The 125,341-nt window shown below is 48.3% G+C and overlaps 4 protein-coding genes across 9 annotated transcripts in view; 2 read left to right on the plus strand and 2 right to left on the minus strand.

The window, feature by feature from the left end:
• LOC310850687 (calmodulin-binding transcription activator 1-like) overlaps window positions 1–2,581 on the minus strand; it is a 683,171-nt gene extending 680,590 nt beyond the window's left edge. For 5 of the 6 annotated variants that reach the window (XM_083752369.1, XM_083752372.1, XM_083752373.1 and 2 more), the window contains exon 1: window positions 2,074–2,581. In XM_083752369.1, the coding sequence (XP_083608495.1) occupies window positions 2,074–2,098 (25 nt within the window). In that variant the 5' untranslated portion in view covers window positions 2,099–2,581. The remainder of the gene's footprint in view (window positions 1–2,073) is intronic. The other variant, XM_083752371.1, reaches the window with a different exon arrangement.
• Window positions 2,582–46,493: 43,912 nt separating this feature from the next.
• On the plus strand, window positions 46,494–101,677 carry DNAJC11 (DnaJ heat shock protein family (Hsp40) member C11). The gene is made up of 16 exons (XM_083752671.1): window positions 46,494–46,944; window positions 58,801–58,930; window positions 62,995–63,068; window positions 67,692–67,793; window positions 86,110–86,238; window positions 88,171–88,293; window positions 88,772–88,845; window positions 91,818–92,007; window positions 92,554–92,639; window positions 92,979–93,095; window positions 94,466–94,621; window positions 95,334–95,403; window positions 96,960–97,017; window positions 97,742–97,884; window positions 98,590–98,719; window positions 99,853–101,677. The coding sequence occupies exons 1-16, from the start codon at window positions 46,870–46,872 to the stop codon at window positions 99,876–99,878; spliced, it is 1,683 nt and encodes a 560-aa protein (XP_083608797.1). The 5' UTR covers window positions 46,494–46,869; the 3' UTR covers window positions 99,879–101,677.
• A 1,800-nt stretch (window positions 101,678–103,477) lies between these two features.
• On the minus strand, window positions 103,478–108,523 carry PHF13 (PHD finger protein 13). Its single transcript, XM_083752834.1, has 4 exons — window positions 108,331–108,523; window positions 107,377–107,478; window positions 106,085–106,595; window positions 103,478–105,344 (listed from the first exon to the last, which is right to left on the minus strand). Exons 1-4 carry the CDS (start codon window positions 108,367–108,369, stop codon window positions 105,118–105,120), a joined length of 879 nt encoding a protein of 292 aa, XP_083608960.1. The 5' UTR covers window positions 108,370–108,523; the 3' UTR covers window positions 103,478–105,117.
• A 2,737-nt stretch (window positions 108,524–111,260) lies between these two features.
• On the plus strand, window positions 111,261–121,472 carry KLHL21 (kelch like family member 21). The gene is made up of 4 exons (XM_083752654.1): window positions 111,261–113,173; window positions 115,350–115,755; window positions 118,367–118,439; window positions 119,099–121,472. The coding sequence occupies exons 1-4, from the start codon at window positions 112,144–112,146 to the stop codon at window positions 119,390–119,392; spliced, it is 1,803 nt and encodes a 600-aa protein (XP_083608780.1). The 5' UTR covers window positions 111,261–112,143; the 3' UTR covers window positions 119,393–121,472.
• The last annotated feature ends 3,869 nt before the right edge of the window (window positions 121,473–125,341 follow it).

Raw genomic sequence — 125,341 nt, forward strand, 5'->3', positions numbered from 1 at the left:
GCACACATTTAAATCACACATATTCATTATTCTATACAAACAGCTGCCTCTCTACTTGTGCATGCCAAATACCTACGTGCATGACACTGCTGTAGCCTCCACTTGCACCTCCAAGCAGCAATACCATATCTTCTCCTTGAACAGCAGCAGAGGATAGACTATTTGGAGCAATATGGTAATGCCTCAGCTGCCATGAGATGCAAGGCCCTGTCCTCCACTCAATTTATTCAGTTTCCCACCCACCCCCACCAACAGAAAGGATGACCTGGCCTCCAGCTTACCTTTTAAGGCATGCCCTTGGCTGCCCAGAACATTGCCTCTTTCTCTGGTCCACAACATTGATGTTTTTTTCACGCACATATTAATCATGCACGTACCACAGCACTTTTCTCTGCCCATGCTAGCTACCAAGGATCAACAGGGTTATATTTTTTAATGTTCCAAGGCCTTGCCCTTGTCAGTGACAACAGCAAACCGGATCCCCACATAAAAATGCTGGATGTATATATTTCCCCTGCCCCTTACTCCACCCCGTCTTACCACAGCCCAGCAAAAGAGCTGGCAAAATTATGCCTCTCTTTCCCTACATCTGGAGAAGTCAAACATCCCTTCCCTCCAATTGCACAAATAGCAACACCTGCTGTGACCTCACTATGGCTCTAGCCTTACCCTGCCTTCAGTAAGCAGGCCTGTCCCACCAACACATACAGCAGAGTGCCTGTGTCCTTGTATGCAATCAGCCACGGATCTTCCAAAATGACAAGTAAATGCCCACTTTCACCTGCATTTGCCATTGGCAGATTACTGTGTGGGTCAGCAATATCCCAACACGAAAAGGCACCAATCTCATGTCCTGTTTAAATATACGAAAGGAAGTGAGGGCAATCGCAACCTTCAAGTGCCAGAGACTGGAGAGAAAAGTGCCAGTGCTCTTTCCCCAGTATGCAAAGAGTGACTTTCACAGACCTTTCCACTGACAAGGAGAACAGGTGGCTCTGTCGCTCCTTTGCCTGGCAAACCCTGGCAGGTGAACCATGTGTTCAAAGGCAGTGCTCGTCCGCTTGCAATCCTCACACAGAGAAAGATGCTGCTTATGCCTTTGGTGTTCACAGGGGTGTATGAGCATGTCACGGCTGCCAGACAGCCACTCTCTTAGCACACAGGACCTTAACCCACCCAGCCCTCCTCACTTGGACGTCATCACAGTGCACTGACAGAACTGGCCAGCCAGCCCAAATCGCGGGACATGCCAACTCCAACACGCTCCACGGAGCAGGCAGACGTCACCTCTAGGGTTTCTTTTCTTTCTTTTAGGTATTTGGCACCTAAAGGCAAATATTTTTGTTTTCTGCCTAAAAGTGCTGCTTCCTACCCCACCCCCCAGCCTAACAAACAAGAGGCACAGACGTGTGTATGTGTGTTTTGTGTTCCCACGCCGAACTCTTCTCTTTTTGCGCCCCTCCAGCATTCTCCTTGCAGCTCAAGGCGGACACCCACTCCATCACCATCACCCCAGGGACAAACCCCCCGTTCGCCTATGGAAGACCCCCCGATTCTCTCTCTTCCCACCCCACCCCCCGCCTCACTTGTCGTGCAAGGCAATGAGAGGCGGAATCTTATTCCGGAGGGTCGCCAGGAGCGGAGGCGGGGGAGGGGTTTGCGCGCGCGCGCGCCCCCCCTCTCTCCTCGCCCCCCCTCTCCCATTGGCCGGCCATTCCCCGCCCCCAGGCTGCCCCCTCCGCCGACCCCTCCTCTCAGCAGCGGCAGCAGCTCCTCGAAACTTTCGGGCCGGGAGACCGACCCGAGACGCCGAGCCGAGACACCGCCTCGTTGGGCTGGTTTGGGAGAATTTCGGAGAAAGCGCGCGCGAGGCGGCGGGGCGGGAGAGGAATTCGAGGGAGGGGGCTGCCCCCCCCCTGCGCGCGCGCGCGCGCTCCCGCCTGCGCGCCCCCGCCGCGTGTCCCCTCAGCCCTCCCGGCCACCCTCCCGCCGTCCCCTCCGTCAGTCAGTGAAACCAGCCGGGTCTGTCCTGCCGGCGCTTCGGTTCCCTCCCTCCCATCCCTCACAGCTCACCTTCCGGCTTGTTTTCGGCGGCCATTTCCCCTCCGCGCGCCACATCCTCCTCCGCCGCCTCCTCCTCGCGACCGGGATCCAGGCAGGCGCGCGCGCCGCTGCCGTTGCCGCCACCGCCTGCTGCCCCCGCCCCTTCCTCCTGCCGACCTATTTCCGGTTCCGCTCCCTCTCTCTCAGGCCCCCCCACCTCTTTCCCCTGCCGTCGCCGCTGTTGTTACCCCCCTGCCGTCCACCTCCAGCCCCTGCCGCCGTTGTTGCCTGCCTGCCTGCGTCCCCTCGCCGCCGCCGCCGCCTCCGACACCGGACCAGCCAACCGACCCCCCCAGCCGCTGCCTCACAGGCAGTGCGGCGCTCCCATTGGGCCTTTCGCGGACTGATGCCTGTCTCCGCCAACCCTCGCTGAGCAGAGGCGAGCCGGAAGGGAGGATGGGCCAGACTGGCACCGTCGCCGGCCTATGGGCGACTAAGTCGGCGAGTGGGCGGGAGAAGAGGAGGGAGGCGCATCAGAGGCGCTAGTGCGGCCATGATGAAAGGAGCGGGGAGAGGCATAGGGACTCTCTAGAGTGGGGAGAGCAGCCAATCAGACTCTAGAAAGGTGCGGAGAGGGTTGATGGCAGGTGGTTCAGCCAATAGCCGTGCCAAATGAGGGCGTTAGGATGGATGCGGCGGGGAAAAACCGTGACGCAAATGCGAGGCAGCGAATAGGGCGAGGAAGCGCGACGCCGGAGGGAGGGAGGGAGCCGCGTCCCAAAGAAGGGAGCAGAGAGGGAGAATGAAGGCGGGGGCTGGAATCCGATGCGCGCTCCTATTGGTCAGCTGGCATTGACAGGCAGCCACGCCCCTGCTCGCCTTGTTAACCCTAAACAAAGGCTCTGATTGGCGGAGGCGCAAAAGGGGCACTGTGACCAGTGGAGGGGGTGCGGAGCGAATCCGCAGTTCTGATTGACCAAGGGGTCCTCTCAGTGGTTTACTTCAATGGTTGAAAGTGTCTAGATCTCTGTCCGATTGGAGGATCTCCCTTGGTCCCTGCCATCATTGGCTGTTCTGCTGGGTTCTGGAGGGGCTTGTGTCTGCATGGGTCCTTATTTGCAAAAAGTAAATAAAAAGATCGTTATTAATCCATTAATTAATTAATTAATTAATTATGCTTTGTGTAAATTGCATTATCTGTTTATTACTGTGCCTGTTTTTCTTATTACTGCGCTGATTAATTTCATTGTTGCAATTATAATTTTTTATTGATGCAATTATATTTTTTTATTGTTATAGCAACTATTCCATTTAAAAATGATAATGTTAGGACGGCTGTTAGTATTATCACCATTATAATTGTTGCAAAGATTAATTTAATTTAAGAGCATACATTTAGGACAGAAAGTGGTAGTGGTAATACTGTACAACCATTATTAATTTCAGGAGCCCTCCAACCCGCTGCCAAGTACCTCCTGGTCCTGCTAGCTTTATACTGTACAGGAAACTTTCAAACTAAAGTTTTGGATTTTTTTTAACCCAAGTACCTTTTTAGTGGCTCAAAAAATATTTTAATAGATAAATCTGCCCTATTTATTAAAGTTGCAGCCCTAATATGTTCATATTTTATGCCACAGGAATGGATGCATAGTTGCAACAGATGTTTTTCAGTTTTCTGTACTTCAAAAGCTGGGAAATCATATTCATTGTAACATCCATCTTGCACAGATAACTCCATAGCTGTAACTCTGCAATATGTGAATAAGTCCTTCTTTTGTCTTTCCTCATTCAGCTTCATTGCATGAGCCCATGGGGTTCTATGGAAGAGTGAAAGAAACTTATCTCTATCCCAGGGTTCCCTGCCATTTTCTCCTCTGGTGCTTGTGAAAGGTCTCAGTGAATATCCCCTCCAAAATCCACAGTGCACCAGAGGCTTTTTTGTTTTCCCTGCTCAGTTTGACCTGGCTCAGTCTCTCCTACATTGAACATGCCCACATTTCATTGCATGCCAGGTGAAATCCAAGGCACACCTCCACAGGTGCGTGAGAGGCTGTGACCGGCCCAAGTTCACCCAGGGAACCTTATGGCCAAATGGGGACATATATATATATATATACATATATATATATATACACACACTGCTGAGCCCTGCTGTATCCCTCTCGCTCAAGATAAACTCTTGTTGCCTCTTGGTTTCCTCTTCTCTCATAGGCTGATTTCCCCCCCCCCCCCTCATAATAGTCTTAGCTGCATGGCCAAAGAGGGAGGGAGAGGAAAAACCTTATGTGTAAGAAAGGAAATATTATCCTTACGAGTTTGGAGGGGTCAGTATTGATGATACCATGGGTTCCTTCCAAACCTGCAGTCTTGAAGCTGCTAACACGTAGAATGTAAAAGAGGAAGCCTGCCAAACCAATTCCTTTGTCAAGGTAATTTAGGCTTTGGCTGGCAAGTTAAGTATGGCAATTGAATATAGCCAAAGAGGTTGCTCAGTTTCTATAGAGATAAATGGGTGTGTCTTTTTCACCTCACCAGGTGGGATGCCACCTTATCCTAGAATGGAAAAAAAGAAAAACCCAAGGGGCTGTGCATGGGAATATGTGAGAGAGAGCTGGGCTGATGCTGGAAGTGGGAGACACAGCTTTATCTTGCTCCATGCTGGATCCAAAGCTGGGTTTGGTGCTTCTCTGGAAACCTAAAAGAAAAGCAAGTTCTGCTGTGGCATTAATGCTGTGAGCCCCTCCATCCTCTGCACAGGTTGTGGAAATAAATCCATACATTCTAAAAACACCACAGACTCCACTGACCTTCATTCCAAGGAAACCAAGCCCTGGGCAAAACCACTTGGAACCCCTGGAATCTCTCATTCCCCAGAAATTGGGGTGGCACCTAACATTATAAAGCCCCAGTTTACTCTCCTCACCAGGAAAGTAACAGTGAAAGTAGGGAACCTGGAGCGATACCATCTCCCTGCTTAAGAACCCTGTGTAATACCATAGCTTGTACCTTTACACACAAACATAAATTTGCCTAATAACATCCCCATATACTTTATTTCATAAATTTAGGAATAGCTTGGCTAGGCACCAGCAGAATACTCTTCATTGCAAAGCTGATGTGATTTTAACAACTTGCTTTCATAACATATTCATATATTTAGAACCAGCCGTCAGACTCCGGATACTTGGAGTACCTCATTATTAATCTCTTCCTTTTGCTGCCCATCGAAGATTTATTCCTGCTTTGTTTCTGGCGATCTCCTAGCCAGTTTCTAATCCATAACAGATCTTTACCTCTCACCCCATGACTACCTAGTTTTCTTAATAGCCTCTTGTGAGGAACTTTATCAAAGACTTTTGAAAAGTCTAATAAATTTTATCTGCCAGCAGCCCTTTATCCGCTGTGTTGTTGGCTCCCTCAAAGAATCTTATTAGGCTGGAGAGGCAAAGCTTTTCCCTTTGCAGAAGCCCTGCTGCTTTGCCCCTATCATACCATGCCATCTTTAATTATTTTTTGCAGCTAATTTACCTGGTTCTAAAGTCAGGCTTACTGGTCTGCCATTCCCAAGATTACCCTCAGGCCTTTTTCAAACACATCGGCAAAACCCTGGCTACACTCCAGGATGAGAACTGATTTTAATGATAGATTAACTTTCTACTTTTTTCCCCTTCAAGCCGCGCAGCTGTTTAATTCTTAAAATCTTGCTGAATTCTTGAATGCATACAATCTAGCGCAGGTGATTAATTGCAGTTTACTGTATTAATTTGTTCTACAGCCTCCTCTTTGACATCTTAGTTTCTAATAGGGCTAAAAAAATTAAAAGAATAGGGAAACTGGTCATGTCTCTTGTGAGGAAGCAAATTTTAATCTCTTTGCCATTCCTGCTTTGTCTGAATCTCTTTGCTGGGGAAGTTGAGAAGGCTGGGGAATCTATTTAATCAGAACCTTCTGTTTCAAAGCTTTCAAAGTTCATGGTGCTCAATGTCTCTTGTATTAAGGGGCATCTTTAACTGGGGTTCCCTGAGAGATCACTAATGATAGGCCAGCTGACAAAAGTTCAGCTGTTCTGCCATGATGGCTTTATGCCTCCAGTGCAGGACATGGAAGTTCCTGCTGAGTTCCTTACCCTCCAAGTGTCCCGATTTTCCAAGGACACCCTAATTTTACAGAAGCTGTAAAGTTTTTTATTTGATCCCAGAAGGACCCGCTTTTCCTTAGGATGTCCCTGTTTCCACTGGAGAAATGTAGGAGGGTATGTTGGGACATCCCTATTTTCATCAGAGAAATGTTGGAAGGTATGGAGTTCTGTGACCCCTGAGCCAAGGAGATAAATAACTATACAACCCTTAGACGACACCTGAAGGCAGCCCTGTATAGTTTTATTATGTGTTGGAAACCACCCAGAGTATTATTATTATTATTATTATTATTATTATCATCATCATCATCATCATCGACGTCCTTATTTTCTTTGGAGAAATGTTGGAGGGTATGGAGTTCTTCTGGGGCACATTCTGTTCAGAGAGGGTTGTGATGAAGTCAACACCTCACCTGAAGAGGTTGTGTGTGCCTAGATGAACAACAGTTCCCAGAATCCCGAGCATGTACATGTGCCACATCTTGCCATGGTCCTTCTCCTCTGCCTAAGGCTGAGCCATCCAGTTGGGGGCATGTGGGACTTCAAAAGAATGTAAGAAGGGACCTGTTGGACCAAAGACCCATTTGCTCCCACCCTCCTTTTCTCATGTGGCCAACCAGACGCTTCTTCTGGGAAGAACACAAGCAGGAGCTGAGCCCAAGAGCCCTCTCCCCTCCTGCAGTTTCCAGCAACTGGCATTCAGGACCATTACAGCCTCTGACCATGGAGACACAGCATAGATATCATGGCTAGCAGCCCAACAACCCTCTCCTCCATGAATTTGTCCAATCCTCTTTAAAAGCCATACAAGTTGGTGGCCATCACTGCCACCTGTGGGAGCGTGCTGTGTTGGAGGATTGGGTATGCGCCATCATCTACCCCTCCTCTTTTGGGTATTCCATTAAAGGAATCCGGTGGTCGTGGATCCTATCCAATGCCCCGCTGGTGGCTAGGGCCATGGCTCAACCTCTGGTGACGTCATGGGGGAGCTTCCAGTTGTATTTGCATCAACAAGTTCCTCCCATTGGTTGTTAACCCTGATATGACTCCCGGCTGTCCAGGGGGGAGTCTTGTATTGCTGTTTCATCCAGTGCCAAAGCCAACACTACTCACATGCTGTAACCAATAAAAGCTGTGGCCTAATTTTGCCCACTAACCTAAAATAATGTGTCTGTGTGTCTTATTATAATCCTATGCGGGTGGAGGGTCCTTGACTCAAAACCGTGCTTTCACTATGTGCTGTGTGAAGAATGGCTTTCTTTTATCTATCCTATTTTAAATAAAATAAAAAAAACTCAAGATACCAGCATTCCCTAGTAAGGAGCCACGTTTTACAGAGCTTGTTCCAGAGTAGAAAACAGTCAGTGCATTTTTATTTTATTTTTTAGGGCAGCGATTAAAACTGCCTTCGTTTCAAGAGCTGAAGAGTCAGCGCCAATCCAGCATTCCCATTGCAGATGTCAAGGAATCCGTGCTTCGATGAGTCCCCCCGGTAACGAAGCAAATTGCTCTGTCCTTTTCTGGAGATGCAGAGTGCCTTGGCACTGCTGGGCCATCTCCCACTTCTCCTCCTTCTCTTTGCCTGGCTGCTTTTTGCTCCCCAGCGCCGTCAAAGGCACTTGCTGCCTCCTCAAGCGTCGCCTTTGGAACTGGACCACATCAAATTCCTTCACAATGCAAATGAAGATGGAAATGCTTGTTTCCTTTGATGTGTGTGACTAAACGCTCAAAAGGGATCGCTTCCCTTCCGCGCCTCTGGAGAACGAGCTTCCCTTTCTCAACGACCTGTTGGTTTTCATGGCTTTTTTTATTATTATTTATGCTGATGACTGGAGCAAATTTGGGGAGGGGTGCAGAGGGAGGGAAGACAGACAGTCGGAGATGGAAATCGTCCAGCTTGTTTGTCAGGAGATCAAACGAGAATTCGCTTCCCCTTTTTGAAGTGACAGTCAGAAATGCGCCCAGAGACGGCGGTGGACTCAGTCTGGAAAATCTGCTCACAAAGCAATTGGGAGCTCAGTGAGTTGAACTCAGGAGGAGGTAGTGGTAGGAAAAATGAGACCATATAAATTTCCTTTGCAAAAATAAATACCTTGCCAGTAGAGAACTAACATTAAAAACCTGCCCTTTGCCTTCTATATTCGCTTTCTTTTTGCAGGGAGTCGCCCACAGTTTGTTTTTATTTATTTTACCGCTTTTATATCCCACCTTTTTCTCCAGGGGGCTCAACATGGCATATACGGTTCTCCCCCCTCCTCGATTCATCATCACAATAACCCTGTTAAGCTGAGAGACACTGGCCCAAGGATACCCAGTGTGCTTCATGGCTGCTTGAGGACTTGAACCCTGGCCCTTCCCAGGTCCTAGCTCAGCTCATTGCCCCTTTTGCTGCTGAGGTCTGGTGAAAGAGGGTCTAGAGTGGGGGGGGTGACCAATTTGGGGGCAGGCATCAGATTTCCTAACTCTGCAGACTCTCTAAATGGGCTGCACTGGGGGATCTGCCCCACCATGTGCTGAGGCCAGTCCTGAGTTTCTTCAAGGGCAGGAGAGAAGGTCTTGTTCCATTCTGGTTCCATGCATGGACTGGTTTGGACCAGGATCTAGAATTTGCCTGCATGTATGCAATGGCTCCAGGGACGCAGGTGGCGCTGTGGGTTAAAGCCTCAGCGCCTAGGACTTGCCGATCGAAAGGTCGGCGGTTCGAATCCCTGCGGCGGGGTGCGCTCCCGCTGCTCGGTCCCAGCGCCTGCCAACCTAGCAGTTCGAAAGCACCTCCGGGTGCAAGTAGATAAATAGGGACCGCTTACCAGCGGGAAGGTAAACGGCGTTTCCGTGTGCGGCTCTGGCTCGCCAGAGCAGCGATGTCACGCTGGCCACGTGACCCGGAAGTGTCTCCGGACAGCGCTGGCCCCTGGCCTCTTGAGTGAGATGGGCGCACAACCCCAGAGTCTGTCAAGACTGGCCCGTACGGGCAGGGGTACCTTTACCTTTACCTTTATGCAATGGCTCCACTTTGTCGTGAGCTTATGTAGGCAACCGGTTAAATACCTGCCTGCTTCCTGGTGCCCAAAAAGGAAGGATTCTGCTGTTTCATCAAATGAGTAATGAAGAGAGAGAGAGAGAGAGAGAGAGAGTTTGTGTTAGTTTCCTTGTTCAGTTTCTTTTCTTGGAAAGGTTAAAAAGTTTAAAGATACCCCCCCCCCGGCCGCCCCCTGTTCCTCATTGTCATTCCGTGGCATCTGTAGGATAAGCTTGGTTAATTGGGTTAATGTGATGATATGGCAGAAATGAGAAGGGAAGAGTGGGTGCTTCTCAGAGACTTGCTATGGAGGTTTAGTAAACGGAACATCCACGAGGACAACAAAACAAAAAGGATTCCATTTAGAAGGCGCAATGACAAAGTTGGGAGTCTCCACTCACACTTTCTGGCTTATCCATCGGTTGTGGTTTGCACAACAAATCCCTCTCCCAAGGCAGGCATGTCAGACTGGTGGGGGGATGTGGGTGCCATCTCAAAGGAGCTGCAGTTGCAGGGGGGGGACAGTTCAGATGTTACTTTTTTAAAAAGCGCATTTCCCTCTCACTGCTCAAAAGCAAGATTTTTAGTGCCAAGGTCAAACGCTTTCATCTGCTCCTCACATTCCATTCTTAGTCCAATGTAAATGCAGGATTGCTGCTCATTTTCAGCCCAGCCCAAAGAACTTGCTTCCCTTTGAGGTGATAGTTTTGTGGGAAGGATGCCTGTCGAGCCAGGTTGGTGGGTGGCGGGGAGGCAGGAGAGATGGCCATTCAGGCGACAGCAGACAAGCAGCGGTTTGCATTGGGCTTAAAAACAAGTGCTGATATGTCCATATGAAAGGCCACCCTGGAATTGCCTATCACTCAAAGCGGAATGGAAAGCAGCAGGTGCTTTTATATATCACAGGGTGCTGGGAATGAGCGTTTGTCGCCTCTCAAGGTCCCCGAGTCTGCACTGTGTTCTTAATCTTTCATAGGAGACATCTCCAGACCCTCCAAGCGTCCCTATTTTCCAGGGACAGTCCCGGATTTACAGAAGCCGCTCTGGTTTCTGATTTGATCCTGGAACGTCTCGCTATTCCTTAAGATGTCCCTGTTTCTATCAGAGAAATGTTGGAAGATATAGAGTTATGCGACCCCCCCCCCCAGCCGAGGACATAAGTACCAATGCAACCTGTAGATGACATCTGAGGGTATCCCTGTATAGGGAAGGTTTTTAAAGGTTTAATGTTTTATTATGTTTTTAGATATGTTGGAAGCCACCCAGAGTGGCTGGGTCAGCCCAATCAGATGGGCGGGGTATAGCAATAATAATAGAATAGGATGCCCCTATTTTCATCAGAGAAATGTTGAAGGGTATGCATCTCTATCTTCAAAAAAAAGGGGCAGAAAGGAATGGCAAATAGAGAGAGACCCCTTGGTATCAACCCAAGTCCCACACTCCTTTGCAACTGCTTCTCTGCCTCCCAATAATAAATTAAAGGTTTTGAATGGGGGAGTCTGCACCACTGTGGTATCAGCCTGGGCACAAACAGGAGAAGCCTGCTTGTTTGTTCTCTGCCTGCTCTTCAGCGCCACAGCCGAAAGTGGCCAGAGGGAAGTACTGCAGGCTGCCCATAGGATTCTGCTTTGCACTACAGATCTGCTGATTCCTCAAGGCTCATGGCTCAGGTGTGGGCCGAGCTCCTCCCCTCTCCACCTGCTGGGCTGCCCACCTGCTTCTCCTCTTGTGTTTCCTCCAGGGCCAGGCACTCATCCTCCCAGCACCCACATCTCCCAGAGCTGGGGCAGCCAGGTGTGTGGCCTTGGGACCGGGAAGAGATGCTCTCATATATCCAGAGACCCAAAGTTCATATGTAACAAACAGTTAAGGACAGCAGGAGAACATTTCCCTGTTGTCAACAATAAAGCCGGCTGCTGATCTGAGGTTGCTGAGACAAGCGCATCAATTATTTACTGAATAAAGATGGTTAAATATTAAATATCGCAGCCTGGGATAGAGCAAGGGTAGAAAACCTTGTTGGAGCGGCAGATGTGGGGATTGTTTACAAAGACATGGAGGGGCAGGTGGATTGGTCAACTATTAGCTGCAGAGAGGAAAAGGCAATACCTTGGCAAGAATCTCCTCTGTGATCTTTTTTTGTATGTGGCATGTACTTTCTGACACAGCTGACATTTCAGTAAACACAGCACCTTCGATTTCTTCTCCTCACTCTCTTTGCTCCTTGCCAGCATGTATCCTTCCCCACCAGCCTTCCAACCAATAGTTCTCAACCATTCCCTGGAGGCTAGACTTTCGCAACCTGGTGCCCTCTAGGTCATTTGACCGCGGTTTTGGCCAGGGGCCAGTGGGAGTTTTAGCCCAAAACATCTGGAGGGCACCTGGTTGGAGAAGGCTGATGAAGGCTGTGGGTCATCCAAGGAAAATCTGTGTTATTTCCTAGGCAGCTGGCTAAAAAGTCCCAGAAACAGGAAGCGACTGAGAACAGGTCAAGAATATCCCACTCATCCTGGTAAAGGTAAATGACCCCTGGACGGTTAAGTCCAGTCAAAGGTGACTATGGGGTTGCAGCGCTCATCTCGCTTTCAGGCTGAGGGAGCTGGCATTTGTCCACAGACAGCTTTCCAGGTCACTTGGTCAGCATGACTAAACCACTTCTGGTATAACGGAAACACCGTGACGGAAGCCAGAACGCATGGAAACATCATTTACCTTCCCGCTGCAACGGTACCTACTTATCTACTTGCACTGGCGTGCTTTTGAACTGCTGGGTTGGCAGGAGCTGGAACAGAGCAACGGGAGCTCACTCTGTCACAGGGATTCGAACCACCGACCTTCCGATCGGCAAGCCCAAGAGACTCAGTAGTTCAGACCACAGCGCCACCCGCCGGCCCAACCTGGACTCCTTCCTAACACTGTGTTCTCTTCAGAGTTCTGGAGCTCCTGTATCATAGAATCATAGAATTGGTAAAGGTAAAGGACCCCTTCACAGTTAGGTCCAGTCGAATTCTACTATGGGGTGCAGGGCTCATCTCCACCAAGGGAGCCAGAACATGTCCGCAGAAATCTTTCCAGGTCATGCGGTCAGTATGACTAAGCCGCTTCTGGCGCACGGAGCACCATGACAACTGCCAGAGCCCATGAAAATACCATTTACCTTCCCGCCACAGTGGTACATATTTATCTACTCGCGCTGGTATGCTTTCAAACTGCTAAATTGGCAGGAGCTAGTATAAAGCAACGGGAGCTCACTCTGTTGTGCAGATTCAAACTGCCAACCTTACAATGGGCAAGCCCAAGAAGCTTGGTGGTTTAGACCACAGCGCCACCCACATTCCTTGGTATAGAACTGTAAAGTTGGAAGGGACCCCAAGGCCCTCCAGTCTGAGCCTCTGCAATGCTAAACTAAAGATCTGCAAGCTCCCTAATTGAGTTTTTATTGAGGAATTTTGCATCAAGGTTATAGGAGCTTGGTTTCTGGTTTCCTCCCTTACAGGCGTGTGTTGTCACTATGAAAAGCTGGTTGAAAACATGTCTTTTTATTCCATTGGGTGTTTTGTTTGATGGACATAAGAACACAAGAAAAGCCCTGCTGATCAGGCCAATGGCTCATGTAGTCCAGCATCCTGTTCTCACAGAGGCCAACCTGATGCCCCCATGGGAAGCCCACAAGCAGGACCAAAGTTCAAGAGCAATACTTGCTCTCCCCTCCTGTGGTTTCCAGCAATTCGCATTCAGAAGCATGGCGCCATCAACTGTGGAGGCAGAGCATAGCTGCCATGGCCATTGACAGCCCTCTCCTCCATGAATTTGTCTCATCCTCTTTTAAAGTCATCTAGGTTGGTGGCCATCACTTCTTCCTGTTGGAGTTCCATAATTGATTATTTGACTGTGAGCCCCTTCGAGGGCTTCAACCAAGCAGTAGAGTAAAAATCGAAGAAATGGGTGGAGTGTTGCTGTTCCTTTGCAAGCTGACCAGCCCCGACAGGCCACCCTGCTGGGATAAGTTGAACCACGAATTGGAATGTTCTTGTGCAGCTGAAGGGCCTGGGGGAAACAGTTGGAATTTTGCAGAAGGAGGATGGAAGAATGAGGAAACTCCGAGAAAAGAACAGTGGCAAGAGAAACTGATGAACTATGCAGAACTGGCGAAATTGACATGCAGACTACGAGACAAGGACAACTGTGACTTTAAAGAAGAATGGGAACCTTTTACAAATTACTTTAAAAGACAACAAAATGAACTGGGCTCCTTGGCAGGTTTTGAATAAACATACTGTCAGGGGTTCAGAAGGAGAGACACAGGAGGGGGAGCAAATGGAGAGTGAGGAGGAGGAGTACGAGGGAGGCGCAGGCAGTGACAGTGGCCAGAGTTATTCCACAAGCCTCTCTAGCGAATCGGAGGACTCACAGAAGGGAGCGCCGGTGGCCAGAGCGAGGGGGGTTCCAGGGGGGAAGCCCCAGGAGGAAGGGGCCAGCGGGGAGTCCCTGAGCAGCAGTTGGAGATCAGGACCAGCGTCTCCACCAGAGCGCAGTGGGGAGGGGGAGTCCCAGGAGTTGGGACCAGTGTCCTCACCACCAGAGGGAGGAGAGGAGTCAGGTTTGGCAACGCCCACATCAGGAAGCGGGGAAACGGTCAGAAGGAAAGTCACCGGCTGGGCGCGCGCCAAGTTCAAATGTACAGGAGCGCGGCACAGCGGGGAGCCCGGGAAGGGAGCCAGATCCTAAAGCCCGCCGGAGGGAGGGACAAGACTCAGGGGGCTCAGCGTCAGAGGAGTCCAGGAAGGAGGAAACCCCAGAGGGCAGAAGGACCCAGCGAAGGAAAGAACAGCGTAAGAGGTGGAGCCGGGCTAGAATCTTAAACTGGTGTGGGTGGAGCAGTGAGTCAGAGGGGACTTAGCCGGTCTAGCGTCAAGACGTGGGTCTGCGTGCCCAGAGCTTGGAAATGGAAACTAAACTTTAATAAAGACTTTTGTATATAACATCCACTGGGCGTTGGTCCTCTGTGAGCTGGGACCTAGTGGCAGTCCTGACACATACACAAATTTATTGAGGGTTAAGACAGATAATATAAGGATGTATACAATTTTATAATATGCAGAAGTTAACACTGGTTCAGAAATCAGAGAGAGGAGCTGCGGAAAGTCGTAGGGGGGAGGGAGGGTTTGTTGGGGAGGTGGAAGGGAAAATAAAAATGGGGGGGAATAATGAAGATGCTTTGTTTTGATAATTTGTTATGTTGAAATGGTTAATTTTTTATAAAGGAATTCTGCAGAAGGAGGGGAGCTCCTTTTAAGAACAACAGGACTTCACCCTAGTGACTGATTGAGGGTTACAGCCTTGGCAAAGGAAGTTTCTCAGTTACCAAACTAGCACCAGAGTTGCGTCTCCATCAAGAGCGGAAGCTGTGCTGACTTCCTAGTCAAGAGAGGCAAAAAACCCCTTCTGCCTTCTGAAATTCTAGCCCACATGCCAATGTTGATGTGAGAGTCAGCAACCAGCCCAGCCAGCTTCTGTATGGAAGGGGGCAAAGTGTCCTGAGTCGGCCCTCTGGGAAAGCAGCCAGCCTCAAGTTGAGACGCCAGGCATCTCTTGAACTAGGTGTGAATGATCTCAGTGTAATGCCTGGAGAATTGGGGGGGGGGAGGGGTCCCTCCAAGAACCCCAAAGTTCAGCCACCCACCACTACCCCCAGCCACTACACAACTGGCACCTAATTAGTTTCCTTTTTATTGTACGCAGATTATTTGTACACAATTGTTGTTGTATTATTATTAATAATAACAATTATTATTACTTGTACACAACTTTTTTAATTTTCCTGAGCACAAATCTGCAACGTAGACAGCATATGCAGAAAGAATGCATTCCTTTTACTGTGCGGCTGTTTGAATCTGTCTGTCTGTCTGTCTGTCTATCTATCTATCTAGTCTTTGGGACTGCAAAAAAAAGAATAACTCAAAAGAACCACACCAGGTGCCATAGCAGAAAGATGGTCTATAAATGCAGCAAATAAGCAAACGGAGAAAATCTGAAATGAAACCAAAGAGTGGGGGGTGAGGAAATGTTTAAAAGGAGCCCCACATTTTGAGCAGATATCTAAACAGGTTCCTTTCCAAAGTCCCTCCGTCGTTCCATGCAGAGGGTCACAGTCCAAGAACTTGGTGCAATTCATCTGCTTAAATAGGAGAAACGAGAGTGATAGGCAGGCAGGAGGGGCGATTTCTTCCCCACGTTGCTAAAAGACCTTGAAAATACAGACTGTTTAGTGGAGGGGCCTTGTTTATGCATCAGCCGTGCCAAGAGACCGAGGCTCTGCGATGGTGAGCTCTGCGGCTCTCGGCGCTCTCCTGCATCCTCTTATTTAAGATATATGTCAGCCCATTAGGAGAGGCTGCAAGATGCGATGGGCTCTGATGACAGGTAATACTCCGACACCCATTTTTACAGCTTCCGCTTGCCCACATTACATGGGGGACCATTACTCAACTGCCCCGGAGCCCGGCAGGAAGAAACAGTAATGCAGAAAAAGAAGCTGGGCCAAGCTGAGGAGACCAGCAGGCAGCTGGGGGAGCAGGGCATGGAATCATGTTATAGAACTGGAAGAGACATCTGGAGATCATCACGACCAACCCCTGCTCAAAGTAGAGCCCGCAATGCAGCATACAATAAAAGCATCAAGGAAGCGGATATAAAAAGCTTTCCCCTCCCCTCTTTTGCTGCACTACAACTCATGTGCATCCAATGGTGTTGGATTTTGAGAGATTCAGGACAGATCATAGAAGGGTAGAGTTGGAAGGGACCCCCAAGGCTCATCTAGTCCAGCCCCCTGCAATGCAGGAATCTCAGCTAAAGCATCCGTGACAGATGGACATCCAACCTCTTCTTAGAAACCTCCAAGGAAAGGAAGTCCACAACCTCCCGAGAGAGACTGTTCCACTGTCCAACAGCTCTTACTGTCAGAAAGTTTTTCCGGAATCTCCTTTCTTGTAACTTGAAGCCATTGATTCGAGTCCTACCCTCCAGACAGGTGAAAACAACCTTGAAAACAACCTTCCATGTGATAGCCCTTAAGATATTTGAAGATGCCTATCATATCTCCTCTCAGTCTCCTCTTTTCCAGGCTAAACATACCCATCTCCTTCAAGCGCTCCTCATAAGGCTTAGTTTCCAGACCTTTGATCATCTTGGCTGCCCTCCTCTGCACACGATCTAGCTTGTCAACATCCTTCTTAAATTGTGGTGCCCAGAATCAGACACAGTATTCCAGGCGTGGTCTGAGCAAGGCAGAATAGAGTGGCAAACAAAAGAAAGTCCTTCATGAAGCGCATAAACTATGGAATTTAACTCTGCAGTGAGTTGATGACCACCAACTTGGATGGCTTTAAAATAGAATTGGACAGATTCACGGTGGAGGAGAAGGCTATCAACAGCTACTAGTCATGATGCCTGTGGGATGCTTCCAGAGTCAGAGGCAATAAATACAGTGGTACCTCGGGTTAAGAACTTAATTCGTTCTGGAGGTCTGTTCTTATCCTGAAACTGTAAAGGTACCACTTTAGCTAATGGGGCCTCCCAATGCCGCCGCACGATTTCTGTTCCCATCCTGAAGCAAAGTTCTTAACCTGAGGTACTATTTCTGGGGTTAGTGGAGTCTGTAACCTGAAGCATCTTTAACCCGAGGTACTACTGTCCTTCTGAATACCTGTTGCTGGAAATCACTGAGGGGAAGAGTACTGTTGTGCTCGGATCCTGTTTACAGGCTTCCCACAGGCATCTGGTTGGCCACTGTGAGAACAGGATGCTGGACAAGAAGAGCCATCAGCCTGATCCTGCAGACTCTGCCTATGTTCTTAGGCTTTGACTCAATACTCCTAGCGAGGGAGAGCAGCTGGTAGATTGTCCCACTGCTGGTTAGTTCTTGCCTTATTACTGATAAGATTCTGTTGCTTAGCTGAAATCTGCTTCCCTGCAGTTCTCAAACATCCATTCTAGTCCTCCTGCCCTCTGGAGCAAAGAGAATATCATCTCCATCTCCCGTGTTACAGATATTTGAAGGCTGCTATCATGTCTCCCCTTAATTGTCTCTTCTCCAAACGCTTTCAACCATTTCTCGTATTCTAATTTGGTTCCTAGACCCCAGTCCATCCTTGTCATCCTTCCCTGGATGCAGTCCAATTTGTCAATGTCCTTCTTCAAACGTGGCACGCAGAACTGGACACAGGACTCTAAGGGCACTCTGCTGACCGGTGCAGAAGAGAGCAGTCACTTCTTGTGTTCTCAGTTCCTGCTCAAGCAGCCTAAGATCCTACCCACAGGTACTACTGAACCCCATCCAATGATCATCATGCCTTTGTTTGTTTGTTTATATATTTTAAGGGACACGGGTGGCGCTGTGGGTTAAACCACAGAGCCTAGGACTTGCCGATCAGAAGGTTGGTGGTTTGAATCCCCACGACGGGGTGAGCTCCTGTTGCTCGGTCCCTGCTCCTGCCAACCTAGCAGTTCGAAAGCACGTCAAAGTGCAAGTAGATAAATAGGTACCGCTCCTGCGGGAAGGTAAACGGTGTTTCCGTGCGCTGCTCTGGTTCGCCAGAAGCGGCTTAGTCATGCTGGCCACATGACCCGGAAGCTGTACGCTGGATCCCTCGGCCAATAAAGCGGGATGAGCGCCGCAACCCCAGAGTCAGCCACTGCTGGACCTAATTGTCAGGGGTCCCTTTATCTTTATATATATTTTAAAAAACTTTACATTTATTTGGGGCTTTTTTCAACCGGAGCTCAGCAGAGTTCAGCTCCGAGCACCTCTCAGGTGGGTGCCATTGCCATTGTAAGAGAGCGAGGGAGATGTTCGTGGTGAGCTCCAGCACCTCTTTTTCTAGAAAAAATATTGCACTGCATTTATCTCTGCTGAATTTCATCTTGTAGGTTTCGGCCCAGCTCTCCAGCCTGTCAAGATAATCTTGAATCCTGAGTCTGTCTAGTGTGGCGTTCATCAGCCCCAGTTTCACATCACCTGCAAATTGGATAAGCACCCCACATTTATAAAATGTTGAACAGCGCAGGGCTTATGATGGATCCCTATGGCCCTCCCTTCAAGACCTCCATCAAGGCTGATGCAGAGCCATTCATGATCATTTGCTGGAAACAGCTCTTCAGCCCACTGCGGATCCACCAAGCAGTTGCTCCGTTCAGCCCGCATTTTGTCTTCTTGTCAACAGCATAATAGGGCAGCTCACAAAATGCTTCGCTGAAATCAAGATGCACGATGTCTGCAGCGTTCCCATGATCCATCAGATGAGCAAGTCTGTAAAAAAACCCAAGAACCGCAGGACACGAATTGTCTGGCATAACCTACTTTTGATATGTCCAGGCTGGCTACTCCTAGTAAGCATTCTTCTCTAAAGGCTCACAGACCGACCACTTAATAATCTGCTCAATAATTTTGCCCAGTATCAATGTCAAGTTGCCTGATTTAAAGTTTCCCAGATCTACCTCCCCTGCCTCCTTTTGAAGACAAGGGCAGCATTTGCCCACCTCTGGTCTTTCAGCATCTCACCCTTTCCTGCAGACAGCAGCTCTGAAGCAACATCTGAAAGCCAGAGACCTATCCTGGCCTGCAAGTCTCTAATATAAATTGTTCTATTTTTCCCAGGAAAAACACAATTTCCCTGATGCAAGAGACTAAGGCCAGGTAGGTTAAGGTAAAGGGACCCCTGACGATTAGGTCTAGTCGGGACTGACTCTGGGGTTGCGGTGCTCATCTCGCTTTATGGGCCGAGGGAGCCGGCGTACAGCATGACGGCCAGCATGACTAAGCCGTGGCCAGCATGACTAAGCCACTTCTGGCGAACCAGAGCAGCGCATGGAAACGTCGTTTACCTTCCCGCCGGAGCGGTACCTATTTATCTACTTGCACTTTGATGTGCTTTCGAACAGCTAGGTTGGCAGGAGCTGGGACTGAGCAACAGGAGCTCACCCCATCACGGGGATTCGAACCGCCAACCTTCTGATCAGCAAGTCCTAGGCTCTGTGGTTTAACCCACAGCACCACCCACGTCCCTGGCCTGGAAGTCTCTAATATCAATGGTTCTATTTTTCCCAGGAAAAACACTTCCCTGATGCAAGAGACTAAGGGCAGGTAGGAGCTGAGTATTTCTGCCTTTCTTCTCCTCTTGCACATCATCCACCCTCCCTGCCTAGTTCGCAGTAGTTTATGGGGGCTGATAATTTTATGGAGTTACCTCATTTGTAGATACAATCATATCTCTTGTTACATTCGGTTCCGGTTATGTCTTTCAGGTTGCGTCCTGCGGAGACCCGGAAGTACCGCTTTCCGGTACTTCTGGGTTTCGCCGCTCACGCAAGCACAGACACACAAAATGACGTCACGTGCATGCGCAGAAGTGGCGAATCACAACCCGCGAGTGCGCAGACACGGGTTGCGTTCCTTTCAGTTTGCCAACGGGGCTCCGAAACAGATCTCATTCTCAGCCAGAGGTACCACTGTAGTGTTATGTATTCAGACTGGCTGCAGTTCTCACTCTGGACCACCAGTATGCAAATGAAGGATTGAGAGTTGCTTTCACCGATTGGGTAGTTAGTTGGAATTTGTTGTTGTTACAAGTTATTGAGCATTATATAAGGCAGCCAGCTTCACTGTTGTTCAGAGAGACTTCCTACTATACAACAGATAGGGCTCCTTTTTCAGCCAGAACTTGCTGGAACTCAGTTCTGGCACCTCTCAGGTGGGCACCATTTACACACGAAGGGAACAAGGGAGGTGTTTGTGGTGTGTTCTGGCACCTCTTTTTCCAGAAAAATAGCACTGCTTGTAGATATTGCAAATGTTAAAACATTGTACGTGCAAAAAATTGGCAAGGGGAGTCCCGACAAAAGAGGAATGGCTACAGAAATGAATGGACTATGCAGAAATGGCGAAGCTTAGTGGAAGAATAAGAAATCAAGACAACAAACGTTTTATTAAGGAATGGGAATCGTGTATTGAATATTTACAGACAATTTGTAAACAAATTAAGACATTAGCAGGATTATTGTAAAAACCTGCAGTTTCTAAAACATATATATTTTTTTTTAATCAACCAACTTATCCAGAATTTTGTAATCAGGAATCCTAGAACCTTAATTCCAGCAAGCATGTAAGGTTTTTTTTTTAAAAAAAAAAAAACCACCCCAAATTTTATTTGATGGTTTAATGTTGCCATGGTTTTGAATCTCAAATGGGGCAAGCGCCCCACAACATTTTCTGCCCTTGGGAGTCTAAAGGTCTTACTCTGGCCCTGAGAGCAGGCGAAAAGTTTGGGACTTTGCTCTTGGGGCAGGGCAGAGCTGGGCAACACCTTGTAGGATGCAGGGCTCCTCCATCCTGACCCAGGAGGCTCTTAGGTTATTTCCAGACACCCTACTCCATACCCACAAAAAGGAGCAGGCCAGGGTCTGCCTGGGACCAGATTGCAACTTGATTCTCTAAGCGGCGCATGTTTGAGAGCCGCGTCTGGAGCGACGGCGCTTGTGCAGCATTAAACGCCTCGTTCGCTCCAAAGATGTGCATAACTCTCTTCCTCGGAGCCATGCGGATAATAGACTTGACTTTTTCCACCGTACACCCACTAAAATGCATAAAGGGAAAGGTTACGCTGGCGAGCAGAAAGCAGAGAGTTTAATTAATCCCAGAGTGTGCTCTTCGTCAGGAAAGCGCAAGGCAGCTGCAACCCTCTGTTTACGGAACTCGAATCGCAGGGCCATTATCCCGACACCGGAGGAAGGGTTTCCCCCCTCCCTCCGCCATCCCCAAAGCTCATGTCTGAGCTCCCATTAAAAGCAAGATCTACACCGGCAACCATGATTAACAAACGCTGAAGAGGCTGCGGGTCCCCTGGCAGGAATAATTGGTGCTGTGGCATTTGCGGGGAAGTGCCTGGCTTTTCTGCACTGTGGGCTGCTGTCTTTCGTGCTCTCAGGCCCTTGGCTCACAGCCTCCTGCCCCAGGCACTCTGGGATGGCATGGGAAGGGGAGGTCCCTGGTGCACTGGGGAGATGTCCCCATCTCCCACCTTGGAGTCAGGGCCTCTCGGGGGAAGAAGGGCACATCAGTTGGAGGTTTGGAGGCAAGCTGGGCATGAAGAAGAAGAGTTTGGATTTGATATCCCGCTTTATCACTACCCGAAGGAGTCTCAAAGCGGCTCACAATCTCCTTTTCTTTCCTCCCCCACAACAAACACTCTGTGAGGTGAGTGAGGCTGAGAGACTTCAGAGAAGTGTGACTAACCCAAGGTCACCCAGCAGCTGCATGTGGAGGAGCGGGGACGCGAACCCGGTTCCCCAGATTACGAGACTACCGCTCTTAATGGCTCTCAATGAAGCAAAGCAGGGCACAGGGAAGGTATCTGATGAGGGCGGGATCTCTAATGAAGACGAGGCTCAGGCGACCTGCCCCCCAGGGGGATAACCTTCAGGACCTTTGGGGGGATCCTCCCACCCCCCCGCCCCCATCTCCATGTCAGGGACTGTGCTGAGGAGGGCTGCACTGAAGAGGAATGGTGGGAGCCTCTCCCTGCTCCTGATCAGGATCCTGAATCTTCACAGAAGCAAGAGGACAGTATAGATTTGGAACAGTGGTTTGCAGAGGGACATAGTTCAGAAAGCAGAAGCTGGGAAGTACTGGATGGGGAACAGCTAGGCGGAGGAGAACTGGGAGAGAGAGAGAGAGAGAGAGAGAGAGAGAGAGAGAGAGAGAGATAACAGACTCACTGTCACTGGAAAGTGTTAAACCATTCAGCCCAAGGTCAAGAAGAGCAGATAAGGTGGCAGCACAGTGGTTGCGGGATCAGGTTAGAAGACGTGGGTGACTAGGGAGGAAGTGGGTGGAAACCTTAATTGGGAGCACCTTCATTCCTAGGAAATGGATTATTTGTTCTCTCACTGTGATCACTAAAGTTTCTAACTGGTAAGAGACTCCTTTCTATTTGTTCTGCTTATATACTGCCAAAGTGGGGGAGGAAGCTGAGTCCCTGAAGCCTGACACTCCAACAGGATGCTGATTTCCTCAGATGTCAAAGACTGCCAAGTACAGCAAAGACTTTTCAGCCAGCCGGTCAGCTCCTTCAAGGACTGGACCTCACCGATACACTCTAGATCTGATCCTCCTCATGAATTCTCAGGTGTTTCTTACTTCCTACCATGGGGATAGCCAGCTGAGCACCCATGGGTGCCACAGCACCTGCAAAGGACTTCCCAGGCCCCATGGTGCCCATGAGCACCAGGTTGGTGATCCTCAATAGTTTAACTCCCCCCCCTCACCCCACAAAAGGCAGAAGGTTACAGAGCAGCTGGTAGAACTCTAGGAGCATGGCTTCCTCACAATCTGGTTGCTTTGGAATCATTTTTTGTGGGCGGAGAACCAGGTTGCCACCTGCTCCTAGAAAAACGGGAGCACCCTCTTTTTGGACAAAAGTGTCCCTTTCCTCCCTGTATTCGAACTCATCCAGCACAAAATGGGGGTTGTGTCGCTGTTGGTGTGGCTGACAAGGAGCCTGGCCCGCCGCGAGCAGCAATAGAGAGGAGGGGAAGGAGAGACCTCCCCTTTCTCCTTTGCTCCCTCTGTTAAGTTGTGGGTGAACATATCAGACGACACAGCGATTCTTCAAACAGCTCTTGTTTATTCACAAGCCTAAACTGAACTGAACTGAAGGGGTCAGCCAGCCTGCTTATATAGAGCTCCACTAAAACATTACCCATACTAAAAGGAACAAAAAATTTTAAAGAATGGCAAAAAGCCATTTCTAGATATGTTTGGGAAGGGAAGAAGCCCAGAATTAAATTTAAGTTGTTGACGGATGCTACAGAAAGGGGGGGCTTCGCCCTACCAGACATGAGTCTTTACTACGAAGCGACATGTTTGTGTTGGATGAAAGAATGGGTTAAGTTGGAAAACAGAGAGTTATTAGACCTTGAAGGGTACAACAACAAATTTGGGTGGCACGCGTACCTATGGAAGGATAAAAAAAGGGTGCACAAGGGGTTCACCAGTCACATCTTTAAGGGCCCACTAATAGAGGTCTGGGACAGATATAAGAACATATTAGAGCCGAGAACACCACACTGGCTTTCTCCCCAGGAGTTAACTGTTGGAGATAAGCAGTGTCCAGTGCACAGCGGAATGATGAAAAGTACGTGCCAACATGCTCTATATTACTTTATTTACACTTCAAAGCTGGTAATTTACAGAAAAACATCTTCCCTCTGCCGGAGCAGAGAAAGGCATCCTCTCTCCTCTAAAGCACGGAGAGAATCACACACTGAACTGCAAAGAACAGTGAAAAACAGGAAACCAGTGTACGTCACATCCAGTCTCCTTTCCCGTGAGAAAACCCAACAGCACTTGACTGTGGAATGTAAACATTGTCTTGTGACAAGCACTTCGCTGCTCAGTGAAGGAAGCAGAAACCAACATCCTCCCCCTTTCTGTGAACATCACTGGGCAGCGTGTTCGTACAATATCAGTACAAACCCAACTTCTGCACATAGGTACAGTGTTGATCCCTTGATACAATCTTGGACAATACATCAGCAGGAATTTCATTACCTGGCATATAGGACACCGTTACGAGTCCCTTTTGAATACATTCCCTAGCATGTTGCAACTTCAATTGCAAGTGCTTCGTGCTTTGCTTACAACCTTCAGAATTCAGCAAAGCCAAACATGCTTTGTTGTCCTGGTAAACCTGGATTGGACATTTGACAGGAATTTTCATGTCTTTGCACAATTGTAACAACCATTCACAATCCTTAAGTGAATAAGACAGTGCATTCAGTTCAGCTTCACAAGTACTTAAGCTAACTGTTGTTTGCTTCTTGCATGACCAATCAAATAGACCCTGATTGTACTTATAGCAAACTCCAGACGTACTTTTCCTGTCTGTAGTGTCACTTCCAAAACTTGCATCTGCAAATATCTCAAGACCACCAGACTTCTGATTGTTAAATCTCAGTCTGTAATGCATAGTGCCTTTCAAATACCGCGCTATGCGTTTCAGAGCTTTCCAATCCTTAACAGTAGGATTGTTGACTTGTCTGCTTAGCAAATTACAGCTAACAGCAATGTCTGGTCTTGAACATCTGGCAATGAAGTTTAGCTTGCCTAGCACACTTCTGTACAGTGTAGTATCAGAAAATGCTTCTCCAGTGTCATCTACCTGATAACCTGTTGTCATCGGTGTGTCTACAGGGTTAGCATCCATCAGGTTTAGTTTGCTTAACACATCAGCAATTTTACGTGACTGGTGTACTAGAATGTTACCATCTTGATCTCTCTCTATTTCCAGAGATAGGTAGTTGTTTACCTCACCAAGATCTTTCATGTCAAAGTGCTCTTTCAATTGAGCTAGGGCATTATTGTACATTGTGACATCCTTCCAAAAGAATAAAAGATCATCAACATAAAACAAACAATACAGTTTCTTTTGCCCCTCCTCTTTGACAAATACACATGGATCAGCTTTCCCTTGCTTAAAACCTAGAGAAAACAATACTTCAGTGAGTTTTGTGTGCCAACACCGTGCACTTTGTTTGAGACCATAAAGGGACTTCTTCAGAGCACAAACAAATCCCTGTTTTACCTGTACGCCATCAGGTGGAAGCATATAAAGTGATTCATCTAGAGATCCGTACAGAAAAGCTGTATTCACATCATGGTGACTAATGTGTAGATTCTCCTCTGCAGCTAGCTTGAGCATAAGCCTAATGCTCTCATACCTCACGGTGGGTGAGTAGGTCTCGTGATAGTCTTCACCTGGTACCTGTGCAAAACCTCTGGCTACCAATCTGGCTTTGTGTCTGACTATCTTGCCATTTTGATCTGTCTTCGCTTTGAAGACCCATTTGCTTCCAAGCAGTTTCATTCCTGGAACTACTGGAACAAGGTCCCATGTTTTGTTCCTTTCCAAGGAATCAAGCTCAGCCTTCATGGCATTTAACCATGGCTCAGCTTCCTTTGAATCCAAATCCTGGATTTCTTGGAAACTTGAAGGTTCAAACACCTTCTTGGTGCTTTTAACAGCTGTTACTGCTATCTTAGCAAACTCATCAGCAAATCTCTTTGGAGGTCTGCCTTTTGTGGCTCTCTGTGACCTACGAATTAGCCTTAAATCTTCAATACTCTCCTCTTCCTTCTTAGGAGAAAAGTGACCTATTGTGAACAATGGTTCCTCCAATTCTTGATCAGAGCTTTCAGAGGGTCGCATAGAGGCTTTCGCACTCTTGAAATCCTCTGAATCACCCGATTCAGTTTCAGACTCAGACTCAGAACCTTCATCAGTGGGTGTGGGTTGTTGCGGTTGCTTTTGACTATCCTCAGTTTCATCACTGTCATCAGGATAACATTGGAAAATTCCCACATTCTCCCCCCACTTGGCATTGTACTCAACACTTCTTGTGAGCTTAATTGTCTTAGAGTCAGTCATCATTATTCTGTAAGACCCTTTCTGATAACCTAGAAAGATACCATGCAATCCACGCTTGTCTAACTTGGAGCTTTGTGGTGAGTGAACCCACATGTCAGAACCAAAAATTTTCATGTGTTTGATGTATGGCTTCTTGCCAAACATCTTCTCATAGGGGGTACAACCAATCGCTGAAGATAACCTGCGATTATAACTGTAAGTGAAACATGAGAGAGCTTCGGCCCAATAACTCTCTGGAAGATTGGCATCATGCAGCAAGGTTTTTAACCCTTGAAGCAATGTCTGATTTGCTCGTTCCGCAAGTCCATTCTGCCATGGCGAGCGAGGACTAGACAAATCGTGTTGAATTCCTTTCTCAGTCAGAAAAGCTTCAAACTGCTGAGAAGTGAATTCTCCCCCGCGATCACTGAAAAGAGTCTTTACCTTCTTACCATGCACATTTCCCAACCAAGCACAGAATTCCTTGAACCTTGGAAAAGCCTCTGATTTCTGCTTGAGATTGTACACATAAATATACCTGGAAAATGCATCAATGAGAACCATGAAGTACCTGTTTCCACCCAAAGAGGGCGCTAGTGGTCCAACCAAATCAGCATGAACAACCTGGTATGGTTCTGTAGCTTGCCTACTAGACACCTTACCTTTCGCAGCCATTTTTACCTTGTTTGCTGCGCATGCCTTGCACTTCATGTGGTACCTGCAGGGTTTAATAGTCATACCTTCAACCAAGGCAGGCATTTTAGATACTGCCTCAAAATGCAAATGACCAAATTTTCGATGAAAATCGTGAATACATTCTGCATGCAAACTTTTGTTTGAACCTGCAATGCAACAAGTGTCATCCTGCACAACATCATCAAAATACAAAACATACAAACGATCAACATATTCAGCATGCAATACATAATCATTTTTCTTTGTGATGATGCACCTTTTGTTCTTAAAGGAAACGTCAATTTTCCGCTCATTCAGCTGTCCAACGCTGAGCAGATTATGCTTAGCATCTGGCACATAAAGCACATCCTGTATCGATAAGTCCAAACTGTGAAGAACAACAGTTCCGTAGCCTTTACTGGGAATTGTGTGGTCATCCGCCTGGTGAATCGCACCTTCCTGCGGTGTAAAAGACACGAACAGTCGCTTATCGTTGCACATGTGATGCGTTGCAGCCGAATCAACAACGAAGAAAGATCTAGACGTCTTCTGGACCTCTGCAACCTTTGGAGTGAAGCGTGAGACCATTGCCTTGTGCTGCGTTGTCCTGGACACTGGACCTTTGCCTCGGCCTTTTCCATGCGATGAGCTTTCGCTGCGCTGCTCTGTCTTGGCCCTGGGATTTCTGCATTCCCTCTTCATATGGCCTAGACGTCCACACGAGTAGCATTTCACTGCCTTCAAAGCTTTGGCGCCATCTGGTGGTTCCACTGCACTCTGGGATGACGTCTGTGAAGACTCCCCCTTGCCCATGCAGCTATCACCCTGGCGGTCTGCTTCATTCTGAATCATGGCAGTATCACAGGCTACTCTGAGCTGAGCATGTGGCTGATTGGCATCAGATTCCCCACTTGCATCAGCCAGCCTTCTGCAGCTAGCCATCATGACTCTGGCATTAGCCTTCTGCGTCATCTCTGCTGCTTTAAATCAAGCTGCTTTATACAAGCTGCGTCTGTGTACAGCTGCAGCTGCTTCATTCCAAAAGCAAGTTCAAAAGTACTTTCGATTTCCAGCCTCTGCCTGTGAGCCTGTGCCACTCTGCTTAATTGCTTTGCTTATCTGCAGCTGCTTCAAACCGCATTCCAAAAGCAAGTTCAAAAGTGAAAGTTCTCTCTGCTGTCTTAAATTCATGCTGCGACACTGCTGCAGCTGCTTTACTTTCGATTTCCCCCAGCATAGGAAAAAATTTATCCTTCTAGCCTTTTGCCTGTGCCACGGCAAAACCGGCTATAAAAGTTCAAAGTCCAGCCATAAAGCCATTAATTAGAAGCTGGCAGGCTGCCCGGAGCTGTAGCACATACCTCATCAAACCATCTTGACGCGCAGAGATATCGTCCGATCCGGCCCTCTGCATTCCGATCCTTTGCCGGCACTCCAAGTCTTTGCTCCTTTGTTCCTTTGCCAGGAGCCCGACTTCTGGAGTCCATTCTCAAAACACTGCGTTTTTCTGGGCCCGGAACCAAATGTTGGAGATAAGCAGTGTCCAGTGCACAGCGGAATGATGAAAAGTACGTGCCAACATGCTCTATATTACTTTATTTACACTTCAAAGCTGGTGTTAAGAAAGTTAATATGGAAGAAAAGAGGGGGAAGTATGGAGAAATGGTCATAAATGAAGGAGGGAAGTGGAAAGTTAAACCATACGACCAGGTTAAAACGCTCACACAGGGGTGGCTCCACTACTTCCAGATAAATGAGATGTTTAAAGCAGAGGTGAAGGAAAGGGGCTATGAGGAAAAAGAATCAATATTTCAAAAAGAGATAATAAACAGTGAACATAAAAACCTCTCTAAAATGTATAAAATACTTCTGGAGTGGCACACGAAGGATGAGGAGGTGAAGTCAGTGATGGTACAGTGGGCGAGGGATTTCGGGTATAATATTCAAATGGAAGACTGGGAAAAGCTTTGGAGAGTGAATATAAAATTTACGGCCTGTATGTTACTTAGGGAAAATGTGATGAAGATGCAATACAGGTGGTATATGACACCCGTGAAATTGGCCAAGATGTACAAGGTAGACAACAAATGTTGGAAATGCAAACAAAAGGAAGGGACATTTTACCATCTATGGTGGGAATGCAAGAAAGTTAAAAGTTTCTGGGAGGAAGTGTACCATGAATTGAAAAAGATGTTAGGCTATACTTTTGTCAAAAAACCAGAAGCTTTCTTACTTTGCATTATGGGAAAGGATATTAGGAGAAAGGATTACAAACTCTTCCAGTACGCGGTCACGGCAGCCAGAATTGTGTTAGCTCAAAGATGGAAGCAGGAAGAAATCCCAACGGTGGTAGAGTGGAGAGCAAAATTAATAGAATACGCCGAGCTGGACAAACTAACAGGGAAAATAAGATACTTAAAAGATAAAAATTTTATTGAAGACTGGGGGAAATTCGTGGGTTATCTGGAGAACAAATGTTTTGTAAATACAACGTTAGTGGCATTTAAAGAGGCTTTGTAAAGAGCTAACAAGTATTGTTTAATTGAAACAATGTAAAAAAGGAGGTATGAATGGCAATATGAAAGGATGGGATGTGACTCTAAGACTCAAATACGAATGAATGTCAACATCGCTGAAGGAAGTCCAAAATGATAAGAAATGCCGAAACTCGAATATAATGTATATATAATCGAACTCAATAAAATTTTAAAATGCAAAAATATATATAGAGAGAGAGAGAGAGAGCTCCACTACAACGCAACTGTAACCACTTTCTGTAACTATCCAATCACTGAACGTCACTTTCAATCCCTTATTTGCATATGTGGACCTGAGTGAAAACTATCTACAGTATCCCCCTGCTGGCCCAGGGTGAGTACTTCAGTACATAACACCCTCCTTCCTCCCCTCTTGCTGGGGAACACCCCTCCAAAAAGGGGAAAGGATTTGGTGCCAAGAGTGTGTGTGTGCCCCCCAATCCTCACCCTGACCTGTCCTTTATTTTGCCCGACCCAGTGTAGCAACCCTAGAAGAGAAGCAGCACAAACGGCTTTCCTGCACTTGGGCAAAGAGAGAGATGTTTGTGTGTATCTCCGTTCAGTTCAGACCTGCAACTCTTCTCTTGCCTTCGTGCCTCGGCAGTGGCATGCAGTAAAACCTTTTCATAGGGGAACAGTTAGGGCCAGAGGCGCCAGCTTGTGAGGGCGATTGGAGGGGCTGATGTCATGTGCGGACCTCACAACATCCCAGCATCACACTTGTGAACATCGGGCCTCCCTCTCTGAGCTGGGCAGAAGCTTCCTGGGCTTTGGGAAGGAGGCACCAGGCTATAATATTTTGGTTTACTGGGAGCATTTAGGGGACTAGCTTAGCCTAGTCCCCCTAGTCCACTGACCGCAGGCCACTGCTTCCGGATCCTGCACTTCCTGTTGGACCTGTACCATTATCAGCCTGAACAAAGAGCTTTCCCTTACTCTCAACTAAGAGATGCTTTCATTGTGTTTCAAGACAGGAGCACGGCGAAGCCGCACATTTTCTATTTGCACACAAAAGTGCAAACCCAGTGTCAAAAACTCTGAAACGGGAACTAGATGGACCACTGGCCTCATCCTGCACCCTATTCTTATGTTCTTATGCTCAACGAAGGCCAGGCATTTCTGCTTTTTATTGGGGTGGGGGAACCTCCAAAAGCACTTGCAAGTCACGAATTCTCTCCTGCCCACTCTGCTAAGAATGCCAGGTGCTAAATTTTTGTGAAGTCATGATTTGGTCATATCTGCTGGTCTTAGAAGTCCGCGGAGATGATGTCTCTTCCCACATAAAAGATACTATTGATTTCCTGTTACGGTTATGCGGAGCAAAGACAATCTTCCATCACTGGCTTTATGGGGAAAAAATGATTATTGAATCCTTTCCCATAAAATATAATCTCTTTTTCTCTTCCAAAATTTGCTAAGCCTCTCAGGAATCTCCCACAATAAATCGGTCTGAACAAATGGACCTTCCTACCTCATGCTCATGGATTTATTTTCTTCTTTTGCATTCCCCCACCCCAATGTTATTTTTAATTGTGTGTCATCTATACTGAGCAATGGAATCTTTTCTCACATTTAAGCCTGGCTTTCAGAGTTATTCTTAGAGCTCCTGCCTCGGTTAAAAATAAAGCAGTGATTTTCACATATTAGGACCTTTCTTTTCTTTTTTTTAAAAAAAGACATGTGTGTGACTCCTGATGTCATTTAATGGCACAGTGTCACAAGGCCTGATGGGTCCCAGAATGATCTCATAGGATTTTCATCAAGCTTTTCTAGCTGCTGGTAAAATACAGGCAAATGTAGGGAAATTGCTCAGTGGAGGGTTATCAGAAAGCACTGCTGAACTCTCAAGTGAGGAGCTACAGTAGGAGTGGAGACTCTCAGGCACTGGGGGCAAATTTGGCCTGCCAGACCTCTGTATCAGGAGCTCAGGACTCTGCCCAAGCCACACACCCTCTTCCTAGGCCACACCTCACACCAGTCCTACTCCAACCTGTCCTCAAGTGCCTGGCTGGAACATGTCTTTGCACTTGTTTGCCTGGGTGTTGTGGGCTGCTTGGGGGCAGAGGAATGGTAGGAGGAACCAGCTGTGGCAGCCCCAAGGGAAGAAGGCTCAGAGCTCGGGGACTGGTGATGGGACGACGATGAGTGGTCAGAGAGAGAAGAGGGAGAAGACTGTGATGAAGACGTGCCGGAAGTTGTGAGTTGAAGAGCACATAATGATGCTGGAAACACTTCCTGGGGCTCCTGTAACGGCTACTGATATAGCTGAGAAAACGAGGAAAGATGCTGTTCTCTCCCGTGTGCTCACTTGGGTGGGGAGGGGGTGGCCAGGTGGTCCGCATGAAGACAAATTCAGGCCTTATGCGACAAGGCAGCACGAGTTGTCCATGCATAAGGGTTGTCTCCTGTGGGGAGATAGGGTGATCATCCCAGCACCACTGAGAAACAGGGTTCTTGAGACGCTTCACATGGGACACCCGGGAATGGTCAGGATGAAGTCGCTAGCCCGATGTTATGTGTGGTGGCCTGGAATGGACCAGAACATAGAACAATGGGTACGAACATGCAAGGCATGCCAAGAGGTGCGGCCAGAAGTGGCCAGAGCACCAGTTCACTGGTGGGAGCAGTCCAGATCTCCCTGGAGCCGGCTGCACTTAGATTTTGCTGGGCCATTCCAGGGGAAGGTCTTTTTGGTTATCGTTGATGCATATTCCAAATGGTTAGAAGTGGCGATGGTCCCTAGCATGGCATCAGCTGCCGTAATCAAGGTGTTGAGGCAGCTGTTTGCAACCCACGGGTTACGTGAGACCATTGTATCAGATAATGGGGCAGCTTTGGTATCCCAAGAATTCAGGGCATTCTTGGCTGATAACTTCATAAGAGGGGTCACATCCGCGCCCTTTCACCCATCCTCCAATGGGCAGGTGGAGCGCATGGTAAGAACAGCCAAAGAATCCATTGCGCGCTTAATGGAGGGTAACTGGTCAGCTCGCATCACGCGAATGTTATTTTTGCAGCATGCGACGCCGTGTACTGCAACGGGCAAGTCGCCAGCTGAGCTGCTCTTGGGTAGAAGACTGGTAACGGTGCTGGATTATGTCCACCCGGATAAAATGCCAAACCGTAATGCAAGAGCAATCCCCCAGGCTGAGACTGACACAACAAGGTATCTCGCCCCTGAAGATCTGGTCTGGGTGAGGAACTATTCACGAGGTTCGCGGTGGGTGGCTGGTGTGGTCACCTGGGCTAGTGGACCTGTGTCCTATTATGTGACCTTGGAAAATGGGCAAGTTTGGAAGAGACATATAGATCAGCTGAGGCGCCGGGCGCTCAGCAGAGAGGAGTCTGATAATTCATCCCTGGCTAACGACGCAGAGCTACAAGGCCAGGGTGAAAATGGCTCAGAGGTGCGGTCACCAGGGGCCTCAGCAAATGAACCAGGGTCTGCTGGTCCTCAGGATGACGAGGTACAGGTAGAGGACCCTGAGATGTCTGGGACTCCATCTGTTCCTGATGAAACCCCTATAGCAGCCCCCCTACCACAGGTGACACCCAATCCAGAACCGGCAACACCTGTTGTCAGGAGATCAAGTAGAAGTTGTAGGACCCCACAGTACCTGAGAGATTACGTCTGCTGTGCTCACTAGGGGGGGAGGGGTGTTGTGTACTGAGTCAAAGGATTTTATATCTGTATTATTATTGTCTGTATTGCATTAGGGTAAAGTAACTGCCTTTTGGTTCCAGAGGGTACAGCTACTATTGGTTCATTTAAGCTGCTGTATTTGGATCCTCTGTCTTATTGGTTTCCTCCAAAAGGCAGGACTGTGATGGCCTGATATTGTTCCCTCCAAAATGTATCCTTTCTAGCTTGTTCCCTGTCCCTATAAATGTAGCTCTCGCCTCCTCAAGTCTCAGTCTTGTTTGCTTTAATAAAGAAGTGTTACTAGAGAACTGTCTCCAGCATATTATGTCAAGAGAGGTGAAATCATAAACCCCACATCACAACACAGCCCACTGTACAAAAGTCCAGCCCCTCCCAATTTGGCCTCTGGCCTTGCCCATTGCTTTGCCATTTACCTCTGGCCCTAAAGTGCATGCACATTCCTGGCATGTGGCCCCCGGAAGGTTCCCCCTGAGGAAATGTGGCTCTCCTGGACGATGCAATAGCCAAAGCAGGGTCAGGAGAATGAGGCGGAATGGGAGGGAGACAAAGCGTTTGCATTTGAAAATCCCCTTTCTGAAGATCTGCGGGTTGTTGAAAATGAGGAGGCCTTCGGACTCCAGCAATAAAGCAGCAGCCTCATTTCCTATGCAGTGAGCAAGGTTATAAAATCAGCAGCAGCATGCAGGGAAAACATTAAAAAGGAAGAGCAAAAATGTTTTTCCTTTGGAGCCCTGGAGTATTCCAGCCCAAGCCTCTCTGCTCCAGAAGAGGAAAGGGGCATCTTTCTGTATGGACTTAATACAGGAGGGGCCGTAACGGCTGTGTGCAACCCCCTTGCTTAAAAGGGAAGAAAGGAAGGAAGGAAGGAAGGAAGGAAGGAAGGAAGGAAGGAAGGAAGGAGTAAAAAATATCTGCACCCACAAAAGCTGGACTCCGAAATCAGTGTGCGCATTTGCGATGCATGTTTTTAAGTAAATCACCAAATACACCCTCAGCACAATATTCCCTATGCTCTGAGATTGGCCAGAGGAGCTCTATTAGTTGCCCACTAGTTGCCTGACCTTAGTTGCCCATTAGTTGCCTGACCGGTGTCAACTGGCCTCAGCTGCTCTGATTAAATCAGGACATCTTGTTTTGGGGTGCCACAGCCCCCAAAGATGTTCAGGGTGCGATTTCATGAGAGATTGTGGCACCCAAGAAAGTGAGGTTTGGGACTGCGATCTCATGCTGGTCACGCGGCTTATACGGGAGTGTGTCCTGGAAGATGCATGCCCTGGTTTTCCATGGCAACATGCTGGAGGGTATGCTGGAAGCCGGGCATTGATGGTCACTGGTCCCATGCCACGGGAAACTCTTCCGGCAGAGATCCCGTGGTCATCCTCCCTCATAGACTATCAGGCATCTTTTGAAGACTTGTCCATGCAGACAGCCCTCTCCTGTTCTTTCAAGCCTTTCGACTGGCCAGTTGTTGTAATGATTACTTTGTTCTGTTTTTAGTGGTTTCTATGTTTTATAAAAGCATAACAATAGGTCTAAAATAGAAGTCTGCTCCTTTGCACAACAGCCCACACTATGTCAAGCGCTCAAAGCAATAAGCCACATGATGTCAAAGTTTCGCAAAAAAATTAAAAGCCTGACCTTTTCGCCATCCTTTTCTCTCACTGCCACCAGTCAGTCGCCAAAGGCACCTGGGAACTGTGTCACCATTTCATTGCTCCCAGAGGAAGCTCACGGATGAGATTCCCTGCATTTCGGGGAGGTTTGGCTAGATGCCCCTTAGAGATCCCTTCCAACTCTACAATTCTGTGATTCTATGAGATGGTCTCTCAGTCTTCCCCTTTGCAACCTGATACGGAAGGGGGGGGCATGTCTTCTTCACCTTCTTCTTCGCTACAATATATCAATTTATTTCCAATTGTCAATGTCAAAAGGGACTAAAATCTATAAAATTCATAGAAAATCAACGTGCCAGTTTGCTCAATTTCTCTAGGACTCCATCACACCTCCCCTGTCCAGCATAATCCCTCAAGCAAGGTGTTAAGACCCTAATCCTGTCAAAATCGCTCTGATCAGCCTTTCCTCCAGGCAATGTCAGGTGGCAGACTATGTATATTTGAGACCATTGTTTTCTCATCCCCAGGAATTGTTTATCTGTGCATATCTCCAGCTCTGCATATTCCCCCCTCCCTCCTCCATATGTTAATCTGTGTAACCCAACCTCCCTTTAATATATTCATGATGTAATCTGTGTAACCAAACCTCTCTTTAATGTATTCATGACGTGTTTTGCACTGTATTCTGGGACATGGAGGGAGTTTCAAAAACTCATGTCACCCCTTTCTCACTGTTCAATCTCGCCTTGAACCTGTTGCGCAATAAACTTGGATCTTCTGCAGTTTGCTCCTGTCTACGGCTGAGCTCATTTTCCTCCGCAGGGACCCACGGACTTAGTCCGATGAGCTGGGTGGCAGAGCCGCCTCGCACCCAGATTTTGCCGTAACAAACCCTATGGTGGTCTTCATTTCTGTTGAACAAATAAATAAATAAGCAAACCCAGGCTGGGAGTAGGGATGGAAGGACCTTTCCATTTTGGTTTTCTGTGTTTCTCGTTGTTTTACCATCTAAAATTCGCTTCTCCACACTTCTGCACCAGTTTGCATTTTTTTCTTTTAAAAAATCCTCCTGAAAATTCAGTAGCGTTTCACTGCAGATTCCTCCTTGTAAAGATATTTTTTGCAGGCCATTTTGACTAATGTACAAATTTTTGGAAGCAGTATCTCCTAACAGAATCCATTTATTGTTTGTTGATTTTGTATATTGTGTGATGTAATAGCCTGCTACTGCGCTTTTGAGTTATTAATGATGTTAATGAAGTTTGGGGGGTTTTTTTATAAAAAAGGGGTGAAATTAAAAAAATTAAAGAGGGGGAAGCCCAGCCAGATGGGTGGGGTATAAATAAGTTGTTGTTGTTATAAAAAGCAAAAAATACCCCACTGCTGATGTAGGCTTCAGCTGCCAGCTTGTTGGACTTCTGTACACAGACCTGGAGGGGCATCCTCTCGACCTTTGCTCAGGGCACCCAAAGATCTTCAGCCAGCTACCATGTTGCTACCTGGGATGATGTTTACAACCATATCCCTTCATCCCATGTTGTCCCCCGTTTCAGGAAATAGCATCCCAGAGAAATAACCAGCTAAATCTCACAGGCTGCTCTCCCCCTTTTGGTTCCTGGAGGTAGAAGGATTAGATTTCAAGGAGATAAGTAACTATACAACCTTTAGAAGACACCAACATAGGGAATCTTTTTAATGTTCAATGCTTTATTACGTTTTTATATATGTTGGAAGCCACCCAGAGAGGCTGGGGCAACCCAGTCTGGGGGGGTGGGGTTTACAAATAATAAAATTATTATAATATCCTTATTATAGCACCTGATTCTCTGTTAGATTGCAACCTGAGAGTTAGAGCGGGCTGGCTTGCAAGCTTTTATGTTCAAGACTCCACTTCTCTCTCTCTCTCTCTCCCTCCTTCCCTCCCTCTTTCTCTTTAACATTTTGCATAAACACTTTATAACCACCCAAGGGACTCGTTTCTTATTGGCAGTTTCATTCACAGAAATTATCTTTATAACGAAGGCAAGATTGTCCATTTGGGGACGGCAGGAAGTATGAGGCAGGAGGCACCATCCTGTTTACAGTCAGCCGTGACAGGGAAAGTCAAGGGATCCCAAAGGTATTCTGCATAGGAACGAACGGGAAACCCTACTTGCATGGATCACCAGGGCCAGGTGTGGAGAACCATTTCCAGCTCGCATGGTCTCCCAGGCCACCTCCTGAGGGCCATGTGGCAGTGATGGGTGGGACCAGAAGCAAAAGTGGGCGGAGCAACGGATGGTAGGGTTTACTGCACAGAGGGAACGACTGTCCTGTCCCTCTGTCCATCTTCCATCCAGGCAAGCAGGAGGCCAATGTCAGCCACAGTGGAAGGCTCCTTGGGCATCAGAATGTAAGAAAAGCCTGCTGGATCAGGCCAAAGGGACCCCGTCTAGCCCAGAATCCTGTTCCCACAGTGGCCAATCAGATGCCCCAATGGGAAGACCGCAAGCAAGGCCAGAGTGCAAGAGCAATACACTCTTCTTGTGGTTTCCAGCAAGTGGTATGCAAAAGCATTGCTGCCTCCGACTGTGGTAAATCATGCATTTCTTGCCCATGGCTGCAAATATTCCAAGAACCAGTCTTTGCAAGCATCACAATCTCTCTGTCTCCTAGAGCAACCAAGCAGTTGTGTGTTTGTGGGTCTGCTTTGCCATCACTTAATTGCAACGTGTGTGTGTGTGTGTGTGTGTGTGTGTGTGTTGAGGGGTGTCTGGAGGGCGAGGGGATGTGCTGTGATTTTTTTTTGCTACCTCTTGCCAGGGGACGACGCAGCCCCCAGCCCCCTCCGCCCCACCACAAAAGGGATGGTTCGTCCTTTCACACTGCAGGCTTCTTGGGAAATCTAGGACACATTGCCATGGCAATTCCAGACCTCTGAACTCTCATCCCTGTCTCTTTCTTCAGTTATCTCGCAAAGGGTCGAGTATCACACTGCGGCGGTGGGTGGAAAAGAAGAGTCTGGGCAAGGCGGAGCAGCTGGCACGGAGACGGGGGCGGGTGAGAAACATCTGGAAGGCATCTGGGCAGCCCTCCAGATGTTGCTGGGCAGAAGTAGAGGAAGGCTGGGTTAGAATGAGGAGTGGGTCTGCAAGCCGTGTTGCAAACCTCTACTCTGCAAGGAAAGAGGCATTAGCATCATAGATGCCCAGAACTTAGGGACCTCTAAGGTCATCTGGTCAAACCCCCTGCAATGCAGCTTCTCCCCACCACCCCACCACAAACAGCCACCCCCCTGAGTTTCTGCCCAAGTCAAGATTTCTACAGCCCCTTCAAGAAGGCTGCTGCCCCATTGCTCCCTTGTTTCAGAGGGGTGCAGCGAGGAGGATCCAGTCCTTCTGTGTCCCTTAACCCACCATGTGATCAAGATCTGAGCACCATTTAAAGGGCTGCACATCTGCTGCTGAATGTACGAAGCCTCCTCCTGTTGAGTTTGGCCCACCTACCCCAGAGCCTTCCTCAGCCAGACAGCTTCCAGGCTCTGCTGAACTTCATGTCCCTTCACTATCCCTGAATACTAGAGCCCAGAGCACTGGGATAGCACTAAAGGAGAGGCTGCTGTGACTGACTGCCAGCAGCTCTTCAAGGATTCAGAGGGAGAGCCAGTGTGGTGTAGTGGTTAAGAGCGGTAGTCACATAATCTGGGGAACCGGGTTCGCTTCCCTGCTCCTCCACATGCAGCTGCTGGGTGACCTTGGGCTAGTCACACTTCTTTGAAGTCTCTCAGCCTCACTCACCTCACAGAGTGTTTGTTGTGGGGGAGGAAGGGAAAGGAGAATGTTAGCCGCTTTGAGACTCCTTTGGGTAGTGATAAAGCGGGATATCAAATCCAAACTCCTCTTCTTCTCTTCTTCTTTCCTGGTCTAGCTACGTGAGATCTCTCAAGGGGCAATAGATGGAATCTGAGGCTCTCTACATGCAAAGCAGGTACTCATCAATTGATCTACGGCTGCTGTTGGATCAGGGCTGCTGAGACACCACCACCATCATCTCCATGACAGGAAAAAAAAAGAATATAATAACTAGCTTCCTATAGAATGGTTTGAGATGGGAGTGCAGAGCTTCTCCACCAGCTGTGCTGAAATCCAGCAATGTTTGGGGCTTCCTCACCTTGAAACCTTCCCAAGTACAAGAAGTGACTAAACACTACTGCCAGAGCTTGCCTTTTTCCTTCTGCCTCCCAGTCCCTTTTCCTTTTGTGCCACGCCTTTCAGATTTTAAGCCTGAAGGCAGGGACTGTCTTAAGCTAACATTTCTAAGTACTTCTGGGAACCGGGGGGGGGGGGGGGCGAAAGGCAAGGAAAAAATGTGTTCGGTAAATGCAAACCAAGAGGCAGAACCAACACACACACAGAAGCCGGGAAGGCAGAAATCCCAACAGGAAGCTCTTGACAGCTTTTCCTGTCCAGGAGGGCCCAATGGTCAGCTTGAGTGGGCGGAGCCAGTCCTGTGGACACGTTGGCGGTCAGAGAGATGCTCCAAACTGTGGTTCGGGAAAGGCAGCTGCTCCCAGAGCTGGTTGAAAGCTACCAGTCCTATCCTGATTGGACCCTGCTGAGCCTGCATTGAGCAGCAAAGCATGCCCATCTATTTGCATAAAACAAAGCGGCTATTAGGCCCGCATTGCTAATGTTGATAGCTAGTTATTTAGAGGCATAAAGCAGCAGCGGCAGAAGATTCAGGGGCAGCTAAAAGAAAGCCCTTCTTCACGCAGCACACAGTTAAACTGCGGAACTCCCTCCCTCAGGAGACAGGGATGGCCACCAATTTGGATTGCTTTAAAAGAGGATGGGACAGATTCGTGGAGGAGGAGGCTACCAATGGCTGCTAGCCAGGAGGGCTATGTTGTGCCGCCACAGTCAGAAGGGGTAATGCTTCTGAATAATAATAAAAAAATTATTTATACCCCGCCCTCCCCGGCCAGAGCCAGGCTCAGGGCAGCTAACACCAGTAAAATTACAGTAAAAACATTCTAGGGAAAGGGGAAAAAAACCCAATTTAAAATACAGGTTAAAATGCAATTTAAAATGCAGCCTCATTTTAAAAGTAGCCCATAGATCAAAACCATAAGGGGAGGGAAACATAAGGGTCAGACTGAGTCCAAACCAAAGGCCAGGCAGAACAGCTCCGTCTTGCAGGCCCTGTGGAAAGATGTGAAGTCCCGCAGGGCCCTAGTCTCATGACAGAGCGTTCCACCAAGTCGGGGCCAGTACTGAAAAGGCCCTGGCCCTAGTTAAGACCAATCTAACCACCTTGCGACCTGGGACCTCCAAAATGTTGTCATCTGTGGACCTTCAGGTCTTCCGCGGGGCATACCAGGAGAGGCGGTCCAGATGTTGGACAGGAGAGGGCTCTTGTGCTCAAACCCTGCTTGCAGATTTCCTAGCGAGACATCTGGTTGGTTGCTGTGCTTAACTAAATGGGCCGCTGGCCTGATCCTGCAGTTTCTGCTTCTGTTCTTGTGTTGTGTTCTTATTGCTAGCTCAGCCACCTCGGGGGTGTCATGGAGACGGGTGTCGCTTCAGCCTGGTTGTGTGTTTCCCACTGAATCATGAATAAACCCAAGAGCCAGCCTTTGATGAACAGCTGCTGAACACCTTGGGTGCCCTTTGCTCAAATATATTTCTGGAGAGTTTGCTTCTTCTTTTTTTCCTCCCTCCACATCCTAAACCGGGACCCCTGCTTCACCCCTCCACATTTAATATCCTACAAGCTGCATGATTATCCAGGACACCCCTGAGGTGGCTGAACTGGAAATATCCCTGTTCAGCAGTTTCCAGCTTGCAGGGAGCAGGGTGGGGTGGGGAGCTCCTCTGTGCATCCCAACCATCCTCGACTCCCTCCTAACTCAGCTTTCTTTCCAAGTGTGCGGAGGCAAAGCAGTGGAGAAAACGACAAAAATAGCCTTAAATCCCCATCCCGGCTCAATGACAAGAGAATAATAAAAAGATTATAGGTAATTTCTCCTTATGAATTATAGAGGGCGGCTTAGATTCGGCAGTGGCACTCTGCAATGTTCCTCTCCCGGCTAGCGCAGCCCTCGTTCAAATTGAGACGGGTGGTGACCTTTGTTTGGGGCCAACATCTATCCCCTGGGAAAGCACGGGGGGGGGGGGAAGGTCCCACGCAAAACGGAAAAGCACCCACAGCTTCTCCTGCCCTAGATGAGCATGCAGCCCAGATCTATTGCAGAGGAGGGGGTGGGGGAACAGCTGGGATAAATTGACTTCTGTTTTGAAGATAAGCGCCGGCAATAATGGATTTCAGACTTCACTGCTGCAGTATAAATTGTTTTGCCACTTCACTTTGGGTGGGGAGGAAAGTGCGCAGGCACCACGGAAAGTCGGGCAAGGCGAGGGCCCTCCCCCGCTGAAATATGCGGCTGGCCGTCCCCACGAAGGTGCATGACAAAATTGTATATGGCTAGCCCTTTCCTCCCTCATTTAATGATACGGTTGGCTTTTTCTCTTTCTGCAGGAGATAAAGGAAGCGAAGAAACATGTCTCGGGCCCGAGCTGTGCTCAGGAAGGGATGCAGTTCCCGGATCGCAGAAAGTTTCGCAATCCCCTTACCCAAACCTGCCTGTAAGGGGGAAATCAGAACCACAGAGTTGGATCGTACCCCAAGGGTCATCTAGTCCAGCCCCCTGCAATGCAGGAATCTTAACTAAAGCATCCATGACAGATGGCCATCCAAGCTCTGCTTTAAAACCTCCAAGGAAGGAGAGTCCACAACCTCCCGAGGGAGACTGTTCCACCGTCAAACAGCTTTTACTGTCAGAAAGTTCTTCCTGGTGTTTCCTCAGAATTTCCTTTCTTGTAATTTGAATCCATTGGTTGGGGTCCTCCCCTCTGGAGCAGGAGAAACCAAGCTTGGCCCATCTTCCTTGTGACAGCCCTGTAGATATTTCATAGAATCATAGAATCATAGAGTTGGAAGAGACCACAAGGGCCATCGAGTTCAACCCCCTGCCAAGCAGGAAACACCATCAGGGCACTCCTGACATATGGCTGTCAAGCCTCTGCTTAAAGACCTCCAAAGAAAGAGACTCCACCACACTCCTTGCCAGCAAATTCCACTGTCAAACAGCTCTTACTGTCAGGAAGTTCTTCCTAATGTTTAGGTGGAATCTTCTTTCTTGTAGTTTGGAACCATTGCTCCGTGCCCGCTTCTCTGGAGCAGCAGAAAACAACCTTTCTCCCTCCTCTATGTGACATCCTTTTATATATTTGAACATGGCTATCATATCACCCCTTAACCTCCTCTTCTTCAGGCTAAACATGCCCAGCTCCCTTAGCCGTTCCTCATAAGGCATCGTTTCCAGGCCTTTGACCATTTTGGTTGCCCTCCTCTGGACACGTTCCAGTTTGTCAGTGTCCTTCTTGAACTGTGGTGCCCAGAACTGGACACAGTACTCCAGGTGAGGTCTGACCACAGCAGAATACAGTGGCACTATTACTTCCCTTGATCTAGATGCTATACTCCTATTGATCTACTTTTTGAAGATGGCTATCATATCTCCTCTCAATCTCCTCTATTACAGGCTAAACATATGCAGCTCCTTCAACTGTTCCTCATAAGGCTTGGTTTCCAGACCCTTGGTCATTCTCCTCTGCACATGTTCTAGCTTGTCAATATCCTTCTTAAATTGTGGTGCCCAGAACTGGACACAGTATTCCAGGTGTGGTCTGACCAAGCAAAAGATCGATTTCTTACGAATGCGGGACTTACGGTGCCTTTAAAACAAAACAAAACAAAACAAAACAAAACAAAAACCTGTTTTGTTATAAATGGAAAGATAGGGATCTTGGGAAGGAAATATCTCAGAGACGGAATTGGGATTCAGTGTCACGAAACCACAAGGGTAATCCTCAGGGGTGGGGAGCAGGGATAACTCCAAGTACAGTGGTACTTCGGGTTACATACGCTTCAGGTTACATACACTTCTGGTTACAGACTCTGCTAACCCAGAAATAGTACCTCGGGTTAAGAACTTTGCTTCAGGATGAGAACAGAAATTGTGCTCCGGCAGTGCGGCAGCAGCGGGAGGCCCCATTAGCTAAAGTGGTGCTTCAGGTTAAGAACAGTTTCAGGTTAAGAACGGACCTGCGGAACGAATTAAGTACTTAACCCGAGGTACCACAGTACCTGTCGGGAGGGGGTGGAACACTTTGCAGGCCTCATTATGAGATGCCCTATGCCTCAAAAAGAGCAGAAACAAGGATGCACTGGAGACACAGGTAGGGGCCCAGGCTGCAGGTGGAAGAGAAGGAAGAGACTTTTTCTTCTGGAATGCCTTTATGAGGATTTGCGCATGGAAAACAAATGTGGAAGGGGGCAGGAACGGTGCCGATCTCCTTTCAAAAACGCCAGGTTTTGGAACGTGCAATCTTATCTCCGCCTACCTGGGCGTAAGTCCCCCTGAAACTTACTACTATGCTTCTGTAGGGTCAGACTGTCGGCCAGCCCTGCCAAAACCCCACCCCCCTCTTCAGAACTCTGCAATTTCCCCGAACGTTTAAATTATAGAACAGACAGATTTTTAAGTAATCTTCCCGAGGAAGGGCACCCAATCTAATTAATTAGATCTCGCAATGCAATATATACCAGAGGCAGAAATTTACATGAAAATTACCTTTCCAAATATAGGACTGTAGGTACGTCGACGTACGCCAAGCAATTAAGGAAGGGAGACAAAACGGGTGCTGCCTCAGCATGCACAACTAACGAGAAAGGTGCTTGTAAAAGGCACAGTGGTAATGAGGAGGACCTTTCACCATTGGCAGAGAAAGGAGGGGGGGAGAGGGACATGAGGAATGGTAGGGTCAAGCCTGAAGGGGAGCGGAGGATGTTATGAGCTACATAACTGTGGTGGCTGTAAGCAGTTGTTTACACAGCCACCTTCCTTTCAATGCTTGTTCGCTCAGGGTTTCTGTTGCCAGGAGGTAACAACTCTTCTCTACTCAGCCTTTGTTCTGTGAACTGCCCTGAGACCTCCAGGTATAGGGCGGTATATAAAATCAATAAATAATAATACTTATTATTATATAAAAGGGCAGTGAAGGGTTTGCGAGTACACATGATACCTTAAAAGCACATTCAAAATACATTCCCTCCCCGTTCAAAGAATTCTGGGCTCTGTAGTTTACCTCTAACAGTTTGCTGGATCAGACCAATATTTTTTGCAAAATATCAGAAATAAATGAAGTTTTTGCAAAATCTCAAAAATAAACGAAGTTTTTGAGCTATTTTTAAGGAAATTTGCCAAAATCTAGACTTCCAATATCAGTTGCCATATGTCCAGGTTTTCCCAGACGTTTCACAGAGATTTCTGCCCAGACACTGCTTACGACTGCAGTATTCCAACTGCAACCTCCCCTTCCTGTGGCTTCTAGCGACTGATACTCAGAAGCATTGCTGCCTCCAACCCAGGCTGGAAGCAAAGCACAGCCATCTCGGCCACTGACCGCTTTCTCTTTGTCTAATCCTCTTTCAAAGCCACCACTGCCTCCTGTGGCAGTGAGTTCCATAGTTTAACTATGCACTGTGTGAAGAAGTACGTTATTGCTTCAGTTTTGAATCTTCCAATGATCAGCTTCGTTGGATGTCCACGTCAAGTTCTGGTGTTATGAGAGAAAGAGGAAAAAACAATAATTCTCCAGTCATTTTCTCCAAGCCCTGAATAATTTCATAAACTTCTCTCATGCCTTCTTTTACTCACCTTTTCTCTAAGCTAAAAAGTCCCAATTGATGCAAGCTTTCCATGCAGGTGAGTCTCTCTATCCCATAATTCTTTGAGGGGGGAAATGTGCTTCAAAGGTGCAGTGTGTACACAGGTATAGAGGCAGCAATGGGGAAACTGTGGCCCTCCAGATGTTGCTGGACTCCAGCTCCCATCAGCCCCAGCCAATGTGGCAATGGTCAGATGATGGGAGTTCCAGACCAGCAACAATCGGAGGACTGCTATGCTATGTTCTGTTCCCTTGCTCTAGGAATCTAGGCACATGTAACATGCTATCAATTTGCACTGGCTTCCTAGCAGCTCCATCTCTCCTGGGAATTCTGGGAACTGTAGACATTTGAAACTGATTGGCAGGAAATTCAGGAAATACGGGGATGAGGAAGGGCCTATTTCCACAATGCGTGCTTAATGTATGGAGGTCTCTTCTGCCAGGTGATGGCGGCGGGCAGGAGTTTAGCTGGCTTTAAAAGATTAGGCTGTTGCCAGATTGGTGCTCTCTTGCAAGTGAGATTCAAGCATGAGGCAATAAATGTAATGGTTAGCACTTTGGACTCTGATAAATCCAGGTTTTGCAATTAGAGCAGATTTGCTGCTCTTGCCCAACAAACCTGCTTCCAAAATAATCATAATAATAATAATAATACCGCGAGGACAAAAAAACACCCTTGGGCTTTTTGCAGTAAGGAAAGTAATGGGGAAATGAAGTGAAAAATACGGGATAGCAATTGCTTGAAGCAAAGTTAAGAACGTAAGACAAGCCTGCTGGATCCATCCAATGGCCCATTGAGTCCAGCATCCTGTTCCCACCATGGCCCCTCCTGTGGTTTTCAGCAACTGATATTCAGAAACATTGCTGCCTCCAACCCTGGAAGCAAAGCACAGCCATCCTGGCTAGTAGCTGCTGATAGCCTCTCCTCCATGAATTTGTCTAGTCCTCTTTTAAAGCCATCACAATGGGCTCTTCTGGGAAGTCAGCAAGCAGGGCATGTGCACAACACAGCACTCTCCCAGCCAGTGGTATTCAGAGGATGCCTCTGACCTATGGAGGAAGAAGATAGCAATTGTTGCTAAGAGCCTGGTAGTTCTTTTATTCCTTTTCAGCTTCTCTGCAGTCCCCTTTTCCTACTTTAGCACACCTTTGAATCCCTTGTCATCAAAAGCTCCAGCTGCCTCCCGAGCTACTTTCCTGCTAGTACAGTAATGTATTTAAATAATTTTGGGTGGCATGGAGCTAAGGAGTTCATTAGCAGAAGCCCTGCACAAGGACTTCTGCTTGTGTAACAGGGTTTCTCCCTCCCTCACCTCCTCCCTGCAACACAAACCCTTGTTGCGCAAACCAATCAGAATAAAAGTTGCCTCAAGTGTCCAGCAGTGGGGATGGCAAGCCGAAAGACTTCTCTGAGCCAGAACACTTTGCAATGCCCATCACTGAGGGACAGCAGCCAGACTTGTTTGCGGGCATCCCGGACTGCACCCACTCCTGGTAACAGGATAGATGCTTGGTAGATGGGCTCCCTTTAGTCTGATCCTGGTCCATCACATATCTTCTTCCAAACGGGATCTTCAAAAGATCTATATCACGGATATCAACAAACTTCAGGGCTCTTTACAGCAAGCCATAACAGTGAAATTGATATAAACCTGGTCAGTTTGCAGTGTAGATATACCCTAAAACACTTTAACCACCTTTTGAAATGTATACGATATTCAGCGTTTAAAAGGATGGCAAAGAGACGGATTTATGCCGATGCTGCCAACCGCCCCCCCCCCTTTCTAGACAGTTGAAGTGGCGATTGTAGATGGTGTAAATTATTAGGGATGTGTATAGAACAGGCAGGGGTAGTTTCAAGGGATTTATCAATACGGAACAAAGTGTGTGGGTTTCTTGAGTATGTTACAACATTGTGCACACCAGACTATCCTCTCCCCAACACAGGGCTGCATCCTACCACCAAAGTGGAAAGGATCCTGATTATAATTATTATTAAAGGTAAAGGTAAAGGGACCCCTGACCCTTAGGTCCAGTCGTAGCCGACTCTGGGGTTGCGGCGCTCATCTTGCTTTATTGGCCGAGGGAACTGGCGTACAGCTTCCAGGTCATATGGCCAGTATGACTAAGCCGCTTCTGGCGAATCAGAGCAGCGCACGGAAACGCCATTTACCTTCCCGCCGGAGCAGTACCTATTTATCTACTTGCACTTTGACGTGCTTTCGAACTGCTAGGTTGGCAGGAGCAGGGACCAAACAAAGGGAGCTCACCTCGTCACGGGGATTCGAACCGCTGACCTTCTGATTGGTAAGTCCTAGGCTCTGTGGTTTAACCCACATCCCCTATAATTATTATTAGTATATTTTAAATCTTTGAAATCATGAATATTATTATTCACATTAATTAACTGCTACAGAAAAGATCCCCGGTTACTGACTGGGCTGCATTACTGATGTTTCATTTTCCAAACCCATTAATGTATTTTGCTAGAATGTTTTCCCAAACTGCTCAATACTGTACTTAACACCCTCCCTGCAGTTTGAGTCTGAGGGAGGCGGGGCTACAAATATCCCCGCCCACCAGAGGGCGGTGCGTCGCTTTCCAGTAGAAGCTAGAGAAAGCAGTAGGGGCGATGCGCATGCGCGCCGAGATCCACGCGGTGGCCTCTTCAAAAGCTCTCTCAGGAGCCGCTCATCCCCCCCACCCTCCGCGTTTCCCGCTTCTGCGCATGCGGTCCTCCTCGTCCGACCTTGTGCCCTCCCGCCGCTGTCTTGCGTTTCCCCCTTTCCATTCCCTGCCACTTTTTTCTAAAGACATGCCTGCAGGGGGCGCTGCAGCCAAGAGGCCTCCTTAAGCTTTGCTCTTTCCTAGAGCGACCAGGACGGCGGCCGGCCGGCCCGCTGTCGCCACCCGCCGGCGCATGCGCGAGTGCGGGTGAGAGGTCGGCAAGATGGCGGCGGCCTCGTCAGTGGATGAGGCGCCGGACAACGAGGACTATTACTCGCTGCTGAACGTGCGGCGGGAGGTGAGGCGCCGGCGATGGGGGCGGTGGTGGCGGTGGCGGAGGCGGCCGGCCTTCACAAGCCGCTCGGGGGGAAGGAGAGGCCTGGGTAGGAGAGGCGGAGTGGGCGAGTCACTGAGGGGGAAGCGGGGGAGGGGCGGATCACAGAATGGGCACCTGCGAAGGACGCAGGAGAGGTCCAGCAGCAGGAGCGCCAGGCCAGGGCGGCGTAGGGCCGGCCATGTAGCCCATCGTCCTGTTCCCACGGTGGTCAACCAGATGCCCCAGTGGGACACCTGCCAGCAGGACCTGAATGCAACAGGAGCAACTGTCCCCTCTACTGTGGCTTCCAGCAACTGGTATTCAGAAGCATTGCAGCTCCACAAAGGCAGAGCATAGCCATCGTAGCTAGTAGCCAGTGACAGCCCTCTCCTCCATGCATTTGTCGGATTCCTCTATGAAAGCCATCCAAGTTGGCCCTTCTGCGGGAGGCAGCTCCATAGTAAAACTGTGCACTGCGTAAAGAAGTCATTTGTTGTATCTGTCGCACAACTTCTTCCCACATTCAGCTTCATTGGAAGTCCTCATGTTCTAGTGTCATGAGAGAGGAGGAAAAAGTTTTATCTACTTTCTCCAAAAGTTTATGTCTCCTCTTACTTGCCTCCTCTTACTTACTCTAAGCTGAAGAGTCCCAGACACGGCAAGCTTTCCTCATAGGAGAGACACAAATGCAATTTCTACCTTTGTTTGCTATTAAAATTTATTTTTAAAAACAACAAGGAGAGGTTGCAAATATGAGTTAAGAATTTAAACAGTGTATGTTATATTAACATTGTTATTCAAAGCAGTTTCAGCAGCATTCTCGGCACCTGTGATTCCCATAAAGTGGTGTTAAGTATTACTGCTTGTGACCATGCAGGCTGAGCATAGTCATTGTGCCTAGTAGCCATTGATAGCCTTAGCCTTCATAAATTTCTCAGCCATGAAGTCACAACATGACCTAAGACAAGCCATGCTTGTCCACAGTCAACTCACTGCAACATGGGGATAATCACACTAGCCTATTTTACAAAACTGCTGTGTGCATTTATAGGGGGAAATGTATGCCAAGGACTCAATGCTCCAAAATCACACAATGACCCATGTAGTCTAGCATCCTGTTCTCACCAATGCTAACCAGATGAATGTGAGAAGCCCATAAGCAGGACCCAAGCACAATAAAACACTTTCTGCCTGTGGTTTCCAGCAGTTGGTACTCAGAAGCATTGCTGCCTCCAACAGCGGAGGTAGAACATAACCATCAGGGTTAGTAACTCATACCATACCATGCCTATAGCAAGGTCACAAGCAAGACCTGAGTACAACGAGAGCACTCTCCTTTGTAATTCCCAGCATGCTACGTCCAACCATAGAGGCTGAGTAGAACCATCCTGTCTAGTAGCCAATTTCCACCCCTTGGTTCTAGTCCTGGCCTCTAAAGGTAACAGTAAGCAAGCCTGCTCCATCTGCTGTATGACAGATATGTGAAGCACTGTCATGTCTCGTCTTCTGTTCTCCAGTCTTTAAACAGTTCTTCATAGGATTTGTTTCCCTGACATCCCTCCACCTGACAGTCACCTCCTCCACTTTGTTAAAGTCCTTCTTAAAATAGATCAGGCCAATGGCCCATTGAGTCCATCATCCTGTTCTCAGATCCCCTAATGGGAAGCCATCAAGCAGGACTCAAGCACAAGAGCATTCTCACCTCCTGTGGCTTTCAGCCTTCCAACTGAGAAGGGAGAGCATAGACATCATGGCTAGTCTTCTCCTAAATGAATTTGTCCAATCCATCTTTTAAAGCCATCCAGATTGGTGGCCATCACTTTCTCCTCTGAATGTCAATTGCATAGTTTAACTGTGTGCTGCATGAAAAAGTACTTTATTTTATCTTTCCCGAATCTTCCAGCATTCAGCTTCATTGGATATTCATGAGTTCTAGTGTTATGAGAGAGGAATAGTTTATTTTTCTCTCTGTTCTTTTACACCTGTATCATGTTCCCTCTTAACTCACATTTTTTCACCAGAACAAATGTTGTAACCTTTGCGGTGGAATTACTGCAGCTCCTTCATCTTTATGGTTACCCTATTTGCCATTTTCATTGTGTTCCCCACTATGACCTCAGATCTGTTATTTATCACATGCGCTTGCTGGTGTTAAGATTTGTATTTATTTAAATAGAAATGATCCAATAGCAAGGGATTTCCCATTTCTAACTCACCCAATAGAGAATATGAGGGTGAGGTGGAGATCAGCCAGGCAGGAAATTACAAGGCAAACAGCCCGAGATAACAAGAAAAATAAGAGCAATGGGGTAACAGGAACTGCTGGCATCCCAGGTAACACTAGGAGTCTCTGCTTCCCACTGGGGAATGGGACTTCATTTGGGCAATTCAGAAATACTTTTCAAGTTGAAATGTGTGAACATGTCTAGGATTTCTTGCTAATTTTAAGCATTCCCCACCTTAGCACAAACATTCATTATATCACTGAAGAGGCTTCAACATCTTTAGTTTTTCATCCGCAGCACTGAGGGATGGTTCATATTCTGGGGATTTAAATTAAGGGCTTATTGTATCTGAGCCATAAACAGCTGTAAAGCTTCATAGAGGTTTGTAAAACTAGTAAAAATCTTACAGAGGATTTCTTTCAAAGACAAGGAAATATCCCTGTCCATCCCCTCCCTCTTCTCCCTACACAGTGGGGAGGCAACTTCATGTCATTTGCATTTTCACCACAATAAAGTTGATAATGGCAGCGATCTTGACTTTGATAAATATTCCCCAAAGACCACTGCAGTATTTTGGAAAGAAGAAAGAAGTGATGAAAAGCCCAAGCTTGCGGCTCCCTTTCATCATTGCCCCTTTGTTTTTGAGAACTGCATAAATGAGAACCTCACATCTCAGAACCCAGTCTATTGCGTCAGCTTGCTTCTCTGGGAAAGCTATAAGGGTCAGCTTCTACAGAGCTCTGGAAAGTTTACATTGCCATGAATGTACTACCTTGGAAAGAAGATAGAATGTAGAAATGCATGAGCCAGACAGAAATGGCCCGAGGTTGGGTTCGCTGGATGCAATAAAACCATGGTCTTTCAGCCATCCAGATATTATCACAGGCAGTGTTCCAGAAAACCATAGGAGAAGGTAATAAACATTTTATGAACTGAGCAGCTCAAGCAAACTGTCTAAACAGCCACTTTCAGTGAATTTCCTTTGACCATCTGCTGCACGCTCAAGCCCCAACACAGCCTCTACAGCAACCATTTCCTAGACTGGCTCTTGTTCAAAGGGATGATTTTGTTTCCTTCATATTTTATGGTAGCTCCTCACAATTTTGAATAGTATCAGAAGTACAGTGCTGATGTGACCTTGGGCTGCTAGGTCGTACGACCATACGTGTTCAGTGCCACCACCTCTATTCAGTCTCACTAGGAAAACTGGAGGAATACGGTACTTCAGCACCCACACCCTGTGGTTTATAGCATACCTTGCCTTTGGGTTTGGCATGAGCCTAGCTATATTGTCCCAGAATATATCTTTGATTTCTGTTTTGTGCATAACTTACATTATTTTATTTTTAGTACTCTGTGTGCTTCCATATTCTCTGCCATGAGACTGCTACCAGAGTAAAAGGTTTGCAGGATTTACTTAGAATGGTGACAAGAGAGTGATGGATGTTGGCATCTTCCTCCTAAGCTATCAGCATTTCCTTGTGGACGGGGCCTTTAACGCTGTAGAGGGACAGTGCTGGTACGGCAATGTACCATGCCAGTGTGGTGTCCTTTAGTAGCTTCTTGTATCCATCCCTCAGTATCATTTATGAGATTTTGCCAGGTGAGGAAATGGCCAAGAAACAAAGGGTGATAATGCTGAGCACATGGAAGTTGGAGTGGGGAAAGGGGTGGGTTGGAGAATCCAGTGCCACGGACCAGAGTGACTCCCTGGTGCTATGGAAGCAAAAATGAAATGAAAACAATCACAGAGTTGAGTGCGTAAGACGGCTGTTAGGCTGCTTTCCATTATTAATTTTTTGTAAGATTGCTCTCTTCTTTCTCAGGCTATTTTGATAGTGTAGCCATCTAATATGGGTTGATTCCAAAATTGTACCCAGATTGCAAGAAAAATAGCAGCCATAGCACTTTAAAGACTGACACAATGTGATGCTGTGGTTCATAGGTCAGATCCAACGTAATCATGTCGTTGATAAAGATGCACTAGAAGCTTGTTTTAAAGGAAAACTTAATGTTGTTGCCAAATCTGACTTAATGGTTTTGTTCTTGTGCCATTGTTATTCCATGGTGCCTATTAGCCACCAATTCTTTTCTTGGGTATATATTGATAGGTTTCAGTGGCAGTAGGAAAAACTCCCTCCTCCCTGCCTAAACTTTGGCAATTGGTTTTTTTATGCTTAACTTGCATTGAGACTAAAACAGTGCTTGGCAAGGGTGCTGCCTATTATATACAATACTTAAACTGTTTTCTACTTTGCTTTCACAACAGCAGTCATTGTTGGGGCTGTCATGCAAGTTAAGTGAGGCCATAAGACTCTGTCCTAGGCGTTGTTCTGTTGAACATTTTTTATAAACTTGGCTGAAGGAGCAGAGAATGCTTATCATATTTGCAAGTGACACAAAACCAGGAGGAATAGATAACACTGCAGAAGACAAAATCAACTTTCAAAATGATCTTGGCAGGCTGGAACACTTGTGCAGAAACCAGCAAGATGAAACTCAACAGAGATAGATGTCAAGTCCTGCAACTAGGTGCAAAGTATCAAAGGTACAGAATAAGGGGACCTGGCTTTGCAGTGGTATACGTGAAAAGCATCTTGATGTCTTTAGTTGATCACAAGCTGAACATGAATCAGCAGTGAAGCATGGCTGCTGAAACAGCTAATGCATCCTTAAGCTGTGATAACAGAAGCAGAGTGTCCAGATCATGAGAAATAATAGTTCAGCTCTGTTCTGCACTTGACAAAGTAGAGGATGTCAGAGGGAGGGTGAACTGGATGCTGAGGGGTTTGGATGAAAGAGCTTTGGGAAGAGAAGATAAAGGGCAAGGAGAGGTGATAGTTGTCTTCAAGACGTTCTCCGTTGCTTCAGGCGACAGGGCTAGTGCTTCCTTGAATTTTACCTGTGTCTGCTCATTAACTGGTGAATAGCTTGGTATACAAACAAAAAGTGATTTTTATGAACGAATCTTTCTGATTCACTTTAGAAGGACTGTACCCTAAAAGGCCAGTTTAAAAACCTTTTTATAAATACAAAAAAAAAAGCCCGTTCCCAGAATGCTATCTGTATTCATGATGATTTATAGGCAAAACATTTTGTCAATGTTATGTTTCATATAGTTGTTAATTTTGTTTCCATTTAGACCACAAGAAACACAAACCACATTTATTAAATGGAAAAGGCAGTGGTGGTGGTGGTAGTGAAGCGGGGAGGACTCATTTCCATGATTCCCAGGTGATTTGCCAACAGAGATGAAAACGTGAAATATATGTGAACTGAGAAATGGGACTTGTCATTGTCCTTTCAAAATGTAAGAGTGTTATGACAGATCATTTAATTGGGTAGCTCATAAATCAAGGCCGAACCAAGGTACAACTTCCAGGCGATTCCAGCTCAGAAGGATGACTTTGGGGAATGGATTTAAGAAGGTAATTGCTTCTCTTTCCCTGAAAGCCTTAAAAAGAAAACAGTCCACATTCCAAGTGATCGTTTTGTTAATTTGTAGCATTTTTGCAAACCAGTTATTCAACATCAGCCTCTCAAGTCACTTCTGGGGTCTTAGTAGGCCTCAGTTTAGGAGTCATCATGTTCTTTTGTAGTCTAAGGAATGTGGGCGCGGGTGTTGCTTTCATCAGTGGGAGAAATTATTGTGTCTCACTGGTCAGCTACTGCCCATCCAGCATTCGAAACTCCCATTGTTCTAGGCACATTTTGCGACGGAATTTCATTAGCGTGAGCAGTTTCTGAGCTCTGGGTGCAATATTGCACCTAAGATTTCAGATTAAAACTTCAGAGTGGAAGGAAAGGAGGCCCTTTCTCTCTCTCCCCACTTCCAGCTTCTCTCTGAAGAGAAGAGACCCTCTTAAGACTATTAGGGGGTGGGTAGGGGAAGAACTAGATAGACCATGTGAAAAATGAGCATAATATTTTAGCTGCAGTTCATTCATTTTCTGCTTTGTATTCTTGTTATAAAAAAGTGCGCCTAGACATTCCGTTGTTACGTCCATAACCTAGGATTAAGGCAGTGTTTCCCAACCTTGGGCCTCCAGCTGTTTTTGGACTACAACTCCCATCATCCCTAGCTAGCAAGACCAGTGGTAAGGGATGATGGGAATTGTAGTTCAAAAACAGCTGGAGGCCCAAGGTTGGGAAACACTGGATTAAGGTACCATTTAGCTCCTAGCTTTCATATCTCAGTTTCTAACACTTTGCCCACCTTAAGCTGGGCAGCCTCCGGTCAATAAGGTGCTGACCCACCACTGTCTGCCTGCGTCAATGAGTGTTCAGAGCTCAGAGCATCACTCAGTGAGCGGATCAAACCACTGCACCAGACAACAAAGAAAAGAAACAACCCCCCTTGTGCCTAGCAAGCTGGAACGTCATGGCCATGTGTCCTGGCTTGCCCACCGATCTGCTGCAAGTCAATGGCTCATGGAAGATGACCATCATTGACTGTGAGCTGAACACACTCAACATTAACATTGCCATTCTACAGGAGACCAGACTCATGTTTAATGGCAGAGAAGAAACAAACCTTCTGGCAAGGAGGCCTCAGAAGAACCAGAAATTCAAGCTATAAGCATTGCTGTGAGAAACTCACTTTTGTCTATGATAGAATTGCCGACTGAGGGCTTCCTCTCTGTCTCTCAACCACCCTGGTCCAGTTAACTTCTCGAGCGTTTACGCTTCCACTATATGCTCTGATATACATATCAAGGACCAGTTCTATGAGGCACTAGACCAAGCTGCCAGGCGGGTCCCAGCCTGAGAACACCTATTTCTGCTGGGAGATTTTAAAGCCAGAATTGGAAACGAAGGTCACACATGGGACAACTGCATTGGCCACTTTGGTATTGGCAGCATGAATGTGAACTGAGAAAGGCTGCTTGAGCTGTGCTCGTACCATAGCCTCTGCTTCACGAACACATTCTTCTCTACCAAGGCAAAACAGTGAGCGTCCTAGAGACCTCCAAGGTCAGGCCACTGGCACCAGCTGAACTTGATTGTCACCAGGCAATTGGCACTAAGCTTTGTTGGTGTCAAATGGAGCTACCAAAGTGTCAACAGTGACACAGATTCACTCCCTGGTGGCAAGAAGATTTTTATTTAGCCGAAGAGGATCTATACTGCATTGCCAGAACAGTCATACCCAGACTTTGTGAGTGAGTGCTTCTCTGATTCTGTTGAACAAGCACTACTGAACTACTCTAGAGATAGCATTGACGTAAGGTGGAACACATCAAAGAGGCAACCTACAAAACAGCTATGTCCTCTTGGCAAAAGAGAGCAGCAGATCCCTAACTGGTTTAAGGCTGGCATTAACGACATGGAGCCTGTTATTGCTGCAAAGCACGAGGCTCTTGTGATCTATAAGCATGCGCCCTGCAAGAAGATGCTTGCTGCACTGAGAAAGGCAAGGAGCAATGCCCAGTGATTTGCCAGATAGTTTGCCAATGACTGTTGGCTGAAGCTGTGTCAGGGCATTCAACTTGCTGCTGACAGCGGCAATACTCACAAAATGTACAAAGGCATGAAGAAAGCCTTTGGACCAACAATCAGAAAAAACTGTACCATTGAAAACCTTCTTGGGAGAGATCATCACAGACCGCAGCAAGCAGATGAAGTGATGGGCAGAGCACTATCAAGAACTGGGAAAACATGGTCTCTGACATCGTAATAGACAGTATCCAATCTCTGCCTGTCTTGGAAGAGCTGGGTGCCCCTCCTTCAATGAGCTGAAGAATGTCATCAACTCTCTGGCATGTGAGAAAGTCCCAGGACAGGACGGAATCCCAACAGAACTGCTGAAAGCCATCTTCTCTCATGATACACCTCTACGGTCTTCTCTTGCAATGTTAGGAATTAGGATCCATGCCACAAAACATGCATGACCCCCCCCCCCAACATTGTGACCTTCTACAAGAACAAAAGTGACTACCATGACTGCAACAACTACTGTGGAATCTCCCTGCTGAGTACTGTGAAGACAGCCTTCTTCGTGGTACTCAGCAGTACCACGTAGTACTCAACAGATTACAGTCACTTGCTGACAAGGTCACAATGTGGCTTTAGATCTCAGAGGTCAAGTCAACTTGATTCTGCAGGAGAAATGCCAAGAGCAGAGGAGTACCGAGTGTAGGGCAGCCCCTCCAGCAATGTGGTGAGGCACCAAGATGGATTGTTGCCAGCTTATATATAGCTGGTTAGGTACCAGCTATATATGAGTTTTAGGGGTAATTCTGTATTGCTCAATGAAAAAGAGTTAAAGGGTTTTTTTGTTCCCCTCCAGAATTGAGCAAACCATATGCTAGCAAAATGACCTTCAGAGGTGCTTGTGATGTATGACTCCCTCTACAATGGAGTACCTGTGATTTGATTCCCCTCCTGTCCTGTAACAGTGTCTCTAAGTAGTATAGCACTTTATTTCCCCTCTTATTATTGCATGATGTGAATGTGCTTGAAATGCCATTGTCGTTGAAGCTGTGTTTGTTCCAGTGCTCTGTTTTGACTATGTCTCAGAATGCAACCATTTTCTCCATAGATCCCAGTGGGAACCACTTAGGTGACCCAGACTCAACATAGCCCTGCTTCTTCCTCCCTCAAATCTTGCCCTAGTGGAACTGAAAAACTGGCTGATACATATACTTCTAAAAAGTCTTCCTCAACCTGAAGCCAACCAGATGCTTTGGACTACAACTCCCATCATCCCTAGGTAGCAAGGCCATGCTGATTGGAGTTGTTTTCCAAAAGGTGTCAGGTTGGTAAGGCTGGTTTTGAGATGAATTTTCAGCTATCTTGCAGTAAGTCTACAACTTACACAAAGGTTACGTTCCCAGAATCACGGCTGAAGCAAAAATCACATATAGTCAAAACGTTAATAGGTTCAGTGGTGGGTGGGATTGCCAAAGTCTTTTTTCCTGCCTCGTTTCCACTGCTTTTACTATTTTTTTTGCCAAGTCTGTAGAGCTGAATGTGCACAAGTTAAATGCATGTAAGTTGCAGGGTTATTGCAGTTGCAGCAAGCCAAGCCGTACCCAGGTGTCCTTTTCCTGTCCCCTTAAGAGCTTGAGGGACTCTCAGCAGAGCTCTCTGGAGGCTTGCAAAAGCCAGTTCTGCTAGATAACTAAATTTACTTTGGGGCTCAAATTGAGAAATTCTCCATTGCCTTTGTAGGCCTTTGTTTCCATATTTTGTACCCAGCTTCTTATAGGGCAAATTCAGCTCTTCAGAGCACTAGCTAATCTGAGAATAATAGGTCACTAAACTTTATGGGCCTGGGGAAGAGGAGGAGAAGGACGTCTAAAACCTGTCTCTGGCAATTTGCTAGTATATGGCCATTTAATCTGTAATAGATTTACATGCTGCGAAGATGTAACTGGATGATTGAGATGTGAAATGAATGAGTTTAATCCCCCGAATAGCATGATGGCGTGCCTCTTAATTTTGCCCCAAGTTTAAGTAATAAGAATGTAACTTAAAATATCATTATTAGTGACTTATGTATCTCATTAGAATTTGAAATGTTGTCAGTATTTTCTGCGGTGGCTGGAGAGAGGTTATCACTCTTGAAATATTGAACCAATGACCTTAGTGATTCACTTATGATGAAAGGCCCAATCTAACATTTTATTGAACATGATATTTGTGAAAAATGGAACTGCTCATTTCTATTACTTAATCAATAGCACATTAAGCCATTTATCACTAATTTGATTAAAGAAGGTCATTGCCGAGCTCGAAATTCCACTCCCTTCTCATCTACTTTAATTCTAATAACCAAGAGAGTGGAAAGAGACAGCAGTTGCTTAGGAAGGATGACTCTTCACCGGGCAATGCGTTCTCAGGAGCCAGGCAGGTCTGTCCAATTCCTTTGTCATTGAACCAAGACGTATGAATAAGAAACAGAAGAAATCTCTCAATTCCTGTTTGTCACCAGAAATGGCTCAAATCCCACTTTATGTATTAAAAACTGCAGTTTTTTGCTGATACGCTGTGTTTGTTCATGAGCGAGAGGATTAGCCTTACATGTGAAGCACCCTGACCTTCTGTTTCCGAGCTAAACAGCTCTGCATTGATCAAAAGGAGCAGGCAGAAGGCCTTTGGAAGTATATTGTTAGAATGCATTTGTGTTGAAAAAAGATCACCTTGAAGGCTAGCAAATGTGCTTCGGCTGAGTTCCTCCCATCCCCATAGTGCCTTAGATGTTAGGGTTGTTGCAACTCTAGTTGAAATGTCCAATGCAGTGCCTTCACCAAGGAATCAGTGTCACTTTACTTGGCCTAATAATGTATGCAGCGTTCTTGCAATGACCGGCTTCCTGCTCTCTTGTTCCCTTCCCATCCTTCCCATCCAGGCTAATAAAAGCCTGTCAGGAAGGGTTGACCAGATGGGCCCAGGGTATGGTGAAGGCTTATTGACATGAGGGTGTGGTGCCTCTCCCCTTAAGCAGGCGGTGGGTGGTACACCTGCTTCTGAAGAAACCCACCATGGATCCTGTGGTTTATAACAACGACTACCGATAATAAATACCCCTTTCTTGGGTAAGGTGGTGGCCAAGCAGTGAGTTCCTGGAGGAATTACCGTATTCTTCTGTGTATAAGATGCCCCCATGTATAAGACACCCCCCCCTTTTATCCCAAAATTAAGAAATTAAGTTGTTTAGCTCTTTTGGGGAGTGGGGGAGGTCACTTCCGCCAATCACTCACCCGCCTGCCCACCACTGCTGATTGCTTGCCACAGACACTGCTGATCACACACCTCACCACAGCCACCAATTGCCCGCTTGCTGCCACCAACAGCCCACTTGCCGTAGCCGCCAATCACCTGCCCACCTCGCCACAGCCTCCAATCGCCTGCCCAGTTGCCACAGCCAATCATCAACAGGCCTTGCCGCAGTCACCAGTTAGCCACCCAATCGCCGCTGCCAGTCTCCTGCTTGCTGCTGCCATTAATTGCACATCCTCTCTCTGCATTCACTATCTGTGTATAAGACGACACCCAATTTTTGCCTAATTTATTTATAGTAAAAAGCATTTTCTTACGCATGGAAAAATACAGTACCTGAATCCACTTCATTCTGCATTCAGGTGCTGTTTTGGAATTGAATCAGCCTTGGTCACCTTGGTCACCTTAGAACAAGGTGCATGCAAAATGGCTTGCAAAGATATAAAACCAGTTTTAAATTATAAACTAGAATAAAACAAAAGAACAGCATTATAGTAGAACAGTTATTTTAGATTTGTTTCCCAGGGCAGAGCCCTGTTGTCTTGTACTTTGTAAAGCCCCATACATGCTGATGGCACTTTTATCCAGAGTACTGGCTGGCTGAGCTTCCAGGAGGCTGTTGTAAGGAATACTGAGATAATTGTAAGTGCTTTGAATGCTCGAACTGTGCTACATAAATTATGATTATTAATGCCCCAGACTGGTGGTTTCTTGCACCATGCCAAGAGAAGCGGTCCTAGCAAATCACAGCTTCATTATGCTTCCCGATCTGCAGAACAGAACGCGCCAGAGTGCGTCTGATGGGTTCCCGTTTCTGGGCAGATTTTTGAGATGATAGCGGCTTAACTGCATTGATTGTGCTATAATTGGATTTCTTTTCTTCTCACAGGCCTCTCAGGAAGAGCTGAAAGCTGCCTACCGTAGGCTGTGTATGCTGTACCATCCTGACAAGCACAGGGACCCAGAGCTCAAGAGGCAGGCCGAGCAGCTCTTCAACCTTCTCCATCAGGCTTATGAAGGTCAGTGGATGCCGGAGATTCACAGCCATCCTCGGCTCAGCAGCTGCCAATGGATTTTCTAGCTTGGAATCCAGACAGCGAGTCTTTTTGCTGTTAAAGGCAGTAGCTGGTTTTTGTCGTTTTCATGTGAGAGAATCAATACCTGGACGATCAGTTTTTGACAAATGAGTCGTTGGAAGGGCTGTAGCTCAGTGGTAGAGCATCTACTACATGTGGTGGGTCTTGGGTTCAGTTCCTGGCATCTCCAGGTCGGGCTGGGAGAGAAACCTGCCTGAAACCCCAGAGAGCTGCTGCCAGTCAGTGTAGCCCATACTGAGCTAGATGAAGCATTGGCCCGATTCAGTATGTTCCTATGAGTGAACATATATGTGGTTTTGGGGGGTCCCAAGGATATACACTAACAAGCCATTAAAGATTCTGACCACGGAGTCTCATTCTATGAGTATGACATGGAAGGGTTTTGAAGTGACCAGCTCTTAATGCCAGCAAGTCAATCCTCATTTCTAGTAGCGAACTAGACTAGAAAGCCAGGAGTAAGACTGATGAATCATGCTTCTCTTGGCAACTTCCAGTCTAACCTCTCTGTGCAGCAGCCAACACCAGTTTTTCGCTTTCAGCTTGGTAGGGCCATGCAGTGCTTGAACAAAGATGCTGCTAACTTGCACAGTCAGTTGCCTTCCTCATACCACTCACCAATTCAGCAGCTCTGAGGCTTCCATATGTGGGATCAGCGATCCTCTGCAGCACATGGGCCAGCATTTTGTCATTATGGGACAGAATCTCAACACACATGGTTGGTAGGAGGCAGGCAGAATGTTGGTGGAGGACTTTTTGCTCTGTGGGCCAGGGAGCAGCATTTCCCAGGAGATCTTCAGCTGAATCTCAAGAGCGTAGAGTAAGCAGGTTGAGGAAACACCAACTTTCCCCAGAGGTCTTTCATCCTTGTTCCCTTGCTATATGGGCAACTCACCATTCGCACAGGGGTTTTATTCCGGGTCTTTCCGCACGTTGGTAGAGCGTGCGTAAGCCCGCCCCCTTCAAAGGCCAGAAAAAGCATGTACATTGGCGGTCACATGCCAATTGAACACACACAAAATGGTTGCTGCCTGTACTAATCCCTCTGTTGCTTGACAGATTCCTAGGGACACCACCCTTCAAATCATGTGGTTTTCTCTTGACCATCCCAGAACTGTGTGTTTATGCACCAAAACTATGTCTCCCTGGTCCAAGGGAGGCTTCATGTACCAAGCCCCCTTCTGAGGTCCTGGGACAGTTTTTATAAAGCCGAAAGCATTGTTTAAAGATTATAACGCTGAACGAGTATAGTCCAAAGACAGGTATATTTATATATTCTTCGGCACCCCACTTTCCTTCCAGCAGCTTGGTGCAGAGAACATATTGTATTTTTCACTCTATAAGACGCACTTTCCCCCCTCCAAAAATTAAGGGGACATGTGTGTGCGTCTTATGGAGCGAATGCAGGCTCCATGGCTTCAGCGAAAGCAACGCGAAGCCTCCGAAGTGCAGCGGGAGGTCCCACTGAACTCCGGAGGCTTCGCATGGCTTCGCTTCGCTGGAGAGGCGCTGCGCAGCTTTCCCTCTCTGTGCAGTGCCCCTTCAGCAAAGCGGGAGGAGAAATGGAAAGGGCTCTGTTTCTCCTGCTGCTTCGCTGAAGGGGCACTGCGCAGAGAGGGAGATAATTTTTTTTCCTTGCTCTCCCCCTCTAAAACTAGGTGCATCCTATGGTCGGGTGCGTCCTATAGAGCGAAAAATATGGTAAATGTGCTATGGGGCTATTGCAAGGTTAAAGTCCAGTGCTTTTGTCAGCTGCACCACGCTGGTTTTCTTGTTACACCCTTACATGTCTCGGCACCAATTGGAGATCAGTTCAATAGGTGCTGATGGCAGCCTTGCAAGGGCAAGCAGACTTTATTCCACAAAAGCTGGTGCCTCAGTGGATCTCTTGAAGTCTTTGAGGTGCTGCAGAATTCAAGTTTGTGCTCACTGTAACAGGACTAGTACATCTGCTCTTCTGGGGTTTGCTGCAAGCCATGGGCAGGGAGGCTCTGGTCCGTAAATCGAACATGGTCCATGAGGTTGTTCTGGCTGAATGACTGCTACCTGCCCTAAACTTGGCAACCTGTGTGATTTCCGACAGGTGGACCAGAAAGAGGATTGCAGGCACTGCCTGTTAGCAGCACCCACTATCACACACAGTACTTCTCAGGCTATGCCTATCTGCTCATGGTCAGGTCTTGCAGAGTGCAATGGTTTGATTTCAAACCACATGAGCTAAAATGGGCCACCTGATGTCATGCCAGTGGTTGCCAGTTGGGTGGCCGCACGCTCCTGCTGAAGTGTGGTCTGCAAGGGGATAGGGGAAATAATGCTCTGGTCCCCTGTTCAGATCCAATTCCACACCCTTGTTGCAAGCAGTCATCTGAGCATGCTCAGCAAGGACCTCGGAACCCTTTGCAAGTTGAGAGCTTTCTGTTAGACAGGCAGCAGAACTGAGGTTGGGGGAGGCCTCCAAGGTTACCCAGATTTCCACTTGGCGTTAGAACATAGTCTGCCCACCCCACTGACTCCCAGTTGTGTGCAACTGCAGCCGCATCCTTCTTTCCTTATCTAGAGCTGCCTTGTGAGTACCAGATTCCTTGGTGAGCTTTTTTGGTGGCAGATGCAGGGATGATGTGTAATTGCAGAATAGGGGCATTGGGGTTTTTTTCTTTAGTTTTTGTTTCTTATTTTGCTCGGCACAAAAAATAGACAGGAGTTCATGATGTGGAAAGGAAATGTAAAAAAAAATCCAACCGTGTCAGCACTGAAATAGTCATCTGAAGCAGTCGTAACTGTAAGTGCTTCTCATCAGGCTGGTTTTGCTTCCCATGAAGGATTACAGGGGAGATGAGAATTTCTTCCACCAGCGAAAGTATGGGCTATAATTCACTCGAGATGCTGTTTGCTATGCTTGGCATGCAATTCTCCTATAATTAGACTTAACTAAGTATAGAAGAAGATGTTCCTCTCCGAAATAAAGACTTTCCCCAATCTGCTGTAAAAGCTTATCTCTTATCTCAGTTTGCCGGGGGTGGGGGTTGTTGCCAAAAAAATTAGATGTTAATAGCCATCAGGAAACTGGAGTGTGTTGGGTGATAAATCTGCATAGTCAAGATAATGCAATCTCTCCAGATTCTCAGCTCTGCAGTCACAGGCAGATGGGCTGTGTGTGTTTCCGCTCCGTCTTTCATCGAAACTGTTGCCCTTTTGATTATATTCTGTTATCTGGGTTTGGTTGAATGAATCTTGCATGCGTCTGAATTATTGATAGTTTGTTTGCAGCATTTTTTGAAATTTGGGGAGAAGTAACTGAAACTTAAGTGAATTAGGAGCTTGCAGGATTCTACCCCCACCCCAGTAGAAAAACTGCAGCACCAGCAGTCCTCGTCGCCCAGCGGTTTGGCCCAAAGGGAAGCTAAAGTGAAATGGTGAATAAATGATTTCTTATTAAATCCCAGAGATTAGCTAAAGAAATTTGGTTCTGGTGTTTTCTGAATGGTCAGCATTCCTTTCCTCCCATTAGGCTTGGACGTGGGCGGAATCGTTTACAGCGTTCTTAATTAGGCCTTGTGATGCATGGGAACACGCTTGAAGAGCGGGAGGGAAATCCAGCAGAGACCTTGAAATGGGTGATGTCTGTGTAGGGGGAAATCCTCAACCCTTTGCATTCCAAGAGTTGTGCTTTGAATAATCTGTTCTAGAAACGCGCTTGGCATTCTCCTGCGAAGAGGTCCTGCCTCCCAGCTTGTTTTCTAGGTGCATGCATTTAAAAATGTAAATCTAGGTTTGCAAAGAGGTGTGTCACATAGGCATATTTGGCAGTGAGCTTGAGGTGGCCACGTTGTCTTTGTGGAATGTGTGTTTGGTGACTTGGTTTTAGGTTTCCTGAAAATGTATTTGGAAGGTGCTGGAGAGTATGTATATGTGTGTGTGTGCGTGTACTTCTGTCTGAACTCTGCTTTGACTGCGGCATGTTCTGAACATGTTTTGGTTTTGATTTTCAGTGCTCAGTGACCCACAGACGAGAGCCATCTATGACATATATGGAAAGAGAGGCCTCGAAATGGAAGGATGGGAGGTAAGACCATTGCAGCCAGATAGAACCTGCAAGTTGTTCAGTCTCGGAATCCTCTCAGCCACTTTCATTGGTGTTGTCTGGGCTATACGTGACAAACTGCAGGTGCATGCAAAGTCTCCTGTGCCCATGTTACCCTGGACAAGCTCAGGCTTTCACCTCTGACAGTTGATGCCCTTCTCTATCCAGTGGAAAATCCTTTCCTGCTCTCCAGCTTGGACACCAAGCTGATCCAACATTAACTGAGAAGTGACTTTTGAGTTCTTCAGTGTGGCAGTGCTGTGGTGTTCAAACAACAGAAGAAATCAAAACCTGCCTACTTAATTGGTCACTCTTTCCCTCTGCCCAATGTGTTGAAGCAATGTTTGTTTTACCCTTGGTTTGGGGGTACAGTCACTCTGAGCCTGGAAATGCGGTGCTGTGGATAGAGAGGCTCCCAACACCCTGAAGAGGAGCTTGGCCACAGAGCGCATTAATCCTACCCCATCCTCATTTATCCTAGGAAGTTGGCCATTGGTTAGGAGTGCAAAGAGGCAATTTTACACACCTACGTGCAAATGCATCCTAAACAGCCTATATTCCCTCAGCTGTGTGATGGAAAATGGATACAAAACCAAGCATTTTAAGAAACTGGAAGCGTGGTTAAAGGCAGAGTTGGCTGCTTGGTTTCTCATTCATCAGGGTCGTAGCCTAAGATCTAATGGTGATAAGAACATCTGTTGACTTCACTGCCTTCATTGTTAGGCACACAAAGTGCCCCCCTCCATATTTACTCAGAGATGTTATACTGTACAGGAATAGTACCCCATAGATGAAAACAAGCTTCATCGCATGACTCATACTCTGATGCCAAACCTAACCAGCGGAGCTTGTTTTATGGAGCCACCATCAAGGCTGGTTCTGTGTTCCTGCAGCTGCAGGATGAATTGTTTAATATAGATCCTGCCCTACTTCAGTAATAGCTTTCACTCTGTGGAGTCAGTTGGTGTTTCTTTTTAAAACATCTACCAATATTCTCCATGGGGAAGGGACGGAGCTCAGGGGTAGAGAATCTGCCTTGCATGCAGAAGGGCCCAGGTTCAATCCCTGGCATCTCCAGATAGGCTTGGGAGAGACTGCTGCCTGAAACTTTGGAAAACCGCTGCCAATTGGTGTAGACAATACTGAGCTAGGTAGACCAGTTATCTGATTCAGTATAAGGCAGCTTCCTGTACTCCTGTGCTCAGAGCCCTCAAGCTTTCTTGACTTTTGCTTCTTTCCTGTCAATGTTGGTATAGTTGCTGGTGAAAGGGAAGTGGTGAGGAAGGGGTCTGCGTGGAGCAGCACCAGGGCTGTGTGTGAGGGGCCTGGGGTGGTAATCTTCTCTATTATGGCTTATTTGTTATGCAGTGCAAATTATTAGCCACTTACTCTTGATCCCCCTGCCTTCAAGAGCATTTGGGCTGGTACCTTCAAGAGCATTTGGGCTGGTTATTATGGACTAAGTTCCTGAAATTGCTAAGTGTCGTACAGAATTTGAAAGTTAACTATTTAAAATTAGCAGCTTTGGGGGAGGAAAGGGAGGGAGCATCAATTAGGGAGAGAGAAAAGGGCACAGGGGGAGTTGAGAGTGCTGTTTTAGTCTGGACAAGAAGTTTGGGCCCTGTATAGCAAAAGCCTCAGAGAGGAACCAACAGAGAGAGAATGTTGCTCTAGATGAGCATTGGATGTGGAGACACTGGAAAGTACATACAGTACAAGGAGCTCAAAGTGGAGGCGTGAAGAGAGGGGAATGTAGTTGCTGGAACAAAACTTGGGTGGCAATACCATCTAAACAATCAGCAGGAAATATCATGAGAACCTAAGAAGAGCCTTGCTGCTGAATAATGCTAAGGGCCCATCTAGTCCTTATCCTCCACAGATTTGTCTAACCCCCTTTTAAGAGCATCCATGTTTGCGGCTAGCACTGCACCTTGTGGGAGCAAAATCTGGATCTTATTATTTCCATAGAATTCTATTTATCCTTCCATTTTATTTGAAGCATTTGCAATCTACCCTTCCCCTCAAGGTCCCAGAATAGAGAATACGTATGTATGGGGGGAAACTGCAACAATAATACACCAAAAAGAAAGCTACACTGATAATATGATTTATCATAAAATGACAGAACAGTAGCAGCAGCAAAAATAGTCACACTCAGAATACTGGAAGTGTTTCTTAAATATTGCGTGCAACAGTTTCAAAGCTTTGTTAAGTTGTCTTTACATTTCCTCACCCTTTAAAAACTTGCAATTATAATCTGGCATTTTTCCCTCGCTAGTTTTCAGTAGCAAACTAACAGCCCCCGCTCCCAGTCTGCTGCCATTTAGATTGTAAGCTAGTGGACAGACTTGAATCTATGCCTAGCTGCTGAGGCAGCAAACAATGGTGGTGAAAGACAAAGGATGTGGCCCCCAGTTTGTGTGCAGATAACCCGGGTTGTGTCTGTTCGGCTTACAGCAAACCTCCCTCCCAGGCATGCTTAGCTCACATGGTGTCTGAGAGGTGAAAAAGCCACTTTTGGAGAACGGACCCAGATACAACATGTAACAAATAAGAACAAATCGAAAGCCTGTTTTTAAAAAGTATCCAGTAAAACCACTGCATTGAACACGGAAGACGGATCAAGCTCTTGCTGGCCTCATTGGGATGCCAAGGGGCAGGTGTTCTTGACCTTGCAGTTAGCCCTGTCAGATGTGTTTGGAATGCGCAACTTGCTCTATAATCTGATGCCTAGAAATTGAGTGAATGGAGACCCTTGGAGCCATTTTTTTGCTTCCTCCTGCCACAAGGAATGTCAGAGATAAAGTAATTTAAAGTCATTAATTCAGGTTTGCAGAGGTTAAGCGGTTCGGATTCTCCACAACAAATCTCACCCCTTCTGGCCTTGCCAGACTCAGCTGATTTAATCCCCTCGTTTCCATCAAATAGTTTTAGAACCTGGTATTGGGGGGTAGGGAGAATGGATGTGATTTCTTCCCCAAACTCAGGCCTCTTAAAAGTTTCTGCTACAACCTGTCTTCAGAGTTGGTGGCCTCTGCAGCCAAGGAAATGTTTCTGTTCCGGGGGAAATTACATTTCCATGGCACTCAGAATGCAGCTCCATCCTTAGGAAAGGCAAATCTCCACCTGTCAAATAAAAGCTGTTGTGGCCTTGGTTGCTGTCTTAAGAAACGGCTAGCTTAGGCAGTCTTATAGGTACATGTTTGGAGAGTTAACCTTGTGTAGTGACTAAGGGTTGTATCCAACCAAATTCTACTCAGAGTAAGGCATTGAAATTAAGGGACCTAAGCTTTGTTGTATGCAATGGGCCTCCTCTGTGTAGGGCTAGCCTTGGATACAACCCAATTTAACCTTTGCCATGAACTCACTTGGTCCCTTTAGACCAGTGTTTCCCAACCTTTGGTCTCTAGCTGTTTTCGGACTACATTTCCCACCATCCCTGACCACTGGTACTGCTAGCTAGGGATGATGGGAGTTGTAGTCCAAAAGCAGCTGGAGACCCAAGGTTGGGAAACACTGCTTTAGACAAGCCCCAGCAGCAGCAGCAGCCGCAGGCATGCCACATCTGCAATATTGGGGAAGATAGTATTGATGTCACTTGTGGGGTTGTACAGATTCCTGAGAAAATGTAGATGAAGCACTTTAAACATTGGAAACTGCCTTAGACAGTATGTATATGTAGCTCAGTATAGTCTACACCAACTGGCAGCAGCTCTCCTGGAGATGCCAGGGGTTAAACCTGTGACATTCTGCATGCAAAGCAGATGCTCTGCCACTGAGTTATGATACTTTCCTCTTTAAAATACTCTAAAAAGTGAGGATTGTTATCACAAGTGCAAAACCCCCGGTGCCTGTGAAATTGGCCTTGTGCTGCTGGCCTTAGATTCACTTACATTTATACCCTACCTTCCTTCCATGCTAGAACATAGGGAGGTGCATTTGGGGACATGTGGTGGTTTCCCATACATGAACTGACTGGATCCAGACCTGTTGAGCTTCAGCAAAGCAACCTCATGTTTGAATGCACTCGTGTGCTCCCATTATTGTAATTTGTGCCTGCTTTGCCATTTATGGCCTGAAAGACAAAAAAAGTTGCTGGTGTAAGATGGATTCTTAGGAAACTGAAGAACCTCAACTTACTGCTTGCAATTCATTTATCTGGGTGCCAGCATATCCTGCACTGAGCAGTTGTCTCTCTTTGGAATGGTGCTCCTTGTTTTGTTTTGTTATATTATGCTGGTACACTGTCAGTTCAATGGACGTCATGTTTTGTGTGGGCTCCCTACTAGGGTTGCCAGGGTTTCATATTGCATGCATTTGTTTTTACGAAGCCGGGCGCCAGGAGTGTAACTGGTAACTCTAAATAAAACAATAAAAGCTCTGTGCTTTTGTCTAGGAGGGAACGACACAGAAAGAGAGAGAATGTTACAGCGTGAAGAAAGGAAACAGAAAGCCCTTCCGAGCTTGCCTGTCTATAGAGAATTAAAAGCCCTCGAGCGTTTCCAGTTGCATCTCTGATTAAACGCCCCACAGTTGTTTGTTTGTTTGTTTGCTGGCTGTCCTGCTGCCAAATAACCTCTAAATGCTTGATTCCTTCTCCCGCAGGTGGTGGAAAGGAGGAGGACGCCTGCTGAGATCAGGGAGGAATTTGAGCGTTTGCAGAGAGAGAGGGAAGAGAGGAGGCTTCAGCAGCGGACTAACCCCAAGGTAAAAGGCTAGAGTGCCCTCTTGGCCTGAAGGAAGTATTCCTGAGATAGCAGGTGCTGGGAGCTTGTGTGTGTGTGTGTGTGTGTGTGTGTGTGTGTGTGTAGGTTGATGTTGCGGTCATAGTTATGGTACTTCCTTAATGCATGAAAGGTGAGATGAGGCTTCTAGAAGGGCACACACTTGGTCCTGGAGAAGCTCAACCATCATGATGTGAATATTGCCTTCTGACTCTGCAATGTGGTCTTCATATTCCTCCCCAAGTAGCACCACATGCCTGCTCTCTAGTAAGTGTCCAGAAGCAAAGGAAAACAACAGAAGGGAGCGTTGGGAGCACCAAGGTTTAAATGTGAGTAAGCCAGTGCATTTTTGGTTGGGAATAAGGATGAAGCAGTTAGGCCAAAAAGAAAACAGGTTAAGTTACAGACAATTTAGGTTTTGAGACTGTGAGATGGGGATCACACCATGCAGTTAGGTGTCGAGGGGTGGAGTTCCAGGTGTAGGAGCCAGAACTGTATGAAGAAGGGCAGAGCTGGAAATAGAGGCCACAGGCAGGAATGGTTGGGCATTAAGGGTGGAGGACAGAATGATGCACGTGCTTTTGAGTGAAACCTCACTGTTCTTGGATCAGCATTCTCCACTGCCTGCTGCTCTGCAGTAGTGTTGCAGCCCAGGATGCCCCCCAAGTCGAGCTGGGAGGCATCAAAGCAGGAGAAGTACCCAGCCGTGCCAAGTCACAGGAACCTTCCAGCAGCAACTCAAAATTTCAAAACAAGTGCAGAAAGTTTGGAGTCTCTCCAGAGGCACAGCGAGGGCCTGTTTTCGAAATAATTTGATCATGCTCTCAGGCAAACAACCGTCATCGATAAAGCTGCTCCCAGCTCAAGAACCAGTAAACCCAGGCACTTTCGTGTTTCAGGCTTGTGTATTTTAAAGCTGTCAAAATGTCAGCCAGAAGCAGCAATGCAGGGAGACCCTTTCCCAGGTGTGCCATGGATTTGTGTAGGTGCAGTATTGGTTTGTAAAACTCCTACTTACAGCCATCTGCCAATCTTCTCACTCTTCCCTCTGACCCGGGCCAAATGCAGCCCCTAGTCACACGCTGCAGATGCATCCCTTGGGCCAGTACACCCAGTCTCTTGGCATACTGGCTAAACTGGGTATTGGATGGCACCTAGCTTGGTGACGGAGGACCTGCTTTCTATGCCAAAGGCCCCAAATTCATTCCCTAGCATCTTCAGCAGAATACACCAGAGCTCTGGAGGGCTGCTGCTAATTAGAATAGACAGTAGTGGAGTGTGTGTGGTACAGAGCTGGGGCTTGCATCCCCATCACCCCAGTCCTTCTTGTGGTATGTGGGGTCATGGTTGAAACTATTGAGACAGCGGGGGGCATGCAGCTTTTAGTTCAGGACTTCAAAGTCCAGTGGCATGAGCTGGATTGTGGTACGCAGCAGGCATGAAGAAATTCCTATGCTGGCCAAGGAAGAGCAGAAAGTCAGGCTCCCAGGCCCACAATGGTTCACTGAGCCGGATCTAGTCTCAGTCCCTGATATGTCCTTGTTTCAAGGCCCAGATTCCTTGATCTAGCCTCCCAGCTGTGCTCGCAATTAGTTGCAGCATCTCGGTGCACTAATGTGTCTTGAAGCGCTCCAGCATTAAGACTCAAATCGGTGCCAAACATCTCTAACCTTCTAAAGCCCCTGGGCTGAGCTTTACCTTGAGCCTCCTTGGATCAGGATGGCTACAGATCCGTAACTGCCTGGCTTTTTAAACGATTGTCACATGTTTTGGACAGTGGCCTGGTGCAAAGATTCCTGAGCTTTCTCGGGCGGGTGAAGTCAGTCTGGGCTGATGAACACAGCGGCATTTCCTCTCTTCAAAGTCTTCTCTCAAACTATGGAATGTATTTTTATATTCATATTTGGTCGTATCTTCAAGTCGGAGCATTGTACAGCATCCTAAAAGATAACAGTTGTATAAAATGCCAAATATATTGCAGATATAAACACGCAGCTGAAATAACACAACACCAATGCGGATTCCCTGCGGCTAAAAGCTTGCCCAAATAAAAAGTGTCTTTCAGATGTGGCTTTCCTTTCCTTTTCATTATCTGCCCCCCTCTTCCCCCCTGAACAGCTGGTGCTTTATATCCATCATTGTCGTAAGCATTCTGCTCTTTTATTTTTATTTTTTTTAACTCCAGTAGTGGTGTCGTGAATTGGTTATGAACTTCGTGCATCGTTTTTGTGTACACTAAAATGATGTGTCGGGTTGTTTTCCCTATTAGGTACTTAAAAGCACTTCCAAACCTGCTCCATTGTTGCTGTCCAATAGAAGTTTCTATGCCTTATCTTAGCACCCAGAACTTGCAAAGCAAAGAGGCTGTCTGGATTCTAGGGCAGCCTAAAGGCCATTTCCTTTTGGGCCTAAGGAATCCGACATCAAGACTGACAGTAGGGTGTTCAGATCTACCCTGGGTGTGGCTGATGGAGGTGGGACCTTTGCAGAGGAATTCTTGCCCTACTGTTTTTGGCAACTTTTCTACATCCTTGGCTGAGCTGGATATGCTTGTCCTTTTATCTCTGGCCCCACCCCTCTCGAGTGGTATAAATCACATGCAGGGAGCATTTGTTTCTGGCCAATATGAATGAGCACACCTTCTCTTCTGTAAATAGAGGAAGACAGCACTCCTTGATTGGAAGCTGGCATCCTTGGAAAGGTACTCTGTCCTCAGGGAGCGACCATAGTTCAGTGGAAGGACACATGCTTTGGATGCAGAAGGGCTTGGGTTAGATGGCTCTGGGTAGCAAGTCTGGTAAAGACTCCCACTGCCTGTGCCCTGTAGCAAAGCAACCAGTCAGAGGAGGAGAAAAAGCTAATGCTGGGACCATCATATTTGGGTAAACTGCAAGGCAACTGCTAGTATTGGGACCCGTTCATGGTTTCACTTTTCCTGGATGATCCCTGCCCCAAAGAACCTGAAGTGCATTTTTGCCAGTGTCACACATGTGCCCTTTCCCCCCTGGCATTCTGAACCATGGAGCAGGCAGCTGCTGGCAGTGACTCTGTGATTTTAGACACTGCAACATACCCTTGTTTTTTCTTTTCCTCCTTGTGCTCTCTCTCCCTTGGGTGTTGAAGATGGGTTAAACATCGAACAAACAAAAAGTAACCTGTGTGCTGTTGACCCCAAATTTTGGATTCTGTGACCCACATAAATCACTCCACTTAATTTTGCATATTGGTTTCTGCTAGTGTATGCAAAAGCAATGAAGTCTCAGCTGGAATCCCTGGGGACCACCTTTGGCCTCTACCCCACTGGCTCTTGAGGTTTTAGCAGGCAGTTCTCCCTTGTTTCCCAAGCTGTCTTTGCAATTTCCTTTTCTTACGATACAAGCTGAGATTCCCAGGTAGCTGAAAACTCCTGACTTTCCAACATTTATCATATTCTTAAACTCTTATGTAGAATCGTAGAAGGGTGAAAGGCCCGAGGGCATCTAATTCACCAGGTGGTGTGCTCTGTAAGTGTCTGGTTTAAACTCTGCAACTAAATAGAAGGCACCTTTGATGGGCTGCACTAGTGCATGAGTCCCAAACCATGTTTTGGAGTCCAGGGTTTGTAAAGAGCAAGGGGCCTTACTTATCTCAGGTTCCAAGCAATTCCAACAAAGAAACAGCTGAGCGTTTTATTTTCCCCCCTTCCTGACTCCAAAAATAAAACATATCTCAAAATACCTTTTGTCACCTAGCCCAGCATGGGGTAGCTCCCCTTTCATCTTCCTGTCTGACTCGTTGCACAATTAGAGGTGGATATGATGGTGAGTTTTCTAGGTGATGTTCCAACTAAGAACTTGCTAGGCTGTGCTTGTGTCATGCTGGAGGTGGGCAAGGAGAGCCCAAGGAGCCAGTACACCTGTGACCCAAATACATTGCCCACCTCTGACTCAGAGCAGTCCATCTCAGAAGGCTCCATGCAACTAAAGTCTCCCCTCTCTACTGGAGTAAATGACCACTGGAAGAGAGAGGCTGGTGCCCTTTCAGCAAAAAGAGTACCTCTAAGTCAGGCATCCCCAAACTCAGCCCTCCAGATGTTTTGGGACTACAACTCCCATCATCACTAGCTAACAGGACCAGTGGTCAGGGATGATGGGAATTGTAGCCCCAAAACATCTGGAGGGCCGATTATGGGGGTGCCTGCCCTAAGTGAAGGAGGAACACAGCTGCAGGTTGAGAATTAACTGCACCTGAAGCTCTTCTCTCATGCAGAACTCAAGGAGCTGTCCAGGGTACCTTTTGTCTTGCCTCTGCTGAGGTCAGCATCAGAAGGCAAGCAAACATTTAACCAAAGCAACGGTTCAGTTCAGCAAAACCATGGTACTTTGGGGGCAAGCCCCATGAGCATGCCCTTCCATCCCCTCCTCCTCATGGGCGTTCAGCTTCTGCTGCTTTCTGGTACGATCAGACTCTAGCTGCACATTCCACCTTCACCAGCGAGCAAGATTTGTGCTTGCCTCCTGAGCAAGGTGGCCCAGCCAGCTTCAAACCACAGTTTGCATTCTGGTTTGGAGGACAGTTTCAAAAAATAGTAGCAAGAAACTGTGGTTTGATCAAACCAGGACGTAGTTAGTAGAAGTAGATGAAGTCTCTGTGAACCAGAGGCTTGTTCTCTTAAGACCAAGCTATAGTTTAGCTGATGTGGGCAAAGCTGATATTGGCCGTCATCAGCCTGGTGCCTTCTAGATGGTTTTGGACTGGGAATCCCATCAGTTGCCACCAACATGATTGTGCTTCCATCAGCCCCAATGGCCTGCTTCATGGCCTCCAAACCTTCCTCAAGGCCCAGGTTTAAATATTTTTTCCCTTCCTGTGTCCACAGCATAGCAATGGTAATGAGAGGCTACTCGTTCTAAGAACACAAAGGTTTATCTATCGACATCTCTCTTTCTTCCAAACAACTCTTTGTTCCCTGCTCGCTCCCCGGGGATGCAAACCGTTTTACAGTATATAATTTAATTCTTTTCTTTTATGGCAGCCTTTCTCTCTTCTGCTCCAACAGTGTTATCGCTGGAAAATTAAATTAAAACTGTTAAGGGAGCAATCCACCAGGCTCTGCCGAGGCGCGAGGACAATTGAAAGGAACGCAGCCGTGGAACTGCCAAGCTGGGTGGATTCCTCCCTTTTTCTTGCATACAGGCTCTTTTGTGAAGTTGGGGTCAGGGGTCAGGAACCAGCCATGTGCAGGTCACATGTGTGGCTTAATACTGTGGTTTTATTCTTGATGTGGGTGCTGCTGATATTTCACTGGTATCTTAACTGTATTATGTGATTTACAATATTATTTATTTATTTTTATTTTGTAAACTACTTTGAGGCCACTTCTGACAAAAAGCGGCATATAAGCATGTTAAACAGTAATCCTCATAATATATGGATGTGACGTGTAATTGTGTGTTTTTGCCTTTAGTACTATGCCTGGCTATAAATTCTCCAAAACGGCATACAGTGGTACCTCGGGTTAAGTACTTAATTAATTTTTGTTCAGTTATCACTCCTAATATGCATGTTTCTGTACACAATTTTGCCTGATAGCTGTGTTTTTTGCAAGCCATTCCCCTGAATACAGTGCTTTTTGGCACAAACCTATCCCCCAAATTGCATCCTTTTCCCCTACTAATACAGTGGTACCTCAGGTTAAGAACTTAATTAATTCTGGAGGTCCGTTCTTAGCCTGAAACTGTTCTTAACCTGAAGCACCACTTTAGCTAATGGGGCCTCCTCCTCCTGCTGCGCCGCCGGAGCATGATTTCTGTTCTCACCCTGAAGCAAAGTTCTAAACCCGAGGTACTATTTCTGGGTTAGCAGAGTCTGTAACCTGAAGCATATGTACCGGTAACCTGAAGATTATATAACCTGAGGTACCACTGTAGTAACTTAAAGGTAAAGGTAAAGGTACCCCTGCCCGTGCGGGCCAGTCTTGACAGACTCTGGGGTTGGTGCGCCCATCTCACTCAAGAGGCCGGGGGCCAGCGCTGTCCGGAGACACTTCCGGGTCACGTGGCCAGCGTGACAAAGCTGCATCTGGTGAGCCAGCGCAGCACACGGAAACGCCGTTTACCTTCCCGCTGGTAAGCGGTCCCTATTTATCTACTTGCACCCGGGGGTGCTTTCGAACTGCTAGGTTGGCAGGCGCTGGGACCGAGCAGTGGGAGCGCACCCCGCTGCGGGGATTCGAACTGCCGACCTTTCGATCGGCAAGCCCTAGGCGCTGAGGCTTTTACCCACAGCGCCACCCGCGTCCCTCTGTAGTAACTTACCAATTATTTAATGGAGACTAACCAACTAACCACTTGTTGTTGTTGGTGGTGGTGGTTTTAAGGGGGAAGTGGTCCCAGTGCACTCCGCCAAATACACCTCCTCTTGGGATATGGGAGTTGGCCGTCTGAGGCCGTGGAGATGAGTGGAAGCTGAAAGACAAGTTTGTGTGAGGGAGAGAGGGCAGGATGAAGCAGACAGGCAGGTGCAGTTAAGTCCCGGCTTCCTTGCCTCAACCAAACATTCTACTCGCTTTCCATGTTTCTGAATTACATATTAAAATGGACATGAGAGGTTGGGGGGGGTCTCTTGGAAGCGACTCCTTGTGTATCATCCTGCTTTGCCGAGGTCAGTTGCCTCTCCTTCACACCTACTTTGAACCCATTTCATGGAGATTTGCGGTGGATAGTAGGGCATGCATCCTAAGCTCGAGGTTTGATGTTAGAAAGCTCTCATGGCCCTGATGCACAAAGGCAGAGAAGTTATCCTGTCCCTGCATCTCCATGGTGTAAGCCCTGTATGTCTGGAACAAAGAGTTCAGTGCATTGCTGAAAGGGACCCACCTTGGCCTGTTTTGTTTTTCTTTTCAGCCCTGTGCACTCTTACCTGCTCCTGCTGTCTCTTGCATGTGTACATAGAATCACAGAATTGTAAAGTTGAAAGGATCCCACAAGGATCATCTCGTTCACCCCATGCAGCAGTTTACACATACATAGGGTCATGGCACATGAAAACCTAGATGTTTTGTAATTTCCATTATCCCTGGGACTGGGTCATGGGACTTGTGGGGAGAGGACAGTCCAGGGAAGGGGGTAGGTGAGCAAGTGAGGGGCAGCACTTGTCACCCAGGACTCCTTCCCCTTGACTTCAGGAGCCTGACATTTCCAGTGAGGAGGCGGCTGCGTTTTGCCGCGGCTGTTGAGCGATAAAGAGGAGAGCCGCATTGTGAGCCGAAGCCTCTGCATCCGGTGATAAAAATCAGCCATCTGGGTGTTTACAGCAATTGCTTATTGGCATTCTATGGAAATGTCTCTCCAGGCAGCGTCCTGTGGAATTAGGTAGCACAGCTGTGATCGTTTCATACAAGAACGCGAGTTATTTTAAAATTTCCGACGGTTTATTAGTTCTATAAAATGGGCTTCAAATAAGTAAGCATTTCTAACCAGAAATAGGGAGCAATAAGCAGATGCGGGCAGCTTGGCAGGCTGCAAGTTGTCTGGGCGTGTGTTTTTTTCTTTCTTTTTCTGCTGGCTTTTTCTTTCTCTGTTTCAAGACACTGCACTGGAGGGTTGAAGGATGTCAGTGACCTGCTGTGAGTAGAATGGTAATTCCAGCATACGAGAGGAAGGGTACTTCTGCCTCCCTTTGCAGGAGCAGGAGCATCACAGCCGACATCTGAGAAGGTGGGGGGCTTGCAGGCTGTCCAGTGGTTTGTGCCATTTGGCTTGATGACTGTAGGTGGGGGTTTCCCCCAGCAGTTTTCGTGGGCCGCAGGTAGCAGCCATGTGCAGAAGTGGCACAGCTTTGCCAAGGGATGATCTGAGGTGGTGCGTTTGGAGGGTCAGGCTAGGGGGGAGGAAACTAGTCGTTTTTGCAATCATTACTTTTACCAGGCATAGGGAGCTGATGAAATACCTTGAGGCCACAGGATCTTGCACCCCTCCCCACCCCAGTACATGGAAATAGGAGTGTGCCAGACGTAAATCTGGAGTCCTCCTGGTGCTGTTTGGACTACAATTCCCATCAACCCCAGCGAGTGGTAAGGTATTATAGTAGCTGGACTCCAGCAACATCTGGAGAACACCAAAGACTGCTCTAGTGGGAATCATAGAATTATAGAGTTGGAAGGGACCCAAAGGGCCATCTAGTACAACCTCTTGCAATTCAGGAATGGGTTGGAGCCGAAAGTGGGTCAGAGCCAAAGCTGCAGGTCTCTTGTCCCTTGTCTCAGCTCAAAATATGGTCCTTGTGAAGCACTGGCCTGGCAGCTCTTTTTATTAGAAAATGGCCTGAAGATCTTTGATGATGTAGCAGAAGCAGCGTGGAAGCCCAGCCATTCTGAGTCTCGTCAGCATCTAAATGGGGAGGCACCTGGGGACCTCCTGAGGCGTTCTCAGGTGGGAGGGGGAGCACAGCATAAATGAAGTGCATGAGCAAAAGAAAAGGAAAACACTGTAATTGTTAAATATCTGGGATGGGTTGCAGATCGCCTGCCATGCCCTGATGATCAAGGGATCGTGTGGCCACTTGTTTGAGTTTGTAGTTCATTTGGCCTTCTTCAGTACAGATGCTTCCATGCCTGGCATTTAAAATGAGAAGAGGAGAGCAACAGCAGAGTACATGAATTCAGTTTCACGCTCTCTGGCCCCATTTGCATCAGTAGCTCAAATGGTTTCTTCTTGAAATGCCACAAAGTGGCTGAGGGTGTCATCTGAGCAGTGGACTGTGTCCTCCTCCTTTTCCCTAGAGCGGCCATTGCCGAAAATCCCATGAGGTTCTGAAAGCCTCTAACACTTGCACACAGCTCATTGTGGTTGCGCAGCTGTGAGCATCTCCACTCCATGCTTCTGTGAGCAGAGTTATGCTCAGTGGTGTGCCGTCGGCAGCCCGTGTTATATTCTGGATGCAAGCGCAGCCTCTCTCTCCTCCTCGTGTGCCAGGACCCGTCTTGGGTAACACCGCACATTCTCAGTTTCAGGCTGGTGCAAATGAAAGGGGAGTTGTGACGAGCAGAGCTATATTTCCCGAAAGAGAGAATTCTAAAATAAGATTGCAGGGTGCACTCAGAAAGGTTGGCCTGGGGATTCTGAAAGCACGTCTTCGACTGTCACCTCGAAGCGGCAGAAGATTGCACAGTGACCTTGTTCTATATCGGTGTGAAAAATATGCCTTGACCTGCCTTTCTCATATCACCTTTGCCATGAATGGTGGATTTAGTTTAGCAGGAAGATGTTCTTCTCCTGAATTAAGTTTCCCAGAGGCGCCTTTCTGGTGTTGCTTGCTGGCTGCGCTCCATCAGGCTCTGTCCTGCAGAAATTAATTGTGTGTGCCTTTGCATGCTTTTCAGCCTCTCTCTGGGTTGCAGCCGTGGGTTCTGTTCTGCTAGTTGAGGCAGGCTCCTTTTGTCGCTGGATGACTCTCAACTGGATGTGTGAACCGACTCTTGAAAAGCAGTGCTTTTGAAATGGTAGGAGGCAATGCAAGGCAGCCCATTCTCTCAGGCAAGCCATCAGTCCGTGTCTCCCCCCCCCCCCCCACAATTTGGCAGTCATCAAATGATCAACACGCGTGTGTGAAATTGCCTTTAGCCATGGTAGAAATTCTCTTGTGTATTTTGGGCAATAAAGAGGGGGGTGATCCTTGGGAACCAATTGTGATCCAAGGGCCATGGGTCAGGAGCAGAGCACAAGGTTTTGCATACAGAAGGTCCCAAATTCAATCCCTGGCTTCTCCAGGAAGGGCTGGGAGGGACTCCTGCCTGAACCCCTGGAGAACAGCTACCAGTCAGTATAGATCAGGGGTGGCCAGAAGATGGATCAGGATCTACTGGTGGATATCTGGGTGCTGTGAAGTAAATCAGCAAGGATTTGTGATTCTCGGTTGTTCAGCAATACCAAAAAAACTGACTTCAGGAAACTCTAACAAAAGAAAATAAAAAAGTAAGGGGGGCAGTTTCCAGGAGAGGAAAATGTGTGAGCTCTGTTCAATTTTGGAGCTCAAAATAAATTCCTGGTCTCTGAAAGATATTTATCTTTTGTACCAGGTGAAACACATTAGATCTCTCAAGCCTGATGTCTACAATAGACAATACTGATTTATAGAAACATAGAGTTGGAAGGAACTCTGAGGATTATCTAGCCTAACCCCTGTAATGCTGGAATATGCAGTCATCCCATACAGGGATCGAACCTGAAACCTTGGTGTTTTCAGCAGCACACTCTAACCAACTGAGCTATCCAGGTGAACCAGTGGTCTGACTCAGTGTAAGGCAACATCCTTTATTCCTAAACATTGTATTGCCCCAAGACCTGTTGACTGGTCATTCTGAAGAGTGACAGAATGTGACAGCATCCTATGTTCCAAACTGGTTCCTCCTTGTATAATTAGATATTGGGCTGGGACGCAGGTTAAGCCCCCGCTGGAGTCAGTGGTACAAGTTAGTCATTGGGATATAAGTGCAGCTAACGTAGCCAGCTCCCTCTGCTTCCTGGGTTTAGCTTATTCCAGGAGTATCCCAAACTCCTCCCTGCTCTTTCCTCCCACAAACCTTGTCTTGAACATCGCCAGGCATCTTGGCAGTCCACTTAATGTCTTTTCTGCCTGCTGCATTGATTGCAATGTGCTGTGCTAGATGCTGTACAGTATTTAAGTATATTTTTATTTCTCCTTTTGTTTATTATATGTTGCATTTTATTGTATTCCATAGAATTCACATGGTAGCACAATAAAATGCATTGTAAGAAATAAAAGAAGCAATGAAAATACAGTTAAAATCAATATGGATATTTAATGTGATGAATGTGGCACCACCTGTTTTCACCCCACACATCCACAGACATGCCACAGGTCACTTGAATGGACCCCATGGTGATCCACAAACCCTTGCCTATTCTTACAATATTTCACCTATGAAAATACCTAATTTTGCTTTTAATTTAGACCATATGGCTAAACCTGGTGTGGAATCGCTGTAGCCTAAGCTTAGGGTCCTCCAATTTCATCACTCTGCTCATAATTACCCTGCTCTTGGCCCTTGAGGAATAATGTGTTTAATTTAGGGCTGCTTTCTTTCTGCTTTGATTTTTCCTCCACCAACCCAGCCACTGCTGCCGCTGCCGCCTCTCTCCAGCATGTCTCCGCTGTACGTCTGTGACCTTGGAGCAAGGACTGTCCCCCTCTCTGCCTGTGTTTCAGCCCTAGCTGTCTGGTTCTTTCTCGACTTTCCTCCGCGATTAGCCTGGTCCATGGCCTTCCACTTTATCCCTAGCCAGGGCTTGTCTGGGTTGCTTGACTGTCGTCTTGTATTCTACAGAGGGAGAGAAAACACATAGAAACCAGTTGTTTCATGTTTGAAATCTGTGTTCTTTGTAAAAAGGTTTGTTTTTTAAAGAAATTGTCATTAGAACAAAACTTCTGAAAACTATAGCAAGCAGTCTTATTTGAAAATATTTACTGTTCGGTTTTTCGATGGGTGGGACGCTGATCACAGTAAAGACCTTACCTTTGGGTTATGATCTCAAAGCCTGTGTCTCTTGAAAATGCCTTTGATGGCCATGGGGTGTGCTTTCTGGCTTTCTTGAGGCTGGGGAAGTGTAGAGCCCATGGCTGCCAGCACACCTGAAGAGAGATCATTCACCAAGCCAAATGGCAAGATGCCCACCTTTCTCCCGACTACCCCAGACCTGCTGCGCTGGAAAACTTTATGCTTTGGAAGCCAGCATTTCTAATGTGCTAAAGGCAGTCTCTTTGCTGTAGTGCAGGTATTCCAATCGAACGGTTGTTTAGCTTGAGGGATGTCCAGGGCATGAGAATCCCATTTACTGCATACATTACATTGCTTGAAAGTATCTGGGCGTCTCTTCCCCCTTCAGCACAGAAAGGACGCCTCACCATTTGCCACCCTGGAATGATCTCCTTCCTTTGGCATAATAAATTGCTTTACTCACTTACGAAGTTTGTAGTTCTTGTGCTGGCATTTTTCAGTCTACAGCAACCTGTTTAGGGAGGCTTTTAATGTTTGATGTAGTACAGTATTTTAATATATATTTTTTGGAAGCCGCCCAGAGTGGCTGGGTATAAATAATAAATTATTATTATTATTATTATTATTACCTGTAAAACGAGACGCTGGTTCCAAGTCTTTCTGGAGTCCTTTAGATTCTGAACCAGAGGGATTCTGAATCCTGTGTGCACGCACTCATGGTGCAAGAGATAGGTTAAAAGAAATGCATCTCAAAACAGTGGTGTGAGCCTCTTGTTTGGCACTCTGGTGACCTGGGTTTATATATATATATATATATATATATATATATATATATATATATATATATGTAACTATACCTGCACTTGTCTTGCTTCAGGTTGGCACTTCAGTGTTCCATAGAGAGTTAATGTGTTCTGCAGGAGCTATGCCAGGCTAGTTATCTTTCATGGTTTGTTTTCCCATTGCTGGTCCATAATTCCTCACCACTACCCCCTGTCTCATCCCCCCACATTTCTTCCCCAACCCCCAGTTTGGGATTTAAGTTTGCTCTATTTGGAGTGGCTAGCGAAAGCCAGGCCCCCACCCCCTGGTATCTCATACAGTGACAGGAGGTGTGTTCTCATCTTCCGGGTGCTATATTTAACCACCTACCATCTGCTATTCTGACCCCCACCCACCAATTCCTTCCATTTAAGCCAGATTCCCTTGCCAGTGCGGCATGGACTCTGACAAGTGACCTCACCAGCTGCACCTCCCTTAGACGGGCTTGCCCGGCTGGTAGCTGGCAAGAGGCATCCTTATGGAGAAAGGCAAGCAAATAAAGGAGGGCTTAAAAAACAGCCTGCCACCTACTTGTCCCAGAGGAGCTGGTAGAATGAGATCAGCTGGACTTTTTATGCTTTCGTTCAGATTTGTTGGTGAAGGTTGTTCAGTCCTGGAGGACTTGTGCTGTTTCTCTGAGGAGCAACAAGCAGCCGTCTATTGCACCCACAAATGCTGGGCAAAAAGCAGCCACCCTCCTTGCTGGTCTTTGAACCTAGTCAAACAGTGTGAGGTCAAGCTTGGGTTAAAACAAATAATAATCTATGTTAACTCTGCAAAGTCAAAGCCATGTTGGACAATTTTTTGGCCAATGAGAGATTAATGAGATATCTAATATACCCATACAGATTATCTGGGTGTGCAGGGAAACAGTAGTGTTTATTATTATTATTATTATTATTATTATTATTATTACTACTACTACTACTACTACTACTACTACTACTAGCCTCCAAATCAAAGAAACACAACTGGAGAGAAATACTGAAGTAAAAACATGCTTCAGCTTTCAGAAACCCCTGTAAAATTGGGTGGTTTGAACCCTGGCTTCTGTGGATTGAAATTAGCACTTCCTCGCTACTGACTCCACTGCTGGAGGTATTGCAGAATATCTATGAACATTCCTGCTGCTCAGACACTTAAACTGTGCCAGCACCCTAGGCCATGGGAAGGCTTGATAATAGCCATTTCCCAGGAAGCCTGCAGTGAGTGAGAATTGGTTCCAGAAGACCAAGCATGGAGATTTTTTAATCATTTGGGGAGGGAGCTGGTTCTTTTTTTCATTTCAGACCAACTTGTGGACGTATCTGTGGGTCTTTTCTCTCATCTGGGTTGGAAAAAGAGCTGTGGGAATGGGTGGGTGAAGCAGGTCTTCCTTTGAGGGAAAAAAGCCCAACCCTTCTGGTTGGTTTGTTTTTAAGAAAGAAAGAAAGAAAGAAAGAAAGAAAGAAAGAAAGAAAGAAAGGGGATTTAATGTAATTGTGTGTTTGTGGCGAGAGAGAGAGAGATGCCTTTCCTGCATAAACAGGGCTTGCAGCTGATCTTATTTATTATGCTTATATCTTAGTTTTCCTCCTAGGACAGTACCTGCTTTTTATCTTCACAATAATCCTTTGCGGTAGGTTAGGCTGAGAGATGGCCCAAGGTCGCCCAGAGAGCTTCATGCCCGAGTGGGGATTTTGAACCTGGGACTCCACACTAGTCACTGTACCACACTGACCTATGATGATGATGATGATTACATTTATATCCCATCTTTCCTCCAAGGAAGTTCAAGGTGGCATACCCAATTTTCCCTCTCCTCATTTCATCCTCAAAACAGCCCTGTGAGGTAGGTTAGGCTGAGAGAGTTAGCCCAGGGTCAATGAGCAAGCTTCGTGGCAGAATGGGGATTTGAACCCCAGTCTCCCAAGTCCTAGTCCAGCACTCTAGCCACTACACCACACTGGTTTTCTTTTTAAAAAATAACCTGTGTCTCTTATTCGGAATAGTTCGCACCATGGGCACCAGGTGTGAATGAAAGGTCCAGCCTAGCTGGATAAGGACAAGGTGAGAGAGAAATTTCTGCTGAAGGTCACAAAGAAATGTAGTTTGGGGTTTGTTTGGTTTTTTTGCAAGTTGTAAGGTTGACTCAACCTTGCGGAGGTGTCTATAGCCCACTAAGACTCATTAAAATCAGAGAGAAGGGGGAGCATGTAGATTGCAAATTTTAAAGCAATTCGCTTCCATCCATGCAAATGAGTGTGGAGTGAAGTTACTTATTTATTTGAAGCATTTTTTGCCTTGCTCTCCGGCCCCCGTTCCTGCAGAAAAGGGCTTCCAGAGGAGCTTGAAAGTATCAACAACAAGATGGTCTCAGTCCTGAGACTTTTCAAAGTGATGAATTTGCTCAACCACAGAAGAGATTTCTGAGCTCTCCTTTTATCCCTTTCCTCCCTTTGTGGCAAGAAATAAAGCGTTTATAGTGAATTACTTTCTGAAGGCTCAGGTTTACACACACACAAACACACCCCACTCCATAAGGGAGATTTCTTGAGCAAGCGGGCTGGGGGTGGGGGGAAGCCAATCAGGATCTAAGCTCCACCCGCCGTCTGAGTATATAGCGGCCTGAATAGCGGACAGGACTGACTGAGGCAGCGAAAAACATGTCTCGTTTGGCAAGCGCCAGGGCTTAATTTATGGCATCTCACTTTGTGTTCTCCCTCTGCAGGGACTGCAGCTTTCAGCCTTCATTCCCAATCAGCAGCCAAGAGCGTTTCTGCTTGCTCATTACTGGAGTTTGGGGGGGGGGGTGCGCTTCCTGGTTTGGTTCTCCCTCCCCCATTTAAATATCACATCTTCAGCTGAAGGGGAAAGTGGCTCACATACCCCTCGCAAAGGGGTAGAATTGGCCAGTTTTGCTGGGGGCTGGTGCCAAGGAGAGCTGAATTCCGTTCAATTCAATTATTTTTGCATGAGCATCTCTTATCTCATATCATTTATTCTGGCTTGCCAGTTGTGGGTTAGGGTTAGGGGGCGGCAGGGAGCAGTCCACACAAGGCAGAAAAGCACCATTGCCTCCAGCCGTTTGACCATCACAATCTATTCCTTCTGGTGTTTCTTTACAGTTTTGTTTAACTTGGATACTAGCTTAGTTTAAAAAAGAACAGCAAGTGAAACCCAGGCTGAGACTCTCAGGGAGCTGGATGCGGCTGTGAGATTATGTGCTCCCTTAGGATTATGATGTGCAGTCAAGAGATGGCTGGCATCTTTCTCCTCCGCAGAGGAGCACAGTGGGAAAGCCTCTAGACCTGCTAAAACAGAGTGATCCCTCTTATCCCTGGATCAGCTGCTCTCCAACAAACCTCTGCTTAACTCCCATCAAGTGTCTTTGGCACCCAAGAGCAGGTTTCAGGCTCAGTGGCCTCCTAGCTCCTCCTTTCCTCTTCAGTTGCTTCTCAGAGGCATGGATTTGGGAGCGCCACACTGCAAGTGCTCTGGCACACTCCCAGGGAGCAACGTAGCAAATAAAATGTTGGCACATCTTAGGTTTTCCCCCAGCACTAAATGGCACCCTGTTGGAGGTGGACATTCCTAAGCAGTGGGGAAAAGTTATTATTTATTCAATTCATAAACCGCCTTTTATCAAAAGATCCCAGGGTGGTGAACAACATTTAAGAACACATTTTACGGAGCACAATAATGAAAACATAATAAATAGCATAATAATAGACAGCATAATAATAAAATAACTGTAGTAGCAGCCCCCCCTTTAACAGGCCATGGAATATTTAATGGCCAAAGGCCTGGGTAGAGAAGAATGTTTTTGCCTGGCACCTGAAGACATTTAATGATGGTGCCAAGTGAGCCTCTGTGGAGAACATTCCACAGATGGGGAGCCACCACAGAAAAGGCCAGTTCTCTTGTTGCAGCCTTCTGAACTTTTCTGGGAGGGAGGACATAGACAAGGGCCTTGAGCACCAAGCGCAGGGTCTGGGTCGGTTTGTATGGGAGAGGCAGACCTTAAGGTATTGAGGTTCTGTGCCAGATGTCCCTGATGTCTTTAGATAGCTTTGGTCAGGTCTGGACTTGAAACTGCAAAAAATGCTTTGATAGGTTCCTACTACCCTTTCTGTGCAGTGGCTGGTTGGGGTGGAGGTGCCATTAACACAGGCTCCCCTTCTGTCCCAGAACAATTTGGTACCACCAGTAAAACTCGGTTGCCTCATTGCTCACCCCTAGCCTTGTCTTCCTTCTCCTCCCCCTCTTTCAGTTTTGCACTGTGTCTCTTAGATTGTAAGCCAGGCTTCCTCAACCTCGGCCCTCCAGATGTTTTGAGACTACAATTCCCATCATCCCTGACCACTGGTCCTGCTAGCTAGGGATCATGGGAGTTGTAGGCCCAAATTCTGGAGGGCTGAGATGGAGGAACCCTGTTGTAGGCCTGCTAGTGGAGACTGTTATGTCTTCGTTTTTTCCACAGCCCTTAATAAGAGCTTTAAAAATGCATCACTTCATAAAATGATTTCCAGGACTGAAAAGCCAAATGGACTCCCAAGCTCATGCGAACAGACCCACCTGTCATAAAGATCAGCCCTTCCTTTTCCAAGTGGTTCTGTTTGCCTCTTGTTGACGTCTTCCATTTTGTAGTGCAGTATTTCTGCAGGTGGTAGTTGGCATGGTGGGGGAGAAAAGCCTTAAGGCGGATTTTGTTTTATTTTTGGTCTCTCGAGGGTCAGATGCAAATCAGTCTTCCCTTGCGCACATTCTGACAGTGGTGCCATGTGCAGGGTTTAATTTTATCCAGGCCTTGCCTACATCCTGAGGTCCTAATTGACTCTTTGATTGCCCGCCAGCATTAGGGGTGCAGCTGCACAAATCAGCCATCTCTGAGCTTTTCTGGATTCCCCCTAGATATCCGAGTGAGCAGGTCTTTCTGAGATGTTTAAAAATGGGATGGAGGGACAGGGTTTTCTCTTAATCTGCACAGGCCACTCTCTGAAATAGATGGTGGTACAGGAGCATGCAGTTCATGCATTCGTAATAGTGAACGTCATTTGCACTTTCCTATCCCTTATAGAGCCATCAGTTCTAGAGCAACATAGCAAGGAGGCAAGACTTTCCTAATTGTAGTTTACAGGCTGGATTTGGCAGAGAAGATAGCGGTGGGCACGTGGTTAGAATACTGTACGGAACTCACTGCCATAGGTGTCAGCAACAGCCACTCGCTGGAATGCCTTGGAAAGAGGGTTGGACGAATACATAAGGCTATCAGTGGCAACTGGCTGTGACGGCTATACCGTACCTCCACAGCTGGAAGCTTCTGAATGCCAGTTTCTGGAAGCCACAGGGTTTCTCATAGGGGCATCTGATTGGCCATTGTCACAACAGGATGCTGGACTTGGATGGGCCACCACCCTGATCCAGCAGGCTTCCCTTACTTGGGGTGAACAAATACAGGGATGAACATTTGAAGGTGCTTAAAACTGGCCCATGTCTTTCAGCGTTAAGGTCTCTGGTAACGAACTAAGGTTTCCCCCAACAAGGGATAGGGATGAATGTAAGGAACTGCAGCTGCGAGTGAGCATTGGGAGGTTAAGCCAAAGATAGGAGCAATGGACTTGTAATCTGGTGAGCCAGGTTTCCTTCCCCGCTCCTCCACATGCAGCTGCTGGGTGACCTTGGGCTAGTCACACTTCTTTGAAGTCTCTCAGCCCCACTCACCACAAAGAGTGTTTGTTGTGGGGGAGGAAGGGAAAGGAGAATGTTAGCCGCTTTGAGACTCCTTAGGGTAGTGATAAAGCGGGATATCAAATCCAAACTCTTTTTCTTCCTCTTCTAGGGGAGTGGGTTTTCAGAAGGGCTTGCAAAGGCAATGGCAGAGCAGAGGTTTTTCTTGCTGTTCCAGGCAGAAGAAGACTGGGCACCGAAGAGAGCAAGGCACTGAAACAGTGAGCACAATGCCATTTAACACCAAGGGCTTGTTTCTTTGTTTCTCCAGGGGACAATTAGCGTTGGAATAGACGCCACTGACCTCTTTGATCGGTACGATGAGGAGTACGAAGAAGTGCCAGGGAGCAGCTTTCCCCATGTTGAAATTAACAAAATGCACATATCGCAGTCCATTGAGGTAAAGTACGTGAGAGAGAGAGAGAGAGAGAGAGAGAGAGAGAGAGAGAGAGAGAGAGAAATTAAAAAGGGTTTCTCTGTTAATGAGGCACCTCAGCACAGAGCAATGGGAAATGAAATCTGGCTCAGGGATGCAATTATCTGTTTCGAAATGGCACTGGAGGAAGTGGGGAAGGGAAGGTTCACTTGCGACTGAGCCCATGTGCTGTCAGAGTCTCTCATGCGCTCAAGTGCTGTGCTTGGGCACCCCATTTGTATGCCACACACCTCCCATCTCTGGAAGCAGAGAGTCTTCACAGGCTCTGCGTGTGTTGCTCAAAAGCTGTTTCCCAGGCAGAGGGTGTTAGTAGTAGTAAAAAAAAAGGTATGGTAAAGGACCCCTGGATGGTTAAGTCCAGTCAAAGGTGACTATGGGGTGTGGCGCTCATCTCACATTTCAGGCTGAGGGAGCCAGTGTTTGTCCACAGACAGCTTTTGTGGCCAGCATGACTAAACTGCTTCGGGTGCAACAGAACACCGTGATGGAAACCAGAGAGCGCACGGAAATGCTGTTTACCTTCCCGCCACAGCAGTACCTATTTATCTACTTGCACTGGTATTGCTTTTGAACAGCTAGGTTGACAGAAGCTGGGACAAAGCAACGGGAGGTCACCCCAAGAGGCTCAGTGGTTTAGACCACAGCGCCACCTACGTCCCGCTGTTAGTAGTAGTGGGGAAGCCCAAAGACTCTTCTCTGCTTCTTCTGCACACTTGGTCAGCATCCCCTGCTCACTGTTAGTTGAACTGCAATATGATGGAGCATTCCGGGACACGCCAAGGACAGCAAGCGGCGGAGGGGCATTCATAAAACTAGTCAACAGCGCAGTTTCTGAGAGGGGTCGAATGCCAGGAGGCTGAGTGTAAAAAGAGAATATGGTGGACTTATTCAGTAGTTTGAGGGACGCAGGTGGCGCTGTGGGTTAAAGCCTCAGCGCCTAGGACTTGCCGATCGAAAGGTCGGCGGTTCGAATCCCTGCGGCGGGGTGCGCTCCCGCTGCTCGGTCCCAGCGCCTGCCAACCTAGCAGTTCGAAAGCACCTCCGGGTGCAAGTAGATAAATAGGGACCGCTTACCAGCGGGAAGGTAAACGGCGTTTCCGTGTGCAGCTCTGGCTCGCCAGAGCAGCGATGTCACGCTGGCCACGTGACCCGGAAGTGTCTCCGGACAGCGCTGGCCCCTGGCCTCTTAAGTGAGATGGGCGCACAACCCCAGAGTCTGTCAAGACTGGCCCGTACGGGCAGGGGTACCTTTACCTTTACCTTACCTTTATTCAGTAGTTTGGCTGAATCATCACACCTTGAGTCTTGGCTAAGTGTGTATCTGCAACAGATGATTGCCCTCAAATTCACTGGTTAATCTGATTCCACGTCTTGGGCATGTATGTCCACCCCTCCTACATGCAGAGAGCATCCATGCACCACACATTCTACCCACGTAGATGAGGCCACACAGTGTTGGGGCATAGAGTTTAGTTCTCATTGTGGCCAACCAAATGCCTGCAGGGAACCTGCAAGCAGGAACCGAGCACAAGAACACTTTCCTGTCCTGTGGTTTCTAACAACTGGTATTCAGAAGCATCGCTGCCTCTTAAGTGTGGAGGTGGATCACAGCTGTCATGGCTTGCCATCAATAGCTTTCTCCTCCATGAACTTGTCTCCTGTGTGCAGAGAGCATCAGTGCACACAGAGTTACGTTACACTCTCCCTGTACCCACTCAGGTGAGGCCACCAGGTGTTGAGGCAGGATCTTAAGTATTCATTTATATGGGAGAATGTAAAGGGGTGCCATCCAGGTGGGTCTGCTTTTGGTGACACCTGCCACTGAGAGTTAGGCCTGCTGTAGATTTGTGCAGGACTGCTATGAGCTGCAACAAGACAGCTGTCTTTCTCTTGCAGGCTCCACTGACGGCCACAGACACTGCGATATTGTCGGGAAACCTCTCAACGCAGAACGGGAATGGAGGCGGCTCTGTGAACTTGGCTCTGAGGCGTGTGACATCTGCCAAAGGCTGGGGAGAGGTAAGAGGACTCGTTTCTCCCAGTTTTCACCCTGTTTCTTGCTGTGTTTTGAGCCTTCCAGACTGCTGCTGCTGCACCTCTTTCTCTGCCTTCCTTGTTGGTGGGAGGTCACTGATTTTCCTATTTTAGGGCACCCAGAGCCCTCTTTTGTTCACTCTCTCAAAGCTGGGCAATGTCGCTGTGCTGGACTAGGCTACCATGTGGACTTGCACAGTTAATTTCCTGCTGTGAGCACTGCTGTGTTCCAGGGGAGGAAGCACCACCTGCCTCCTCTCCCTGGCCATGCACTCCAGTGCCTATCCAGGCAATCCGAGTAGCTGCCATAGAGGAATAGTTAAAGGCAGCTTGTACAGGTGAAGGGCTGTGGGCAGCTCATGAGAGTGAGATCTCTGACCAGCACCAGAGCTTAACTGAGTCACACTGATCTCACCTTTGTAGCTGTTGCTTCCTAACTCTTGTCTGTCTTCTTTTTGTGCAGATAGAGTTCGGAGCTGGAGACCTCCAGGGGCCTTTGTTTGGCCTGAAGGTGTTTCGGAATCTTACACAAAGATGGTAAGACTTAGAAAGGGGTGGAGGACAACCTCCCACTCCTAGAAGGAACAGGAACGATTTGTGATGTTATTATTTTTATCTTATTTATATACCACCCATCTGGTTGGGTTTCCCCAACCACTTTGGGCAGCTTACAGCGTATATAAAAATACAACCGAACATCAAACCTTAAAAAACAGAATATGCAACCAACCAATTATTCATCACTATCTCTATGTGTCTCTTCCATCTACAGGCAACCAGCCAACATACACAGTGGCACTGATATTAACCACCCACAGTGCCATTCAGAGTCTGAAACCAGTAGGAAGCCAGTTTTCGATCATATGGTTACCTTTTCTTTCAGGGCCCTGGTGTCTCTCAGAAAACACATGGCAGGCTGAAATGTGAATAATGTCGCCATGCCAAACCTAGGGCTTCAGAGATGTAGAATCGTTTGCTGTATTAAGTTATTTCTTGTGAAAGAGGCCCATGGTGGATCCAAGGTTCGTCTAGCATCTCCATATGAAAGTGCTTTTCAGCCGATGCCGCATAGTCTTGAAACAGGAGCAGGTGCCTGCAAAGTGTCCCTGGCCTTCCAGTGAGACAGGCAGCTGCCTCTCGTAGGCCCTACAGTTTGGAAAAGGCAGGAAAGAGGATCAAGTGTCTCTCCCTCTTCTTTCATTCTCTCTTTATCAAAACGACAAGTCAATATTAGTAGGGAAACCTCCCCCCCCCCCCGGCTGTATGAACTCTCCCCAAGCACAAATTGAACTTGGGAGAGACAGCAGGGGTCACCATGTTGCCGCTTGAGCCCCAGCCCCATTTCCCCTGCTGGGAACCCCCGGGAGTTAGCGCCAACTACCAAAGAGAGGGATCCCTGAATTTCTCGCCCATGTTTATTCCGCTGTATTTCTGTTCCGGCTGGATTTTCCTTGACCCTCCACTTGTCATTTTGTTTGTTAGAGATGAGAGATTGGAAAATGCAAAAAGAAGGGAGTCTAGTATGGGAAAGAGAAAAGCTTACACAGGACATTTAAAATATTCAAAGTGGCTTGCAGGTTAGGACTAAACTTGGATCGATGGCTCTGCTTTGCCTTCACGGTTGGAGACAATAAATGCTTCTGAATTCCAGTTGCTGGAAACGGCAGGAGGGGAGAGTGCGCTTGCCCTTGAATCCTGCTTGTCCATCGTCAAGAGCCTCTTCTTTACTGGGGTGCAGGATCCCTCTGTGGCCAGAAGATGGCCTTTGCTTCTGCCTTAGCTCAGATCTTTCCAAAAGGAAATATTGGAAAAGTTGCCGCTTTTGACAGCTTCCAGTTCAGTTCCTAGTGGGCAGCAAGGGCAGGCCCAGCTATCGCGCTGATCCAAAGCTGCCCAGTGCTGTCATCATTGATAGGCAGCAGCTGTGTGGGGTCTTTGGCCTGGAGCTGCCAATGTTATAAGAAAATACCTCTTAATTCCCTTATGGGGTATCTAGAGCCCATAGAGAGTCCCTCAGGAGATCTCTATCGGTCAGAGAGAAAGCAGAGGCCAACCAGAGTATATTGAAAGGAAAGGCGGTTAGTAAGCCTGATATTTATTAAAGAAAATAAACTGTTACAACAGGGTCACCACTCACCACATGCAGGAGGGAGGAGAACCCTAAGCAATGGTGTACAAGCCCCTGTAAAGACTTTTCAAAGCCTCTTGAAAGCCCAAGACCACCCTCCTAAACATCATACATACATCACAGAAGGAGGCAGTCTCCAGCAGAAATTTGAGAGTGTTGCTTCACTCCTGTCTTCCAGGATACCTGATAATGCCTTACTTGATTGCATTTTCTGAGTAGCCTGACCATTCCTTTGAGATGGTAAATGCTTTAGTTCCTTTATCTCTTACCAATATTGAATCCTGAATTTCTTACAAATATAGTTTGCTCAGCCTAGCAGATACTTGCCAGACTGTATTTGCAGGGAGGTGTTAGCCCCTACAATCCAAAGACAATTGGAAAGCTTTTCCCATTTTCTTCCTTCTTGCAGAGAAATATTTGAGGTCAATCTGGGAGAGTCAAAATGGCTTCAGGATTGCTCTTCTGTACTATTTCAGACACGTGGTTTACATACTTAAGTATGCGTGTTGGCCTTGTACATTTATGAACATTTATTCTATATCTGAGACCTTAGAATTCTTATAACACCAGGGACTGGCCTGCAACACCTGTGCTCTGCCACAGACCAGTGGCCAGCTAATAACTGACTCCACGCATTTCCTAGATCTACAAGTGTCAGCAGAGATGACGGTACATGCCTGGGCTAGCAGAAGTAAGGCCAGTGCAATAGTGAACTGCAACACGGGGCCCAGTAACTGCTGCTCGTTCCTGTTTCATTCCTGGCATCTGTTGTGTGGGCATGCAGCAGTTGGAATGGATAGGGCCCAGTTGCCCTGTGGGTTGACTCTGGCAGAGCCGACCCATACCCTTCAGCTGGCCCCTGTGTCAACATGTCCTTGGCATAGCATGCAGCTGACTCCATTCTTCAGGCCCAGCACATTTCCTAGAGAGCAGAGGCAGAGAGTGTGCTGTTGGCTTGTGTTTTGCCCCTGAGGAGAACAGGACAGCTTGGTTTGGTGTGTGGGGATCTATGTACACATCAGAGCATGACAGAGCTTTGAGCAGCTTCCAGAATCCCAAGCTGATAATCCTCCTCTTCTCCTTTCCCAACTCCCAAGAGATGTTGCTGGAGGAGGAGGAGGCGTGCATGTCCATCTGTAAGTCGGAGGCTCTAACTGAAGCTGGGATAACTTGTCTGCTGCACACCTCAAGCTCTCCTGGCCTTAAAAAGGGAATGGATGTGGCTATAGCTAGGGAGCAGTGTGTAGCTGGGGAGAGAGGCTCCTCTTGAGCAGCAGTTGCCTAAAGGAGAGCAGCAGTTTCCCAGGAGAGGGGAAAACCTTTCAGTTTCACTGAGAAGATTTTCCTTCTAAGCCTCTTCCTACCATCCCCCTGTTTGCAGCTTCATCACGACAAACTGTGCACTGCAGTTCTCCTCCCGAGGGATCCGCCCAGGCCTAACGACTGTCCTGGCAAGGAACCTGGACAAGAACACCATGGGCTACTTGCAGTGGCGCTGGGGCATTCAGTCGGCCATGAATACAAGCATCGTCCGGGACACCAAAACCAGCCACTTCACGATGGCCTTTCAGGTAGGGTGGCCCTCCTTCCTTTGGCTTCAGCTGTTCTTTGCAATGGCTGTCTGCTCTTTGAGGGTGAAGGAGACCTGTGCTGGCAACTCAGGGAGTCTTTTGAGTTGAAGTGGAGCAACTTGAATTGATAAGTCGCCTCTTTGGATCTAGTGGCTGGCCTGTGACTGGGGGTTAAGAGGAGGATGAGGCTTCATCCACTCCCGAGGAATCTGTATGGGCCACCCAACTGTTTATACCTGAGCCATGCTCCACAGCGTGGTCTCTGAACATGGCCATGTATAGCTATTGTGAACAACCCTACCCTACTGCATGAAATGGACCGGTCTGCCTATAAAGTTACCTAAACCACGACTGTGTCTCTTGACAGTGAGTTGCATGAATGAATTAGGCATAGTATGGAGAAGTGGCTCCCTTTCGTCCGTCTGGGATCTACCACCAGTAGGCAAGGGAAAGGAAGTGTGTTGGCATATGTGTGTGAATGCGAGGGAGACAGAAGCAAAGTAAGGAAGAGGGTTGACTGACCTTCCCGTTTCTCTCATGCCACAGCTGGGCATCCCTCACTCCTTCATGATGGTCAGTTACCAGCACAAGTTTCAGGACGAGGATCAGACGCGAGTGAAAGGATCTCTCAAGTAAGTCCCAGCCCAGAGGGTTGCCCCTGGCAGGTATAACTAGCAGGCAGGAGGCAGCTTTTGGCATAGGGGTTTGTGCAAGGGAGTCAGCCTCTTGCAATGGTTGCTTTAAGGATGCATGGGCAAGAGGCTGGCATCCTTCTGCTGCTGCAGTGCTCACCATCTGGAAACCAAATGTAGCAGGCATGCCAGGTGCTGCCTCAGTGCCTCTTCCTTTCTGGAGGGGAAGGGAGACCCATCAGGCAAGGGGGTGAGTTGGCAAGGTATGCAGAAGATGAGATCCGGTGATCCCGAGAGGCAGAGCCTGTCCCTCTGCTTACCCAAATGCTTTTGTTTCAGAGCTGGTTTCTTTGGGACCATCGTGGAATATGGGGCAGAGCGGAAAATCTCCCGGCACAGCGTCCTTGGAGCCACCGTCAGTGTGGGTGTACCCCAGGGAGTCTCTCTGAAAATCAAGTGAGTTGGCAGCCTGAGTTCTGGGGCTGCTTTTCACAGACTGGTGCACTCTGGCTGCCCTGCACAGCAGCAGTCATCAGCACCAGGTTGGGGAAGGTTGCTCTAGGGAGCAGCTCCTCCTGCCTCTGGTCTTGCATTTTGCTGCTGGTACTTGCCAAGGGACTTCATAGAAAGCCACTGGACTGAGCCGCATGTAAGGGTTGGCATGCCTGGGCCCCCTTGCCAAGTCCCACTTCTCAGCACGATGCCCACTGTGAGCTCCTCAAGCCCCTGGGCCTTGCCCCTCCAAGGGACTAGTAGTTCAGAATGAATACACTACGTTTGTGTGTTGACCTGCACCCAGGCTGTAGAGCCAGAGGAGGGCTCTAGGAGTTCAAGATTTGCGGAAGTGCCAGGGAAGATCAGTTCTAATGCCTTATTAAAGAGGAGAAATAGACCTACAGTGAGAAGCAGCCTGTCAGTTCCCCCCTTTGCTGTGGGATGGACGCTACAGCAAGTAGCCTCCACAGCAAGGAGGTAGCTTGTCCGATGATGGACTGTCTACACCCAGCCACTAAGGCAGTTTACGTTAGCCAACTGACCAGGAGTGCAGGTGGTAGGCACCCAGAACATTACAGGGTTCCTCTTCTGGGCTCTGAGCCCAACATCCCAGTTCCCACAGATAGGGGTACCATGAAAGCTAGGCCAGTTAGGATAACAAAGCAGGCATTTGTAAACATATATGAGCTATAGCTACTTCCAGTGAATTGTAGGGTTATGTTGAGTACTCACATGGTGTCAGCACAGCTTCTGGAGCAAGTTCACCTTCGGGGCAACACAGTATGTCTAACAACCAGACACCTGTTAAAGCTGTGTCTGCTGGAGACACTGATCACAACGTGTGCCGCTATCATTCTGGTTGGCATGTTTCAGTTTTGCCAGCAGAGGGCTCCAGAACACAGCAGAACGGCCTGGGAAAAGCGGGAAGATCAGTGATCGGACTTCAGAGCCTGTCTCTCGCTCTCTTCCCGCCCCCTGCTAAAAGAGCTCAGCAGCCTTGAGTCATGAAACATGGAGGAGGGTTTGCCTTAAATTTGTGTGCCTGGGCAGACGTGTGTCATCTAGGTGGGCCCCAGCAGGTTTGGGACCCTCCTCTTCCTGCTCTAGAGTTCTGGCTATGGGTCTCCCGCCGCTCAAGGCACCCCATGCCACACCAGGGTCAGCAAAGTCCCATTGCCACCTGGCAGCAAATGATTGAGCAGGACAAGGAACCAGAGAGTCAGGCACACTCTCTCTTTTCTTTCCCTCCCCTGGCCCCTTGTGTATTGGCTCCTGCAGGTTCTCTGGGCCTGCCTTGCCAGCTAACTGCTCTTCTTTCCCCTGCATCTCAGGCTGAACCGAGCCAGCCAGACCTACTTCTTCCCCATCCACTTGACGGACCAGCTGCTGCCCAGCGCGGTCTTCTACGCCACGGCGGGGCCCCTCGTCATCTACTTCGCCATGCACAGGCTCATCATCAGGCCCTACCTGAGGGCGCAGAAGGAGAAGTGAGTGCCCCGAAAGCATTCCCAGCATTCACTGGGGGAGGATAGAGGTGGGACTGACCTGCAGGGCACAGCACAGCAAAGGCAGCTGGTGATGGAGGAGAGGGCTGCCCAGTATGTACATCAGAGGCAGTACATCTCTGGAAACAAGCTGCCGGAGGTGGGGCAGCAAGCGAGGTTTGTAGCATTCCAGGCCTGCTTGTGGTCCTTCTGGAAGTTTCTGGCCGGCCACTGTGGGGGAAGCAGGGGTGGTGGTTTGGCAGAGGGTGGGGGGAACACCCTCCTGCTCTTTTCCACAGAGCTCTCCTGTGAGGGTGGGGGGATTTTTGGAATGAGAAGAAGGAGCCAGACTCTGGGCTGCAAAGCAGGTATTTCTGTGACTTGCCTAGAAAACTTTCCAAAGGACACCTTCCTTCTCTCGCCAATTAACATGAGATGCAACCCATCATCATTGGGAAGCCCTCCTGCTTTGGGGGCCCTTGATACTTGCAAGAGCAGCAGAGAAGTAAGCAGCGTTCCTGCTCATTTCACTGGGCTTGACTTGCATGAGTCAGGTTGTTCTGTCTCTCTGCCATCCTTAATGCACTAGCTGGCCCAGCCTTCGTGCAGCATGGCTGCTTCTCTCAGGGAATTGGTTGGGGAAAAGTGGGAAGGGAGGCAGGTGCCCAGACTACAATGAAACCCTCTTCTTTCCTCTCCCCTGTCCGAACGTTAGAGAATTGGAGAAGCAGCGGGAGAGCACGGCTAGCGACACTTTCCAGAAGAAACAGGAAGCAGAAGCCGCAGTGAGTCTCAAGTCTTGCTTCCTTCCCCGTTCCTGGATAATTTAGGGGTCTCTGTGCACTTCCTCCTTGGAATAATTGATCTGGGCTTCATCTCAAGGGCTTTTCTTCCCTTCAAAAATCACTCTGACAACTGAAAATACAATGTGGGTGGGTGTTTGAGGAGGTCTGGTGAGTTGCTGCTTCCTAACTCACCCATGTGAGTTTTACATAGCCCTCTCACAAATTTTCACTGTTGCTCTTGGCTGTCTTCATTTTTGAAAGCGTCGGGTTTATTTTGTTTTTAATCAGGTTTTTATGCAACTGAGTCTGTTTTAATTGCCTCATCGCCTGCCTTTACTGGAGAGAGAGGGAGAGAGAATGTGTGTGTTTTCAAAAATAGAACACGTGCAAGAGTGTGACTGTAGCCAGTTTTGGGGGCCGGGGCCATGTCTCTCATAGATCATATGCTTTACCTGTTCCAGGTTTAGTACCTGACATCTTTTTATTTGTCATTTGCCTCCTTCACATCTGGTATGTGTGCTTCCAAGTGATGTCTTATGAGATGCACAGTACTGGGCTAGATGTTTCCACCTTGGTCTCATTCAACGTCTAAGGTTCTCACTTACTTCAGATATTTTGACCCTGCCTCTTGATGACAAGCATCCACAAGGCCACTAGTAAATCTAGCCCTTGCTAATGTAATTATTGTTACATCAAATCTTCATTATCAAGGCTGAAAGAGAGAGGGGGGGGAGAGACTTTGCCTGGTCACCTCTGGGCAGTGCCAGCATCCATTCAGGACTGCAGGGAGAATCGATCCAAGTGCCTCTGGGCAGGCTGCAGAGTGTGCATCCCTCCTGGCTGAGTTACAATGACAGGCTCCAATTGCATGTGGTAAGGAGGCCTTCAAGATCAGAGGCAGGCGAGAGAACCTGGCACTGCTTTTTGGAGAATACCTCATCCTGCAACCCTGGAGAAATTGCGAGTGTGACGCAGTTCCACACACAAGTGCAGAAATTCACCTCTCTCTGTGAAACATGTTTCTAGTGCTTGCAAAGTTATGCTTGGGAGCATGTAGGCAGCACAACCTCTGCAGCTGCTGAGCAAGCCTTGCTCTTGCTTACATCCTATTCCTCCTTGTGCCCCTTGTAGCATAGTGTGTTGAAGGAGAACACACCCTCAAGCCTTGGCCCTTCCCTCCGGTCTTGTTTTTATGAGGTTCCCAGAGAGGAGTTGGGTCTTGCGCTTGATTGTCCTACTGCTGCAGCTCCCACTTTGCCTCTGTGCCTCTGAGCAACACAGTCTTGGGGCTCCCCTATCAGGTGTTCTCACACATAAAACCAACCCCAGAATGTCCAAAGGTCCGCCATCCCTGTTACTTTCCAAGAGTTGGAGGGCAGCCTCCTGTGATGGAAGATGCAGAGCTTAGACCATTCTTGGCTCACATGTTGGTTTTACATAAGTGCAGTCCCTATAAAGGCCGCCTCCTCCTCCTTTTTCCCTTTAAGAATATTTGCAAACACAATAAATAAGCCGCCTTCTTTTGATGCTGAATCCTGGTCTGTCCCCTTGCTTAGGTGCGGCTGATGCAGGAATCTGTCCGGAGAATTATTGAGGCCGAAGAAGCCAGGATGGGTAAGGAGTGCTGATTTCCCTTTTCTTCCACCCAAGTCTGCCCTGCAGGCATTTGAGGTGGTTGCACACTTCTGTTTGGGTTCGTAAATGCTACTGTGTTGCTTACTGCTCTTATTGGAACAGGAAACACTAAGTGGGAAGAGGTTGTGCCCCAGAACATTTGCTTTAATGATTCTGGAATGCCCAATTGGTTCTAGTTTATCTGCAAGGGCATATCCATCCCATATGGGTGGCGTGTGAGCCATAGGTCTGTGGTGGAGCACCTGCTTTGCATGCAGAAGGTCTCAGGTTCATACTTTGACATCTCTGGGGTAGGACCAGAAAAAAGACCAATGTCTGAATCCCTGGAGAGCCTATTCCCATTGGCATGGATGAAGCTGAGCTTGAGCTTGCTCAGTGTAAGGCACCTCCTATTATTGTACTGTGCTAGCTCAGGGTTTGGTACTAGTTGCAAAAATCAGCAACCCAAGAACCTCAGTAGTTCTTTTAAAAATAAATCAAGGTCCTAGCCTCTAAAGTGGAAGAATATTTGGCATCTCAAAAGGGGAGCCTCTATCCCAGTAGAGGGATTTGTGTGCTCATCTGTTTTGATTTTATGTAGTGAGAGGCCTGGGCAGACCTCTCTTTTTCTCTCTCCCTCTACTTGCCTGGAGGGAGGGGGGACGCTCCCCTCTTTCCTGAAAGTGTCCTCTGCGCCAACAGCTTCTTCTCGTTAACAATGCAGGCCTGATAGTGGTGAATGCCTGGTACGGGAAATTCGTCAATGACCAGAGCAGGAGGAACGAGAAGGTGAAGGTCATAGATGTGACTGTGCCCTTGCAGTGCCTGGTGAAAGACTCCAAGCTCATCCTTACAGAAGCATCCAAGGTAAGGAGGAGGCCAGTGTGCAGGGAGGTGGGGAAGCAGATTAGCCCACACAACTCACCTGTTCCATTTCTGAGGGCACATTGGGGTGGTTGTGAGCCCAAGCCGGGCAATCATGAGGTGAGATTTGTAAACCTTTGGTTGGACTTCCAGTAGGGTACAGAAGCCAAGCTTCACAGTGGTTCTGTGGTGTGCGTGTGTGTGTGTGTGCATGCACACAAGTGCACTGACCCTTACATACTGTACATACTTCTGCACAACCACCATCATCTCTTCCTTTTTTTGTAATCACATTTTTATTGGAATTTTTAACATAAAGGGGTTAAAAACAGCACCAAACACAGCAAATACCAAGTAGAGGAAGAACTGCCAACTAAGCTGCATCAAAAGAATCAACTGAACTCAAGGAATTAGATGATTAGGTGATTAGATGGCAGTAAAATTGATCTATTGTTAAGGTTTCTAGAAGAGATAAACTGGCACCAGACTGCTGCAAAGTTGCCTTCATGTGTTTCTCCCTGGCCCTCTTGCATTCCTGAGTCAATTTATCATTCAAAGCTGGGGGCCATATCCGAGCGTTAAACTTTTCCATCCAAAGTTTTCCAATGGCAGGAGGTTTCAAGATGGGCCCCAACCAGTCACTTAAAGATCAGATCTCTATAACCGCCCTTCTCCTTGACTCAGCGTGTGACTGTTCCTCTCTTGCAGGCCGGCCTGCCTGGGTTCTACGACCCTTGTGTCGGGGAAGATAAGAGCCTGAAAGTCCTCTACCAGTTCCGAGGAGTCCTGCATCAAGTGATGTCTGGCGACAACGAGGCCCTTCGGATACCAAAGCAGTGTAAGTAGCAAAGCCCTGGTCTCCTGCTTCCGCTTCCAGCCCCTCTACAGGCCTGGTAAAGGCATCCATTGCCCTTCCACTGAGGAGCTGCCACATGGGCAGAGGATGGGAGATTGCATTTGCAAAGGACTCATGGGGTGAGGGGGATGATGACGACACACACCTCTCCAAATTTCACTCCCACCTCCTTTGCCTTCATGTTCTTTCAGCCCGCTGACAGAGGCTGTGAGTTTGAGAGGGTTGTGGCCACAGCACACTCTATTGCATGGAGCCAAGGCATGAATCTCAAGACTTTCCTCCAGCAATTTAAGCATGACTGTGAGGATGCACAGAGAACCCCTTAAACCTGACTTCATTGTCAAATGACCCACCTCTTGTACCTTGGTCTTTGACACTGGAGATATTCCTGGGACTGATTTAACTGTTTTTAAAAACTGAAATTGTTGTAACTCACCGTGGGGCCTGCTGGTGGAGGACAAGTAATAGCTTGAGTAGCAAATTAAAGTTAATAATAATTTAAAGTTGATAAAATCAACAAAGTAGAGAGGAAGCTTCTGGTCCCCAAGGCGGCAGAAATATTGCACATCTTCAGGATGAGGCCTGTCCTGAGTGCCCAGAGATGACTGGCCAGCTCCATGCAGTGTGACTCCTGCTGGTTTGGGGAGCAGCTTCTGGCTCCTAAAGAAATGGCAGCCCTGCCCTGTGCCTCTGGAGGCTTCTTCATGCCCCTATGTACATGGCTGCAGCAGGGCAGGGTAAACCCAGATTTTCAGAATCCCCAACTTTGCAGCTATGATAGCTTAGAGCCATGGCCCGCAAAATTGATTTCCATGTCAGGATTTGGATTGGGGGCCTCCCTGCCAGTTTCCCCCGTGGATGGTGGCATGCTGCGTAGGGCTGGAGGCAGGCTGCTTCCTGCTCTCCTTTGCCATTTTGCAGGATGTATTTTACAGGGGTGGGAGGAGCACAATGTGGGTCTCCTGGGGGTGAACCCACTGTTGCCCACTGCTTATTTTTAAAAGTGCCTTTACACCTCCCTCACTGGTGGCTCTTTTGCAAGTTTGCCTTGACCTCAGCCTCTATAAAACAGTCTCTCCTCTCCCCACCCACCCCTTTTTTTGCTACCCGCACAGCTCACCGGATTGATGCGGACAGCTAATCTGGTGGGGAAGAGGGCAGGTGCTGAGTTCTGTGCCCAGGAGCCAGCGGATATGGCACCATCTTTCCTCCCTGGATTTGATAACGTCTTCAGACGAGTGGGGATGCGACTTATTTCCTGATTGGCGCGGAAGAAGGTGGTTTGACACCCAACGTAACATTGTGGGACAAAATGAGAGGAATCTGCTCTAACGAGACAGTGGCACCCAGACCCTGCAGCTGGGGGCTGTTGCTTGACTGGCACAGCTGACGATGGCCAGCATTTCCAGCCTGCCCCTGTCAACGCAAGGGGGCGGGCTGCAGACTAGGAACCCCCCTTTCCCCTGCAGCAACCAGTGCCCTCTTCAGTGGGGGGAGCCTTGGGGCAGGTGGGCAATGGGGGGCGGGGCGGGTGAGGTGTCGATTTTATTCTTGCAGGAAGTGGAGGGGGTGCGGGCTACTTCAGGTGAAGGAGCGAGCCTCCTCCGCACAGACCCTTGCGGCTGCTTGGCAATGCAAAGAACACGGTGCTCATATCCACGTTCCGAAATCAAAATGCACTTTGGGAAATTTGTAAGCCTTTCTTTTAACACGTTTGAATCTTCCTGTCCATCATCATCTCTCTCTCTAACAGCTGATATAATATGATACACTAATAGGAACTGTTTCCCTGTCAGCTTGTCTTTGTTCCAAGCACAGCAAGAAGCTGGCCCGGAAAAGGAGTAAAAGTCACCATAAGCGTTTTGATGTACACAAAAGGCGTCGTGCGGATGGAGGCAGGGTGGGGAGATAGGAGTGGGAGGGCCAAGTGAGTGCCAAATCAGAGGCAATAGCATTCCCGATGGAAGATTGCTCCCACCGCAGACCAGGGGTGTTCTTGTGCTGCAAGAAAGCAACGGAGAGGTTGCAGGAGTCCCATTTTTGGCCCTCTGTCCCTGGTGGCAGTGTAGAGCTCCTTTTACAAACACGAAGAGAGGAGGCTGGAGTTGCCTCTCTGTTAGTCCTTGGAACACCTTCCTTGATGACATTTATTTAGGATCCCTGGGGGTGTTGAATGCCAAAACAAGCCTTTCGTCGTAACTGCTGGTTCCTGAAACACACACAGACAATGTGGTGCATCCCCTGCGCCACTTTATTTGTTTGTATAACTGGGTTCGCTCCACTCATTTGGATCCAGATCATATACCCCACCATCTGTCCCCACCTCAGCTCTTACCCTAAGTAAAATGATAACTGATTCCATGAAGCCTGTTACATCCCTCCTGGCCCCTTTTCCTCTTGAAATTAGGTGTTGCTGCTCCTCAGTTGTTTTGTTGGACAATTATTTTTCTCTCGCATCTTCCACTGAACCAAGTTCTGGTCTAGTAATATCCATCTCCTTGGTTAACCCATGGTACCCTCAAGTAAAGATCCTTATTCATGTTGACACCCCTACCCAACTGCCCCATTCATTTTTCCACATGCCAGTTATCCCAACTTCCTTCAGAGCTGATGGAATGAGAAATACACTGTATGGTCATAGTATTTATTCCTGGGTCGCAGTGAGTTCTGGTTTCAGAAATCTGTGACCTGGCCTCTTCAAGAACCAGAATCGGGCTAGAACTAACACTGGTAATTAACACTGACAAAAACCACTTGAACCTTCTGCTTTTTGAACCCAGCTCAGCCTGAGCACACCTCCGCTTCAATCCTTCCCCGCTTTCCAAAGCCCCTGCCTCGTTTGACTGGAAATTTTGCAAAGTGCATGAGCCGCTGATGAGGACAGAGCCTCTGGTTTCTCTTGTAACAAATAAGGACAATAAAAGACACCCATTTTCTCCAGACTGTTGGCTACTTAAAGCAGGGCAAGGAGCCTCCCAACGGGCAAGGAGGCAAAAGGTACAGCCAGCCATGCTTACTCTGATCCTTCAGAGAGGCTAAATGTAGTGCCTTCTGGTGACTCAATCGGTCATTCTTTCTTGCAACAGGCTTTGTACAAGGGATCAGTCTCCCCTAACCTGTTACTTTCCAGCTGCTGTCAGGTTCTCAGCTCCCATCAGCCAGCATGGCCAGGGGTAAGGGATGATGGGAGTTGGAGTCCAACAGCAGCTAGAGGGCACCATCAGGGTGATGGAGCCATGGTTGGTGTCTGGAAATGTGTGCATTTTCTATTTCCTCTGCTTCTTCCACTCCCATAGACTAGAGGGGAAGTGGCTGTAAGAGCCACCCAGGTGCTTGATGCTCTTCTCATTCGTGTTCCAGGTGCTCATAGCTCTTAGCTGGCATACCAGTGCTCTCCCCCTCTTTAATTCAGCTGAATTTGGTGACAAGCTTAACTTAATAGCTATTGGCATTCATGGTCATGCCCATAAATTGAGCCTGTTACCTAAGGGAATCCTTTAGTCATGTGCCCCCATCCCATCAACCTCAAGAAAGGTGGCAGCTGTGGGGATGTTGCCCTTTGGCTTGGGGATGACCCCTCTCTTACCTAACTGCGGTGGTCTCTGCCCGCCCCGCCTCCTTACTCCCAAGCCCCTTTTTGGGAGGTTTCTGAGCCTGCAAGGTGAGTTATTACCTCAAGAGTGGCTTCGCTACAAATAATGCTTTTAAGAAACTCAAGATTGGGGACTTCAGGGTTAGGGTTACCTTCTCAACAACCCTCCCTGGTGGGATGATATTATCATTCTTTATATGGGTGAGAGGGAGTGTGTGTGTGTTAGGGAAATACCAAAACAATAGGGACTCGTCTCAGGCCACTAGAAGTTCGGAGGCTGAAGTGTGATCTGAGTGGAGACTACTGTCCTCTTCCCCCAACAGCTCTGCCTGTAATTACATTAAAATCAAGCAGAAATATTAACAATGTTTGGAATGAAGTGTTTGGGGTGGGGCTGATTCCTATTGGTTGTTCCTGGCACTGACCAAACACCCCTCCCTAAAGATTTAAACCTACAAAGCCGCATCCTTTCATCGGACAGTTAGTGCACCTTGATCAGCCATGGCTGTGACTTTGGCTGACTAGTCCTTTTGTAACTGGAGATGAAGCCCCAAAGTTGGGGCCTTAAGCACTAAAATGAGATCCTGGTTGCAGGATTAGACCAAGGGGGCATCTTGTCCAGGAGCCCATTTGCCAACAAGGTGTTCGTGATCCCCAGACATTTCTGATCGCCTGCATTCAAAGCTCTCTGCTGGTTTGAGCATTGTAGTGGAAAACTGGGTGGGCTAAATGAATAGAAATTCAATGGTGTTGACACAGAATTGCTCCTCCAGACTCAGAAATAAGAAGCAACCGTGTGCCCAGTCAGAACCTTGGTCCAGCTTGCTCAGGATTGTCTGCACCCAGCCCTACCTGAGATGCCAGGGATTGAACTAAGGACTTTCTACATGCAAAGCAAGCACTCTACCACTGAACTACCACCCGTCCCCAGTAAAGGGAAGTGCATTTTTCGCATTTATTACACAAGTCATGCCCAAAGGATGCTATCTATGTTCAAGCTGCCACCACCACCCCATCACTTCCCAGCTCCTTCTCCCAGTGCTTTGCAGTGATTTTGCCTCCACTCTTACTGAGCAGCGAAACGGGTCACTCATGTACCATTTAAAGATTTTACTTCTTTTCTAGAAAGACAGACAAGGAGCCTCATCCGATAATACAAATAATTTTAATTACAAAAAAATAAAGCTCTCAAACTGAGATTGCACAAAGATGAACTCACAGACATGCAAGATGTTTATTCTTCTGCTGAAAAATCCAATTAACTGGGCTTGCCAGACACCACCTGATTGCAGAATGGTTGAAACTGGATCTTAGAGCTCAATGCCAAAATACAAGTGAAAGCTTGCTCAACAGGAAACTTCTTCCTTGGTTGTTTCCTCCACCGCAAGATGTCCTACACTGATTTGTCTCACTCTGCAGACAATTTTTTAAAAAACAAAAACCCAAGATGGTAGCTGAAGCTGCCAAGTGATCACAGCATCAGCCTGGGGCATTCTGTAGAAGAACTGTCTTTGGCAAATGGAGGAGCCTGAGGGAAAGCAGACCCTGCTGTGTAGAGGAATCAAGTTCTTCATACTTGCTTCTAATAAATGGACAAAGTCATGGCAGAAGAATGCAGTATGGGAACCCTACCAAACCAACTGGGTAAATGACTTAAGGGGTTTCAATCCCCCATCCATTACCACTTGTAACACAAGTCCACCATATGAGAGCCTGGGTCATCGCACATTAGGTGCCCAAAGGAATACTTGTCCATGCTGAGACTCGGGTAAGACAACTGTCTTGGTGCGCTGCTCACACCGTTGAGCCTGCTGCTCTTCCTTCCCCACAAAAACTACATTTCCTCGCTGTCGACAGCTTGGAGCGATGCAAAGGGAGAATCCACTTGAGGATTCACATCTGTGCAATAAGCCAATTTGGTCCCTGCAAAGGAGGCATCAGCTCTCTGGTGGCAGGAATCCACTGGGCTTGTTAAACCTGAGATCTCTGCGCCCATTTCCCAGCTTGCAAGACTCTTCTGTGCTGAATGCATAGAAGCATCCCCAGGTGCCAAGACTTACCACCCCCATCAGCTCAGAAGAAGCGTTTTACATGCTTCCCACTTTACAAACACAGAGCCAGTCAATGTGAAGGGAAGCCCATCCTGGACCTGAGAGAAGGAGGAGCCCGTCAGAGTAGGAATTGAGCCCATCCTTCAAAGGGAGAGAAATGGCTGCCCTTCCCTCTCCCTGCCTGCACGAGCAGATGGCTTCCTCCACTGACGGTGGCTTTTAAAGAAGCAGCCACGGGCTGTCTCACTTTGAGGCGACATCGGATTGGCTCTCCACTGGATGGGGAAGGCGACCCTTTTTCACACAACCCTTAAGAGAGATCCTGGACCTGCTGCGCTGTGGAGGTGCAACAGCTGCTGGCATCTCCAGCTGTCAAACTGCTGCATCCTCTTCCCTGATGGTGGAGTCACTCAGCACCTATCAGGCAGTTTGTCCTGCCATACTTTCATACCTGGGACAACAGAAAGAAAGGAAAGTGAAGTGCACACCAGGGAGCCTCCCCACTTCCTCTTATCATCCTAATGATGCCCTTTTTCCTCGACTTGCTTTGGGGCACGGAATCGGGTCCTTCTCCAGTGGCGATTTAGGCCCTTGAGGGTGCCTCGAGACGCTTCCCTTCATCGCAGAGAGGATGTTCCCTGCTTGTGGCTGGGTTTGTCCCCCACCAACCAGAGTCTCATGTTTCACATGACAAGTCCGCTTGTTTCAAACGCGCTAGGGGAAAAAATCCCACCCTGCTAATCCAGGAAGTGTCGGCGCGACCCCATCCGGGAACGGCTGGAGCGGCGGATGTCGAACTTGGAGTCCCGACACTTCTGGCAGACGTAGATCTCTGGGACGTTGGACTTGCGGATCTTTGCACAGGAGAGGTGGATCCAGGTGTGGCACTCGTTGCACTCGATCATGGGGCGCCCGGCAAAGGGTTTCATGCAGAAACAGGTCACAAGGTCCCAGGAATCGTCATCTGTGCAGCAGGGAGGAAGAGAGAGAAACAAGTTCCAGGTAAGCAACCCTCATCAGATACATCACCAGTCCTCAAATACAACCGCATTCATCTACCTGGGAAGCCTGTTTGTAGGTGGATGCTCCCTCCAAGGAGCAAGCCTTATTTGTGAGCCCAACACTCTTGCTGCTGGTGACACAGAAAAGGGCCTGGCTACTCTTTTGTAGTTCTCCAGCTGTTCTGGTCTACAACTCCCATCATCCCTTGCTGCTGCTTTGATGATGGAGGGCAGCAATAACTGCAGGGCCCCCACAGGCTCTCCAAGGAGTTCATCTGTTGTGGCAAGAGAATTCCCTGCTTTCCCCCTCCACAAGGGTATTGCACTTGTGGTTTTACAAATATGAAGCTGGAAGTGAGCCAGCCATTAAAAACTCAAATGATTGAAGTAGTTAAAAGGCAATATTTGCAATCAGGTCGTGAAACAGCAAGAGAATCAAAAAGCTCATTTTAAAAGTTTTCGGTTGCTAGTAGAACACAAATCAAAAGGGGAACAGGGCAAAGCGTTCCACGTAAAGGGAGCCACCACCGAGAAAGCTCTCCCATGTGGTGCCACCAGCATTGCAGTCACTAGGCTAGTGCCCTTCAGATGTTTTCTGCAAGTTTTGGCTGGAGCTCATCCAGCCTTCATGGCTCCCCTGCTTTTAACCTTCCGCCTGATGCAGAAAGACAGTGCTTTGTTTGAGAGCCTCTCTGCTCCATACCTGAATCCACCATGATGTCCTCGTCATCTGCACTGCCGTCCTCGTCGCGGAACACCACCTGTTTCCCCTGCCGGATGATGGTGCGCTTGCCCACTGTTTGAACCAGGCGTGGAGCCTCTGGTGGGGCCGCTGGCGGGCACGAGGCACTGGAGAGCGAGTCCGAGTCCCATGCCGAGCAGCGTCCCGTGGAGGAGTGGGCATCGCCTTCCGAAGAGGGGCTCGTGGGCGCCTGCGCATAGGACTCCTCCCCTCCCAGCACCTCCCTCCGCTTCAGCTTCCTCTTCCTCCTGAGCCCCATTTTCTTCCTGCCCAGCAGGAAGTCCTGTGGCTTTGCCCACTGGTAGAGGGAGGTGTAAGCTTTCCGATGTGACAGCTGGCTGAAGCTCTTCTGGGCTTTCCCGGACAAGGAGAGGGCAGAGGGGAGCCCTGCTTCACCCACATCCCCACTGTCGCTGTCGATGGTGCCCCCGGTGCTGTTGGGGGGGCTGGGGGCGCTCCGCACAGAAGCGTCCTGCAGAAAGAGAAATCAGTTTCACAGAGGCTGCATGCCTTTTAAGTGGAAGGTGCAACTGGGCCCAGCACCCAAACAATTGTTTTAACTTGCACCTGTACCATTTCACAAAACTGCAGAGTTGGAAGGGATCCCCCCAAGGGCCATCTAGTCCAGCCCCTTGCAATGCAGGAATCTCCACTGTTTTGCCTTCATTTTGACACTACAGCTGGTCCGTTTGGACATTCAGGGTGGACAGGACAGAACAGAAGAGCTGTAGATCAGCCTTTCCCACTTCCCTATCAATACATGTGTAGCCAACATGGGGCTATCCAGGGGTTTCAGACCACAACTCCCATCAGTATGACTACATGATGGCCCATGGGGGCTGATGGGAATTGTAGTCCAAAATTTCTGGAGGTTGGTAAAGGCTGGCAAGAGGTTGGCAAAGGCTGCCAATCTGCACAAGAACAAAAAAGCACCTCCTGACACTTCATCCCACAAACGCATCCTAATCCCCAGGCAGCATTTGCAAAGGCATTCTCGCACACACAAAAATTACCTTTCCCTGACTCACTGCTTGCTCCCCCGATCGTTGCCCTCCGGAAACAACCCCCCCCCCTCCAATGAACCGGAGTCTGCCAGGGCCCCGAATCCCAGAAAGCCTTTGGGGGAAAAGAACACCTACTCTTGCACAGCAGCGTAGCCGCATCTTGGGAAGCAGAGCCCGCCCCTTCCCCTCCCGCCCCGATTATCCAGCTGCACGGAAGGCAGCCTCCACCCCGCACTCCGACGTCCATACCTCTTGCGGGTAGGGGATGTACCCCGCGTAGGCCAAGACGAATGTGCAAAACTTGTTGAAATCCTCCACCGTGCGGCATCGTTTGGATCCGGGAGAAAAATCCTGCAAGGAGGGAGGAAGAGGCGGGCGTAACCACTAGGGGCGTCAGCCACGGACTCGAAGAGGGCAGGGCCAGCGCGGTGCCACTCGGAGAGCGAAAAAGCGGGGGGGGGGGCGTTGAGAAAAACTTTGCTAAAGGGAGGGGTGACTGGCTGAGGAGCTGCAGGAGAGGGGACCCCCACTTTTGCAATCACCCCCGTAAAGCGCCGCGCCACACTGCAGACTTTTGCCCATTCCCCACCCCCTGCCATCACAATAAGTGGGCAATGCCCGGTGGAGGGGGGGCGGGGAGGTTTCTTCTGGAGGGGAGCCTGCTTCTTTGTTGGGATTAGGAGTGAGGGTCAGGCATGGGGAGGGGGCAACCGGCTGCCCAGCAAGCCGATCCCAACCGGCCCTGGGCGGCGGGGGCAATCACACCCCTGGGTGCTGGTGAAGGACCAGAGAAGGATCGCACCCTTAAAAGAAGGGAGGGGAGAACAGTGGCCGAGGAAGGCTTGAAAAGGTGTGCTGGAAGAGGGGGGGGGAGATTTAAATGGAGAAAAAAGAAGCTCCGGACACCCCCTCAACTCTGCCACGCCTTCCCCCTCTCCCACCCACGTACATCCAACCTCAAGCGAGAGACCCAGTTCTGCGCGGGGGGGGGGGCGGTGGATGGGGGTGTCCTGAACTGGGGCTGGGGGCGGGTAGAAGGCTTGGAGAAGGATGAAGAGAAAGCGGGGGGGGGGACGAAACTGAGATGGAGGGGGGAGAGGAGAAAGTGGGGCTTCTGGGGGGTATATATGGGGCAGGGGGGTTGGGAGGGGGCGGGACTCCTTGTACCCCATCACTGGGGGGAGGGCAAGGGGGGCTTCTCACCTCGGGGGGCGGCGGGGAAGCGCAGGAGTCCGAATCCATGGCTGGCAGGCTGGGTGGGATCAGAGAACCGAGCGAGGTGGTGGAGGAGGAGGAGGCGGCAAGCCAACGGCGGCGGCGGCGGCGCCTCCCGGGACCGGCAACGGGGGAGGAAGCCGAAGCCACGCCCCACCCGCCCGAGTGGGGAGGAGCCTCCTTGTCTGGCGGCAGCACTGCGCCTGCGCAGCTCGCATGGCAAGCCGGGAATCGTAGTCCTAGCTCTCCACCGAGCGATCGGCCACTGGAGAGCAAAGAGGCGGAGAAGGGAAAGGACGGGTAGACGCGCGTCAGTCCCTTGGCTCGCTTCTGCCTTGTGACACTCACCCGGAAGCTTGGCACCTTTTAAGGGATCCTGGTGGGCAATTTCCCAGTCGGGGTTTGGGAGGCACTGGAAGTTCGCAGGAAGTCTTGCAAGGTTTTTGTTTTTTACAATTGAGGTCGCAATTCATTAAGTTTCAGGACACTCCGCAATAACGGGAAGCCCTTTCAGAGGTCCCTGTAATTGGTGTGTGTGTCTATAAACTTTTAAAAATAAGATTTGCAAATGCAACAAACAAAACATCAAACTAAATCATAAACACAGTCATAAAAACAAAAGGGGTAAAAATGCAAGGTAAAATTTAAAAAACGCTTTGCAAAGGCCAAATAGCCTAAAATATGTTCCATGGTAGGATGCACGGTTCATACAGTGTTTATACCAAAATATATCAGCTGTTCATAGACGTTGCTAGATAAAATCATATTTAGTATGAATGTGCCAACCATGAGATTGGTCATAAAAATCACAGAACAGTTCCCAGACTGATGCAAAGCCTGAGGGGGTTGCATAGCCTCTGGTGGCACACAAGGTGGTTCAGTTTTTCAGAAGCAGCAATAAGCATGCCTTTTTAAAAACATGAATCCAAATAATAAGATGGGCCCTTCCATCCTTGAGAGATCAGTAGAGGAGACCAGCAGATATAGAGTTAATTCAACCTTATGCTTTTATGGGTTTTGATGGTGTCAATGCAGGTCTGATCTACCGACAAGCCTCCTGATTGTTACATTAATGGGACCTAGCAGCAGTGCCAGGGATTGCCATAAAGGCCCTGGCAGTGTGGCCAAGCACCTTCCCTTTGTTAAGGAGATTCCTCTCAATCTCTGGACCACTGGATTTAATCCCCCCCTCCCCTCTCCCAGTGGGAGACTACAGATCCAGGGTCTGCTATGTTAATGCCAGCCATTGGGGAATCTGTAAATAAATGCAGATATTGCAAAAAGCGACCTCTGCCTATCCATGGGTCTCGTCTGAGTGTGAGTGACATTGGATACTGCCCAATTAAAAAAAACAACAAATATTTTAGAATAAGTTAATTTAGAATATGCTGGAAATAATAAAAATAAATAAAATAAAAATAAATTTAAGGAACTGCAGAAAGAGGAGGAAGTCGAGGTTTGAAATGTTACAACTATTGTTAAACTATTGAAATGTATATAAATGAAAACTATAAATAAAATTATTTTAAAAAACCAAATACTGTATTTTTTTTTATATGAGGGGCGGGGAGGGAAATACTGGTACTACTAACAGCACAGAAAATGGAAACTGCCCAGCTAAGGAAAGCAAACGTCTCTGCTGCTAAGTTTTTCTGGGATGTTTACAGCCACGGGATCTGGCCTGGTGTGCTTTATATAAGCAGCTGACATGGTTATGTACTGATCAGCAGTTGCAGATCCGAGAGAAGCAGTGTCCTTGCAACAGAGGAGGCCTTTGTGAGAGAAAACACTCAGGCTATGACTGGAGAGCTTCAGCACAACATTCTTGAAGTGCGCTGCTCGGATGCTGAGGCCCCAACTCAAACCAGGCGTCTTTGGAAGCTCCATGGCAAAGGTGTGCCCTGCTTAGGACCAAGAGATCACCAAGTTTGTGTAACTGAAATAATAAGTCATGTTTTGCCATTTATCCTACTGCAATCTTCCCACTTGCTGGGGTGAATTTTAGATTGTAACCCCATATTTGGTGCTGGGTAGAAAAGGTACCAGATCTTAATAAAGCAGTGTTGTTGCAGTGGGTGGGGGTATTGGGAAAACCCATTAACAATTTGCTTTTGTTTTTAGTTCTGAGGAGAGGGGTTTCGCAGCCTCTGTAAGTGTGCGAGTGTCCAAGTCTGTCAAATAATAATGGATGCATGAATGTGAACAGGATTTGTTTATCCCCCTTTCTTTTGGCACTATAAAGAAGAACTTGACTGCTTAAGTTGTTGCTTTTTGGAAATGGCCCACCTGAGTGCACCTAGAATGAGATGCACTTGAGTTATTGCACCACCAGACTATGGAGCTGTGAAGTCCTAAGCTTAGGAGCCAGATCCACAAATTCCCCATGACGGGGGATATCCAGCTAAGTCACTCTCTGGGTATGACTTACTTGGCATCACCCACTATATTTAGAACAGGGGTGTTAGTGACTAATTCTTTATTGCATCATAATCTTCTGCATGCATCAGAATGTGAAAGAGTGGTGAAACGGGCCCTTTCCTGGGAAAGTCCACAAGGCCTTGCCTCACGTTTATTTGGGAGTCCGCCTTACTGAGTTCAAAGGGAGTTACTCCCAAAACAAGACTGGCCCAACCCCTGCTCACTCAGTGCCTTGTTTCTTTAGAACAGGGGTAGGCAACCTAAGGCCTGGGGGCCGGATGCAGCCCAATCACTTTCTAAATCCAGCCCATGGATGATCCTGGAATCAGTGTGTTTTTGCATGAGTAAAATGTGTCCTTTTATTTAAAATGCATCTCTGGGTTATTTGTAGGGCATAGGAATTCGTTCATATTTTTTTTCAAAAATATAGCCCGGCCCACCACATGGTCTGAGGGACGGTGAACCGGCACATGGCTGAAAAAGGTTGCTAACCTCTGCTTTAGAACGTTTATAAGCAAAAACTAAATATACTAAAAATCTACAATATATAAAATAAAATACAGTAAAATAAATTCAACAGAATTAAATGTCAAGAGGGAATTGTAGCTGTTACCACGGAGCCTGACCTTATGCATGTTCACTAGGAAGTGAGTTGTGCAGACAGTGAACATAATATTAAAGAAGCCAACTGGATGAGACCAGTGGCCCATCTAGTCCAGGATTCTGTTCTGGCAGGGGCCACCAAGATGCCGCCTTCTTGGAAACCCCAGCACAAAGTCACTCTCCCCTCCTGAAGTTTCCAGCAAGATGCATTCAGAAACATTACAGCCTTAGGAGTATTAGAGCCATCGTGACTAGTAGCCACGCAGCAGGTAGCTATGATGTCCCGAGCAGCTATGCAAGGAGGACTATCGCCAGGCGCATCCCGCTAGCCTTTCCCCTGGGTCTTCTTCCTGCGCACCCACGAGCCTTTCAGAGTTAGCGAAGGTTCAGGTGGAGGCTGAAAGGCGCCGCCACTGCCTTGGGAAGGCTCCAAGCAATTTGCCTTTTACGTCCAGCCGAGCGCCTGTGGCCTTTCGCTTGGAGCTAGCGGACGCTTCCTCTCCAGAGTCCAGGCTTGCCCTTTTCCCGGGGCTGAAGCGAGAGAACCCGCCCCCTCCCCGGCTCCCCTTGGAGGCAGGAGGGCGGCAGCGAGGAGCCTGGCGTTCTCCGAAGCTGCTTGGCGACTGAGAGCGGCGCCCTCGCAGCCAGCCAGCCAGGCGCGCCGTCGTCGCCCTTCGGAGGAGGCGGAGCGCGCGCGGGACCGGCGCCAGCCCAGGCGAGGGAGGAGCCGGCCGAGGGGTGCGCGGAGGCGTCGGGCAGCAGTCTCAGCGGTGGGCAAGAATGGAGCCGACGACGGGCGAAGAGGCGACGGCGGAGGAGGCGGCGCACGCGTCGGCGTTGCTCCGGGGCCTGTGCGCGCTACGGACGGAGCGGGCGCTGCTGGACGTGACGCTGCTGGCGGGCGGCGGGGAGTTCGGCGCCCACCGGGCAGTGCTGGCGGCGGCCTCGGGCTACTTCCGCGCCATGTTCGGCGGCGGGCTGCGGGAGGCGCGCGCGGCGCGGGTGCGGCTGCACGGCGTGGAGCCCGAGTGCCTGGCCCTGCTGCTCGACTTCGCCTACACGGGCCGAGTGGCGTCTCCCGGCGGGCCGGAGCTGGCAGAGCGCCTGCTGCGCGCCGCCGACCTGCTGCAGTTCCCGGCCGTCAAGGCGGCGTGCGGGGCCTGGCTAGCGGCTCGCCTGGAGCCGGCCGCCGCCCTGGAGATGCAGGAGTTCGGCGAGGCCTTCGCGTGCGCCCCGCTGGCCGCCGCCGCCCGCCGCTGCGTCCTGCGCCACGCCGCCGAGAGCGAGGGCGAGCTGGCGGCGCAGATGGAGCGCCTCCCGCTGCCGCGGCTGCTCTCGTACCTGCGCGACGACGCGCTCCGCGTGCCCAAGGAGGAGGCGGCCTTCGAGCTGGCGCTGCGCTGGGTGCGCGCCGAGCCGGCAGCCCGCGCTCCGCTCCTGCCCCAGCTCCTGGCGCACGTCCGGCTGCCCTTTGTGCGCCGCTTCGCCCTCCTGGCCCACGTCGAGGGCGAGCCGCTGGTGGCGCGCTCCGAGGCTTGCCTGCGCCTGGTGGCCGAGGCGCGCCTCTTCCAGGCCGGCCGCCTGGACCGCCACGACCGCGCGCCCTGCGCCCGCCTCCGCCCGCGCCCTTCCACCGGCCTGGCCGAGATCCTCGTCCTCCTCGGCGGCTGCGACCGCGACTGCGACGAGCTCGTCACCGTCGACTGCTTCAACCCCCGCACGGGACACTGGCGCTACCTGGCCGAGTTCCCCGAGCACCTCGGAGGAGGCTACAGCGCCGCCGCCCTGGGCAACGACATCTATGTCACCGGTGAGCCGGGACGGGAGGGCTGCCAGTTGCTGGAGGGTCCCTAGCCCTGCTTGAAGGAGTTTGCCACAGGGGTGCCCTCTAAAAGGCGCGTGAACAGCGCCTAAACCACGGAACTCCCGCAGGAGGCGGTGATGGCCACCAACTTGGACAGCTTTAAAAGAACATTGGACAGGTTCATGGGGAAACAAGGGTATCCATGGCTACTAGCAACCCTGGCTAGGCTCTGCCTTAAGGGATGGAGGCAGCAATGCTTCTGAATTTCAGTCGCTGGCTGGAGAGTGGCAGTTTTTGCTTGGGTCCTGCTTGTGGGCTTTCCATTGGGGCATCTGGTTGGCCCCTGTGAAAACAGGAGTTGCAACTAAATAGGCCATTGATCAGATACAGCTGTATTGTTCAGTTCTTATTATCTTAAGGGGACCCATGCATATCAGCGCCCTAAGGACCTAGCTACCCTCCTGCCCAAACCCTACAGGCAGCTCTTCTCCAGGGTAACAGGCCCCATCCACTCTCTCTCCTTTCTCTCTTGTCAATAATGCCCTATGGCTGAATGTACTGTGTTAGGCTGCAGACATATCACTCTTGGGAAGCTTGCGGCTTCCTATAAGCATCTGACTGGTCACTATGCTGAGCTAAGTGGGCCTGATCCAGCTGCAGGGCTCTTCTGACAATCTTGTGTGCCTTCTTTAGCCGCAGCGTGTGTGGCCGATGCTCAGAGATGATGATATGTGTCACCAGCAGCATCTGCCTTTGAGCTTGTGGGCAGCTTTCAGTTTGTTTTGACCTTCCTCCTGGGAAGCCGGAGAGAGGACGCTGAACAAGGGGCTCTGTGTGAGTCTCCACGCCCCCTTCCTGTTCCTTGCTTTGCAAGTTATTTATAGAGCGGGTGCTAGGAGCCAGCGAGGGAGACACCTGAGCCGAGACGCCTCTGTGCTCTGCCCCAGCACCAGCTGCCCTCCTGGGAATCTTCCCTGCGGGAGTTCTCCATACAGCTGTCAAAGGACATTAGGAGGATTTTCACTCATTCCCATCGAGCAGCTGCCCTTGGGGCAGACATTTTCTCCCTTGGTAAAGCCTCCCCCAGTGAGCTTTGGGGACCACCACAACCCTGCAAACATACATGTGCAGGGCCCAGAAAGGAGGTTTTGTAAGGGTAGCTGGTGGCCCCAGTCCCATGCCCACAGCTGATCACTGGGATGTGCAGAGGAACGGGGTCTTCCTCTTGGTGGGGAGAAGCCATGAAGTTTGCCCCATCAGCCAGGCTGAGGTTCTGCTAGCATGGTTAAGCCCTGTAGACTTCAGACGAAGGATGCAGCTGAAGTCTGTGTACAGCACAGGTGGGTAGCCTATACGCCCATCCCAACTATTCCTATCCACACCAACCAAAACAGCTAAAGGTGAGGGATGGATGGGTGCTGTAGTCTACAAACGCCTTGCGGGTACCACATCTCCATCATAGAATAGAATTGTAGAGTTGGAAGGGATCATGACGGTCATCTGGTCCAAATCCTGCCCACTGCCATCCCTGGGTGGTCTTGAACCACCAACCTTCTGGTTAACGGCCAGGCGCACTGACCCATCGTGCCACAGGAGGGCCATCAGCTCTCCCCAAGCTATAGGTTGGTTCTTGTCAGAGTCTGAGAGCATCAGACACAGGCCTGAAGCTGATTCTCTTTGCCACAGATGATAGTGGCCGTGTACCCCATTTCCCCCCCTGGAAATTAGCGTACCCCTTTTTTCTTTCTGGGTTTGATCAGAGTCTGGTCTTGCTTGAAGGAATGCTGAGGTGTCTCAGCGAGGGGCATTTGGGCTTGCAAGCAAATATAGGACATGGGCAGTTCTCCCCCAATTAAGAAATGCATTTGTTGGTGTGTAGCAAAGAGCCTTCATGGATCAAAGTCGTGGTCTGCATTCTCCAGGGGAAATACCTCTGCCCCAAATCTTAGGAGATTTGCTGCTGCTTGTAAGAAGGCACGGTTTAACACAGTACAAAGGAGCTCAATTAGATGGAGCTGTTGCCTTACGTAAGTGAACCGTTAGGGTGAACCATGTGCCCTGAGCCACAGTCTTGTGTGCGAGTCCTGCATTTTTGGGGGTCAGGCCAGATGACCCCTGGGGTCCCTTCCAACTCTACAGGTCAATGATTCCGTGCTAATGGGACGCGGTGCTCTGCCCCTAGGAGGTTCCGATGGCTCGAGGCTCTACGACTGCGTCTGGCGCTACAACTCCAGTGTGAACGAGTGGACGGAGGTGTCTCCCATGCTGAAGGCCCGCGAGTACCACAGCTCCGTGGTCCTGGACGGGCTGCTCTACGTGGTAGCCTCTGACAGCACCGAGCGCTACGACCACACGCTGGACTCCTGGGAGCCCCTGCAGCCCATGCTCTACCCCATGGACAATTGCTCCACCACCGCCTGCCGCGGAAAGCTCTACGCCACCGGCTCCTTGTCCGGCAAGGAGTCCATGGTCATGCAGTGCTACGACCCCGAGTCGGACCTGTGGTCCCTGGTGAACTGCGGGCAGCTGCCCCCCTGGTCGTTCGCACCCAAGACCGTCACTCTCAGCGGGCTGATGTATTTTGTCAGGTAAGGGCTGCCTTAGCCGCTGCCATCTCCTCTCGAGATGGGGTGAGGGTGGGAGCGTGCGACCTAGAATTGTAAAAAAAGCCACTTGTCCCACCCACACAATAGCCCTGCTAGGCCAGAAACAGGGATGTGTCTGCATAGGAGTTTTTACGAGCTTCTTTGTGAATGTGTTTGATCTCTCTGGAGTTTTTGGAGGGTTGTGGGATGCTGGTCCAGTTATGCAACATCCCGGACTGGGCAGGGGGTGGGAAGGAACTCTTGCCCCCCCCCATCCCCCTAGAAGGAACTTTGCTTCATACCTCCAAAGCTCTTTCTGCAGATTAAGTTGGCAAAGCTTAGGGAAGGGAGCTTCCAAGTGCCTGTTGCTTCCCTGGTGCCCTTCATCGAGAGGGGCTGTGGTAGGTCAGGTTCCTGCTATCTGAAAGGCACTCGAGCCCTTCAGCCAGTGATGGGCTGAGCTCGTGATCGAGCGAGGTCTGAAAATAGTTCGGATAAGCTTGTTATCTTTCAAGTTGGCCAAGGGGAGTGGCGAGGAGGGGGAAGGAAGGAGAAGGGGTCAGCTGCCCCTTGCCTTGTTGGGATTTGGGCACCTGCTCTGTTCAGGTTGCAGTTCACGCTCTGTAGACTTCAGAAATGGGTTCCAGAACCAGCTTAAGACCTGGCGGATCTTTGCTGTGACAGGAAACTCCCATTGGTTGAGGAGCCTCCATGTGACTGTAGCTGCCACAGCCCACTCACTGCCATCGGTCACCCATTTACTTGCCCAGGCAGGGGCCAGGGACTGCTACAGCTGTGGCTCCTACAGTCACCAAGAGGCTTCCTCTGGTGTGGAGGCTCATTCGGTTCCTCCTGTGTGAACAGGGGCTGGGCGGAGCTTCCTTGTGACCTTCAGTCTCATCCTTCTTCTAGAAGCCAGACATTATTATTTTTTGCCGGGGGGTGGGGGTGGGTGGGAGGTACAGCATGCTCTTCCGAATGAATGAACAGCTGTGTCATGGGGCCCCAGTGACTTTATAGCTCTGGGGTCCAAATAGGGACTTTCCTGATTCTTGGCTCAATCATGGCCTGTACAAAACCCTCACAGGGTGCCAGGATGGTGAAACTCGCTTTCGCACGCCTGTCTGGCTTACTATAAGCACTTGGTCCCTGCAGGGCTCTTTTCTCTCCTGCAGTGCTAGCTTCGGCCTAATTTGGGGGCAGGGCATGCACCCCATTTCCCCAGACGTAAAGAAAATCCTTTTTTGAAAGCAGGAATTGCCCCCTGATCCTGATGTTTGAAATGAATCTTAAGGGGCTTCAATCCGCTGGTGAAGGCAAGGAACGGGAAGCTTGGAATTCCTGCTGCTGAGATTCATTCTGGCCCATTCCACCCCCTGTCTCTGCCAGCCCCACTGAGATTTAACAGTTGCTTGCTAAAGCGTTTGGCTGCTCTACTCCCCAGCAGCAATTGTGCATTCTGCAACCCTCCAGAGCTTGGCTTGAGAAATAGTTCAGATTCCTGCAGAGGCTCCAGAAACATTTTGCATCTCCCGAAGCCGACAGGACAGTGACCCTCACACACACACCCTTTCACTTTGCACCCACCTCCCCAAACCTTTCTGCTAAGTGCCACATTTCATTGTAAACACGGTTGCCCAACGAAGTTAAACGAATTCAATTGGCATTTGACATTTGCTGGGATGGGAGGAGGAAGCAGCCCAGGAGAAGGTTCTGAGCCTTTCTGTTTCAGCTGGGAGTTTTGTGGTAGCCTTGATGGGGTTCCCAGGCTGCCATTCTGAGGGTCAGAAAAAGCACATTTCTTTTGTCATCGACACCCCTCACCTGTTGCTGTCAGGCTCCCTGTTTCGTGAACAGAGCAAGGAGACGGGCGTTACGCAACGGCTCAGGAAGCTTCTAGGGTTTCTCCTTTTATCTCCTTCCCCTCCTCCAAAAAAAGATGGGTGGAAATGGCAGGCAGCTCCTCCTCTTCCAAAGTCTAGCTCAGTGGTTCAGGCCACCATCGCCTTGGCTCCATAAACTCATCCCCTGTGCGCCCCACCCTATAAATACCATTTTTCATGCTTCACTAAAGAAGGTAATATAGCAAAATAGCATTCAAAACAGTAGCCATTAATTGCGCATGTATTCATGTTCCAGTTAAAACTATTGAGCTTCATTAATTCCACATAACTGATAGACTTGATCCAGTGATACCAGCTTTTCAAAGTCTTGATAGTCTAAAACATCTGGAGGAATGCTGCTTTTAGAGAGGCTGCGGAAAGAGCAGTTTGCAAATCTCTGGAAGGTTGGGGGCAAGCAGAGGACAGAGAAAGGGACATTTTTTGCAGGTTTGGTGTGTTTACACAAGGACCTCCTCATCATCATCTTCCTTTCCATCAATCCTACCAACCAGAATCTTTATTTTCTAAGTTGCTCACAAAAGGCCCTGGAAATCTTGAGACTTTGCGTGTGTGCGCCAAGCGCTATGAGGCCTGAGTGGATTGGGTCCCCATGCCCCGTTAAGGAATAAAGTAGACACTCGAGGACTGTGCCTTCCCTCCCATCCGCACAACAAGGCTAGGGGGTGTTTGGATCTTCTTCTCGGTCACCTCTACTTGATTTCCTTCTGCAGGGACGACTCTGCTGAAGTCGATGTCTACAACCCAGCAAAGAACGAATGGGACAAGATCCCTCCAATGCTTCAGGTGAGGGTCTCGGATCTTTAAAGAGCAGTAATTGGAACTGAAGGTGGAGGAGATTGAAGAGTCCAGACCAAAGGTGGCAGTGGAGAAAAGCCTTAGCGAGAGAGGGTTGGATTACTCCAATGTGCTTTTTGTGGGGAATCCCTTGCACTTGATCTGGGAGCCGCAGTTAGTGCAGATTGCTCCAGCCTGGTTGCTGTCAGGAGAGAGACTCTCCTGTTACGCCTGTGCCCATTTGCTGCCAGTTCAAGGCGTCGCTATTAGAATAGTCAATCAAGATCCTTTATTAGGCATAGCAAACCACACATTATCAAAGAGACACCGTATACAAATTGTGCAAAATACGAACTCAACATAACAAGGTTTGTCCCAGTCATATCTTTAACTCTAGATAAAATCAATTTGCATAAATAATACAATACAGCACTACCGAATCATTTTCATTAGAATAGAAAAGCCTTTTTTAAAGTCCAGCCCACCATTTCAATTCGAAAGGGCATCCAATTGCATCCAAACACAGACAAAAACCTGCTCCTTGATTATCGGGAACCACGCTGCACCATTTGGTTTACGAGAAGCATAGCAAGCAGGCGACCAACCTCCCAAAATGCAGTGTAGATAAGAGATTGCTTGGTTTGTACACCGCTCTTCTTTTCTTCCAGGTGCACGTTGGAGGGAGCTTGGCCGTCCTGGGAGGGAAGCTCTACGTCTCCGGCGGCTACGACAACACCTTTGAACTCTCGGCGATGCTGGAGTCCTACGATCCGGAGACCCGCAAGTGGAGCTTGGCTGGCCAGCTGCCCGAGCCGATTTTCTGGCACAGCAGCGTCAGCATTTTCCGCCAGTTCATGCCCGAGACGCTGGAAGAGGGTGAGGAGCGCCCCTTGGACAACGCCGTCAGCCTGAACCGCCAGCGCCAGAACCTCCACAACCTGAACCTGAACGAGTTGCGCTAGCAGTCAGACAGCTTGTTTCTGGGGCTTGGAGGAAATCTGTGGCGCCGCTTCTTGGGGAGGCAAGCTGGGAGAGGATTGGGAGGCGGGTGTCCTCGGCTGCGAGGACTGCATGGGTGGCGAGGAGGGCAAGGAGCGGGCTCTTTGAGATCAACAGTGCTGTCTTCAGGGGAATCCCTGAAAAGGGAGGTGTCCAATTCTCCTCTGGTTCCTTCCTGGCAGTTCCCAAGGAGTTTGAAAATAGCTGATCAGAAAACTTCCCCTTAGGCTAACATGATCTGGTGCTGTTTTGCTTAAAAATAGCCAAACGAAGGCATGAGCACAGTTCACGTAAAGTCATTATACATGGAGAGGAGAACACAGATAGAGCAAAGGCTTTCCTTCCCCTCGCTCAACACTAGAATTTGAGGTCTCCCCATGAAATCGAAAGACAGTAGGTTCAGGAGAGACACACCACACTGAATTTATTTATGGTACTCCTTGCCACAAGATGTGATGTCCCCTTGTAGCGTTTCTGCAGGAGTCGCCCAGCGGCCGTTTTTATTCAGGTTAGCTCAGTGAAACGTCCTTGTGTGGGAGACTAGAGTGCCACTAAATGCTAGTTGGCAAAAGAGAGCTTTTGTGCTTGCCAGAAGCTTCTGGCTAACCACTGTCAGAAATGGGGGTGTTGGGTTAGACGGACCCTTCGCTGCATCCAGCAAGGCTCTTCCTGTGTGGCTAAAAATAAGCCGGACATCTTTGCTGTCACTAGCTGGTGCCTTGGGTCTGCCACCAAGTCCTACTAGGGGAAAAGTCCTATGGGGGGGGGCTGCTCTTCCTCCCCCCCCCGGCAACCTGAATGATGCCCATTTCTTCAGTTGCATGTTGCTGCTGGAATATCATCCATTGATTCCTGTCGCAGGAGCTCCCATCAGAATCATTGTTTCTATAAGCACAGAGTTCTTCAACCTTGGATCCCCAGATGTAGGTTGACAGCAACACCCATCATCCTTGACCCCTGGACTAAGCTATCTGTGGGTGATGGGAGTTATAGTCTGCCCAAATCTGGGGGACCCAAGACAAAAGAGCTCTTGTCTACTCAATCTTAGTATCCTTAGTCTGAGTGGCCAGCTTTGGGCAGGGGAGCATTGCCAGTTTAGTGACCTAGGGGGGCCTACCCTCCAGTAGATTGTTTTGAGGTGCTCTTCACGGTCGGTGCCTTAATCACAGTGCAATTTGGAAGGAGACTCTGTTGCTGCCAAGGCACAGCACTAGCAAAGATGGAAACAGGAGGTTATTTTAGAGGGCCTTGCCCACGGTGGCTGCCTCTGCTGCTGTATGCTTGCCCTAGGCATGGCAAAGCATAGCTGTTTCTGGGTTGTGCAGGTAGAATGGCCACTAATTTATAAGATTCAGTTGGTACCCCACCCCTGGGGGGGGGAAATCTGCTGCAGGAACGGCGGGTGAGGTCCTCCATCAGAGCTGCCTGGGGGAAGTGGGGACATCGTTGCTTGCGGGGGGGGGGGTTGTGTGTTGTCATTCTGTGATGCTGCTTCAGTTTCTCATTTCTTACCCTCTCCCTCCCCTTTTCCAGCTAAGGTCAGCTGTTGTTTTCTCTTCCTTCAGACTTGGTCGGGGTTCTTTTGCAACCCCCTGCTTTCCACAAGTAAATACTGAAGTCCCTCCCCCCCCTATATATACCCTCTTTAAGCCAGAAAAAGACACACTTGCGAGAGAGGCTCCTTTTCAACTCTGCCAGCTGTTTACAGACCTGCTGTTGCTGCTGCTGCTGCTTACGCTTACAACATCTTGTTTTGGTCTCACTTGATGAGTAAGGTTTAAGTATTTTGTGCCGGGCTGTTTTAAAGTCTATTAATAGATTTCATGATACTTTGTCATACTCACAGCCAAGATCTCTGTGCCATCTCTAGAACCAGATGAATTTGCCTTCATCCTATTTATTTTTAACTTTAATGTAGATACTTGTGTTTAACCTAGAGTACTGTATGATAATGCTCTCGGAAGCAAAGATATTTCCTATATTTTTTATTGTTTTCTTTTAAACTTGAAAGCTGAATGTTAAGTAAAGGTGTGTGTGTGTTAAGGAGACTTGTTCTATGCCAGGGGACGTATGGGGTGCCGTTTTGCTGGATTAGACACTTCTTAGCCATAAAATGGGAAAGAAGACCAGTTCAGGCTTCCTCAACCTCGGCCCTCCAGATGTTTTTGGCCTACAACTCCCATGATGCCTCGCTAGCAGGACCAGTGGTCAGGGATGATGGGAATTGTAGTCTCAAAACATCTGGAGGGCCGAGTTTGAGGAAGCCTGAGTTATAGAATTACAGAGCTGGAAGATGCCACAAAGGGTCATCTAGTTCAACTCCCTGCAATGCAGGAATATTTTGCCCAGCATGGGACTCGAACCCATGGCCTTGAGATTAAGAGCCTCATGCTCTTGCTGGCTGAGCTATCCGCTGGGTGCCTCCAACTGTTTACCCTACCACTCCCATCAACCCCAGGCATCATGGCTCTTCCAGTGAATTTTTCATAGTAGCAGTGGCCTGAGCAACAACCTGAAATTGACGTTGAAGGAAAAGGTAGCCTGACTCTGGACTGCTTCTAACAAACAGTCCCAGCATCACATTCTCTCCTGTGGCCAAAATAAGTGTGAGTTGGATATTCATCTTCACACTTCACATGCTATTGCAGGATTTTGACAGTCGCAATTGCTTTATCACCTCTTGTGATCCTAAATCTGCGGCTGAAGTTAGGATATGCACGGGAGGTAAATGCATGGTATCCAACTGAGTAGGTCTGCTGAAATGAGTTGTGTCCATTTCCTTCTTGAATAGGATTAGCATTTAATACAAGCCAAAATGACCATGGGGCATAACTGGCCAGCCCAATAAAATAGTGTGGCTCTTGCTAAGGTAGGGGTGGGGAGACATTTTCAGATTTAGGGATGAATTCTGACTCATGGGCGACCTTCCAAGGTCCGCAAGCTGCAGGTGCACTTCTTAACCTTAGTACAAGGAGGCTATATTCCAGCTATGCAAAAGTCAGATGTTTTCACACTCACTTCTGCATCCATCCAAGCAAGTAAGGATGATGCAACACCAGTTCAAGGACATGTTTCAGCCAGGCAAAAGCACTGGCCCCAAGGTTCCCTAGCCTGCGATATAGACCGTGAGCCTATGCATCATACCAAAGCAAGCAAGAACAGCCCAACTCCTTTGTTCTAAAACAAGGGTGTCCATATTAACAGCAGCAGCAACTGTGACACTTGGTGGGGTGAGGAGGGGACATAGTGTCTCGTTGGAGCAGCCCAAAACAGGCTTTGCAAGTGGACAAGCTCCATAATAAAAGCTTTCATTGCTCTATATCCACACAGATCGGCACTTCCCAATTCTGGGTCACATCCACTGAAGCACGCAGATATATTATTTACATACCAAAAAAGCCATAGCATTAAATCAGGGAGTTCGTCACAGCTTCTGAAGGGGGATCATTTTCCTTATGTGGAAATCGGGAAGTGGCTTCCTACTAGACCTTGATCAAAGCAGGACGTTTTTATTGACTTGTTTCAAGACATTTTACACCCCACCTTCCGCCAGAGGAAATTCCAGATGGCAAAGTCTTGAGAGGCTCCACATGCCACTGCTCAAGAATCTGAGCTGGCCCTCACCCAACTGACCAGCCATAAAGGCCTCCTGACTGCCTCTTTCCTAAGAAGAACACAAAAACAAATGGGCAAAAGATGGGCTTGTAATGGAATAGGTTGGAGTTCTTAGATGTTTTAGTTGTAATGCAGAACAGGGATCAGACTCTGGTAGAACAAAAAGTCAGTCCTTGGCATCCTACAGTATTGCGTGCATTGACTGGCAGCACTTCTGATGGGGGGGGGGTTCACACAGGTCTTTCCCAGCCCCACCTGGAAAACTTCCACAGCTGCACTAAAAAGACCATGGACCACCCATATGAACCAATCTGGACCTTGCAATCCAAGGCCCTTCTTCATGTGCCCCCTCCACAGGAAATCCAGAGAATGGCAACATGAGAATGGGCCTTTTCAGTAGTGGCTCTTTGTTCTTTGAAACAAAGAACAAATGCATACCTTGACACACACACACAAAGTATTAAAACATTGCACCACTTCAAAAAGGCCATAGGTAGTAGTCCCAAGCCAAAGACAAGGTTAAAATGGAATGATTTTACTTGTAATGATGACATCAGACGAGCCTCCCCAGAGAGAGCAAGTTTTCTGAATGACGGTGTAATCCAGTTGTATCCAGGAGTAAGCATGGACCAATGGTACCAAATAGTATGGGAAACAGCCTTACTAGAAAAATTAACCAATAAACTGAAACTGACAAGGGGACAAACAGAAGAAGACGCCTTTACCCCGATATGGCTCCCCTTTATCACATACGCAGCCCAACAAGACAATGACAACAATCCACCAACAGCATCCAAATCAATATGGCTAACCTGATCCAAAACACCCACCCACCCCACTCACACACAAAAACAAAGATCACCACAGCCAATCACAAACAAGGCCAACCCCAACCTCTCTCATCACCAAAGGAACACAGGTGAACAGCAGAGAACCTGCACAAGCAATGCTGACCCCAAACCCTACATAAATTAAGCAAAATAGAAACATCGCCACCGCACTCCACCCCACCTCCCCACCCCTTTTCTTCCTAAAGTCTCAACAAATGAAACTGATTTGTAAAAATGTTACATGGAAAAAATACAAGAGAGAGACATTACACATACTTCTGTAAATCAAGAAAATCTTTAATAAAAATAAAAAAAAGGAGGAGCAACGCCCAGAGACCAGGTAAGTGGGTTGCCAAGGAAACAACGCCCCACCCCTCATTTAAATGTCACAAACCAGAGGTGTTTTTTTTTTAAAAAATATTTTATTAAGGGTTTTCTTGTTTTACAGTGTAAGTGTAATGCCTCGTATTTTCCCCCGTGTAACATTTTTACAAATCCATTTCATTTGTTGAGGCATTAGGGGGAGAAGAAAAAAAAAAAGAAAAAAAAAAGAAAGGAGGGTGGAAGGAGGGGAGATGGATGGGGGTGGGGTCGGGTAGCGGTGTTTCTATTATGCTTAATGTATGTAGTTTGGTGTCAGCGTGCTTGTGTTGTTCACTTGTGTTCCTTTGGTGGTGAGAGAGGTTGGGGTTGGCCTAGGATGTGATTGTTTGTTTGTGATTGGCTGTGGTGATCTTTGTTTTCGTGTGTGAGTGAGGTGGGTGGGTGTTTTGGATCAAGTTTTTAAAACAGCCAAACGGTATATAATACATTGTTAAATTAATAAAAGGGGTCTCCCAGGGGCATCCCACCAAACCTCAGACGCATTTTATGGGGGGTGGAGGGTGAAGAGGAATCGCTGCTTCACTCGTTGCGGGAAGGAATCCCTGGCTCAGCAAGAACCTCCTTGCCCGATAATTTACAGCCTCCCCAGTTTGCCATTCTCAAAGCTGCAACGCTTGGCCTCATTTTAAACTTTTGAGCTATTGCTTGTTTTTCTCCTTCACCTCAACTTTGCTTTGCGGGACGTCACCTGCCCTGTTGTTGAAGAGCTATGTGGCACCCAAAATAACTAATAACAACCAAGGCTAACGTGCAATTATTATTAATTAGAAATGGGGGCTCCTCCCCTTTTTTTGCAAGGCATTTTGCAGCAGTAAATTTAAAATTGTAAGGTATTCCTTCTACAATAGACCAAGATTTTTCTTCACTGAATATGGAAAGCAGTGCCATTTGTGGGCTTGGCATAATCTGTTGGTTTGCTCTAGCCCTGCCTGTTTTTTTCTAATACGTTGGAAACTCGGTACCAGCGACTGCGGTCTCTTGATTTGATGGGACGGCTGAGAGCAGGAGGAAGGAAGGCATGTGATGGTGCTAGTGGGACTGACAGCTTTGCTGTGGGCTAGGGCAGCTTTGTTAATCCTGCTG

This window comes from Podarcis gaigeae (genome assembly GCF_964106915.1).
Source record: "Podarcis gaigeae genome assembly, chromosome: 8".
Taxonomy (NCBI): Eukaryota; Metazoa; Chordata; class Lepidosauria; order Squamata; family Lacertidae; genus Podarcis; species Podarcis gaigeae.

What these genes read in the sequence shown, in the direction of transcription:
- DNAJC11 (XM_083752671.1), top strand. Translation starts at nt 46,870, where the DNA reads ATGGCGGCGGCCTCGTCAGTGGATGAGGCGCCGGACAACGAGGACTAT. An exon ending in TCTCCATCAGGCTTATGAAG is followed by an intron (nt 58,931 to 62,994) that starts GTCAGTGGATGC and finishes TTTGATTTTCAG; the next exon opens with TGCTCAGTGACCCACAGACG. An exon ending in CTGCCAAAGGCTGGGGAGAG is followed by an intron (nt 88,294 to 88,771) that starts GTAAGAGGACTC and finishes CTTTTTGTGCAG; the next exon opens with ATAGAGTTCGGAGCTGGAGA.
- PHF13 (XM_083752834.1), bottom strand. Translation starts at nt 108,369, where the DNA reads ATGGATTCGGACTCCTGCGCTTCCCCGCCGCCCCCCGAG. An exon ending in ACATCCCCTACCCGCAAGAG is followed by an intron (nt 106,596 to 107,376) that starts GTATGGACGTCG and finishes CTCTTTCTGCAG; the next exon opens with GACGCTTCTGTGCGGAGCGC. An exon ending in GGACATCATGGTGGATTCAG is followed by an intron (nt 105,345 to 106,084) that starts GTATGGAGCAGA and finishes CCTGCTGCACAG; the next exon opens with ATGACGATTCCTGGGACCTT.
- KLHL21 (XM_083752654.1), top strand. Translation starts at nt 112,144, where the DNA reads ATGGAGCCGACGACGGGCGAAGAGGCGACGGCGGAGGAGGCGGCGCAC. An exon ending in GGGCTGATGTATTTTGTCAG is followed by an intron (nt 115,756 to 118,366) that starts GTAAGGGCTGCC and finishes TTCCTTCTGCAG; the next exon opens with GGACGACTCTGCTGAAGTCG. An exon ending in AGATCCCTCCAATGCTTCAG is followed by an intron (nt 118,440 to 119,098) that starts GTGAGGGTCTCG and finishes CTTTTCTTCCAG; the next exon opens with GTGCACGTTGGAGGGAGCTT.